Below are 144,179 nucleotides of genomic sequence, written 5' to 3' on the forward strand. Positions count from 1 at the left end.
GTGTACCTACTTTATATGGCTTTAAACATCTTTTTAGATTTAGATATGTACAGTGTACACATCGCATCATCAGGTCATATTGTGTCCACTACAGATGTACCTACTACTCTTTCTAATTTACCAGAGGCTTAAACTTTTACCTGGTAGTGGCAGAATTGTTGCCACCATATTTTGAACCTTATTGAGAAAACATAAGGTACAAAAGTAGTGTAAAATATTTTTCTCTATACCAGTTAAAGGGCTACACTCCCCACGCTTTGGCCAGACAGATTAGGAAGGAGGAAAGTCTTGTGTCTTTTTGGTCATTAAATGAACAGCTACGGAAAAAAGCCTATTTCTTTTAAAACATGTTCGGCCATTTTTTTACCAAAATAATACTAACCTAATTCTTCAGTTCCTTTTTTTATCGGTAAAACGTGTTTTGGAAGCAAATTAAATCGATTAAGACTAACTATTAATCTTGGACATGTCTTACGGAATAGAGCGGAGCGCCGCAAAAATGAAATAAATGGTACACCGAACCCAAGAGAAATTCGATTTGGGGGACGTGGGGGGAATCCAGATGCCTAGTGTTACGTGATACCACCGAGAATGAATCACACGAGTGGGCGTGCTGTAGAAAACTATTTCGATGCCAGCTCTATCTTCTGTGGAAATAATTTCGATAAAAACTAACCTAATACTTCAATTACACCAACGCGTGCAGATCGCCATCGCGGCATGATCAAAGGCCAATGACAGGTCGCGTGACCCATGACAGTTCACGCGACTTGTCATTGGCCTATGATCGCACTGTGTGTGTAATTCAATTGTATACGTTTTAGCTTATGGCATTAAATAAGTGATGTGCTTTCACGAGCGAAAGGACTAAAAAGGCTAGCAATGAAAAATTATTCCATGTGGCTAAAGAACGGGGTACAAAATTAATTTCCATTTCATGCGTACCAAAGGCTTCGTCAAACAACGCGTTCTTAACTCCTAAGCAATTAACCTAACTTAACACTCTAACACGCGAATGAGAACGCGTTATATGGCAGATCCCTTCTTACAAACTCAGTTAAAGTCAGTTTAGTCATATCAGAATGAGACCCGAATCGGCACAGCAATAACAGGAAAAGAGAAAATACTCAAGATTAAACCGAGGGCACAGCAAACGACACTGTCAATTCCCCAGTTTCGGGGTGATTATTAAACTTAATGACACGCAAAGAAGTGAGAAAGCAGCGGAAATGGGGAAACCGGCAGATACAGGGGAAACAGCGAATCACTCAAATTGCTTCTGGTATTACTTTTTGAGGGGTTATAAAACGACAGCACAACAGACGTTGCTGTCTTGACGAAATTCGAGGCAATAAGCTATCACTAAATAAACAGCTTCGGTGGATAATTAATTAATAATTTATGTTTAATTATCTTCTGGGGATGTAGCAATGAATTTTGGACGAGGCTTGCGTTTTAATAGGCTAAAATTAATTCAGTTGGTTGGTACATAAGAACAAGGAAAAGACAAAATACTTAACACTAATAATTTATTGTAATTAATTGAGATAGTCTTAATATGCAAGGTGCAATCTTAAAATACGTAATCGACTACTGCGTGGGACGTCCACCCACAAGGTGGACCGACGACCTGATAAAGGTAGCAGGAAGGCGCTGGATGCAGGCCGCTACCAACCGTTCGAGTCCCCGAAAGTCATTGGGGAAGGCCTATGTTCAGCAGTGGACGTCCTATGGCTGAAATGATGATGAAGATGATACTGCAATCATGCCGAACGCTATTTTACAACAAAAATTTATAGCCGGATGCCTACTTTGAAACTAATAGCAGCTGCAGTCAGTCTCACAAACCTAGCCTCATCATTCGCTTCTCCACAAAGATCTCTAAATGAAAACATGAAACCGTGCCATTTGCCCCCATTCATACACAATTTCCCAACAAAAGTGGACAAACATTCATATTGGAACGCGGCAAAGCGGAAACTTCTAGCGCATTTAACAGGGAGCGGGGAAAATAGGACGCGCGGAGGAAATGCACGCTACATTTGTGCATTGTCAGCGTTTGCGGGGAACGAGTGAGCAGAACGAGCGTTTTCGTATTAAGACTCGTAAATCATGTGTAAGTAATCTTATGCTCTTGAGAAACATCTCCTTACATTTGGCATCCCATTTCATGAACATGAAACCATAAGCATTTCAGAAATTCAGAAGTAGGTCAGACCCAGGCAAACTTGGCGGCGCACTGTAGCGGACGAGGCGAAGAAGATCGGCAAAACCTGGAGCGAGATCAAGCGAGAAGCTCAAGACCGAACGAAATGGAGGACTGTTGTGGACGCCCTCTGCCCCATCTAGGGGACATAGGACCATAAGTCAAGTCAGACCCAGAGGTTCCGTTCTATTCGCAGTGGGGAAAAATTTTCTATTCGGTTTGGTTGGCGGTAGTAATTGGAGCATTGTGTTTGAAATTGAATTTGGAAACTTCGAAGATTTACATGCGGGCGGGTGGTGCAAGACCGGTGTTTGTTTGTGGAAATCCTTGGGGGAGGCCTTTATCCAGCAGTGGACGTCATTCAGCTGAAACGAACGAACGAAGAAGCACAACTTTATATACCGTAACCAGTTGCCGGAGGCATGAAGTACATATGGCCAATGAGGCAGTGGTAGGCAGTGTTCTATTGAATATTTCAGTGAATTGGAAATTGTGTCAAGACCTGAATAAAGCAATATCCATAATCGCCGCCAGTGACGTTTACTGACAGAAAAATAAACTGCGAAAATCCTTTTCTATCTCAGCGTCAGCATCCCATTTCGACGCGTCCACACAGCTGTTACTGAAATATATCTTGAACCATGCATTATAGAGCTAGCACGACTATTTTAAACTACCCCCAACTCGAGAGCGACCATGCTCCAGCGTTTTATTATCAAATATTCTAGTAGTTACCCGCTTTTGTGTCGCGATACGACTCAAAGTTGCTGTAGCTGACACACATTCACTTTATTACACTATCCAGGGGGACGATAAAACTGCAGTATTCATAGTAGTGTCGCTGCATGACTTTTATTAGATAGCAACACTGAGTGTGAATTGAAGGCATTTTATCTTCTGTAGGTAGGTAGCTGAATTTCATTTCAGCGTAGCACTTTAATTTAGATTTGCTTAGAATCTTTAAATAAGGGGTAGGTTAGGTAAATACATATTTTCTACCCTACAGTTTGAAAAAATACCTTGGCTATTTTAGTTCTGCATTTGTACCATAAGCAATGGTTAGAACGGTCAGTCCTGATGTCGTTGATTTAATTTCCAAGTGAGGCAAGCACACTAAAAATCACTTTGTACATTGGTCCCAGTGATTGGAATCATCCCATTCTTACTAAGATGTCTGTCTAAGGTGCCTGTTGGTTCAATTCAGTTGCGTTCAGACCTTTTCAAATCCCACAGCGGTTCTTAAGTCGGGAATCATTGCTATGTCCACATTTGTTTCAACCCTCATGATCAAGAAGAATAAAAGTGCAAACCGTAATCTTGCCCTTCCTTTTAACAAAAACCGCCTTCCAAAGAGATAACCCCCAAATTGTTACTCCATTCAGAAAACGTCCCTGGCCGAGCATCTAACGCGGTAAACACATTTCCTTGTGCCAGCGTGCCGGTGGGAATTCAGAAAGATTGCCCGGGCGCTGCGAGTGATGGGCGACATCAAAACACGTTTACAGAACGTAGATCAGGAGGCTACTCTGTACCGTTTACGTAGCTTCGAGTATATCTGTCACTGTCGCTCATGCAGATGCCAGCATTTGCGTGAAAGGGATGGTAACATTCGAAATTTTACCTACGCGTAGGTACGTTTAGCAGGGCTACTCCGCACCGTTTACGTAGTTTCGAGTCTATCTGTCAGTGTCACTCATGCAGATGTCAGACTTTTTGGGAGTAGCCCCCCTTGGCCCTGTGTTGGGATTATATTTACGAATTTATTTTTCGTTCAACCTAAATGAGCGAAAACGAATTGTGTTTACGAATACCAAAAAAGGGGCAAATTATTTTTAATTTGGAAGCTTTTGCCAGAGACTTCGTCCGGATGGCTTTCAGTCGATCTGTATTAGAAAGTCTTTGTCACTTGCCCCTGTTGAAAAACACTTTACTAAAAGCATAATAATGAGTTTCCATCTCGCCCATATGAGGAATGATCGATTCCTCGCATAACTTTTATCCTCAATTTCAGCCTCTTCAAGTTTTATTTTCACGACACAAAGTTATACAGGGTGGAAACGAAAAGTGATCTCACTCGATTATTTCTAAACTATACAAGACATCAAAAAACTAGTTACTGATCCTGAAAGTGCTTCATGAGCTCTATCAAACGGTATTAATAATAGGTTACAGAATTAACTGGTTCTATCCGAAAATTCAATGTTTCCAGCTTCCATACATTTGGTAAAGTCACATTATTTTAAAAACTACACATGATATCGTTAAACTGATTACTGATTGCAAAAGTGCTTCACAAGGTCTATCCAATGGTATCAATAATATGTTACAGAATAAACTGGATCTATCCAAAAATTCAATGTTTCCTCCTTCCATACATTTAGTACTACAACAGTCATGACACTCATCTCTTGACAATATTATAGCAAGTAAAGCTTAAAACCAATGTTTTCCATGAATAATTTTAAATGAGAATACGATTTACGAGTTTATTTTAAGAGTTTATTATTCAATAAAAAAAATACACTTCTAATATGGTGTCTGGCATACATTTAGTATGGAAGCTAGAAACATTGAATTTTCAGATGGATCCAGTTTATTCTGTAACATATTATTGGTACCGATTGAAAGAGCTCATGAAGCACTTTCAGGATCGGTAACCAGTTTTTAAATATCTTGTATAGTTTAGAAATAATCGAGTGAGATCACTTAACGTTTCCACCCTGTATATAAATTGTAAGACCTAAATGCTATTGTGGTGAAGCAATAAAGTATTGAGTATATTACCTATAAGCGTCAAAAGACTCACATTAAGAATATTCCCTGAGCAATGTGTGTATATTTAAGAATTTCCATTCATCCTCAATGTAGTCAATGCCCTAGCATAAAAGTTGTACTTAGTTCGAACGTCCAGTACTATTTCAGAGCTAGGTAACGGATGTCATAGTCCGAACAAACTAAATTATTACAGACCATCTCTGGCTAGAAGACTGCAAACTTCTTTACGATCGGCGCCGTCTGGTCTGCACAGTCTGAGTCCTCAATCGATACCAACAACGATGAGATATAGATAGTGTCATCCACGAAGACGCGCCCCACCATTCTTCCGCTAATGTTTGAGTGTTATCGGTACACGCTAAATTATCCATGGCACATGCACACTACAATAATGACGCTCGGATTGCTCGGATCAAACTCCCCGCACCTCCCTCGATCAAAAATTGGTGGGGCGCGTCTTCGTGGATGGAACGATCTATAACACACTCTTTATTCGTGGAGATCTTTTTATCTCTTGATTTTGGTTTTATGGTAATAAATATTGGTGTTTTATAGTCGATCCAACAAAAAGGGTAGATTCAAATGGTGCTGGTATTCAAACACAACTACTTTTCCTACAGGATCAATATCATTTTTTAAATTAAAATTTCTTTCCCTTGGGAATTGAAATAATGTATACACTCATGCGATCCACAGCGTCGGAAAGTACGACCCCGCGCTATTTTAATTCCTCATCGTCATTTACAAAATAGCGATTCGAAGTAGTCATCAAAAACCCTTTCAATTTAATCTCATTTATGTGTAGAATCCACTTGGAAATAGATATTCCTCTTACCCGCTGGGGAGGGTATAAGATGACCGTCTAGCAGTCGAATAGAGGCCGGCTAGATGCCAAATGGTGCCGTCGACCTCACTGCTACAATAAAGCAGTAAAATACACTTTTATGTTACGTCTTACGATATTGAACAGCTTGTCAAACCCAGACAAGTTATTTTTGGATTTGATTTTAATGTTTAATTTCTTTAGGTTAGAAAGAAGATAAAATACTTAGTAAGTTTTAGATCAAGATATAAATTAACTGCTACCCTGCTAATTACCTAACTAGAATCTTTGGAAAAGAAATGTACCCTCGTACTATGTTTGATATATTTTGTCAGACATACTTATTCTGCAACTTCATTAGCAATGCTATAATTTTGCAAAGCACGAAATTAAACTCGCAGGCGTTACTGAGCGGCACCCTGGGGGAATCAATATGCTTTACGTAACACTAGGACGTTCTGAATGGAGCTTTCGGAGAGTACTAGTGCTAGTACATATTCCAGTTTTTCGGAATACGATCTCAGCTCGCGGCGCCCGTAGTCTGGATAGTCTGGATCAATACGAGGTTATGCAACGCTCTGGGACGCTTTGAATGGAGCTTTCGGGGTTAGAAGAGTTTTCCAGTATTTTGAGGTACAATGAGACTTTACGGGTACGACGATGAGACTTTACGAAACTTAGGAAATGGTGCAAGAAGTCTGCGGGATCGCCTGGATCAATACACTCGGTTATGCAACGCTCTGGGACGTTTTGAATGGAGCTTTCGGGATTACAAGAGTTTTCCAGTATTTTGGGGTGAAATGAGACATTGAACGAAGCTTGGAAGTGGCGCCAGAAGTCTGTGAGATGACCTGGATCAATACACGCGGTTATGCAACGCTCTGGGACGCTTTGAATGGAGCTTTCGGGGTTACAAGTGTTTTCCAGTATTTTGGGGTACAATGAGAAACTTTACGAAACTTAGAAAGGTGCCAGAAGTCTGTGAGATGATCTGGATCAATACGCGTTGGTTGCGTAACACTAGGACGCTCTGAATGGAGCTTTTGGAGAGTACTACTATTTTAAGTTTTTGTGGTACGATGTAAGCTAGTAAGTAAAAAAATAAGCAGCGCCGGAAGGCTGCGGTTTGATCTGGATCAATACGTGACGTTATGCAACACCTCTGAGACGTTCTGAATGGAACTTTCAGACAGGAGTTTACAAAGTTCCTATTTTTGAGGTACGATCTTAGCAGACAGGCTTTAGTGAGAGGCGCCTGTAGTCAGTAGGATGCCTGTGGGGGAACAAGAGGTTATGCAACACTCCGAATGGAGCTTTCGGAAGTGTTTTCCAGCGATTAGGATACGATGCAGTGAAATGTAGTACAGTGTAACTTTATTGTTATGCAACTCGGGTATTTTCAGAAGCTTTTGAAGGCTTCTAGTGAATCCCAGTATTTTAGCGTTTTATGAGACAGAGCTAAAGTTACTGAGCGCTGCGGCCGGCCCTGCGGCGCCTGTAGTCTGCGGGATGACCTGGATCAATACGCCAGGTTGCACAACAGACTGAAACGTTCTGAAAGGAGCTTTCAGAAGTTACTAGTATTTCCAGTTTTTGGGGGATGATCTTAGCTGGCAGGCCTTAGTGAGAGGCGCCTACAGTCTGCATAGCCTGGATCAATACGCCTGGTTATGCAACATTCGGGAACGTTCTGAATAGAGCTTTCAGAAGTTACTAGTATTTCCAGTTTTTGGGGTACAATCATAGCTGGCGGGCCTTAGTGAGAGGCGCCTACAGTCTGCATAGCCTGGATCAATACGCCAGGTTACGCAACACTCGGGATCGTTCTGAATGGAGCTTTCAGAAGTTACTAGTATTTCCAGTTTTTGGGGTATTATCTTAGCTGACGGGCTTCAGTTAGAGGCTCCTACTGCCTTCGGGATGACCTGGATCAATACGCTGAGTTACGCAACAATCTGGAACGTTCTGAATGGAGCTTTCGAAGGCTACGTGTGTTTTCAAGCATTTTTGGCTACGATGCGATAATAATAATGCTGAATTTAGCTCGTTAGCCTTAGTCAGCCGCCTTAAGTGCGGGAATTCCTGAATCAATAGACTTTGGTTACCTAACGAACAACGTGAGATACGACAAAATAATTTTCTAGCAGGTCACAGGCTTTTATAATTCCAATTACATTGTGAGCCAAAATAATCAAGTAGAAGTCAAGAGGGTTCTAAACACTTCTTTTCTTAGAGGTACCTTAGGTTACCTTCTTACTTATCCTACGCTCTCCTTTTCAACCAAAGGCTATAGACCCTTTTGTTAATCTCTTACCAAAGTTTCGCGATGCAAATTTTATTACTTACTAAAATGTTAGATTAAGCTCGGTTCACAGGTTAAATCCAAACTGAACTAAACAACTTTACGAATTCATGAACGTCTAAAAGCCTTCAGACAGTCTATTATGAAACTAACAGACGCCTGAAATTTCGTTGCCTTGATGCTCGAAACTACATTTGTATTAATGAACAAACTTCAATCTTATTCACCTAATAAGATTGAAGTTTCAACAAAACTTGAAAGTCAGAGCGATACTACACCACCACCGCTGGGTACCACTTTTATAAGCCTTTAACAGCACTTTTATAAGAGTCATTTAACTTCGCTCCAGGCTTTATAGCCTTTACGTGTCTTATAAAAATCATAAAAGCAATCACATAACTTTTCCATTTATGACCACGTATAAAATCTGCTATTTCCTGCTTTCCGTGAAGACGAAATTTCAATTTAAACTTTCATAATATGCAACACGCACAAGTCGTGGTATCATCCAAATAAATATTTTATCTACCTACCTAACATCGACGTTATTAACAAAAAAATATTGTTACGCTTATTTCGTCACCAATAGTACAGTTTACCAATACCAGTTAATAAAATCGGACTGTATGTGTAACTTTGCCCGATCCGGCTCGAAGGTCCAACAATATTTTCGTATCAGAAAATATTTCGATATATCTGCTCAAAGTAATATAACTAGTGCAAATAAACGTTTTTCGTATGTGAAATCAAACGGGGTGAATCCAAAAGTTAATTCCGCCCAAGAGCATCTGCCCTCGGCATTGATTTTCCCCTTAAGCCGCCCACACAATGGCTCATCACGGCTGTCGGGCCACTCGGCTGCATAGGTGCTTTCTAAACTGCGCATTTAGAGCCATTCAGTAGAGCCAGACAGTATTCTTATAAGAGTATAGAATAATGTAAAATTACTGGCTGCTACATAGGATGAAACCTATTTCTATTTGATGTTAATACTGAATGATTTTTTGATTACACCCTGAAAATACACAATGATTTTTAGTTCGAGCCATGACGTGACATTAACTAATATCCGGGAAAGCTTTCATTGACGTCACGTGCGACGTGCAAGTGCCATTTTACTATTTAAGTGTTTCAATCTTTCATTTCTGTAAATCTAAACTGTGTTTATTTTCTCCGATTCTAAAGCTTTTAAACTAACTCGCACATGATAGATTGTTCCCCACGGCCATTTTAATAAGTCTAAATAAAATGTTATTCCATCAGAGTAAATAAATTGAAATAGAAGCATCAACGCGTACTTCTAAAACGGCCATCCCTCGTCTAACTTTAATATACTGACACTTATTACAACGGAATACACCCCAAGCAAATATACTCCGCAATTCGACCCTTATCCGGGCTTTAAGCTTCGCGGCTCACTCATTTCCTGTTTGAAGTCGGTCCCGTTATACCTCTTTCGTTGCTATTTGATTTAGTTCTTGGTGCTTCCGTTCACTTCCGGCAGAGACAAAGTTGATTTGGATTTGGAATGGTTCGATGATTCGGTTAACTGTTGAAGTGCACATTTAGAACAAAACGAAGGTACGTATATTCTATTATTCTTCTATTCTACTTATTATATTCTGAAGTTGTGATTTGAGCAGAGAAGTAGGTGAGATAATGTCATTTTCGCTAGAAAATATCTTAGGTAGATGTGTGTTGTTATTTAAAATGTTGTGTCCTTTTTCTACAGTACTTAAAAGGACCAAGTGTCCGTTGTCAAGCAAAAAGTACAAGCTTTGTTTACTCATCTAGACCCAATATAGATGGCGCTGCGTAAAAGTTGACCATGGATATGGATCAATTTAATAAAATGCTCAAAATACTGTTAATATCTCCCAGAATCGCGGCCCAAGATCATCTCCAATTCTGGTATGATTAACTTAAACGTCACCACACCGGCACCGTAAAAAAGTTGTAATAACCCGTGAAAATCGTATAAAGAACGTCCATGTTCCATTCAAACACACCTTAATTTAAACGCCCCATCGGTTATCACACAAAGCGTCCCGAATATAAAAAGTCAGCTAAACGAGGTGAATGTCGAATGGTGGGAAGGGGGGGCAGTGGGTGGGATCAGTGGCGGGTGGGGGCTCCAGGGTTTACGTCAGTCTCGGGATAAGTCCTTGTAGCGATCGTTAAAAACACATTTTCATTTACAATTTCATTTCAGCAACACTGATTCGAAACAGGCTTTTTACGAGCTGATTTTTCAGATTTTATTAGATGAATTGCGTTGCGACTAATAGTTTGGTCTACCTTTATTTTTGTGGAGCAGTAAAATGGATTCCATTTCACATTTGCAACGCCGAATAGGGAATGTGAAAAAGGATTGCAGCGTAAGCAGAATTTTAAAAGGTCATTGCGCTTGGGATATTATGTCTAAATAGTTACAGTAGTCTGTTCCGGCGTTTCTTCTCAGTACTTGCCATATGTTTGTCTCGAAGCGCTGGTAGGGCCCAAAAGATAATGAGACATGTAAAGTGCCCCTAAGGGCTACCTTTTCTTTTTTATTTTTTACTACATTTTGACGTTCATAAGTGCCACTTGTGGTCTAAACTGAATAAATAATTTTGATTTTGATTTTGATAGAAGCTAAAGAGAGTAAGGTGCAATGTACAAGAAAAAAGTAAAGTGAGAGGATAAATACTATACATTACAACAAATATATCCTGGCAAAACATGATTAAAAATATTTTATAGAGAAACCATTTCCGATAGTCCTTCTTCTTACCCCACAACCACATAAGGAAATAGAAATATCCTATAAAATCGATGATTACTGGTCGCCCTCCCAGTGTGGGGTGGGAAGTTCAAGCGGGTCGCCTATGTGGGTCAACCGATGAAATATTGGTTCTGATTCATTGCGCTTTATTCATTATATCATTGTTAATTGAATTTTTAGAGCTTAGCTAAGCCCGTTACTCGTGGTAATAGGGTTTGCGAGAGTAAAACTCTGTCGATTTTAATTAATTTTCAGCCAAGAACTGTCATGATAACGCGGTATTTTCGAAGTAAAATTTCCAAGTCCAAGACATTTTTTATCTACCAAAAACTTACTTGATAAGCATCACAACAGAGTTTTTTTAAGTCTTAAATACAATAGTAAAATAAAATGCCGTGAATTCAATGCAGTACTTGTAGGAAAAATCAGATTTTTCGAACCAATGCGCAATTGTCAACTCCCTACTGGATTATAATTTTACAGCTTCTAATTTCTATTGATAAGTAACTGACGAAAAAAGCTCCACACGTCCATTACTCGCCGGAAGTATCGCGCAGGCGACCGGAAGCTCTCAGATGCCCGCCGAACCCAATTAGGAAGTCCATCAGTCCATCCGGGCCACGACTGGTAAACGCAATCCCGTGTTTTGGAAATGGATATTAAGGAGGTTTGACGAAGAAAATTACTACGAAGTATTTGATTGATTACCGTTTTTGCAGAACTGACAGATTAGAGAGATAGAAAGAGAGAACGTAGGTGTGTACTATTGAATAGTGTTAAATGGATCACTTAGCCAAACATTAGCGACACCCATGCAAGTAAAAAAGAGCTTGTCCGTTCAGGTAATAGTAAAAACAATCATTCGAATGACACTTCTTCTCAACACCAGCTGATATGCTGTCCACGCGTGAACCTAACCTCTTCAAAATCATTGACAGACGCCGCACAACTTTTCTGCCTTAATTCCATTAAAGACCTTGCTTAACCTAAAATCCCCGTTGTAATCCGATCTAATAACCTCGGATGGCATTAGCAAACTTTTGCCATAAAAATCACGCAATCTTTCCATTTTACTTTGAACCTTAATTCCGCGTTTTCGCACGATGAATTCAGCTTCGACATTCGACCCTACTACTATACAATTAGGGTTTATGCGGAGTGCCTCAGGGTGCAAACCTTGGTCCCCTTTTTCTGGCGGAGAGCCAGTCAGTCGTGGGTCCCGTTTTCGTGGCAGTCGAGTGTTTGACACACTTGAGACGTCAGCGTTTTTGTGGAATGGCAGCAAAAAGTGCCATGCTGAATAATGTAGGACTTAGTACTACGTTGAATAGTCGAGAGGCGAGGAAGATTTTATGGACGCTTTTGACTTTGAACAGTTTGGTGACACTATTATTTAAATACCTGGTTTCAAGCCCTCTGCCGTTGCGGTAAGGGCTTGTTTACGAACCTACGCTCCGAAGGTTCTACATAAGAGTATAACTGGCACTTAGCCCGTTATTCTTTCGTAAAAAGTATACTTTTATACTTTGCATCTCCTTGTAGACTGTTGGGAGTTGGGAGTTTTTAACAAGAAGAACTTTAAAGAACTCGTAAGTTGTTACACACAAACTTATTCTGCATTGCATTAATCCGGATTGCAAGTTGCAATTGATGCGGCTTGGCACAACTTGTGCTCCTTCGTACGGCTGATTAGCTTGGCGCATTGCCGTAGAATAGTGGCGCCGAATCACTGCGAAAATTTTAATAAACAGAGTACATTTGCTGAATGGAAAATATAAATAGATGCTTTTAGTATTTAGTTTTAAAAATAAGGAGTATCCTTTCAAGCCCGCCGTCTTTTGCGATTATTTGATGAGGAAAAATTATATACTTAAGTGAAGATACTACTAGAAGAAAAACAAATATGTAAATTGTTTCAACACTGGGTGCTTAAACAGAATAAGAAACCAAATATATTAATTCTAGCAAAAACACTCGACGCCATTACGTAGCTCCCTGTAAAAACATGGCGGGCATTTTCTTTTTCCCAATCCTCAAAGATTAACGATGTAAACAACTCCTGTTTTTTGTTCCTTTTACGTTGGCAGTAATTTCAAATTAGTAAACACGAAAATTGTCTTCGTGGCCACTTTAACATTTTAGAACAGAGGTTTCTTAAGCGTATTAAGTATGAGGATGCTTCAGAATATTACTTTTTCATAAACCTGACAAAGTAACAATATTTTTTACAGACAACGGAGAAGCTTTTGACCTGCATCTCATCTGAAGGAAAGTGATGATTAGGCCATGAAGGTGGAAGCGAGCTTCACTCAGAAGAACGAAGTAAATGCGTACAAAAGACGTATCAAATCAAAGTGATTTAGGACCGAACCGAACCTACTATACGTTGCATAATGTACATTCACAAAATATCTTCTTGAGATAAAGCAAAGAAGAAGAAGACAATAAGCTTTTTATAAACAGACTCGACCTTTCATATACAACATTTAGATCTCTGGTTAAATAACGAGAAGTCAGATTAACCATTGATACTAAGGCCGATGTTTGCCAAAGCCTAGTTGCTTTATGTGGTCAAATGGCCACCATCAGGCCTAATCCCGCCACAGTAAGCATCTAATGGCAGCCATCCATACATTCATTAGAGGACCACTCAGTGGAGAGCGCTGGAATAGTGTTGTTGGATACTCTGCTCATATCGATCTTTTTAGTCTTTATTTACTTTTATCTGTAGAATTTAGCAACCATGGAGTGTTTTTTTGTGCTTGGCTGAAGCTAGATGTTGTTGGTAAGAAGCATGTTTTGGTGTACGTAAAATATGACCAAGGTTCTACTGTGGATAAATATATAAATAATTCCTAAAATCCTTCAAAATCAACATACCAACGGTTCAGATATTATTCGGAAAGAAGCTAATTCTACGTGATTGTGAAGTTTTGAATTTCCTGAGTCTTTCATATTATTTTCATAAGGTGTTAATGTTGTACATGATTGAAAAATATTGCTAATTTTAAGTTACTTAGGTAATGAAGTCAATAATTTTCCATAGACAAGACAATTATTTGTATCGATAAACCGAAAAAATATTAACCGATTTTTAGCGACACTCAAACCAACATCACACTATACCACTGAGGTCAGCGCGACCGCACTAAGTGTTAGTAATATTTTATGACTTTGTTAGTGGTCTTCTGACAACTACGGATAATGGAACTCCTGTATTTTTCCAGAAAAGCTAAAATGGATACCTACATAAATACAAATTAAACCTCCATCTAATAATGACTTCGTTGAATCAGACACAAGGAAAAACTTTTAGTGCTATTTTGTTATTCAAAATCTAACTGAATTAAAAGTGTACTAATGATTTAATGTTTTGACTGTTGTTCTACATTCTTTCCCTTCAAAATAAGAAGATGGCAAAGGATTTCTGCTACATTTTTTTAAAGTTATTAAACCATTACAACAACATATTTATGAGTTAGTAAATCTAACATTTCACGAGAGTTTAAAGCAAAATAATTTACATAATGTACCGCAACGATAAACGCTTTAGTACACAACGGCCCTAACGACCCGAAAGATTTGATTTATTACCAACTGGGCGATTCACACAATAATCATCTTTAAAATTGTTACCCTTAAAATAATACAGACAATATGAAAGGACACTGAAAATGCCGTAAAAGTATACGAGAACTAGCATATTCTTTTATTAACCTCGTGGGTAACAACTGACGACACAATGAAACACCTGATATACTCATTTAAGCACATATTTTGGAAAAATCCAGTTAATTCAAGTGTTCAATATTCTACCCAAACTTCATTCTTTAATGAAAGATTTATTTTGGGACCTCTGAATTTAGAATCTGACTGAATCTGAAACAGATCGACAGAATAGGCAAAACTGGGCACGATTACTGGATCTAGCTTACCATTGATTACTCATAGATGCATAGTATAGTTTCTCCACACACAGCTGAGAAGAAAGTGGCACTTTTCTTCTATTAAATCACAACTCTGATACCTCAGATAGGTTTAGCAGAATCCTTACCGTAGTATCAAAGCAAGCCTTTCCACGAATGAGATTATTTCTGGTATTGTATTTACCTCCATTCCTCCGCTCTTTCAAAGGCTCGAATAATACCATCAAAAAGAGGGCAAGGATTAATTACCGCAATGAAAGAGTCCCCTGGAGGTCTTTGGTGCCTCAACGCCTCGAGGTTTATCTGATGCTTTATTTGATTATTTCCTCACGGTATTGAAGGTAAAGAGTAAATACGCGACAAACACTCGGAGGAATTGCTTCTAAGAACGGGGGTATTTCGCGGATTCTCGCGAAATCTCTAAAAGAAAGTGTAGAACTTTTAATAGATAGCTAATATAAGCGTAAACAAATCCAAAAGAAATATTCTTGCTTAGGCGTTAAGCTCCAATTTAAAGACAATGTTATGAAATAATTTCCATTTTTTCCGCTTCCAAATTGTAAGAGATCAACGAAGTAATTACTTAAAGTGATATCCTAAAATAGCTACAAGATACATAAAGAATGAATTGAATCAACGACAAGAAATAAAATTAAAGTCTGCCAAGAAAGTTCCGCAATATCGCAAGACTTAGAAGACGATATCTAAACTTTAAATTGGACTCATCAATCACAAAAACTCCTAGAAAGCTGGAAATCGATGTTGTGTCACATCCACAAAAACTTTGTAGCGTTTAAAGTTTGTTATCAAATACCTACATTTCTTCTTTGTCAGAAGATCTTTTGTTTTAGATATTACGTCATCTATTATTTCCTGGAAACATTGAACAATTAATTTATTTTAATGTCTGTGTTATTAGAAAGAAGACGTATTACAACATCATAAATTAATTAAAATTGGAGCTCCTCAAGGAACATTTCTGAGACCAGTTTTGTTTTTGGTTTGTATTATTGTTTTCCTCTCATTTAATCTAAGTTAATAAAGTCTCAATGCTAAGTATAATTAAATGAAGCAGAAAACTTCAATTTAATTCTTAATTGGTTTTGTACATGGGTAATAGACCTTCATTTTGTGTCTTCGCGATGTTAAAACTCTCAAGATACATTTGATACTTAAGGAAAATTACAACAGTAAACAAATCCTGTGAAATATTTAATAAAGCGTGCGCCGTCATAATAAGCGACATTAGCGAAAAAGCGCCACTGGAGGCGAAAACGTAAATTAATATTTATAGGGCTTTTATCTAGGGATTTACGTTATGACGGTGAATAATCCGGGTATACTGCCAGACGGGGATCCGCTGACGGAATTTGCGCAATTTAATATGCCGCCAAATTGGGGGTAATAGTACGACTTAACGGGGTTACTTTGATGCCTATTTATGCCTGTGTTCCTATTTTCAACGATAAGTAAAACCTTTAAAACTGTCTGACCTGATTGATATTATCACGAAATTCAAACACCACTTTTCCAGCTAGACTGACTGACATTTTCATGTCATTCAAAAGCCCCATTTCCAGTCTTTTCGCAATTTCGAAAATAGCTACATTTACTCTCTCTCAAGCGTTGTCTTATCGACGATAAATACGATAGTAAAACACTATTTCTTATATCTAAAGGATTCCACAAACGGCATCCAATACTCTCTGGCAAACAGAGCTCAGTCAACAATCAACATCCACAACGCCGTCGGCGAGAATATGGCTCCTTATATCGAGAAATGTCTGTTCCCTTATGTGTAAACTTTGCATAAAAGTATTAGATTGAATAATACAAAAAGACCGTGGGTAAATAAATTAATGTGAATTCGTAGGTCATAACATTTCAATTCATATCATTTGCTCTGTTTCACTTTACTATCCCGTCACCAATAAAAGTGTGGAAGTATTTTTTTAAATGTCTTGCGATCTGTTCTAAAAAAACTGTCAGATACAGCAGCACCGGACCAAGATGATCCTAGAGGGAATCTAGAAGTTTTTTTCTGACACGACTTGCGTTCTTCAGACGGAGTATTTTCTTTATTTTTGCATACAAGTGCCTTTACCTTAACATAATATCATCAGCTATAACAGCTCTAGTACAAGAAGATGCTAGGGAAAATCTAGAAGGTAATTTTCTGATACGACTTGCGTTCTTCAGACGGAGTATCTTCTTTATTTTTGCATACAAGTGCCTTTACTTCTCAAAACATATTATCATCAGCTATAGCATCTCCAGTCCAAGAAGATGCTAAAGAAAATCTAGAAGGTATTTTCTGATACGACTTGCATTCTTTTCAGACGGAGTATCTTGTTTATTTTTGCATACAAGTGGCTTTACTTCTCAAAAAATATCATCAGCTCCAGTCCAAGAAGATGCTAGCTAGGGAAAATGTAGAAGGTATTTTCTGTCACGACCTGCGTTCTGTTCACACAGAATATTACCTATTCTTGTATCATGTTATTTTTGTATATGTGCCTTTACTTCTCAAAAGATATCATCAGCTATAACAGCTCCAGTCCAAGATAATGCTAGAGGGAATCTAGAAGGTTCTACTCACGTTCTCCTCGACGGTCTTCTTGATCTTAGCGCTGGCCTCGCTGACCTTGGCTCCGGCCTTGTTGACAGCGGAGTACAGGAAGTTGCCGAGCGACTTGGCGCCGGCCACTGCCTTGGTGGTCACTGGAAGACAGGTGGTCAGTGAGAATATTGGGCAGATGTTTGGGGGATAGGTGGTATTTGAGATATTGGGCAGATATTTGAAGGTAAATAATAGCGAAATTTGGTGGAAGTGGATATTGTTTCTGGGAAGATCCCCAGAAACTGTGTAGATTATAGTAAAGATGTAAATAAGAAAAGACGGTTTCATTAAGTGGTCAGTTATTTGGAGGGATTCCAAGTAAAATATGGTGTTAGTGATGATAGTTTCTGGATCACCAGATACCATGTAAATAAAAGTAAAAACGTAAATCAATAAGGACCAATAACAAAAAAAAATTCACAAAACCAAAATTTACAAGTGTACCTATTTGATGTTTCATTTATTTCTTTCTGTACCCATATCATTTATTTATACAAAATAAACGAGACAAAGAAAAATAATACCGTATAATACCTTAGGGATACCAGCAAACAATCAAAAAAGTAATTCATTTTCCGAGTTGTCATTATCTTTGAAACTTTTCCGTAACTTCGAGGATTTACGTCAACAGACCCGACAATGCTCAATGGTTATTATCGCGGAATCACTCGATAAATCCCCAAAAGATGGCGTACAATCTCGGAACAAGTCGGATTTGTGCCCTCGAGGGGCGATCCTAAGCAAACCGAGTGTATTAGTGGCGTCACCTGGGCTTATAGACAACTTAAGGGTGGTGCCCAAAGTGGGATATAGCTGCATGTTGAAAGATGAGATTGGTTGTCCTAAAGTAACATAAAAACAGGTTTAGTAGATCTAAGTCTGAACTTCTCACGTGTCATGCTAAGGGGACAGGTATACCTACAGAGTATTTCAGGGCATTCAGTCGATGTGTCATCATGGTCATTTCCGCGCGTAACCGACGTCATCGGTCATTTTTTATCCAGCATAATGGGTCGTCGATTTTCGACCTAATGAATTCTGGTTCTGCTCTTCTTTTTCGAAATTTCTTTGGTTTAAATCTCTCTCGCACAGAGCGATGCCAATATTAGCTACAGTGACATAAAGACTCGAAACTATGTAAAGGTAGATGTGGTCTTCTCCAAGACCTAGCATTGCTTTAAATGCCATAACTGTAAATTATTTACCAAATTGTTACTGAATTTAACTGTTACGGTTAGAAAAATAAATTACTTAACGGCCACAAAGACTTATTTACTTCATTTTGCGTATTATTTTAAACGGCGAAAGTGGTAAGCGGTTATTCTATAACGGTCGCCGTTGATTGCCAGCGCTAATTGCGCTTAAAAGCTTTGCGGGTAAAGTTGGTAACATCGTACGCGTCTATAGAACAAAGTTGTCTATGCCAGGGGCTAATCACAACACAACATTGACTATTAGACGCAACAAGGCAGCTATTAAAGCCTGTTCCGACAGGCCTCGTGGCACTACTGTTGTGTACAAAGGCCGGGGGCAAATTTAATAAAACTACCCACCTAAGTACTTCTTCCGATTAGATTTCGCCAGTGTTAGCGTTTGGGGACATCTTTGAGAATTCTGAGCATATTTGGTTACAATTACGTATTTGAAGTTGGTTTTACTTTCGATGTGGATATGGGTGTGGTTTGGCAACGAAGCTGCGAAGGTAATGTATTAATGTCTTTATATGGATAGGTATATTTAGTAAGAAATAGAAATAATGTAGGGCGATAATACCCAAAGAGCTAAAAGGGTGTCCTCAAATTAATTAAGATTTTTTCTTTAAATTAATGAAATAAACAACAGACAGTCCGCAAAGTGGATGAGTTTGGAGACCTCTTAATGTTGATTAATTTGTCACATTTTATTAGCAGTTAGACGAGCGATAAGAAAAATAGTTATGAAAATGGCTCGGGAATTAGCAGAAATTCTAACCTCTTTTGAAAATTGACTTTTTCATTTAACTGCTCAAACTATCAACGAATGCTTGTGCTAATTACAACTTTAAAAACGTTTTACTTAATAAATCTATACTTCTATACTAATATTATAAATGCGAAAGTAACTCTTGTCTGTGTGTCTGTCTGTCTGTCACGCCTAAAACACTGAACCGATTTTGATTAAATTTAGCATAGAGATAGTTTGAGTCCCAGGAAAGGACATAATATAGTTTTTATCCCGGTTTTTGAAACAGGGACGCGCGCGATAAAGTTTTTCTGTGATAGACAATATACCACGCGGGCGATGCCGCGGGCGGAAAGCTAGTTCAGTATAAATCCCAACTTGCTCTGCCTAAAATTCAGCCAGATTATTTTTCGTCGCCAGCAATGCCTGGCCGCAGTGTCCCATTGGGGCAATTAACACAACTCGGTTTGCTGCTCGCTTGGGTCCAATTACGGGGCTGCCCCAGAACCGCGCAAACTACCCAATTTCGGGGACGTTCGATATTGGTTTTAACAGGTTCTGTGTTAGTATTGAAATTAAATGAAAGGCAGATATCCCTGCACCGAATATTAAGTAAGCTTGTTAATTGTTTTAGAAACAATACGGGGTGGTATAATGTAAGTGAATTGCGCATTAAAGAAGCGCAATTACGATACATTTGGAAAACAATATTACACTGGGTAAAAAATAAGTGGTATAAGTAAAAAATATGTTTAGCAAAAAATAAAAAGGGAAAAACAAAAAATATACTAACACTCTTGCATGTCTGGAACCTCGATAGCATCAACGGAAAACAACTTTTTATTCTGTTGACCTGGAACTGGGATAAACAAAACAGGGTGAACAAAATAGCCTACAAACAAAACAGAACAAAAATAAATTAAAAAAGTATCAGCTAGCACATACGAGTAGCATGTTCTAGCGGAATCTAAATAAAATGGATAGGATTTTAAAAACGCCAACGGAAAAATACGGCTCAAATAAAAATAACAGTGATATTGCATTTCTATGTTTGTTTAACCGCTTACATGAACACTGGAAAATAACGGACTGACGAGTACCAACTATAGAATCACATAGGTACCTACAATGCATATCAACAGAATATAATACAGAAAAATCGAGAGGAAATCCTCTCGATAAAACGAGGAAAAATCATGGTCTGTGTTAGCCTATTAGGAGTTTTTCTGGCATAATTGAAAACTGAAAAAGGGCCACTGCTTTTTATTATCCATGCCCAGCACGTTTTGTTTTTTTTTTTTTACTTTGGATATACTTGAGAGCTATTCCCACCTCTCGTTTCCACCGCTGCAACTCCTGTGTAGCCAGGATCTACAGATTGACCGCCAATAAAAACCCAACCAGTGAAGATCAAGTGTATCCCGGGGGAAAGTTAAACTGTCATTGGACCCGCAACGAAATTAATCAGAAGAAACTTTACATAAGAAGTAAACAAACATAGAAATGTCAGTGTGTGTGTCTGTGATGATTTTTGTATGTCAAACAAGAGGGTTCCTTACCGTTCCCAACCCCAGCCGGTTGCTCCTCGGTGGGGGTCCCACCAGTGGACGCCGGCCGGCTGTCGGCACCCCCGGTGGCGCTGCGAGACAACACAATAAACATATATCCAACCTAGGTATAGAAATAAGGACGCATAAAATACATAATGTACCTACACCTTAAGGGCCTTGCCACACTAGCGGATTACAAGCGTTTTCAAACAGCGAATACGCCGCGACTGCGCGGCGAACAAGTCCCGAATGTGCAACGATTCCGCCTAGATTTTTTCGTCATGTTCGCCGCGCAGCCGCGACGTGTTCGCTGCTTCGCCGCTCCGCTTTAAAAACGCTTGCAATCCGCCAGTGTGGTAGCTCACTAAAGCTTCTTATACACGCTAAGCAATTTCACCGTGTCTGCCGCAGAAAAGACAAGAATTTCGTCGGATATAGCTACGAAAAGTCACACAGTGCGCGTCCGCCGCGTGTCGTATCTAGCTTAGAGAAGAATTATTTCTTGGTCAGCGCCGAAGTACACTGTACACGGTTCGTGTGTAGAAACGACACGAATTCTTGCGTAATGCGTAGGCCCGGCGACTTTTCTTAGCGTGTACAAGCGGCCTTAGTTCTAGTTCTAACTCAAGACGCTTGAGGTAGAGTCGTAAAACGGTCGCCTCATTGACCAGTATAGCACCTTTAATGCTGCAAATTTCATCTATAGGATAGGAGCAAATACCAAAAAGCCCTTGAAAAGCTTAAAGCGGAGTCCCTTTCGGGCATAAAAACTGGGGCAAATCTGAGTTAAAAATTGGGGAAAATCGGACATTGAACCATATATCGGACAGGTATAAAACCCTATATAAAATAAGTTACAAAGATATAAAACCGTAATAATAATGCCCGTTTTCAATATTTTTTAAGTGACCCATATGAAAACAAAATTCCTGTTATGGTAACACACCATAAAGGTCACTTAAAAATTAGGAATTGATGGTGAAAACGGGCATACACTCATCCCTGTAAGAAATAATATATGTACCTACCTATAAATACTGATTTATGATTGAAAAATACTTTACTCTCAAGTGAAAGTAGAAAATCGTTATGTATCATTAAACTGCAGTAAACTAAACTCAATTTAACTAACTGCGCGAAATTTCTTATCTAAACAGTAAAACTTTATTGTCCAGCCACACGTATGACGTAAAATAAACCTTAGTGCTTTATTTTTTTTATTCTTTATGCCAATTTAATTTACTTTCACCTTAAAATCCGTATACTCTTGTTAAAACAGTAAAAGTCTACTACCAATTGACAAAAGATGGCGCTATCTGTAATTGAGATCGTGATAACGAATTTGCATCATCCAAGAATATAAAATTTAATTACATTTTTCATTAAATACTGCACATAGATGTGACTGGGCTGTTAAAAATTCTATCTAATATTAGATTAGTAAGAACAAAATGCACAACAATGATAAATAAAAAATGGGGTTTCAGCAGAATAAATGAGTTTACAAAACTCGGCATGTGCTTTAGAACATGGAAAGTTAGATTCAGAATAAACATTCTAGCATGCAATTTAGAAAATTCATATAAAGTAATCTTTGCTTTTTATACATACGATTTAAAAAGCACCGAAAAATGTAAGTCATGTTGCTGGTAGTTAGAATTGGCGCAAGCAAAAATAGAGTGAGCCGAAAAGGTTGATTTTCAATATGGCAGCATCATTCTTCTGATGATGCTTAGGATGGTCTGCTTCTATCATCATCACCCTGTTGCCAGGGGTATTCGGACAGCCGCGAGTCAGTTCTCTTCTAAATAATCCAGGAGTTGATGAATCAACTTCTCCCTAATACTATATCTTTCTTTCCAGAGTGTATTTAGCTCTTCATCGATCATCCCATACTTGTCAGATCTCCGTTTGTACAATTAGACCCTGTATAAAATTGTGTATAAAGCTTTTTCTCTGCTGCCAAGACATTTTCACCAAACAGTAAGCCCAGAACAGCTCCAAAAACAACTGTTTGACGCCCGTCACTGCCTACTGTTTGGGCGACGACCCTGGGTGGCCATCATGTCACCAAAGAAGACCTAAGACGATTTTAAGCTTTGTTCTTTAATTTTATGTCGAAAAACTACATAGTCGAAACCATATGGTCGAAATATTACAATCAGAAGTGTCGTTTCTGTACAAACATATAGGTATTTTTTCTGTGACGTAGATCCAGCAATTTCACTAAAATTATTAGTACATGACAATGAAGGAAGCATGAAATTTAAAATTTTCTTTCATGATGAAAACCTGTCATGATTAAAATGGAAATTATCTCATTTGATTTAATAAATCTCACATAGGTAATTAAATTTATTTAGTCTGTTATAAGTGCTGAAAAGATGTGCTGATTTAATGAAAAAATATGAAATTGAGTGTCAAAGTGCCATGAAAGCTGATGGAATAAATATGTGAAGTAATATCAAAAGCACCACTTTCAGCTAAATAGGTATATAAAATATATTACACTAGACTAACTTTAGTCATAGTTTTAGTTAAGCATTAATTAGTAAAAATATTTAAAGTATTTTATTAGAAAAATGGGTTTTTAAATTTATTATAAGCACTGCTTACTTCAACATGTTGAAAAACAATAGTGTGTTATTTCATGCAGTTGATTACACAACAGAATAAAGGAGGGGTAATGTTTTTACCAATATTGAAATAATAAACTCCACCAACAAAAATCAAGCAGATAAAATATATCTCATAGTGGATCTTCAGTAATAAAAAGTTAATTGCAGATTGAACACTAGTTTTAAACTACATTTCCATACAAAATATTTCTGTAGTGTTCAATAGAGTTAAAGTTTAATTTGTAAAAAAGTAATTCTATAAAATAGTAAAAAAAAATTATGATTTATGTTCAAAGAAAAACCTTTATAGGATAAGCAAACAGATTTTCAATACCATTATGTAATGTAATCCATAACATAGCCTTTTTGACCAATCCCTTTATTCAATCTGGGTTTTCTAGCATTCATACCCTCAAAGTCTGCATTATGTCATCAATTCATGAAACAACACACTTGCCAAAGCGTAACTTCAAGTACTGCAAACTCATTGATCCGCCAACCCCTCGTACCTATTATACCTAGAGTTATCGTCATCGTCCTTCCCTTCCGGTTTGGGCTCGGCCTCAGGGGCGGGTTCTGCTGGTACGGGCTCGGTGTCTGACGGGGCAGCCTCGTTTTTCCTAAGTCCAGGGATGGGGATTCCGGAACCAAGCCAGCCCGTCATCTGAGACTTAACGTTGGTGATTAAGTCCAGTTTGCTGCCTCCCTTTGTAGGGCTGTAACAATCAAGACGATTTATCAAAGTAGCACAAACTGTTGTAATGTTATCAGTCTGTAATCACCTACCTAAAAAGAAGAAGTTGATGAATCAAATCAAAAGATTTGATTTTACTAAGCAGTAACCATATTGTAAGTTAATAATTATCAACTTGAGTGAATCCAAAGTTATATTATGTTACCTAGAATGTAACAAGAAAATAATTCACTCATATTTGTTCAAAGTAATAACATTTGTTTGATTTTAAAGAGTTATTTAAAAATCAGGATATTGATTAGTTGCAATGGATTGCAGTCTCATGAAATAGGTCAGGTCTAGCATGACCTACTTGGAATAAAGTAAAAAATCAATTGCACCTGCATTATGTAACAGTTTCCAATATTATTATACTAGAACAGTTCTAAGTGGATTCTTATTGGAAATAATTATACAAAATTCAATATAAAACATTAGGTACACATTTTGCAGTGTTTCATAAGAAATTATGCATGAAGCATGACTAATTAACACTGCTTACTGCAACTTTGAATGTGCAGCAGACATGTAAAACAGAATGGTTGCAGTTAAGAGAGTTCCTCCAATCCATATGTTCGATCAATAAGTACTGGAATTCATTTATTTCATAATTGATTTCCTTCTTGCAACATGCTGATAATAATATTGTCTTTTAGATAATAAAATCGGACAACTACTTATACGGAAGACCGTTACAGACTTATAGAAAGGCCCAAAGACGAAAAAAACGCTAACTGTCCTTCTAAAATACGGAAGAATTAAGTTAATACGACGTAGAAAAATGTAAACAAAAGAATCCGCACCTCTGTTTTTCGCCCTCCGCTGCGGCGGCGGCCTCCCCTGTCGCCTCCTTCGTGGGGGTGGGCACTTCCTCATCTTGAGGCTCGCCCTTCGCAGCCCCCATCCACGAACTGACCTGATTCGTAAGCCCTGAAAACATTATCACTGGCACTAGCTAAACAACTACACAACACAATCACTCAGCGATTTCACTACGCTGCGACAGTTTCGCACATGACCCACGGCACGGACAGTCTGCGATGCGGCTGCAGAAAGCGTGATCAGCTGAAAAACTAAATGGAAAACCACGATCGACCAGGAAAATGGGGAGTCCACTGCGCATGAAAACTTGCGCCTATGCGTTATTTGCTACTAGTTCTAGTACCAAGAGGTTCTGCTGAGTAGTATGAAAACCTTTTGCAGTGTAGTCTTTATAACTAATGTTTATAAGGCCTAGAATTGGATACCTGTAAACGCTCGCTACCTAGCGTATGTGGGTTTTTGTACATTTGACAAGTGTCAAAAAGACAGCAGACTAGAAATAGCGTTTCGTTACTGCACTTTAGTAATTTTATGAGGACCTTTAGTATTTTTTAATAATTAAAAATCAATTTTAGTTATTTTCTTTAATTATAGATCGAGTTTACTGTTTATTTTAAATCAAATATTTAATTTCATTATTGATCAATATTTAATTTTTTGTAATAATCTGTCCCAATCCAGCTGTCAATCGTGAAAAAAACATGACGTTTTCTCATTAGTTGTGATTTTTTTGTTTCCAGCGAAATTTTACAGCAATTTTGTTGTTATTTGTGCAAATGTAGTGTTCAGTGGTCCAGGAAATTAACAATTGATCAGTCGATCGTCGTAGAAGTTGTGTAATAATTAAATTCAAGATGACGGAAACACGAAGGATGCAGCTTCACCTTGGGAAATGTATTGAGGATTTGGATAAATTGTATAATGTACCTGATTTGAAGCATAAGAAGGCTACGCTGTAAGTATTTAAACTCTAAAATCAGTGTGAGAGTTAGATAGATGGTTTAGAAACATTGGTTTTGATATATTGTTTTAGGTTATGCAAAACTGCTCAGAAATTGTTTGAAAGTGCTGAGGAGGCTCGGGAGAAGGGTGATGAGGAGTCTTCGTACATATTCTACATGAAATACCTGCGGGTGATTTCGTTTATCACCAAAGATAAGGAGTACCAGAAAGACAAAACATACTTCACCAATATGTTGGGTCCGAAGAACCCAAACAAAGCAATAGATGCCGCTGAGATTTTGAAAAACAGTTTAATAGAAAGGTAATTGTTTTGAGATATTCTAAATTTGGATTTATTTATCTTAATCTGGCTCAATACACACAAGTCAATATAAATATTTAGTAAGATACTATACTCAAATAAGATCTTAGGTCCAACTGTAGTATTTGCCATCTTTTCAGTCTTGTGGTGGTCATGTTGGTGTTCTACTCATTTATCTCCATATTTTTAGCTAACTTTGATGAATTTGAGATTGCCCTCAATGTTTTATTTAAAATTGCAGCGAATAAATGTTTTATTTGTTTATTATTTATGACATATCAGTAAAAAAAACATAATCTCACATAATGAGGGCTATCGTTTTTATACTTAACAGTTGGCACCCCTGGCGATTGACAGGACCTTACTCTACAGTGGCACCATCTTGATGAGTGCAAATGCGATAGTCCTCCTACCACTTAAGCACTCACAAGTTGGCGCCACTGTCTTCGCTACTAGCAAGTGACAGGACCTTACTCTACAGTGGCGCAAACTGGTGAGCGCTAAAACGGTAGCCCTCATTGTGTTTCATTATTTATTACAGGTATGCAAAAGAACAAAAAGCCAAAAGGCTCAATGACATAAAAGAGAATGAGATGATCAAACAAAAAATCGATGAGAACCGTAAGAAAGCAATGGAAGCGGTAACCGTGGTCGAGCCACCACAGCCGCTAGGTCTGCCCAGTAAGTGGAAATAAAGAATGTCTAAGAAAACGCAACCGAAGAGTTAATACTCAAACGTAAATCCTGATTTGTGAAAAAATATAATTTTAAAACCTTTTTTCGTCTGTGTTAGTATCAGTTTTTGTCAAGTAAATTGAGCATTTAAATCAATAGTATCTGTTAAAAAAATTCTAAAATTTGCAGCTACTAAAAAAATGCAATCAGGTCAAACAAAATGAGCTACATTTGGGATAATTAATTAGTGTCTAAAATATTTTAATGTGCTGTTAACTATCTTTCTAATTATTATGATTTAACTAATTATGAGGTAGACCAGGATAAAAATGGTTTGATTATTTTGCGATAAAAATGATTTGACAGCCACATACTCAGAATTCTAATTGGAGTCTAACAGAAGTGATTTGAGTAAAATTAATAAGTGATTTCAGAGATCAACATTTCCTTATGTTTCGAGGAAAAACTACCTAGAATTCGTTAAATCAAAACCAAAAATATATTTATTTGTTTATAGTCTGGTCTGGGAGCACTTAGAATTTTGTCCAATGACTCCAAGCTACCCATCCTTATCGCTCGCGCGTAGTTATATTGCCGTCGCGACTGTGCGACGGGCGGCCGCAGTGAGTGTGCGAGCACGACCGCAACATAATTACGCGCGAGCGATGTAGCTTGGGGTCATTGGAAAAAATTCTACGTGCTCCCAGACCAGACAATAGACTAATTAAATTAGTTCTTACTAATCGTCAAATACTCTTCAAAAACCTTTACGTCTGTCATTTTATTTGCCCTACCAGCACTTTGAGACAAACCATTGGCAAGTGCTATGAAGAAGTATTTAATAATACATATGTAAAAGTGCTATTTAAAAGCCTATTTGCAAAAATAAATGAGTTTTACATAAATAATACTTAGATACTAAGATTATTTTACAGGTTTAGACGAAGTGACAATCAAGAGCGAACAACTGTACACTATCCTCAAGAGTGGGAAGCTGAAGGTGATGATTCTGGACGCCCGGCCCGGGAAGGACTACGTGGAGTCACACATCAACACCCCGGCCTGTATTAGTGTGCCTGAGGAGTGTATATCACCTGGGTAAGTGACAGATAAATCTAGTAGTACAAGTACTACAGTAGAATCCCGATATCAATTAAAACCAGGGGTGTTCCGGATAATCAATTTCAAAGTAAAATCAAACAATAATTAACTTTTTACAATAACGGGACTATTCCCACCTCTCGTTCCCACCACTGCAACTCCTGTGTAGCCAGGATCTACAGCTTGACCGCCACAAAAAACCCAACCAATGAAGGTCAAGGTAACTTTTTACAATAGAAAGGGTTTTCGCCACATCATTTAAATTTTAGACCATTGAATGAAACCATTTCTTTTAACAATGCACTAAGACGAAGTCCACACCGTGTTACGGTGGCGGCGCCTTCCGTTTTTATGGGTCCAGACCCTAAATCAGTAATTCGAATTCGGATAATCGAATATCCGGATAATCGAGATTCTACTGTAGTTAGACTGCTAGTACTTATAAGATAGATCTTGAGAGATAGACCAATCATATAAAAGTGATACAGATGACTGGTGATTCAACACAAACAGCGGTTGTACTCAGAAAAAAATTTCCAAAGTTACGAATGTTGCCATCCCCCTCACGCGAACGAAATGCCAGCATGAGCGACGGGGACAGATAGACCCGTAACTACGGAAACAGTGTTTCAGAGTAGTGCAGTTATACCACATAATTCCAACAAAAGTATCTCTGCAAATAAATACATCAAAAATAGCTAGCTAACGTCATTGAGGTGCAATTCGGGTGGTTCACCTTTAATTTCCGTCTCTTTCTATCGTGTAGGTCCGTCTCTGTCGACAGAATAGTGTTGCTTTTATTTACGACTTACGCGGCGCGCTCGAAAGGAGCGCTGGCTGGACGTTCCCAAACTACAATGTAACACACATGCTCATATTGATTTACCTTATTAGGGCATTCATTAATTACGTGAGGCGTTTAGTGAGGGAGGGGATCAAGCCAATTCTCACCCAATCTTACATGAAGGAAGACGGTCGAGTCAACAAGTAACGAAGCCTAAAAATCGCCAAAATCGCCTTGCGTAATTAATGAGGGCCCCCTAATTGACATTTATACTTACCCTACTTAATTATGGAGGCATACGTGTATTTTAACATAACTGTTCGTCCTCCCAGGCAATCGGCGCACGTCCTAGAACAGAACCTGCCTACAGCGTCGCGCGCGGTGTGGGCCGAGCGAGCTACCATGGAGCTCATCGTCATGCTGGACTGGGCCAGCCGCGCCGTCATCCCTGGACAGACCTTGCACCTGCTCAAGACCATCCTGCTCAAGGTATCATAAGACTAGCGTAGAACAGAACCTGCCTACAGCGTCCCGCGCGGTGTGGGCCGAGCGAGCCAGCATGGAGCTGATCGTCATGCTGGACTGGGCCAGCCGCGCCGTCATCCCCGGCCAGACCTTGCACCTGCTCAAGACCATCCTGCTCAAGGTATCAAGACTAGCGTAGAACAGAACCTGCCTACAGCGTCCCGCGCGGTGTGGGCGGAGCGAGCTACCATGGAGCTCATCGTCATGCTGGACTAGGCCAGCCGCGCCGTCATCCCTGGACAGACGCTGCACCTGCTCAAGACCATCCTGCTCAAGGTATCATAAAAGTCTAGCGTAGAACAGAACCTGCCTACAGCGTCCCGCGCGGTGTGGGCCGAGCGAGCTAGCATGGAGCTGATCGTCATGCTGGACTGGGCCAGCCGCGCCGTCATCCCTGGACAGACCTTGCATTTGCTCAAGACCATCCTGCTCAAGGTATCATACAACTGTGCCTTGGTGGAAACAAGGCTTTAGAACAGTTAAGGCATGTATTCATTAGGCAACATTTGTTTATGACTAGTGTGAAACAAGTTTAACATAAACACAGGTTTCTGAAACTTGGCCGTCCACACTTGCTCTCCACTCATAGCGGGGAGCACGGCAACATGTATCACAAACAACGTTTCATCATCTATGTCTATGGACTGTTTATAAACTGTTTACAGAGATGATGAAACATTGTTTATGAACAGTTTATAAACAGTGTTTATCAACAAATGTTGCCTAATGAATACATGGCTTTATTGACACCAATAGGCTAGTTTCCTAAAAAATAACTTTTAGTCCATCAATTACATTATCAAAAAATATTGGACACATATATTTTTATTTGTCAATCAAAAAAGTAATTACAAAGTTATGATGCATAGAAGCTCCGCTTGACGTCACAAAGTGCTTTGAAGTCACGGGCCTGTTTTAAACTTTGGCGTGCTTTATCACTTTCAATTTTCATTAGTTTGAAGAGGTGGAAAATACGTGTCGAGTATTTTTAGTTAACCAAGGACTATTTTAAACTCTTGCTTTTTTACCTATGAAAGATCCATATGCTTTTTATAGCTATCAAGTCGCTATTCTTATAAGGAATGACTGGCGTCACTTTTTCGCCTGCTCTTTTGACTATTTATTGATTTTAAAACTGCAACTTTTTAACTGAAGTTGCGTTTTAGAGATGTTAACCGCCTAACTGGTGTTGTCAACTAACCTACTGTTAGTACTGTTACTAAATGTCAAGAGAAATTATCTATTCCAGTGGGACATAAAGGTGCAATACGCGCGGCCGCCGCTGGCCTTAGCGGGTGGCTACGAAGACTGGCTGCTCAAGTACCCCGCGCTTACTACCAACCCTGCGCCCACGCCGAGACACGCTACCCTCATGGACGACATGCTCAGTGAGTCGAAAGATTCATTTATATATCCACTAATATAAAGTGAAAAGATTTAAGATAAGATGAAAAAAAACTTCATTCAGCATATAAAAGTTGCAGTACATAGGTATACATACATACATTTCTTGAAAATAAACTATGCTGAAGAGGCGCCCGCTCGTCAAAAAACGCGACATGTCGAGAAGTTAGTTCAGCGGAAACCAACGCGTGATGAGGATTGTGTGATTTGATCGTTTGTTTTCATTGAGACTGCTAAATAATAGTTCCTTGCAGCGGTGGCGCCATAGCAAATGGAGGATTTAAGGAGAAGGTTGGGAAGTCCTGATGTTCCCTTAGTCGTATCTTATTATGACATTTATAAGCTAGAAAAGTAGAGGGGGGTTCTTTTCTACTCTGTCGAAATCACACGGCATATTGAGTCAGTGCCTGGGGTATGCCACGTCACCACTCCCGTGCCGCTCCAATACCTCAGGAGCAGACACAATTATGCTCTAGAGTAGTAGCTCAAAATTTCCGAAATCAACATTGATTTTCACCCATCCATTTTGTATAACCTTCAGCGTTCACCTTGCCAAATACACCAATTTGTCTTATTTTAATTGTGTGTAATTAAGTAATTATAGTGATTATTACCTAACAGTTTTTTAGGCCTTTGTTACTAACACTTTTAAGGGCCATGCCTGAAATAAATAACTTTTATTTATTAATTACTAGCTTTCCGCCCGCGTGGACTACATTATCTACATATTTTACGGAACCCTATTTTTTCCAAAACAAAATTTAGCCTATGTTACTCGTGGATAATGTAGCTTTCAAATGGTGAAAGAATTTTTAAATACGGTCCAGTAGTTTTTGAGCCTCTTCATTACAACCAAACATACAAACAAAGTTTTCATCTTTATAATATTAGTGTAGATTTTTAATCCTGTGATGATCTGTCTGCAGGCGACATCGACTACCCAAGCTGGTCGGACCTGAGCCCGGTGCCGGCGCCGCCCGCCGCTCAGCGCGCGCGGCCTGGGGAACCCGTGGTAGACCGCAGCAGCAAGGTAGGGATGCCCGACTATCGATGAATGAGGGCTATCGTTTTTATACTTAACAGTTGGCACCCCTGGCGATTGACAGGACCTTACTCTACAGTCGCGCCATCTTGATGAGTGCAAATGCGATAGTCCTCCTACCACTTTAGCGCTCACCAGTTGGTGCCACTGTCTTCTCTACTAGCAAGTGACAGGACCTTACTCTACAGTGGCGCCAACTGGTGAGCGCTAAAACGATAGCACTCATTATGTCGATATTAGCTTCTGCCCGCGGCTTCACCCGCATGAAATTTTGTGCCACAGATCGGCATAAATTGTAGCCTATATGTTAATCTGGGTTATAAACAATAATACTATACTGTAATTTTTCAACAAAATCCGTTCAGTAATTTTTGCGTAAAGAGTAAGATTAGGCGCACACCGTTGATTTTTACTTAGTTGGCCGATAGTTGTGCCCGATTTTAATTTGTATGAAGAATCGGCCAAATCGAATCGGCGTAGTGTGCGCACTCCCATACATGCCCATACTGATCAACTGCCCAACTAAAGTATCGGCCGACGAAAAATCAACGGTGTGCGCCTACTCTAACAAACATCCATACAAACTTACGCATTTGAAATATTAGTAGGATTTGCCTAATATTGATACGAGATATTGGTAGGATTTGAAGGAAATATTGATGGCCTGAAAGTGCATCCAAAGCAACGATGCATTGTGTTGATATTTTCCTGATGTTTTTTTATGTTGATATGAAATATTGGCAGTTTTGAAGGGAATATTGATGTTCTGAAAGTGCAGTAGTAGTAGTCTAGTTCAGGAAATTATTTGCAAAAATTACATAGAGTAAAACTTGTACCTACCCAACATCATGACAAAGATCTTGACACGTGTCTGTGACCTGTATAATGGGGACACAGACGTCTAAAGCCCGGTCTGTGAGCACGTAGAATTTTGTCCATTGACCCCAAGCTACTCATCCTTATCGCTCGCGCGTAATTATATTGCTGTCGCGACTGTGCGACGGGCGCCCGCAGTGAGTGTGCGAGCGCGACAACAACATAATTACGCGCGAGCGATAAGGATGGGTAGCTTGGGGTCATTGGACAAAATTCTACGTGCTCGCAGACCATTCTATAGCTGTGGACTGTCACTGTGTAAACATTATGCTAATGAGTGCCGATTGTATTCCAGGCAGCCGCCGTCCAGATGTACGAAGAACGTTCCCGCAGCATGCAACTCATCCTGGAGCAGCAGGAGCGTATCGCCGACACCTCGCTCACGCTCGAGATGCAGAGGATCGAGGCCGAGCAGGTACAGCTGGAGTGGACCTTGCTGCTGAGGCACTAAGGTCGCCGGATGCAGAGGAACGTTCCCGCAGCATGCAGTATCCTGGAGCAGCAGGAGCGTATCGCCGACACCTCGCTCACGCTCGAGATGCAGAGGATCGAGGCCGAGCAGGTACAGCTGGAGTGGACCGTGCTGCTGAGGCACTAAGGTCGCCGGATGCAGAGGAACGTTCCCGCAGCATGCAGTATCCTGGAGCAGCAGGAGCGTATCGCCGACACCTCGCTCACGCTCGAGATGCAGAGGATCGAGGCCGAGCAGGTACAGCTGGAGTGGACCTTGCTGCTGAGGCACTAAGGTCGCCGGATGCAGAGGAACGTTCCCGCAGCATGCAGTATCCTGGAGCAGCAGGAGCGTATCGCCGACACCTCGCTCACGCTCGAGATGCAGAGGATCGAGGCCGAGCAGGTACAGCTGGAGTGGACCTTGCTGCTGAGGCAATAAGGTCGCCGGGGCCGAGCAGGTACAGCTGGAGTGGACCTTGGTACTGAGGCAATAAGGTCGCCGGGACCGAGCAGGTACAGCTGAAGTGGACCTTGCTGCTGAGGCAATAAGGTCGACGGATGCACGAGCAACGCTCATTCCTGGAGCATATTGGTTATTCTAACCTAAAAAGTAAATTGTGTTATTGCATTTTGGACCATAATATTAACTGACGGTGAAACGCAACTGCAACGAAACTGCAGCTTTCTGATGATTCTGATGAATGAAACTGAAACTAAAAGTGCCAAACTGGTTGCGTCATGTGTGGTCTCTCAAAGGACGCTATGGAAGAAACTTAGATGCAACTCAAAAGTAACTAGCAGTTGCAGTTTCGTTGCAGTTGCGTTTCACCGTCGGTTCTGGGCCGTGCAAATTGGCAAAAAAAATACTTAAAATGACATGGGTCTCAACGTGACATTTTTATAGGAGTTCCATTATGTACTCATGGCTTGACGTTTCAGCTGCTATGCTGCAGCCGTGGTCACTAGCAGACTGGCGACTCACAGCGTAAAATGTCGCGTTACTCTATTTTAATTGAAATGGAACGCGAAAGTTTAATCTTAAATTATTTTACTTCTAAAGGAACTTTTCTATTACTTACTCAATAGACAATTTGACACCATTCCTCAATAATTCGAAATCACAACTTTTCTAAAAAGACACTTCATTCTGTTCTTAAAACGTAATTAATTTTAAATTACCTGTAAATTACGATTTTTGGACGCTTTGTAATTGAAAAAATTCGTTTATTTGAGTTGACAAAATAGTGACGTCACTTGCTTGTAGTGCCATACAAAATCTATTAGAGTTTTGTTTTTACAGTTTTAAAAGTACCATCGGCAACAGTGTTAACTATCCATTGCCTGTCATGTCGTCTCGTTCTATCGCAAAGAATCACCATTTGATGAGAGCGAGGGCAAAACAAATGGATAGTTAACAGTGTGGCCGTGTGTACGTCAATAGGGATGTTTCCTGGGTCAAAAAGCAAGAGTTTTAATTAGTCCGTCAGTTAACTTTTAAAAAAAAAACTCTACACGTATTTGTTACTTTTTCAAACTAATGAAAATTTAAAGAGATAAAGCGCGCCAAAGTTCATAAGAAGAGGCCCGTGACGTCAATGCGTGCATAAAAGTGCCGCACGTTGTGACGTCGTGCGGAACTTCAACGCACCATAACTATGTAATTATTTGTTAGATTGACAAATAAAAATATATGTGTCCAATATTTTGTGATATTAAACATTACGGACTAAAAAAATTTTTTTAGGAAACTAGCCTATTGATTGGTGGTGTCAACACGTCTATTGAGTGCAGTGTAAAATCTCCAAGAATACTTATTAACGTATGTTTTTCCCCCAGGACTGGGAGAAAGTCCACGGGCAGCGTGAAAGCGAACAACGCGATGAACTGCGAGCCATGTACAAGCTGCGCGAGCAGGAGATCATCTCACAGCTCATGCAGATGGAGAACAAGCAATTCGACATGGTAAGTCATATCTACGTTTCAGACAAATAATGTCCTCTGCTGGACAAAGGCAGGGATGTTATGGATAACTGTAACCGAAACTTTCGGATATCCGAAATAAAAAAAATATCTGAAACCGTAACCGATTCAATAGTTTCGGATGTAGGCAGTTTAAATTGTTTTGTGAATAGCATTATTATGTAAAGGCATAACAGCCTGACTTACCTTAATGCCATCTAAAGCCTGGTCCGTGAGCACGTAGAATCCCGTCCAATGACCCCAAGCTGCCCATCCTTGTCGCTCGCACGTAATTATGTTGCTGTCGCGCTCGCACAGCAATATAATTACGCGCGAGCGATAAAGATGGGTAGCTTGGGGTCATTGGACGGGATTCTACGTGCTCACGGACCAGGCTTTAGACAAAGGCAGGTCTACCCTAGGACTTTTTTTTTATCCACTACGAGGAAGCTCTTGGCCTGTATCTCACCTGACGGTAAGTGATGATCAGGCCGAAGGTGGAAGCGAGCTTTACCCAGAATCCTCAACCATGGAAGAACTGGCTATTTTACCTCTAACTGCCGGAACACAACAATGCTGTTAACATTGTTAAGGCGACAGACTTAGGTAAGGTGGTAGCTAGCCAAGCGGACTTAGAACAAGCCCTACCACCAACCAAACCGAACAGAAAAATCTGCCCCCACTGGGAATCGAACCCGGGACCTCTGCGTCTGAAGCAGGTGGTCTTACCACTAGACCACAGAGGCGGTTTAACCTTCCACAACGACCGGTGCAGCGCTGCCTGCATCCAGGAATCTCCCGCGACTCTCACCAGAAGTTTTCTGGTTTGAATGTGAGTTTACATCAAAAGTCGTCACTAGTGAGTGCGTCAAAAAATCTATGAAGATTTTAGTTCTTGAAAGTATCCGCTAGGGTCGCTGTAAAATCCATCATACATTTAATTTCATTTTTTTACGCAATCACTAGTGAAGAATTTTCATGTAAACTCACACTAAGCCCCCAGATCTTTACACCATCTAGGCCACACTACGTCTGACTGCTGTGTCATGTCGAGAATTTTTCTGCCCCAACGGCCATTAGTTACGAGCTATGTGCCCCGTCCAAAAGTTTTTGACTGGTGTATGTCGCCAGTTGACATACGAATCTGAGTATGGGCCTCATAAGAAGGGCTTAACGTCACCCAGAGGGCGATGCATTTACGTATCTTATTATTTTTCATAAGGGCTCGGACCTTTACATGAAGCAGCGGAAAGATGCGATTAGCGTCGTCATACGTTATAGATTCGATCTGGTAAAGGTTGCGGGAAGAGCCTGGATGCGGGCAGCGCAGGACCGTTCATTGCTGCATTGTGGAAAACCTTGGGGGAGGCCTTTGTCCAGCTGTGGACGTCATTTGGCTGAAACGAACGAACGTTATAGATTTACTATTTCTAAAATGTTCTGGGGTAAGTAATGGTGCCTTTATGCACAACCAGCTTTCCGCCCGCGGCTTCGCCCGCGTGGAATTTTGTCTGTCACAGAAAAACTTTATCGCGCGCGTCCCTGTTTCCTTGTTGTCCTTTCCCGGGACTCAAACTATCTCTTTGCCAAATTTCATCAAAATCGGTTCAGTGGTTTGGGCGTGAAAGTGAGACAGACAGACAGAGTTACTTTCGCATTTATGATATTAGTATACAATATGTAACGGAAACACCGTCCGATCCATTAAGGTGTTAATAGGTATCGAGTTAAGATTCCATTTGTGTAATAATTTTCATAAAATATTATAAAAAAAATACCCCATGAAAAATAAATACAAAATTTACAAAAATAAAATAGCTTACATGGCAATCCGAACGGCAGTGTAGAGGGTACGCGGGAGGGGTAGAGATGCGCCGGCACGCGTAGCGACGTCATAAGGTCATGACCCCCAGCGTCTTAAAAAAAGCCGCGCGCCGACAGAGTGTTAACGCTTTTTGAAAATTTCCCCGTTGTAGGGTAAATCATTGCTAAACTTATTGACTTTAAAAATCGATAAAAAAATTGTTTTTATTAATTACGTAATTTTGATACTTGTTTTGGTAATGTTGTTAAAGCTACTTTATGACCCTTTCGGATCGGACGGTGTTTTTGTTACATATTGTATATGTTGTCCAAACATTTTATGGTGCTTGTGCTCCTGGTATCATAATCATAATCATTTATTTATTGCTTCATAAGTGTACATAGGTGGTGATCTTAAACTTAGTCTCAACTTATGACCCATATATATCATATCGTTATTGTGCAGGAACAAGAGAACCAGAGCCTCCGCGAGAAGCTTGAGGAATACCAGCGACGCGAGCGGGACGAGGCCGAGAAACTTGCCGCTACCCTCGCGCGCGGCACGCCCGGCGACGACGCCGAGGAACAAGGTAAACACAACCTAATGTAAATACAACTGTCTTCGCTACTAGCAAGTGACAGGACCTTACTCTACAGTGGCGCTAACTGGTGAGCGCTAAAACGATAGCCCTCACCAGTTAGCGCCACTGTAGAGTAAGGTCCTGTCACTTCACTTCACTGTCACTCTACAGTGGCGCTAACTGGTGAGCGCTAAAACGATAGCCCTCACCAGTTAGCGCCACTGTAGAGTAAGGTCCTGTCACTTGCTAGTAGCGAAGACAGTGGCACCAACTGGTGAGCGCTAAAGTGGTAGGAGGACTATCGCATTTGCACTCATCAAGATGGCGCCACTGTAGAGTAAGGTCCTGTCAATCGCCAGGGGTGCCAACTGTTAAGTATAAAAACGATAGCCCTCATTACGCCTGTATTGTCTTTCTTTACCCTCAGGAGAATGAAGTAATAGGATAAACAAAAAAACAAAGAATGTCTCCAATAGATATTGATTTTATGGCATAAGTTTTAAGGTTCAAATTGTAGTTTTATTTAGGTTGCTACTGCTAGGTCTTAATGAGGCTCAAGTCAATCGTTTTTGTGCTTAGCTAGCAGATTATACACATGAAAATGACAGGACCCTACTATATTGGCGCTAGCCTAGTGCTGTCTTCTACCGCTGCTGCGTCAGCGTTCACCAGTTTTCCAATTTCATTATCTTGTTCATTCATTCGTCAGGTATGAATGGCATGCCAGATGAAGTCTATAAGCTTTGTCCTAAAATTACACCTTGTCACTTAACTTTTGTAGACACCCATTCAAAATTAAATCCATGGCAATGATGGTAACGTTTTCTATTCTTTAGAATTTTATATCAATACTAGCGACCCCGCCCCGGCTTTGCACGTGTGGTGTACGACATATAAACCTTTCTCTTGAATCATTATATCTATTTAAAAAAACCGCATCAAAATCCGTTGCATAGTTTTCAATATCGAAGAGCGCTTTCACATTTAGGCGATTTAGCAACGCGACAATCGCGCGACAGACGCGCTGCCTAAAATGTCATACTATGTGACAGCGAATGCATGCCTTCACATTATAAAAACGCCGCTGCCGCGCTGCTGTCGCGCTACCAAACGCCCTAATGTGAAAGTGCTCTAAGCATACTTGTGGATAAACAGCGAAAAGCGACTTTGTTTTATACTATGTAATGATTGTTGAGTTGACATGTCACTTCCTCCTGTCGCAGCGGAGCGCCTGATTTCTTCCCAAGCGGCATCAGCGCGCGAGGTAGCAGCCAAGAAGGCGCGCATCGCGGCCGTGGAGTCGCAGCGCGAGCAGCTCGACCGCCGCCGCGAGCAGCTCGAGCTCGAGCGCAAGCGCAAGCTGGCCGAGGCGCGCGGCAAGCGCAAGCCGCACACGGATCAGGTAATAAACAGTTTTAACGCGATCATGCAACGGTAGCTACTTACAGACTGCGAAGGAATGGAAGTGCAAGCTGACTGAAGTTCCAGGACGAGCGCAAGCCGCACACCGACCAGGTAGAGTCGGCGTCAGATAGTTCGTGACCCTCAAACTTGCCAAAAAGTTCAAAACAAGTCTTAGTTACGAATGGAATAACATTGTGTTGTCAACTTTTAAACCGCTTTAATAATAATATTCAAGTAACAGGACTCGGTTCGTTAGTAACGTTTGCACTTAAATCTATGTAAGGGCCGATATTTCAATTGTTAGATAACTTTTAACTGAAGAATAAATATGGCACATTGACAGTTTTAGTATGAGAAATATGTCAAAATGACAAGGTTATTATTCTTCAGTTAAAAGTTATCCGACGATTGAAAAATCTGCCCTTAGTTGAACAAGATGTAAAATAAGATGAAAAATAACAATTAAGTGTGAGATATTTTGTAAGCTTTTGTCACGAACTTTCTAACGCTGACTGTACATAATATAAGCGACGATAACCCAACGGTGTTGATGTCGGACTGTCCGAATCGAGATCCAAGGAACTTAGGTCCAAATTCCGCCACCGCTGGTTGGACTATTGTGGTGAACCGTCTCACACGTGCATATTTAGATTATAGCCTGACCAGGAACATAAAAACCCTGGCATAGAGGCGCATCAATTGCATTTGATAGTGCAACACTGAGTACAGTCGTACCTGTGTTAAATTAATAGTCTAACTTTATGTATCAAGATTCAGGATTACGGGCTAATTTAATATTTTCATAAATTAACGAAAACATATTATTATAGGTAACCTGGTTTAAATAAATTAAATGAAACCATCAATCGAGCTAGTAGGATTTATTTTATTATTCATCAATAATCAAATTCAGAACTTGAATATTCAACTGCAATGTCTGCTCATGAACGCTTCAAACTCGGTACTTCTTTCCCAATTCCATAAAATTCAACACTTAGAAAGTGACAAAAAAACTTTAAAATAGGTAGTTGAAACAAACCACAGCTAATTTTCATAGTGGACTGTACTATACGATAAACATGTCACTCAATTTGACAACCTTTGTTGAAAACATTATTCAATGAAAATATTGTCCGAACCCTTGGTATTTCTCTTCGACAAATACTTTAACACATAGTGAACCACTTTTCTTTCACGACTATAAAAAGATTTTAGCAATTTCATTCACAAAATCAATTGCGCACATTTAAAATAAAGTTTGTTTACACTTTGACAGCAATAGACTGACATGCAAGGTGACATGTCAATGAAGTTTTTAGTTATTGTTGCCATTAAAAGAAATTAGTACCATTAGATTTCCGCAACATAGCGAGGGTTTTTATGTTCCTGGTCAGGCTATACCATAAAAAGTATAAGAAGATTGTTTTAACGCAATCATAGAACGGTAGCGATATTTTTTCTAGAGCAGAGATTCTCAAATTGGGGTACGCGAATCCCTACGGGTCGCTACAAGATTTACGTAATGGTGGTGGTAGAATTAATTGACCAAAATTACTCCTAAAATTGACTCCATTTGCGACAAGAAACAAGCATACCTACACATTAATATTTTGATTAAAATTAAAATCTTATTTACTTCAACAGTCAATATTATTATTTTCTTTAGGGGGAGGGGCCAACTAGCTAGTTAAGGGGTTCGCTGTCCCCTGGAAACTTTAACATGGGAAAGTTTGAGAAACCCTGCACTAGAGCATAAAGTATAATCAGGCCTGTTCATTTCCGCGAGTTTACATCGAAAACAAAACACGCACGATGGCCCACCTACAGGATACTATTCGACAAGGCCTCACATAGGAGCGAGCATTGACTCACGCACGCGTATTAATGTGTATGATGGAACAAAATAAAGAAAATGGTGTACTAAATACTGTGCAGCATTTAACTGCCTAAATAATAATACAAACACAGACTGTACTTTTTTAAGTTGCCTCAAGATACTGAGAGGTAAATAAGTAGTTAATATTATTCATGATAAGTAATTCATTTTAAATCATGTATTTCTTCCGCCATTTTCCGCAGTTTGGCACCTCACGTCACATCATTTTACTGAAGTCAGCCCTATAGCTTCGGCGCAGTGCCGATCACTGACGTTTGTCAACAAAATGGTGATTGACTCTTGAGACAGTCTAAATTACATCATATTGTTAATGACATTGAGCATACATTTTTTTAAATACCTTCGCGCGATTCCGTGGAGGGTAGTTGAACGGTAAGCATGGTCGATCTGTTTTAATGGTTTCAATTTATTATTTAATGGACTTTAGTGTACAAATTTGGTGTTATTTTGTGTTCTAAAGTGCAGTGAAGTGATAAATTATAAAAAACATTGAAATACTTCGAATTTGAGCGCGCATCGAGTGTCGAGTGGGTTGTCGTATGAACAACCCGCTTTGGACCCCGTGGCGTCTCGAAACCTGCTTACGGGCATACTTAACCCCACGGAATCCATGAAAAATCAATAGAACTGAAACACCCACGTTCTATTGATAACTATGTCAATATTTTTCACTCGACATTGGCAGAAATAAACCTCCCAGAGAGGTTTAATTGCCACAAATAAAATAAAAAAATACCTTCGCGAAATAAAACTTCTGTACGTAGGTAGTACTTATTATTATTCTGTGGTATAATCTCATGTCCTGACAGGACGAGGATGGCGACTCATACATGGGAACACCGGACAGTCCCAACGCTGCGCTCAGCCGCTCACACTCTTCGCCCAACATCCCCAAGGTAACATTATAATATTCACATCAGCTGAAGTCCGGTCGCCGAGCACATAGAATTTCGTCCAATGACCCCAAGCTACCCATTATATTGCTGTCGCGACTGCGACGGGCGGCCGCAGTAAGTGTGCGAGCGCGACAACAATATAAGCGCGAGCGATAAGATTGGCTTGGGGTCATTGGACGAAATTCTATCTGCTCGGCGACCCACTTTAGTCTAAGATGCGCGCCAGAATATATTCTCAGGGAAACATTTTATCGATTTTATTTAGACGATTGACGATAAGTTTATATCGTGACGCGCATCTCAAGCCTTTCTTAAGTTTCTCCTAGTGAGTGCCACATAGCACGATTAGAAGTTGTGCTTGAATTTCAGACATCACAGGTAATATGTACGGCTTTTTCCTATTCAGAGACAAATGGAGGATTTGGCCCACACTGTTTACTCCATCTAAAAAAGGTTGGTTAGGCCTAATGGTCGTTCAAAGGAAGAACGGAGCCATTCACTTCTTTTAACCACTCCTATAGATCATTTCATCCACGAAGCCCCACCATTCATTCGTGAATGTTTCTGTGTTATCGGTACACGCTGAATTGGCGCTATTAACACACTACACCCCCTCACCCATCCTCAGGTACAAAGATGTACAGAAGCGGCACATGAAAAGATGCAACATTGAGCCCTCTCAGTGGGAAGGTTTGGCAGCACAGCGCCCAGAATGGCGGGAGATTGTGAAAAGGCAAGTCCACGAGTTCGAGGTGCAGCGTACGACTGAACTCGACGCGAAGCGCGATGACTTGAAGGCCCGTCCATCTGCCGCCATTCACTATAACTATGTTGGCGGCATGCTCAGATGCCCTCAATGCGCGAGGGATTTTACCGCGAAAATAGGCTACGTAAGCCATCTTCGGGCACACCAGCGCCGCCAAGACAGCTACGAGTCGGAGTGGTCGCCATGGCCGAAATCGGTCGGATGGATCATCATCATCATCATCACACGCTGAATTATCCATGAGTGCACACGCACACTATAGTAATGCCTTACGGATTGCTCGGATCACACTCCCCGCACCCCGCGCGACCGAGACCAAACATTGGTGGGCCGCGTCTTCGTGGATGAAACTATCTACAGGGTGGAATTTTGTATTGCTACCTGTAGGGAAAGTACTCTTAATACTGTAGATAGAAAATTTTACTGAAAGAAAACATTCCTTTATTTTTTCAAAAGAAAGACAACTGCATTCAAATATTTCGAATTTTTTTCGGAAAGTCTACCATACAATACAATTTCCTGTACATAACTAAAATTATTTAAGATTTAATGGTTTTCATTTCATTTTATTTATCAAGTTTGTTAGAGAGATTTCATCCTTAAACATAACCCTAACGATCGATGCAATAAAAATACAGGATGTAATTTTTAACAGATTTTAGTTGGTTCGAATTCCGGGTGTGGCAAGCAAATTTTTTGAAATATTTGAATGCAGTTCTATTTCTTTTCAAAAACAAAGGAATGTTTTCTTTGAGAAAAAATGACTATCTACTTTCCCTCCAGGAGGCATTACAAAATTCCAGCCTGTATACTCTGCTGGAAACTATCTATTGTACTGCTTACTTTACAATACGGTCCTTAAAACATCCCATCGTCGTCAGATGTCGTCGGACGACGAGGAGCAGCCGATGCCGACGTTCGACCGCAGCACCAAGCCCGCTAAAGTGGCGCCCTCTAGCGATCTCTACCAAAGGGATTTCCAACCGGTGTGGGGAGACGTGGTGAGTACATACTCCTATAGTCTGGTCTGTGAGCACGTAGAATTATGTCCAATGACCCCAAGCTACCCATCCTTATCGCTTGCGCGTAATTATATTGCTGTCGCGACTGTGCGACGGCGCCCGCAGTGAGTGTGCGAGCTATTTGTTGCAATTTCTTACAAAACTTGCGCACAAAAAGCAAATCTAGTATGAAAATCATCAAACTTCTAATGCTCGTAACTCAGTTCAGACTGAGTTTAGAGGTATACATGCCGTAGTAAGTTTGGTTTATTACACTATTTTGTAATCAAAAAACAAAGTTTGGTCGATGGCCGCGCGAAAAAAAAAGACGCCACTTTCTACACAAATCTGGCATTGCCATTTGTATGCTTTGTTACATCATAATAAATCAATGTCACGCCCTGCCGTGTCGCTCCCATGCCTCAAACACTGACTCAGTTAAACGCTAGTACGGACGACGGCATGTCAAAATAAACACTGTTTCATCTTGTAAAGTTGTAATAGGTGTGATTTCGCAACAAAAATGTATTGTCTGATGTGCCGATATGATTTATATATATTATTTTTTTTTTAAAGATTATTAGTAATTTGTTATTACACAAATTACTAATATTCCCGTTAGCCCCTCGTACTAAGCTAAATATGCTTGTGTCACGAGTGAGCTCACCACAATAGTCGAGCGGCGGCGGGGACCGAACCCGCGTTCCCCGGATCACGAGTCGGCCAGTCCGACCCCTTCACCGTTCGGCTATCGTGGCTTCGTATATTCATGGTTCAAACAAAAATAACATAAATATTCCATCGGAATAGAGCGACAACCACGAGCTGTCAAACGAAACCGATTCTAGGATGTCACTGGGTGTCATTTGTGTCTCAGGATTATTTAATTTTCACTGTTGTTGTACATTATTCAATCACTGAACCAGACACCATTTCTGAAGAACTATTTGTTGTAAACATCCAAGTCACTTACGTAAAATCTGAAAAAATCTCGGAGCGCAAATTTTCAGCGTGCCAATGAGTGCTAACGAACTGTCAAATAGTTGCAAAAAACGGTTCTGTAACGTCGCATCACGTATCTCTTTTTATCACAGTGTTGCTGCTAGTGACATCTCGCTCGCTCAGTCCTTTGTTGCTCTATTCTGCTAGGTATATTAACTTTATGGTTCAAACACGAGAACAAACATGTCGTTTTCAAATATGCCTTTGTCAAAAAGTGTCTTGTCATAGTGTTAACACCAACTTAATTGGTTTGGTGACATCAAGCTTTTAAGGTCATAAGTAGAAAAATATTTGAATGTTTTCGTAAGATGATGTGCTTGCCAGAAATCCTTGGGATAATGTTATGTAGCATATTATACAGTTCAGTGTTCTTCGCTCATCCCTTTACATAGAAGCAAATTATGTGGTGAAAATCTTCATGTGAGACGCTTTCAAGAGCTATATAATTTCGCATCTCATAATTGCTAGTGTCAAGCTTGTTTGTATCGTTGGTGAAAAACATCATTATGTGCGTACGGGACTGATCACACCTCTGTTACCCAACACTATACCTGCTGTATAGCCATGTTTTACAGTTTGGCCTCTAATGAAACATAACCAGTGAAGGCTGAGGTCTTGAGGGATAGCTATCCCAATACGAATTCCCCGTAAAAATGCCCCGACGGCTATAAAAAACATAAACTTCAAACTTAAAACAAAAGGTATCCAAAAAGAATAAAAAAGTATAAAAACAATGTATCAAAAAAAGGTTGGTCCACCTATCGGTTCCCAACACTTTTTAAGAAGGATTTATACACCACGGAAAAATGTAACCTGTCATATAGAGATAGAAATATTCTCGTATTTAAAGCACAGAAATGAATAAACATGAAGAGGAAAATAATAAGATATTTAATCTGTCGACCTGACATTTTCTCGAACAACTGCATCGGATCTAGAGCAATCCAAAGGCCGAGATGACTCATGGTGCATCGTCACAGCGGAATGCGGTGACGCGGGCGCGCCAAGGGCGAAGCCCTACGAGTTAATCCGTCAACAAACGTGCCCCGATACAAAGTGCGCCCCACATATTGACATGCACTCGGCTACAGTGACGTTTGCAAGGCGTTCGCTGTCGTCACCGCCTTGATTGGACATGAAATACTTGATAATTTATTGCAAGACCATGACTTTTTTATGAGCTGTGCACAAATTATAGATCGCGAAGGGAGAGTTGAGGCAATAAATACAAGCAAAGATGTGTCTACATTTTTTTTAAAGATTATTAGTAATTTGTTATTACACAAATCACTTTAATTAAAAAGTTAAATTGTGATAATGTTCAACCTACGGTATCACTATTTTACAATTAATTCTCTTCCCTTCGCCTGCGATTGCAACAAAGAAAAATACACACAAAAACATTACCTTCCCTTCTCAACTTGAGCAAAAATCTCGTAAAATCGATTATTTCGTACCATACTCTAAAACATGTTGCTAAACGTGCTATTTGCTTATCCCAGACGTAGTTCACCGTACGTGTACACGTTTTTACGAACGCGCGCTCGCCGAAATTAAGCCGGAGTCACATGCCCTAGCACTTTGTCCCATCTACTTAGTTTCGGAGTTAGTTTATTTATTTACTAGCAGCCCGGCTACGCACGGTTGTAATGGAATTTCTCGCCTTTTCTCTTCTATAATATGCATGTTTTATACCTATAAACCTTCCTCTTGAGTATCTATTAAAAAAACCGCATCAAAATCCGTTGCGTAGTTCCAAAGATCTTAGCATACATATTAGACTAAGAGCTAGTGAACGCCAGACCTACGTCATTTTATAAAAGCTGAAAGTTTGTCAACGTATGCTCCCAATATATGTATACAGTGTGAGTCACGTTAAAGTGTACATATGAAAATAGATGAAACTAGACCTATTTTTATCGACAAAAAAGAGGTCAAAAAATTTTTGAGATTTTTTTTTAATTTTTTATAGATTTTTTTTTCTTCTAATTACTTATTGTAAAGAAAACGTAATAACTTTTAAACTAAGCGGTATATCCTGATAAAATAAAAACAGTAATAATGCTAAATAACAGGCGATACTAAAAAAATACATAAAATACATAAAAAAGGCCAACAAATAATAAAAAAATGATACTTTTTGAAAAAAAACTGCTTTAAAATTCATGTTTTTTTGGTTATTTGATAAATTTCTCCAAAAAATGCCCCTATAACAGGTGGTTTTTATTACTTTGTATTATTCTCTATCGTATTATCTTTGTAAAACCAAAAATAGCATGTCTCTATCCCTATCACAACATTTGCTATGATCGTTTGAACAAAGGCCTGCCACAACATTATTCTCCGCTACAGTTAGAGACAATTTTAATTTTAAACCAAATGCTTATTTTACTTCAAAATCTTTTGTGTTTATTTGAAATCTAACTTGTCTTTATCAAAATAACAAATCTAGAGCCATTTTCAGTTTCGTTGTTAACGAAGCGTTGAATGGCGCGCCCGGAGAGGCTTAGTTCAAACGATCATTGCAAACGTTGTGATAGGGATAGAGACATGCGATTTTTGGTTTTACGAAGGTAATACGTAATAATAGGGGCATTTTTTGGAGAAATTTATCAAATAACCAAAAAAACACGAATTTAAAAGCAGATTTTTTTCAAAAAGTGTCATTTTTTATTATTTGTTGGCATTTTTTGTGTATTTTATGTATTTTTTTAGTATTGCCTATTATTTAGCATTATTACTGTTTTTATTTTATCAGGATATACCGCTTAGTTTAAAAGTTATTACGTTTTCTTTACAATAAGTAATTTGAAGAAAAAAAATTCTATAAAAAATTTAAAAAAATCTCAAAAAATTTTTGACCTCTTTTTTGTCGATAAAAATTGGTCTAGTTTCATCTATTTTCATATGTACACTTTAACGTGACTCACACTGTATAGGATATAATGTTGGTGAATTATGAAGTTTGGGTCATCGTGGCTTTGGCAGCTATCCTAAAAAAACTGTCTGGCAAGGAGTTGGAATTGTTAAAACTGTCTGGCTAATGGGGAAACTACTTCTAATTATTACCCAAATATTATACATAAAAATCAGATTTTATGGTATAAGAAGTATGATAGAAGAAGTATTTGTCGCAGGAGGTGCGATTTTTTTGACGCCATTGTATTATACAGGGTGGCCAGGGAGTTGACGTTCAAAGCTAAAATTTAGATTTCTTACATCGAGGTGTATCTAAATCACCCCCACGTATGTTCTACGACTTTGCTTAGTTTAGGAGATAAGACTTAATTTTGTGATTTATCCTAAACTATTACCTATGGTTGGTTTTTAATTTTTTCTCACTCTGGCGAGCACTACAAGTGCAAGCACTAAACTACAAGTTTGTTTTTACTTACTTACGCTAGAGAAGCTTTCAGAGTGAGAAAAAAAATAAAAACCAAAAATAGGTAATAGTTTAGGATAAATCACAAAATTAAGTCTTATCTCCTAAACTAAGCAAAGTCGTAGAACAAACATACGTGGGGGTGATTTCGATACACCTCGATGTAAGAAATCTAAATTTTAGCTTTGAACGTCAACTCCCTGGCCACCCTGTAATACAATTACAGTAAAATTTAAAGAAATCGAAGCTGATCATTTTCCTATTCCTCTTCATTTCTGTTCACACTAAACGGCCTATCGTCTAGCATTACATAACAGCAATCCAAAACGTCTCGTGCCAAACCGTGTGTCAACAAAACTTACACCACGCGGCTCGACGCGTGCTCGCTAATCCCACACATTGGGCTTCCCGTACGACTGTGGGGAAATATTTGTTAACTGTGGGCTTGGTGCTTAAGCTGATTGGGCAGGCTTAATGACAATTTTCATTTAATCTTTAATACCTCCGGCGATAGAGTACGATTCTTGAAGTACAATGTTTGGTTTCTAGGCGGGGTGTGATCAACAAAATTAAGGAACTTGGCAGAACGACAGACTACGAAAACATAGCTACAGTATTCGTAGTGCTTTGCTACACGACTACGGCGGTAGTGCTACGACTATGTCACTCGTAGTAGGTTGCTACGGCTACTACAATTTCTAATACTACGGTGTGCAATATGCATCGCATACAAATATTAATTTTATTACACTCTGATGAATATGGGCTCTTTCTTTGACATCCCGTTTTTTGCAGAATCCCGTTTAGTAGATTATGTGTTTAATACTAAACATTCACATGAACATCCCGTTTGTAGTGCCTCGCAAAAAACAGATCCTATCGAATTTGCTATTCGGTTTTGTCATTATAATTGATTAGTAAAAACAGGATCCAGTTGAATACTTGTGTATTGTTTCATAGAAGCAACAACTAACAGCTGCGAAAAACGGTACTTGATATAAATGGGATACTGCCATGTGAACACACAAGTCCAGTCTTTCGTTAAGGATCCTGCAATGCATTATTGGGTCTCGCAAAACTGTATTGCCGTTGGCAATGGCCCTTACCGTCAAAACTGGCAATTTGAGTCAGCCCGCCTTGTTAGTGGGTTTGACAGAGCGGTGTAAACCGTTCGGTTTATGGCGCGCTTGACCTTTCGCTCAGGGACGTCTAGGAGTAAGGAGTACTTTGCAAGACCGTCTGAATTACTCGAATATGGCTGCCTTTTCACTCGTCATACGAAGATTTCATAAATGAAGGACTAAAATCTATAAAAGCGAAAGGTCACTGACTCACTCACTCACTCATCCCGAAATGTCTCAGAAACTACACGTGCTAGGAGTCTCAAATGCATGGGGGTTCATTTTAAAACGTAGGTGCTCATTAAGAAGGGATTTGCAAAATTCAACCCCTAAGGTGGTAAAACGGGATCCTCGCGGGCGGCCGCTAGTATGTTAATAAATGTACTGTTTTGACGAGAAAGGAAATATGAATGGAGAATAATGGAGATATATTAAAAAAAAACTTTCATTAGGCGCCATTTTTTCAATATGGTGGCAAACTTGAAATTTGGAAAGAGCACATCGAATTCCATACAATTTTCGAAACTCCCGGAAAACTTTCCAAGTTATTAGTAACTGTTAACTGGACTATTATGTATTTATTTATTTTTGTTGCCGTATACAACACATATCATTGCTGTGGCATCCTTATCTACAAGTTGTCTTTGAGGTTTTTAACAGAAATTCTATTATGAATATCTAACTGTATCTCATGTGTTACAGTTAATTTATTCAAATAAGAAATACAACACGCAGCTTCGTAGGTCGTTTGCGATAACAACGGACCGACGGCAAAACAAGAAAATTGATATTCCCTAAAGTTCAAATTAAATATTTCAATTTGTGGAAAAACAAACATGTCAATAGAGGAAAGATCTCCAATAATTATGGAAATTATTTTGAAATTGTGTTGTTTTTGGTTTTGAACAAGATCGGTCAGCAATATGTAGTTGTTAGATTTCATCACCATCATTATTTCAGCCACAGGACGTCCACTGCTGAACATAGGCCTCCCCCAATGACTTCCACATCGCCCGGTTGGTAGCGGCATATTGGTAGTTGTTACCTTTAGACACCTTGTTATCAATAACTCTCGTTATTATCCTGAAGCAGTGGTAGGGTTAATACTGGGACGTGTAAAAGTAATTTTTAAAAGCCTACTTGCATAAATAAATTAGTTGTATTGTATTATGACTTATCGCTCTCTAAAATACATAGCGTTTTTTTACTTTGAATATACATATACATAGCTGTTTTGTTATCGTTACAGCGGAAGAAAAGCCGCAGTGTGTAGGCGATTATACGTTTACTCGCCCCGCCCCGCGAAAATAATACTACATTCGTACTACGAATGTTTTATTTATGAGGATTATTGTAGGGCCAATACAGCTTAAACTCTCACGATTTCATTTTAATCCTCCGATTGGAATTACTCTTTAAGCAAAATAGCACTCATTGATTAATCACAAAATCTCAGAAACTATGTCTATGTCACCGTAAAATTGTGAATTCCGTCAGATTACAATCTAACGTAGTTAAATTACAATCTAACCTAACCTAACCCACTGTTAGTTTACAATCTAACGCGTTATATTTTAAACTGACAGAGTTTACAATTTCACGTTGACATCTATAACACAAGGTGTAGACATCCGCTAAAAACGGATTTTTCAGTATATTTAGTTACATTCGGACCTTAAAATTCATAAACAGTTAAAAAATATGTGTGTTAGTTCCGTCGTCGTATTTCAGCCAAATGACGTCCACTGCTGGACAAAGGCCTCCCTAAGCCTAATTGAAGCCTAATTCTTTAGATTTTTTAGGTACTTACGGTATATCTCTCATATCCTTAATCACGTTATTATTACATACTTTTCTATTTTATGGCTTTTCGTGATAACAATCTTGACGTAGGGGTGTAGATGTGAATTTATAGCATTAAGGCAATAAAACCCACCTCATAATAATAATAAAACCCCCGATTGCGTCATTATGACGTCTTGGAACACGCAGGTTGCCATAGATTTACTTATGACGTAAGAAATGTGGCTTGCGTCGTGGTCATTATAGTGTTAAACAATATTAAACATATTGCAGTCACATTGATTGAGCTGACAAAATAAGGTCGTATTCACACACACACATACCTAGAGCAGTGATAGCGAAGACGATTTTGGTAGCCCGCGAAAGTTAAATAAACTGAACAGAATGATTGAAAATGAAAAATGTTTTATTTCACTCTAGAAACTGCACCTTGCAGTCGACCGCAAGAAATATTTTCGAGCATAAGTAGACCTCACAGGTCAAAAGTTTGGCCACCCCTGACATAGAGCAACTATCGATATTTTGTTCTCTCTCTCGTGGACAAAAATGTAAAAATAAATTTGAATCTACGAATAGCGATATCGATAGGTGCTCTATGTGGACTAGGCTAGGTGCTATTCATGCGGGTGCTATTTGGGCTAGTACTCTAAGTGGAATACGTCAAAATAAATAATGACCAAAAATATTTTAAGCAACGTATTGAAACAACCACTCGTACTAATGAAATTGACTATAAAGTAAATGGCATATTGATAACTGATGGAATTTTTATTCTAAGTCTTATGTAAAATATCCTTGACTTCTAAAAAGAAATTGAGCTATACTCTTTTTGAAAAAAGTTACCTGGCTGGACCAATAGTTAGTATAGTCTTGTAATCTATCAGTGTAGGGTAGCTATTAGAATGTTTCTATGAAAGTAATCATAATTATGAAGAAGCTAGGTATGGTTTTGTGTGTAAACATTTCATAAGTCGCAAAGGTTGTTATACGTCTGCTCATAGTACCTATTGCTATGGGTATACAGTCGAAGTATATAGCAAAATAGTTCCTATTTCAACCACATAAGGATCAACAATAGTGTATAGGTTCATGTGCCATCGTTTGTACATTAGGGTGCGCCGGGTTGATGACTCTGGCGGAACGTTTTAAGGACACCAATACTGCTGCAGTGGAAACGTATCCTATAGTAGCAATTCTTTGTCCAAATTGTTTGACTTGAAGTAATTTTCTTTTACTTGGAATCAGTCAAATTATTTTCTAATCATGTTGTTACAACTGAGGTCAAAACCCTAGTGTCATAAATAATGCGACTCCATGAGCTCCATGACTGACGACATCGTAAAGGTAGCAGGGAAGCGCTGGATGCAGGCTGCTACCAATCGATCAACGTGGAAAGCATTAGGGGAGGCCTATGTTCAGCAGTGGACGTCCTATGGCTGAAATGATGATGATGATGAGCTGTAGGCATCGCGTACGTTCTACTCTAACGCCCGTATTCACAAACATTACTATGAGGTCTCACAGTGCTCGTGGACACACAGGGTCACACACGAACCAATCACAGAGCTCTATTCAACGCTGTGCGATCGATTTGCTGCTACACTTAAGCAAGCATCGTTTGTGAATACGGGTGTACCTATACCTTCTATTGCACCTGATTGCTTCCAAGCTATCACCATCCTTCGCTGATTGTCGTATCGATTGGTCCTGAAATAGTTGGTTTGTAATTATTTACAATTAGTTCGCTCAGCCCCGCCTCAGGGCGAAGGTCGTTTTGACGCTGAAAGTAATTTACGCCTTCCTGTTTTCATTGCCAAGGTTCTGCAAGTGTATTTTGACTGGACAAAGAAGTTTTGACTAAGTAAAGGCGACTGAGTTTCTTCCGCCACTTCTTCTCAGCACCAGCCCATATGTTGTCCCGAAGTGGTGGTAGGGCGAGCTATTTGGGACGTGTATAAGCGCCCTGGAAAGGGCCTATGTACAGAATAAAAAACTTTGACTTTTATAAGGAGTGGGTGGATAGATAAAATTTTATTGTACACCACACAAAACAAGAACAGAAAGATACACAAAAGAGATGGCACAATTTAGGTCGTCATACCACTATGAAGCGACCTCTTCCAGACAATCTAGAGATAGAACAGTCGTTGAAATAAGTAAAAGGGAAGGTGGATAAAATCTTGTCTCTGTCTGCCATTGGTCTATTAGATAGTGGTAGTACTGTCAAAGGTACAAACTTTAGATTTATGTTTCAAAATAGCACCTAAAAGGTACTATATTACCTGAAACTAAAAATACAGAAGATATCACAATATTTACATTGGCATGTTGTCATAAATTTGTATCGTAGTCCCTGAAGGCCGCGTAGCTGTTTCAACTATCAATTAATTACGAAAATTAACACAATATTGTATACCTAGCGATGACCTCTGGAATATTTGAAACAAAGCCTTCGGCGGGTCAAGGTCGGAATATCCAAGGGCTACCTATTTATATGAATATAATAACTTCTGTTTGTTACATTATCACTGCAGAATTTTTATAGCAAGAGATTTGACTTTGGAGAAGTAGGTAAGGCCCAGAACAGACGGTGAAACGCAACTGCAACGAAACTGCAACTTTCTGATGATTCTGATTAATGAAACTGAAAGTTTTAAACTGGTCGCGTCATGTGTGGTCTCTCAACGGACGCTATGGCAGAAACTTAGATGCAACTCAAAAGTAACTAGCAGTTGCAGTTTCGTTGCAGTTGCGTTTCACCGTCTGTTCTGGCCCTTAGGCTACCTTTCGTTGCAAATTGAAATACGCAATGCAAAAATTATCACGCTCTGATCGGTGAACAAAGTATGAAGATAGATGAAACCTTGCAGAATCAAATAGGTAGGCTATTCAAAATTATTGTTGGACGCAGACAAAGTCACGAGCACTAGCTAGCACTTATGTTACAAACACTTCGTGACGAACCGAACGAGTTGGCTTTCCAAAGAACTTAAATATTACTAAAAGTTTTAATGTTATGTGTTCTTTAGTAATACGGACTTATCTTAATTGGCGTGCAGTTTAACTTAAACGGTTGCCAACTTCAAAGTTTGTCGATAATATGAGAAACACGTAAGCTTCTGGCACACAATCGCCATAAGTGCAGCACACTTTATTAAATGTCACTTAAGACCCAAAAGCTGGGGAAGAAAAGTTCTCGAGTGGCGACCACGGGCTGGAAGATTTAGCGCGAGCAAGCCTCCCACTAGGTGGACCGACGATGTGGTGAAGGTCGCGGGATGAACCTGGATGCGGGCAGTGCAAGACCGGTCGTCATGGAAATCCTTGGGGGTGGCCTTTTTCCAGCAGTGGACTTCAGCTGAAACGAACGAAGGCCCAAAAGTCTGGGCATCGGGTTACCATTCGGGAGGGAGGACGATAGATCGACTCCCGTCGACCGAATCAACTCCTACCTAACATAAGCTATTATGTGTTCCTTGTATTGTAAAAATAAGATAAATATTACAGAAAATGGAAGCCCCGATTGCTTGCGAGAATCCCAACTAATATTATAAATGCGAAAGTAACTCTGTCTGTCTGTCTGTCTGTCTGTCTGTCTGTCTGTCTGTCTGTCTGTCTGTTACGCTTTCCCGCTTAAACCTCGCAACCGATTTTGATGAAATTTGGCATAGAGATAGTTTGAGTCCCGGGAAAGAACATAGGATAGTTTTTATCCCGGTTTTTGAAACAGGGATGCGCGCGATAAAGTTTTTCTGTGACAGACAAAATTCCACGCGGGCGAAGCCGCGGGCGGAAAGCTAGTTATTAATAAAATGGCCCAGAACTAACACTGAAACGAAAACTCCCGAGCTAATGCATGTGTGTTGTTCATCATAACATTCGCGGTGTACGTGTTCAAACGTAAGAAAAGGGGTGAAAGTCAAAAGTCGACCGTAAAGAAGCGAGGCATGCCCGCGCCGGTGCAATCAATCAAATGGTTTCCTCCCGCTAAACTCCGTAAGGCACGCACGCTGTCACTTGACCGGTGCAGGTAGGGTGCCCATGGGGTACAGAAGTAGAGTATAATTGCAAGGTCACATACAGAGGCGTTAAAAGCCTGGGAGTGTCGTCTAATGGACCTCATTGACAGTTGAGGAGAGTCACGGTCAAGAAATTTTGCTGAGTACCTATGTAATTCATGTCTCATTCCTCATGCCTCTATGACATTGAACTAGTTAAACATAAACTGGTCCTAATACAATCTACCAATCAACTAAAAATTATTCCTTGTTGAGCATTTAAAAAAGCGTCAGAACATCTCAAAATAATACAAAAGAGAATCCTTATACCCTTTGCACAAGCTCGCATAATTTTCGCGAAGCTAAAAAATATCTGCTATGTTTCATGGTTATCGAATTCTGAAACGAGCTTTCCATCGCTTGTTGCCACCAGACGTATACATACCTGTGTGCCCTATTGCATTAGTCCAGTCCACAAACAAACATAGTACAGCGACAAAAACTAGACATTCCCTCCACCCTGGTAGACACCCTACCCACCCCCACCCTTCCACGTGAGAGCTGGCCAACAGTGAGTTAGTCTCGCACCAGCTATGCACACGAGCATACGTCTGCTCTCCCGACGCGACGCAAACACATATACGCTACGCATATACTGTTATAGGGAGTTCTACAAGAAAAATACCAGTCTACACTTTATTAGGAGTGTCTCAAGTCGTTGTGTGGAGAACATAGGTTTAGAAAACACGCGTAGTGATCAAAATCAAGCTTAGTTCTTTTGAAGAAAGTTATGATAGTTGTGATTTAATTAAAATTTGATAACGTTGTGATTTGTGCCTTGCAATAAGAATGATACGAGCTATCACTAAACCATACCGCTTAACATCATTGTAAGTGCGTGATTTTAATAAGAAGTTGAAGTAAATAAACACAAATGCTCCAATCACTAGCGTCAGTGATATCAACCGTTTTCTTGCTATATTTGATCGTGATGGTGATGTTGGTTTTCCCATTGTCGAAATACACCAGACCGAAAGTACCATTTTAGAAAACTATACAAAATAGTCGTAGGAGGAGAGAAAAGTGGAATAATCCTGTCTGAAAATATCATATCGAAGTTTTTTGATACTAGAGAAAGTAATTAGAAATAGTTGATGGAATGAACTAAAAAGGGTAAAAAGTTAATTGAAGAATTGAGACAAACAGCAAAGGCGTGTGGAGAACTAATTGGCAATTAAAAAAGTTGAGGAACACAAAGAAAGAGCGCGGTACTGTCAAGGCCGCGCGTTAGAGAACCTTACAGCAATTAGTACACTGGAAGTGAAAAAAAAAAAATTCAAAATAAACTACGGATAATTACGAAAATCTACCGTAAGTTTGCTCTGAAGTATTGACCCAAATATTCAAAGTAAACACAGACTTAGTCGTATAAAAGTGTCGTAAACAGCGACACCAAGATTCTGAATACAAGACATCTAAGTCATATAAAAGTGCCATAAGCAGCACACAGGTACCTTACTAACTTTTTAGTTGTAAAAGTCGTGTTGAACCAAGACGAATACTGGGGCATATAAGGTCATATAAGTGCGGTAACTCGGTCGGTGTGAGTGCGACCGGCAAGATTCTCCGTTACGAGCAGAGATGCATCCCTTTGGACACAGCTAACATGGTGCTGAAGGTCAAGGTCCGGCTAAAGTACTCGCAGAACCACATCGTCTGGCTGTTCAGAAGGGTGAGCGAGGAATTACTGCCTCCTGTACATTGTAGATAGTTATCGATTTCAATATCTATATCGCAATTATTTGCCGTTTTGTATCTAGTTTAAGAGATGAATCTATAAATAACAGGTACATATTACAATGTCTAACTGAACTGAACTGTATAATATGTATGCTACATAATATTATTAATATGTTTAATCAGAGGGGTAATTTATTGGTGTATTCCATGTTAAAGATTGTGAATTCTTCTCATGAGATATAATTGTGCTTTCGTAATTTAAATATGTTACATTATTATTTAATTAAAACAGTTACGAGGTCAATGCTACTACGAGTACTAAGTATCGTCATCTCTCGTCCATTTTCTGTTCAAATCCAAATTATCTTTTTAAAGGCAATAATATCAATCATTTATTATAAAAATTAGCTAGATTAGTTGGTATTCCTTAAAAGTTCAGTTAAAGCAACTAACCTCTATAAAAAACAATGAAAAATATTCTTCATATAGCACCTTCACCGACATAATAAGGTAAGTGCCAACTAGCAAACTCCCAGTAGTCCCAGTAAAGTTCCCTCAAAGTCTAACACAATCTCACTCCTCAGGGTCGTGGTCTGACGGGCCTGAAGAACCTGGGCAACACGTGCTACATGAACAGCATCATCCAGTGCCTCAACAACACCGCCATCCTCGTCACGTACTTCTGCAACGGACAGTACCTGGAACACGTCAACAGGTACCACTTTTTAAATTCAAACTAGCGGCCGCCCGCGACTTCGTACGCGTGGATCCCGTTTTACTCCCTTCATCTATCTTACGCGGTTTAGATTTTTTCATACAAATGTCCCGCTAACTCCCGTTCCCGTGGGAATTTTGCAATATCCTGTTGTAACTAAGCTTTAAGTTTACTAAGGTACCTGCATGCCAAATTTCAAGCGTCTTACTTAAGCGGTTTAGATTTTTCATACTAAAGGAGTTTACTGCTAATTCCAGTTACCGTGGGAATTTCGGAAATTCCTTTCTTAGTGCACCTCTACGGTACCTAAGCTACGTCCCTTCCAAATTTCAAATGCCTACGTTTAGCCGTTTAGGTTGTGCGTTGATATGTCAAAGGGTCAGTTTCTCCTATTATTCAAATAGTTTATTCAGTACATAGGCCCTTTCCAGGGCGCTTATACAGTCCCAAATACAGCTTGCTCTACCACCACTTCGGGACAACATATGGGCTGGTGCTGAGAAGAAGTGGCGGAAGAAACTCACCTTTCAAGTCAAGTCACCTTTCCATCACCAGTCACCATGATGAACCCCCCTAGGTGTAGGGTTTTTTTGGTTGCTGAGGAAAAGGAAGGTTCAAAGTCCTTATTTCTCGATAAACTCGATTCAGTCATTTCAGTCTCCCAGTCATTGTTCTGTTCTGATTGGTCTAAATATTGCAATTCAATTCCGCAATATATGCTTGAAATTAAAACAAGTTTTGAGCTTCCTAGGTTTTATTTGTCGTGTTTAGTTTAAATGATGTGATTGCAGGTCACACAGCACGCGAGGCGCGATCGCAGAGGAGTTGGCGGCCGTGGTCCGCGCGCTGTGGTCCGGACAGTACCGGTTCATCGCCACCAAGGATCTAAGGGTGAGCCAAAGCCCGGTCCGTGAGCACGTAGAATTTTGTACAATGACCCCTAGCTACCCATCCTTATCGCTCGCGCGTAATTATATTGCTGTCGCGACTGTGCGACTGGCAACCGCAGTGAGTGTGCGAGCGCGATAGCAACATAATTACACGCGAGCGATAAGGATGGGTAGCTAGGGGTCATTGGACAAAATTCTACGTGCTCCCGGACCAGACTATAGACACAAACACATCGTGGGCCACACTGAAAACCAGTCACCTTCGCCATCGTGGGTCACACACGCTGACGCCCGTATTCACAAACATCACTATGAGTTCTCACAGTGGCACGAACCAATCACAGAGCTCTATCAACACTGTGCGTTCGATTTGCAAGTATCGTTTGTGAATACGGGCGTGAGTGTCCTTTTGCACGCATTGCAATAGGAGGAATACTTTTTTGAGAGCGCAGGTCTCCTATAGATTTTATATGGCACACAATTTATTGTCCTCGTTAGCTTGTGACTGATATCAAAGGTTTTTTGAAGTGGTGCCTTGAAAATCCTAATGTTAACCTACGTCTCGGCAAATAATACGTAAGACGAGAAAGAAGTGGCGTTAAATATAAGACAGGCTGGAATAGCTGGAGATGATATTTAATGGTGTTCCTTGGGGGATACTCAACGTCCAGTCAATCCAGCCATTGGCTGAAGCTTGAAAACTTGAGCTTGGATTAAGTTTTGATCGTCATACAATACGAGGCTTATATCCGTTTTCACCATAAATCCCTAATTTTTAAGTGACCCCTACGGTAACAACAGGAATTTTGTTTTCAAAGGGGTCACTTAAAATTAGGGATATGTGGTGAAAACTGGCATTATTTTCCGTTCCAGAACGAGGTGGGCAAGCACCAGCGCGCGTTCCGTGGTTGCGAGCAACAGGACTCGCACGAGTTCCTCACCATCCTCATGGACTGGCTGCACCTCGACCTGCAGTTTAGCATCAACGTGCCCTCGCACAAGGTAACTCCACCCACTTATACCACAGAATAATAATAAGTACTACGTACAGAAGTTTTACTTCGCGAAGGTATTTAAAAAAATGTATGCTCAATGTCATTAACAATATGGTATAATTTAGCCTGTCTCAAGAGTCAAGCACCATTTTGTTGACAAACGTCAGTGATCGGCACTGCGCCGAAGCTATAGGGCTGACTTCGGTAAAATGATGTGACGTGAGGTGCCAAGCTGTAGAAAATGGCGGAGGAAATTAAATGATTTAGCATGAATTATCATGAATAATATTAACTACTTATTTACCTCTCAGTGTCTTGAGGCAACTTAAAAAAGTACATTCTGTGTTTTTATTATTATTTAGGCAGTTAAATACTGCACAGTATTTAGTACACCATTTTCTTTATTTTTTTCCATCATACACAAGAATACGCGTGCGTGAGTCAATGCTCGCTCGTATGTGAGGCCTTGTCGAATAATATCCTGTAGGTGGGCCATCGTGCGTGTTTTGTTTTCGATGTAAACTCGCGGAGATGAACAGGCCTGGTTATACCTCGGACCACAGAGATCTAGGAGATGCCAACTAATGCACTGAGTTCGAAACCCAGTGTCGCATTAGAAATTCACACACACAAAGTAATCAAAATAAAAACAATACAACACATAACGTCGCTGCTGTCATGAGGTAGTATCTTCAAAAGTCTTATTTAGAATTTGATCAGGAGAACGCGGCATTTTGGGCTCCTCAAAGACCGGGGGGCCCTTCCGCCCCCCTGTTAGTCCGCCACTGCCTTTTGCGACGACAATGTGACATCTATGTTAATCTAATTGAAGATGTCACACTGTCGTGGCAAATAGACGAATATACAAAAACTAGCGGCCGCCCGCGATTTCGTACGCGTGGATCCCGTGTTACCCCCTTAGGGGTGGAGTTTCGTAAAATCCTTAGCGGATGTCTACGTCATAACACCTACCTGCATGCCAAATTTCAGCCCGAACCGTCCAGTGGTTTGGGTTGTGCGCTGATAGATCACTATAGATAGACTGATAGATCACTACCTTTGAGTTATACAGGGTGTTTGGCGCATCGTGTGCCAAAATGATTTGGCGGATAGAATGGGTCATTTTCTATATTCTCAGCCCCCATAACACGTTCCACGTCAGGCGGCTACTTTTAAATTATTTTTTTTAGTAATTTCACCAAAATACCCAAATCGCATCATAAAATTTCGATTTTAAAAAAAACTGCTAGGCGTAATTAAAAGCTGAATTAAAAAAAACTAGATGATATTTGCCAGTAAATTTAGATTTGATGCAACCCTACATCAATGCACGTTAAAACAAAATATTTACTTTGAGGCTTAGCCTAGTAGTTTTTTTTAAAATCGAAATTAAATGATGCGATTTGGGTATTTTGGTGAAATTACTAAAAAAATTAATATAAAAGTAGCCGCTTGGCATGGAACGTGTTATGGGGGCTGAAAATATAGGAAATGACCCATTCTATCTGCCAAATCATTTTGGCACACGATGCGCCAAACACCCTGTATATATTTAGATATTTATCTCTCTATTCTCCCCAACAGGACAGCCTCCCGCCGTCAGAGAAGGCGTGGCACGAGTACACCAAGTCCAAAGAGAGCCTCATCCTGCGGCTGTTCTACGGACAGATCCGCTCCACTGTGCGCTGCACCGTCTGCGCCAAGCAAAGCGCCACCTACGAGTCCTTCTCCAACCTGTCGCTGGAGCTGCCTGCCAGCGCGGCCCGCTGCACGCTCGGCGTGAGTACACCAGGCCCGTCCGGCCCGCCGCAGGCCCGCCTGCGCCAAGCACCCCCCACCACCAGGCCCGTCCGGCCCGCCGCTGCTCCAAGTACCCCCCACCACCAGGCCCGTCCGGCCCGCCGCAGGCCCGCCTGCGCCAAGCACCCCCCACCACCAGGCCCGTCCGGCCCGCCGCTGCTCCAAGTACCCCCCAGCACCAGGCCCGTCCGGCCCGCCGCAGGCCCGCCTGCGCCAAGCACCCCCCACCACCAGGCCCGTCCGGCCCGCCGCTGCTCCAAGTACCCCCCAGCACCAGGCCCGTCCGGCCCGCCGCAGGCCCGCCTGCGCCAAGCACCCCCCACCACCAGGCCCGTCCGGCCCGCCGCTGCTCCAAGTACCCCCCAGCACCAGGCCCGTCCGGCCCGCCGCAGGCCCGCCTGCACCAAGTACCCACCACCACCAGGCCCGTCCGGCCCGCCGCTGCACCGTCTGCGCCAAGTACCCACCACCACCAGGCCCGTCCGGCCTTCCGCAGGGTCTCCTGACATATTCTGACTCACATAAGTCACATAGCACGTAGAACTGACAGTCGATGGAGCTGCAGGGTTCTGGAGTCGAGGCCACACGTACCGGCAAGCGTAGCATGGGACCACAACTTACAAGGTAGACAGATGACCTCATAAAAATTGCAGGAAGGCGCTGGACCGGCGCAGACCGCTACCGACCGGCCAATCTGAAAATCATTGGGCAAATCTATGTTCAGCAGTGGACATCCTGTGGGTGAAAGAATGATGATGAAAAACAATCTTTCCATGAAAGACTTCTCTTTAGAAGTCTCCTTAATATCTTTTCCATCATCAGCCCATTTTCTATCTTCTACCTTATATGCCCGACTTTATCCCTAATATGCCTGTCTATGCTATCTCGAATATGACCTTATTTTATTCCCATATTTGTACAACCATACTCAGCGTATACCCACTGTCCATTAGCCAATAAAACTGGACTGAGAGCATGGACTTCCCAGACGGGAAAGCATCTGCATTCGTCCTGGATGGACGTAAACTAACCGCAGCGTGAGTACACCAAATAACGAATTTAGAGTTTACTACATATCTTCATTTGTCCCTAATGTGCCAACCAGTATATCCTCACAGTGACTATAGAATCAACAAGAATATACTTTCCAAAAAGCTGAAGAATGCTCGCCCTTCCTTATGTCCAAATCACTATACGGCCAATGAAAACTCAGCTAAGAAAGGCTGTCACTTTTTTACCCACAACGAAGGTTTCACTCGAAATCCTCAACCACTGAGGAACTGGCTATCTTACCTCCAACTGCCGTAACACGACAGTGTTGTATTAGTTCTAAATGACCTGTTTCCTTTTCCAGGATTGCCTGAAACTGTACCTGAACGGCGAGACGATCCCGGGCTGGAACTGTCCCAACTGCAAGCAGAAGCGGGATGCCGTCAAAAAGCTGGATATCTCTCGACTACCGCCCGTGCTCGTCATACACTTCAAACGCTTCTACGTCGATCCTAAGGTAGATAGATAGAACATACTTTATTGAATACCATATTTGTGCCACACTAAAGCCCGGTCTGTGAGAACGTAGAATTTTGTCCAATGACCCCACGCTACCAATCGGTAAATAATCGGTAAATGGGTAGCTTAGGGTCATTGGACAAAATTCTACGTGCTCACAGACCAGACTATAGACAAGATTTTTTTAAGCAAGACAAGGCAGGTATTTGACCGCAATCGCGTGTTAAGTGAGATGCACTCTAGGATGGTACATATCTGTCCTTTAAGTGCCTATTCACTTGTCTTGAAAAGGCCTGGATTATAGTGTTCAGGAACGACAGCAGCAGATAAGAAAGAAGAAGAAAAAAAGTTCATTCTGGACCTCATTTGAATTGCCACTTTCCGTAGATGTCATAAAAGGAAACTCGGAGACAAATATGCGACATCAGGCCTCCCCAACCCGTCTCCATTTATCTCTAGTAAATCATAAAGAGTCGTGCTCCTGCAGTGAGATCTATAATAACTAAAGCCTGGTCCGTGAGCACATAGAATTTTGTCCAATGACCCCAAGCTACCCATCCTTATCGCTCGCGCGTAATTATATTGCTGTCGCGACTGTGCGACGCGCGCCCGCAGTGAGTGTGCGAGCTACGTGGACGGACCAGGCTTTAGTAGGCCAAGGATGCGCACCACGGTAAACTTTTATCGAGAAATAACAAAATTTTTGTATCGATTTAGCCTATAAATTTTTGTCATCTAAAATCATCGATAAGATTTCGTCAAAGCGTGTATCCTAGCCCGGCTGATGATGATGATGTTCGTTCGTTTCAGCCAAATGACGTCCACTGCTGGACAAAGGCCTCCCCCAAGGTTTTCCACAATGAACGGTCCTGTTCTGCCCGCATCCAGGCTCTTCCCGCGACCCTTACCGGATCGTCGGTCCACCTAGTAGGAGGCCTGCCCACGCTACGTCTTCCAGCCCGTGGTCGTCACTCGAGAACTTTTCTGCCCCAACGGCCATCGTCTCTACGAGCTATATGCCCTGCCCACTGCCACTTGATTTTAGCAATTCAGCGAGCTATGTCGGTCACTTTGGTTCTCCTACCGATCTCATTTCTGAATCGATCACGCAGGGAAACTCCTAGATGATGATATGATATTAAATATACAGGGTGTTAGGTAAATGGGTATATGAGCCGACACTAGCCCATGTTAACATGGACATATAAATGGTATGGTGAAGTCAGAAAATTGATATCTTCATTTTAATTATTTTTATTTTCATACAAATCGGATTTTATAAAATTTATTTTGTATGAAAATTAAAAAGTTAGACTAGTGTCGGCTCATATACCCATTTACCTAACACCCTGTATAATTTTTATATTCGCAGGAGTACATGGTAAACGCGTACCGCAAGAAACAGACGTACATCGACTTCCCGCTAGACGAGCTGGACATGCGGCCGTTTTCTCTGCACGGCGGGCAGCAGTACAGCCTGTATGCCGTGTCCAACCACTACGGCTCCATGGAGGGCGGCCACTACACCGCCTATTGCAAGAGTCAGATCTACGGAAAGTGAGTGTCGCCGACATCTGTTCTTATCTAGAATAATGGGTGTTATAGATGTCACCGTAAAATTGTGAACTCGGTGAGATTGTTTCTGACGTACTTTGATCATAAAGACATAATCTAACCCACTCATAGCTATAGTTTACCAGTACAATCCTACGCTTTATATTATAAACTGACGGAGTTTACAATTTCACGATGACATAGCTACAACTTCATCCGAACCAAGGCGTTCAGGCTATGGCGATCAGATGTCGTGTCGTGTCAGAGGCTATGGCGACAAAATGTGTACAACGTGTTCTCATCGAAGCGTCCTCTGATTGGTCACGGGACTCAGTAGTATTTAATTCCACTTTCCTTTTATCCTTTTTTACACTAGTAACACTTTGTAACGCTGTCTTTACTCAAATAAATAATTAAAACCTTCGCCTATAATACAATCTTTATCTATACTTCTATACTAATATTATAAATGCGAAAGTAACTATGTCTGTCTTGCTTTCACGCCTAAACCACTGAACCGATTTTGATGAAATTTGTCATAGAGATAGTTTTAGTCCCGGGAAAGGACATAGGACAGTTTTTTGAAACAGGGACGCGCGCTATAATGTTTTTCTGTGACAGACAAAATTCTAGTTTTTTATAATGCTTGGAGCTAAGTAAGTATGAGACAATATTTGATGTCATAATCAAAACAATTGTTTAAACATTTCCAGATGGTACAAATACGACGACCACGTAGTAACGGAGATCCCATCGAGCGAGGTGAAGTCCAGCGCAGCATACATCCTGTTCTACACGACGTGCGGGCCCGCGCGCCACGCCTCATGAGCGCGCACGCGTCGCACGCGCGTGCCACGCGCGACCCACGCGCGACACCCGCTCGCCCGCAGTGACGTCACACCCACGTGCGAGACACGTGACAGCGAAGTGAAGCCGAACCGATGACTACAGTGACGTGTAGAGACAGTGTCGAATAGTGGTGTGAAAGATTAGTGATTTTAATCACTGATGCGGTGAACGTGATAGACTCAAATTAGTGACACACATTGACTGTCGTGCATTAGAAAACCTTAATCCTGGTGATTAATGGCATATAGAAATGGTGAAATAGCCTCATATAAATCTCCAAACAAAAAAATATTGCATGGCAATAACACAAAATGGGCAGCGATTGATTAAAATAACAGGAACATACTGACAGTAGTACTGATATAGCAAGTGGTGTGAACAACGGTATAATTTATGAATTAGGAATGCGTCAGTTACCACAATAACTGGCAGCCATTGTGATCTTCCAATGCAAATCCACTGTTCATAGCACTATTACTGTAAAGAAACTAAATATTACTCGAGTTGCTCCATCTCATTAACCAAATTAAAGGGAACTGCCCTTTTAAATGTATAGTCATGCATTTTAAAAGAAATGAAAGCTTTTTCTATTGCAAAAAGCTTACAAATGTGTCATAGGTGTACATAATTGTATTCTATGATATTTACGTATGTCACACGCTTGGTCATCAATGTTTATAACACCAATCTAATTTACTGGATACAGTAATGTGATAATTAGTAGTATAGGTCAGTTATTAGAACCTCAACCGATTTTGTGTTTGAATATGTTAACGTGACCTTATAGTTGTATTGGTACATTTTATTATTAATTTTAAATTCCCTCAATCCGCCTGTGGTACTGTAAGTATTCAGAAGGGAGAATATTTATAAAATGCCCAATAGAACCAAGGTTTTTCCGTTATACTCCTAATTTATTTTTTAATATGAAGGTAGCTGCATATTGACTTTCATTAAGCAGTGCAGAGAATGTGAACTTGACAGAAATGTGAATATTATTATTATTATATGTAGTACAATTTGATGTTTTGCATCAAATGCATGTCTGTTTACCCACGAAGACGTATTTGCATCAATGTCAGCTATCAGATTTTACCATAATTCAGTATTTCACAAATATTTTTGCCTGTGTTTTGTCACATCCCTTCAAAAATGTTTGAAACAAAATTACGGCTTAGAACTTAAAATTTGTTGTGATTATTATTACACCATATTCGCAAATAATTTAGTCGTTAATTTATTTAAATAAGAAAATTTGTTGTTTTCACTTATATTAAATATTTGACAGTTGGTCAGATTAATGTATTTCTCGAAAATGTAATTACAATGTTATATTTATTTCACTCCCCTTAAAATGTGTTATATTTATTGTTATTTTTTTCATAATTTAGATAACAAAATACTATTCTAAGGTACCTATTAGTTTTGAATCAGTTTCAAATATTTTGTAATTATATTATAATAAATAGCCCCTTATCAAGTAAAACAACAATAAATATCCAAATCGAAAGCTATCAATTGAAATGAATCAGTGAAATAAAAATGCTTAATGAAGAACTACTACATCTTTTGATCCATATGACAGGCAAAGTGAATGTTGAAACAATTCTACAAGAATTTAACAATATTTGTCTACATTATAGTTGCTTAATTTACTTTGAGATTGTACATTGTGAAATCAAAGACTGAATAATGTTTGAATTTGATCCAGCACCAGCAGTCGCGGCGAACAGTTACATTCTTTGTAAATACCTAGTTCATTGTACGAGAGGTATTCTTTGAAATTGTCATTAACGTAATTGTAATTATCGTTATTGACAAAGTTATTTAGTGCCAGTTGTACAGTCGCGGAATGAAAAGGTTCGTCAGTTTTCAAATTGATTCCTTCAACGAATCGCGAGCACATATTACCTTTTGAAACTATGTTACAGAATAATCTCGAGTTAGAGGAAATAATCTTTAACTGTTCGTCAGTAAAGTTCAAAATTATTCAGATCAAAGTTGTTTGACGATTCATCTTGTCAAGAAGATTATTATGATTGATAAACTAAAACCTTCTTGTTGGTTCAACCTGCCATTATTATTTCTTTTAAATAAAAAAAACTATTGTCAATTGGTCAATGTCATCATTGCATTGCACTGATGGGATAGAAAAATAAACAAGCAAAACCTTATTCGTTAGCAAACGTCATATTTATTTAAATGTTAGCAGCACTGTTTCTTGTACTGTTATGTTGGCAGGTTTGACTCTTACAGTACCTAGTGCAAGCGAAAACCGACACTAAGGTGACGAACCTTTTCATTCCGCGACTGTACATAACAGTGTATTTAAGGCTAGCCAGACAGCAGAGCCACATTAAATCTAAGTGATAAGAGATATCTGAAATCACAAAAACTGTGTAACCAAGGAATAGGAAATATTCAGACAAATAAGAGTTATTAACACACGTTACTTTAACCCGCTGTTAGTAAGTTTTGGGGAGCATAATGCTTCATGGAGCGATGGAGACTGACTCCCGTATTCACAAACATTACTATGAAGTCTCACAGTGCTCGTGGACGCTCAGGGTGACACAAACCAATCACAGAGCTCTATTCAATGCTGTGCGTTTGATTTTCTGCTTCACTTGAGTAAGCATCGTTTTTGAAAACGGGCGTGAGTCTTTTGGATGTTTTATGTGTGCTGTTTGGGTTGCTGGTCATTGCAGCTAGCTTACAAAAAGTCGTTAAATAAATATATTCAGAGTAGAATCAAGCGAATGTTACTGCAGAAATAATACGATCAAGTTTCTACGTAGAATTAATCCATTTCCACAGATTTCAACTTGTGTGATATCATCCCAAAGTGACGCAATAGTATTTTTACACTATTTTTTTAAAGAGATTGGGGCTATATTTTAATATTTCGAAGTTGATCGAATCACAGTGCCTAAGAAAATTATATTAGGACTTCGTACGCAAAGCTAGCTTGCCGTGCCATTGTATTAACGTAGCGCGTTTAGTTTCCAACAGAGGACGGATTTTTTTCATTGAATTGACTGTTGTATGGTAACCTTGTATATAACATACATTAATGGTTTATTATAAATCTAAATGTAAGACAAACTTTATTAAATTCTTTGTTAATATAAGTTTACTGTGGTTTTATTTTATGGCGATTGTAAAAGGCAGTTCTTAACATGTACTACACTAAGGACATAACTTTGTAAGAACTAAAATCCTACTTTAATATTATAAATGCAAAAGTTTGGATGTCTGGATGTTTGTTACTCTTTCACGCAAAAACTACTGAACCGATTTTGATAAAACTACAGTATTATTGTTTATAACCCAGAATAACATATAGGCTATAATTTATGACGATCTGTGACGAACGAAATTTCACGCGGGTGAAGACGCGGGCAAAAGCTAGTGGACCTATAAAAGATCCATGGGAACTAGAGATGGGCCGACTAGTCGCCGACTAGTCGGGAAAGCCGACTATTCGGCATCATTTGTAGTCGGCCGACTAGTGACGAATATTCGGCAAAATATGCCGATTATAATCGGCGCATTACATAATTAAATGTGTGAATGAAATAAAACTCATAATCACCAAAATGATTATGAGGTAGACCAAGGGCGTTTATCTAATCCACTTTTGACTGCAAAAATCAGTCAAAAGTGGTTTCACCTGATTTAAAATTTTGGCAATCAGTCTAAATTCATACAAAGTTAAGATTAGGTAAAAATACCAGGAAATCGTAACAAATGTGTACTTAAAGTTTATGCCATTTGTCCATATAAAAATTATGACACTATTTATCGGGGAANGGTAGTGGGTTCAGTAAGGGTTGCAACCCATATAGTAAACAATACATTTTTATGGCTCTCCATTCAGTTAGTCAAATAATTTCATCATAAATGGAAATATCCGTAACCCTCTTCTACACATTATTCATTATTCATCATCCATCATCATTTCAACTATAGAACGTCCACTGCTGAACATAGACCTCCCCCAATGATTTCCACAATGGCCGCTTGGTGGTGCCCTGCATCCAGCGCCTTCCTGCTACCTTTATGAGGTCGTCGGTCCACCTTGTGGGTGGACGTCCTACGCTGCGCTTTCCGGTACGTGGCCTCCATTCCAGAACCTTGCTGCCCCATCGGCCATTAGTTCTGCGTACTATGTGCCCTGCCCATTGTCACTTTAGCTTGCTAGTCTGTTGGGCTATGTCAACGACTTTGGTTCGTTTACGGATCTCCTCCTCATTTCTGATTCGATCTTGTAAAGAAACACCGAGCATAGCCCTCTCCATAGCACGTTGTGCAATTTTGAGCTTATATTTTATAAGGCCTATATTGAGAGGCCACGTTTCTGAGTCGTATTGCACACATTACAATACACACATTATTGCAGATCCATTATGTACGCCTTTACCTATAGTTTTATATGCCAGCTAACGTACACAAAAACTGCTGATACATGGTGCAGATAATGTGATAACATTTTGGTGTACCTACCTACTGCAAACCTGCCTATTGGATTCTTTCGGAAAAAGTTAGTATGTGAGTGACTTTGATTGTTTTTCGAACGAAGATAATAATAATAATAATAAATCTTTGGACAATTTCACACTGCGCCAGCTAGCCCCAAAGTAAGCAACTTAATGCTTGTGTTATGGGTACTAGGTTAACGGATATACTACTTATATACTTTTATAATAATTGGTAAAGGTTAACGGATATACTACGTATATAATAATTGAAGACATGAATGGAAGAAGGTGATAAATGTCGAATTTCAGATTTTTCTCAGTTCNTCGGGGAAAAAAAAGCATGGAATTGCATACCTACCCTGCCGGGAAGTGGTAGATTATATGGGGCTCCTCTCATCGGAAGGATTAGGAATACCCTCATTAATAACCCCTGAGCTCCGTCGATCGCCTTAGTGTAAAGAACTATGGGAATCCGTACAAAGCCATCAACTATCACAGTCCGTCCCGGCATTGCCCACCTGTATGGCGGGCCCTGCCTATCCGACGGTGGTGGTAGTCCGTGCAATGAAGGCGGGGATACCCCAACGTCCTCAGCTCGCTGACCATCACCATGGAGGGTGGAGAGGAATCAGTGGGCCTAAGATGCGCGCCGCAATAAGCGGTTATCACGCCATTTTATCAATTTTTCCCATACATTTTGACGTCGATAAGAATATCACGGCGCTCATCCTAGCCCAGCTGGAGGCGATCATATTGTCACCTCCCCTGACCCCTCCGCCGTCGAAAATAATGACATCTACCTTAAGTACTGTTAGGTGATTGTAATGTTGCTTTTTATTTTACCTCATATTAAAGAAATCTTATTTCTCAAGAAGTTATATGTATATCTCTTAAGAAATCTAGATATTCTTATTATTCTTCGGACAAGTAAGTAGGTATTAGGAATGATTTGAAAACCGATTAGTCGGCTAGTCGGTTAGTCGGCAAAGACCATAGTCGGCCCATCACTAATGGGAACTAATCATTGCATTATTTTAATAATTGGACTCCTAGAATTTTGTGTCAAGTTTTATGGAAGGCCTGGATTAAAATTTCAAATATTCGAACTTATTTCTTTATTTACAGTAAGTATGCAGTTACAAAATCTTATCACTCTAAATATTTTATGCTATAGTTATTTAATTAAATATTTTTAATGCTAGCAAGCCTAATGTATGAAATCCAACCATGAGTGGCAATTAAATGCCAGAAATTGCCTTAAATGTCCAGGTTGTCTTGCTACTGTTGCTGTGTGCAATTCATGAATAAGTTCATATCCAGCATCAGGTCTTCATTGTCAAATTCCTCATCCTCTTCAAATTCTTCCATGAGAAATGGTTTTCCTCTACCCCTGTCTGCAACAATGTTCAATTGGTTTTATTATTGTTAAATTATTCACAATTTTAGAAAAGTAAATACTTTTTACATTATTTTTTTTCATGTAACTGAACAAGTATTATGATAACTAAGAATTATTTCACATCAGTCTCAATATAGGGTACTAAAGCAGGTAAATATTTTTCTACTGGGAAGTGTTTTGTTAGAAATTTAATTCAAGGAACTTACTGAGCGCTCGAGTAACACCCAAATCAAGTGCCTCCATGTTGCATGAAGCCTCAGTCTCTAGAAAATTTCTGATGGGCGTACTGGGAACCGACTGAGATGGATGTTTCCCTGTTGTAAGAGGCTCAGAAGTTGCAGCTCCCTTTGTAAAAAGTGGTGTTGGCTTCGGTGCGTTTTTCGCTGCTTTTTGGTTTGCCGGTAACTTATTTACTATCTCATTTTGCATGCTTTCCAACTGCAGCCTTTCAACCTGGAACAAGTCTAGAAGAATATAATATGTATATTCTATTAAATTATTAAATAACAATAAAGTTTCTAACCTGTAAAGCATTGCGCTGAGCTCTAATTTTCGCTAAGGCATTTTCTATCCACTTTCGTTCCGCAAGAAGCTGCGCTTCTTCACGCATCCGATTTGTCAACGAATAATATTTTGCATCATTCATAATTACTTATAATATTTAAAAAAAACTAATGTATTTATTGAAATACTTAACAAAGAAAAACAAACAATCATCTCAACAGCTGATTGACTGACAGTGCAACTGACGTTAGTGACAATTATGACAACAAAAATCTAATTTCGCTTTTTGTCTATTTTGCCAATGATGGGCTAGACGACGTTTGTACTGCATGTTTATTATTGGCTAGTAATTACGAAAGAGGCCAATATGATGTGCAACTGGGTTTATTTATTTTTAGTTCGCCTGCAGTTGTGTGAATAAAACGCACTGAACGTCACAACGAAATATTGTTTATGTTTCAAAAATACCTCCAATTTTATCGCGCAATTTATAAATATCTAATTATTCAACAACCAGTAGCCAGTTGTACCAGTTGCCTCCGTGCGGGATCTACGCTGTTTTATTTCGTCGACATCATCATCCCCTTTTGTCGTAAAAGCTAGTAAATATGAGTTCATTTGAGTATTCGGACACAGAATGCGAGTACGAAGTATGTGGGCGCCGTTCCAACTCAGGCTCGGCTGCGCTGCCGTTTGACCCGTCTGCTTTGGAGAAGGTGATACTCACCATCAGTGATAGCTTCGATTTCCGTGTGGTGATGAGTGATGAACGAGTCAAGGGCGCGATGTTGGTCACCACGGGCCTGGCGCTGGCTGGGGGGCTCATCGGGAACCATTATGGAGGGAAAATTGGCGCGGTCGTTGGAGGAGCGATCGGTGGAGCTTGCGGCATTGGCATTGTTGGTTAGTTACATTAAATACCTACTTATCTAAAAATGTGTGAATTTTATAGTAGCTTTTTCGCTAAATAATAGAAGGGCGAGAATAGGGTAACCACCTTTAAATCCGTTATAATATTTTTGAATCTACCCCCAAATGATCATAATCGGATACCTAGTAAAAATGGATATTTTCCTAACAAGGGGATTTTTGCGCCCATAAATATGCATGTTTCATTCTTAGATTTAATCAATTTATTATAAGATTTGTAAGTAGGTAGCAACGAAATATTAATGATAATGAGATAAATACGTCAGTGCTAGACTAATAAAGATAAAGCTGCACAGCTGCACAAACAATAGGTATAATATGTTTACAAGTTCATACAAACTTTCATTTATAGATAGATAAAAACAACGTAGATTTGATTAAGCGCCTACTTATTAAGTACGCCAAAAGTTTTCTAAACTTTCTTTCGGTGTGCATAATTTAAGGGTAGGTATCTGCACCACTTTTATCAATCCGGTGCATTAGTTTGGACTTGTAGCTGTACTGGCAGGCCTTTTTGCTATCAAAAAACACGATAATTACTTAAATTATAGGTAACCTATATTGCTTGATCGTCAAATCCTCAACTCCATTATTTTGGTCCCCAGCCGTATCGATGAGGGACATTTGGGAGGAGATAAAGTCGAAACTGTCCGAGCTCTTCGACATCGTGTACGACTATCTGGCCGGCATGGGGCTGGACGACTACAAGCGTGCCGCCATGTTCCTGGCTCAAAATAGCGGGAACACCACCCAGCTGGCCTCGGTCATCGCGCAGACCGCCTCGGGCCTGCTGGGAAAGAGGATCCTATCCAGCTTGACTGCTGCTTGAATTATGATGAAGGTTAAGGTTTGAAGGCTTGTAATATGAGCTATGATTTTTATTAATTTACAATTTATTATTCAAAAAATGTGACATGATATTTTACTTGTTGTTGTTGGATGACTATCTACCGTCATTGTTAAAAAAATAAGTTTCAGATATGCTATTTTTGAAATGTATCTAAAAGACCTCTTCGTTTATGTTATCGCATGATATTTTGATAGCAAAAAATAAAGAAAACGCGAGAATAAAGGTATACTGTATTTAATAAAATGAATTGAATGTAGGTACCAGGCATGATAATACTTAATGACTTCTGATAAATTTCATTTAAAAGCATAAGGCAGGCCTTGTGTTGTTTCAAACAAAGTTTATAATTGTTCTTTAAAAAGTGTAACTCGACTGGAGATTAAATTTTAGTAAGTAAGACGAATAATGATTAAATATTTTTGTATCGATCGTTTATTTTATTGACCTAAATAAATATTTTACTAAAATGTTGTGTTGTGTTATACTATTATTTACATAGGTACTTAGTAGTTTATTGCATATCTAACCTAACCATTGTGTGTACACGTGAATAGGCTTACAATCAAAGCTTACAATCATGGGCCCTGCTGATAGTCCAATCAACTAGAGAATTAAATAAAAAGAATTCCATTCCAGCCTGGTATCTGACATAATCGCGAGAATAATACTTACCTACCCTCATCATCTTAGAGAAACTTAACATTTTGGTACTAAATTACAATAATTTAACCCTTATTCAAATAAAGGTAGATATATTACCACTTCGTTTACTTTTAAAAAAGGATCCTAATTTTCGATATGGTGATACTTTAAGATATTGTGGTCACTTATTTATATTTTTAAATATATTTTTTTACTTATCTATGCCATCTTACAACTTTTCAACGTCATTTGTCACTGTCAGGTAATGTCAAAGTCAACCAAACGGTTTTGGTGTGAAAAATTTCAAGTTTTTAGCGCGCGTTTTTGGTATTTTTGAAACTTTGTTCAACGAAAATTCTGATAAGTGTTTTTTAGATTCAAAATCCTAAACTATAACATTTATTGTATAGTCTCACTTATAGGCAGCGTCTGCAATTGATTTATTCATATAGTTTNGCCACCTCTTTATTTGTTATTTTTACATCGATATTTCATACTCACTAGTGGATTGTCTATGGTAAATTGGTGATTGACACTAATTGACAGAAGAATCAGCTGTGCGTAGATTTGTGTCGCGGAATTTTGTTTGTGTTTGTTGGTTGTTGTGGTGGGTAAGTATTTAGATAACAAAATAGTGTTATATTTAAATTATGAGCTACATTGTGCTTCGCGATCTTGCAGTGAATAACTAAAACAGCTGATTAATCTTTGCCCAGATACGTCGTTCTTTCCACGATGTCTTTGGCAATCCAGCCTTATGTATCCAACGAAGTGAGGTTCGATCCGAATTGGATTGAGCAAATTCTATTACAAATCGGTGAGTAATTATATTCGTTCTAATTCCCTTACACATGTTGTAAGCATGTGACTTAAGTCACAGTACATTTTATTAAAAAAGTCTGTCCTATCCACCAACCTTTTGTGAGCAATAAAAAGAAGTATGACTTTGACCATTGTGCAGTTGTACTTTTTTTAAACAATTTTGAATTCTCTCCAACAAAAATAGGCAATCAAACGCCTATTTTTAAGAATTTTGTCCTTTCAATTCCATTAAAAAAGGTCTTCAATTTCAGCTGACGCATTTGACATCCGTATACAATGGGACAGAGACACAGCGATCATGACCGGAGTGTTCACAGTGGCGGGTGGCCTGATCGGTGGGTTCGCCGGTGGGAGGATGGGGGCAGCGCTCGGTGCCGGTATCGGTGGTGCGACTGGGTTAGGAGTTTCCAGTAAGTGTTGTACTGATACTGTAGTATGCAAGTCTTGTTTTTCCTCATGATCATCATCATTTCAGCCACAGATCGTCTACTGCTGAACATAGGTCTCGTCCAATGATTTCCATATTGATCAATTGGTAGTTGTTGATATTTTTTTCCTATTATTTATTATTCCTTCAAGTTGTGTCACAACTATTTTGAGTTCAATCCTTACTAGTGATGCTCATGCACAGATTTGCTGATCCAGATCTGTGTGCTCATGACACTTCATTAACTACTCTTTCATTCTTGATGTTCTATTGAAGATTTTATGGGTCTATAAATAATTAAATAGTCAAATTAAAAAGTCCTCATTAAACTTGAAACAAAATATAATTTGAAACTTATTTTCAGCATTGGTCTCGCTGCGAGAGATTTGGGACACAGTGAAAGAGAAACTAAAAGAGTTGCTGTACATCGTTTTCAACTACCTAAGGCGCTTGGACCCTGTGGATTATGCCCGGGCGTTTGATATCCTCATGGCATGCACGGCCAGTCGTCGTGAGCTGGTCTTCACGATCTTAGATTTCGTTGCCCACAAACTGGGAAGGGAAGTATTCTCAAGTATCACTGTAGCATAGAAATGGTAAACAAAATAGTTTAGTAGCATCTTTGACAATATCACTGAGTGATAATAACAGATTTGTTTTAGAATGTGTTTTGTTACGTAGGTAGGGTAGGATTGGTGTACCTATTTTTTTCTTTTAAATCTTAATTCGTAGTCAATGTGTATATTTTTTTTAAGTTTTTTTACAATTAGGAGTTTTAGTAGAGTTGCACACATTTTGTCATTAATAAATTGTGGAGTTTTATTTTTGATAATAGTATTAAATGTACTACAAAATAATATGAATCTGATGTTGTGGAGTCTATCGATTAGTTGATATAATTTATTCACATGTACCTAATAATAAAAAGCTGGTTGTGAGATTATGTAACCGTCCCAGAAATAATTAAATTTTAAATGTGTACATCTGTTCCTTAGACAGAGTCAACATATCAAAATTCATCATAATATTATTATTTTTAAATTTGGAATGACTGTATTGTATTATACCAAAAATTAAATTATTTATTTAATGACTGATGAATTAGTGTTGTCGCCGCTCAATTTTAGCCATAGTTATATTTTAAGAAATTGGCCTTAATAGAATATAATATAGTATTTCTGAATAATGCTTTATTTTTATTTTTGTGTAATCTCCTAAAATGCTATAGGTAAGCGTATCAACCACGAAGGCGCGCCCCAGCATTCTTCCGCTAATGTTCGAGTGTTATCGGTACACGCTAAATTATCCATAAGTGGACACACACACTACAATAATGCCGCTCGGATTGCTCGGATCAAACTCCTCGCACCCCGCGCTTCCCTCAACCAAAAATTGGTGGAGCGCGACTACGTGGATGAAACGATCTATACTAAAGCCTGAGCCCCGATTACGGTAATTTTTAACGTCAACAATCCAGACACGCTTCTCGATTCTGCGATACGATTGGTCAAAACAGCTGACGTAGGCTGTTGAACGACCAATCGTATCGCAGAATCGAGAAGCGTGTCTGGATTGTTGACGTTAAAAGTTACCGTGAGCAATGACCCCAAGCTACCCATCCCATAGAGTTATAATAACTCTATGTACCCAATCCATCCCTATCGCTCGCGCGTAATTATGTTGCTGTCGCGACTGTGCGACGGGCGGCCGCAGTGAGTGTGCGAGCGATAGGGATGGGTAGCTTGGGGTCATTGGACGGGATACTACGTGCTCACGGACCACACTGGTTCAAGAAACGATAAAAATGGAATTAGCGATTTATTCACTTTTTTCGATGGAATCATGTGTAGGATGTTATAAAAAACGTTTTGTTTAAGTTCTATTTTTCTGAGAAATGCGTAGTTTTTGCTATATTACATGTTTTGTGTTTTATTTGTATGAAACGTTTTCTTCACGAGGCTCTTATTCAAAATGTTAAAAGGGTTATGCCCACTTAGTATGGGACCTTTGGCCTGAGGTGGACAGACATTACAGCATGTAATTTGTTATTTATTAAGTAGTCTATACCAGTAAGAAACAGAATATAAATATCATTTTGTATCCAAGTCCTTAAAAAAATTTTTTTTTGCTTAAGCCTAGAAAGGTTAGAAGCAAAACAAAACACCATTTTTTATTATTATTATTATTTTAATCTGACTCATGGGTCAACAAAATATTGTCTAGGAACTAGGCAGGTGGAAATACATGTTCCTGATACCTTGCACAGCTTAAAAACCACAAAATTGACATAACATGAGCACAGCAACCTACTGTTATTCGGCCAATATAAGGGCAAATGAATCCTCGTCCCATCATGTGTTTGTTGGGGCTCCACAGCATGTGTAGCAGCTCGATCAGCTCACTGCCATCAGGGATGACATATTTGGTCAAAACCCCAGCAGCTGAAACAAAGAAATTAATTATGGTATCATTCAAATTCATTCTTTAAGATATTGTTGAGATNAGTTTCATTTAGTTATTTAAATATTTTGGTAGTGTTATTGGAATATTAAAAAGGTTTTATAAATGTCATTTTAATGAATACGTATTTAAAAAAAATACTACTTGTCATAGTCGAAAAACAATCGATATGAATCGATTCTTACCGATAAGATTCATTTTGGCAACACTGAATTGAGTGTTAAAGACAGGAAGTTGTAATTATCACATAAAGTACTATTTATATTGGATTTTTATAAAGGCAAATTGATACGAAGTTACACTAAGTGAATACTTTAAAAATTAATTAAAAATTTTTGGCAAATTCATATTTTCATTAGCAGCTTGTCCACGCCAGGCCAGAAATGAACATTGTCCTTTGTTAAAGATGACTGCTTATAGGTTTTAAAGAGTTATACTAATAGAAGATAATACAGTAACAACTTTTTTCCACTTTCAAAAGTAACTAGAAGTTTTATCGTTTCTTGAACCAATGTGCGGACCAGGCTTTACAATGAAAAATTTTCCTGTGCTGGGCACACTAGTTTGGTGTTTGTAATTCCATAATAGGAATTATCAAGAAGAGTTAAACTTTAAATTGCTGTGTAAGTATGTGGGAACTTTTATAAACAGGAATAGGAAAATAATAGCCCGAATAAAAAATCCAACTCTTATTTATTAGTGCGTAACACATAAAGGAACGATTTGCGAACTATCACATCTATTTGGGAATTCTAAGGACATCACATTTCCATAGACTATGTTAGACTTATTCTAAGAGCTGACAGAATAAATTATTATTCAATAAATAAATAAATAAATTAACATTAAGTAAGATCATACAATTAGGACCAAAAACCTAAGGCCCGTCTTCCATCAAGGCGAAGCAGAGCGGAGAAGTGTTTAGAATAACCAATCAGATTTCGTTATTTTCCCTTCTCGTCTCGTCTCTGCTGTGAAATTGTATAGAAAAATTTGACGGTGACACTTCTCTTCTCCGCTCCGCTAAGGAACCGGCCCTAGAGCACACATTCAGTGAATAATCGAGCTTTATGATTACCTAATTTACAATTATTTCCCCTTTTTTACACCAAATAAATATCTGACGGAAATAAAATAACCAGATGACTGGTTCAACCCCAGTTTATTTACCATCATGTAGGTACACTCAGCGTCAAATAGTTTGTGGCATCCAAAGTAGCTAATAAGTTGGCAACACTTTGTTACAATTGAAATATGGTTGTGTTGGCCACTTTGGGTGTCAAGAATCATTTGATGCTGACTGTACTAGATGTGGCTTTGGTATCGACAGAAAATAATGTTATAACTCCGAATACAATAACTAAAGTATTATTTAACAAAACCTCTTAGATTCTTAACACCACACAACATACTATCTAGTAAAAATATAATAAATAAAAACATTTATACTTAAGTACGATGTCATAAGTTTCATTAACTTATTCTATTACTAAAACAAATGCTTATCGTAAACATACTTTTTAAAAGCTGTGAATCTAATAATGCAAGGTTTAGAGTGCTTCAATGAACACATTGTGTATATTTTAGGCATGACTTTTCAAGTTAATTTATTTAATTAAAACTGTTCTACTTACGTTCACCAGTTGACCAATACAACTGGTGAGCGCAAATAAGACAACTCTCAAGTTTATTAAAATTAAATACTACCTTACTTTGTACTGCAGTAAAGTTTCCAGCATGACAGTTATTTGTCGAGGCGCTTTATTTTTTCTTATTTAATACCTTATTAAGTATAGGATTTATTTTAGTCATATTCTAATAAATAGGAATGTCATTTTACATGTGCATCATTTTCAACATACAATGTCTTCTATAACTCTATTTTAAACTCACACACGCTATGTGGAATACATAAAAGTACTAGCGCATCCATGTTGTGACATAACGAAAATAAGTATGTCAGTCAAAATAAACACAAAGAAGATTAAAATATTATTTTGACTGTGAATTGTGTCTAATTATACAATTAAAATAGAATCAACATAAATATTACTCTAGTAGTTAAAATAAATAAATACTATGTGCCTATATGGATGTCCAAAATGCAGCTAAGTGTCATGAAATAAAATTGAGATTACTTCTAACAAGGAATCTTAGGTATTTTCTTACAGCTAAAACATTAGGTTGCCCTCTTATTCATAAAATTAAACAGTTATGACGTAAGCTAATATTAAATAGTTTTATCTATTGAGATTTTTTTCGAAGTAGTATATATATGTATTTCAGAGATGATTTCATTTGAAAAAATATTTCATTTTGTTAGAGGTAAAATATTTTTTTAGTAAAAAAAAACTGCTGTTGTTGTGAATAAATAGTCTTAAAGCACTAAAGTTTAAAACAATAAATAACTTAGTACTAAATAAATTAAATTAAAACCGTTAATTTTCAAGATCTATTTTCAATTTTGTATATTTTCTAAGGCTTTTTGATATTATTATCAATAAATGAGTTAGCAACGATATTTCAAATGCAAAAGCATTATAGGAATTGAAACTCCAAACAAACTCATCAAATGCGTTTCAACAAAAGGAGCACTGGTTACGTATGAACGAATCGATATAATTTTGTGACAATAAGTCTTTAAAACACTACTCTAGTGTATGTTCTATCCATTTCCTATTATGAAATAAATAATTGTATTAAATAACTATTCCTAAATGTCGTCATAATATTGCAAAAGCAAAGGCTCGCTAAGCATAGTTTTCAACGTATTAGCTAATTAAGATTAAAAACTCTCAAAATAGATAATAAAAAACCGGCCAAGTGCGAGTCGGGCTCGCGCACAAAGGGTTCCGTAGCAGCAAATATAATAAACTTATTATGTCAATTTAATCAACCTATCTCAAAAACTATAAGAGATACTTTGATCAAACCAAAAATCGTTGAAAGAGTTAATTAGCATGCATCACCTCTATTTTTTTTAGAATTTTATACCCCGTAGTTATAAAAATAGAGGGGGGGGGACATACTTTTTACGACTTTGAGAGCTGATATCTCAAAAACCGTTCACTTTAAGAAAAATGTTTTTTAGAAAACTTTATATCATTTTAAAAGACCTTTCCATTGATACCCCACACGGGTATGTACATCGAAAAAAAATTTTCATCCCTCAGTTACATGTATGGGGGGCCCCACCCCCAATTCTTTTTTTTACTATTTAGTGTCATAATTTTGTAGCGGTTCATACAACACATATTCCCATCAAATTTCATCACTGTAGTACTTATAGTTTCCGAGTAAATCGGCTGTGACAGACGGACAGACGGACAGACGGACAGACGGACAGACGGACAGACGGACAGACGGACATGACGAAACTATAAGGGTTCCGTTTTTGCCATTTTGGCTACGGAACCCTAATAAAAAGCACAACACAAATTATCGTAAAGTAAGGGACAAATAAAAGCAAATGTAAAGTCCCATCACAGCTTACGTGTCTAATGGTAAAATTACAATAACCCTAAATCACGAAGTGGGCATGACTTACATTACTGTGTCTGGTTTGAAATGGTCGCGTCATATGTGGTCTCTCAACGGAATCTACGGCAGAAACTTAGATGCAACTCAAAAGTAACTAGAAGTTGCAGTTTCGTTGCAATTGCGTTTCACCGTGTGTTCTGGGCCTTAGTATGTAGTACTGTTGCATATCGATGGTAAAGGCAAAAATATAGTATTTATAGCACTATCGACATCCTGAATTTATCGATGTGCCCGCAACACTAGCGTGTAGATAATGCAAGCACGAGTCCACAGATAAGTCACTGTCAGAAGACCCCAGGGACTTACAAAAAAACAAAAAAAAAATATGGCCCTCTCAGGGTAAACTGACCTAAACTAAATATAATGGCGCAAGTACACTATGCGGTAAAATTGTCTAAATCGAAGCGCTAGCCCTCACACTGAAGTACGGGTGAGGGAAAGATAAATTTACCGAGAAGGTGTTCACACTATTACGTCTTGGTCAATTTTCCGCAGTGTACTTGCGCCATAAAAATGTAGAATTGTAGATAGTGCACGTGCCCATAGGACTTTGGTACCGCGTTAAACTGGAAAATAGAAAATGACCTTGCCAGTTCAAGCCGGGTTGACACGATAAGAGTCAGTTCGGACCGAGTGGACTCGGATTACTACTCGGACGCTACTCGTATCGTGTAAACATGTAATCCGAGCGCACTCGTACGAACGTACTATGACAGAGCGGACTAGGACGGTGCTCTATTTTTTCTATCACTCGGATCTGAGCTCGGACATTTTTAATTAAAAATAATGGCGGCGTCAAGGAAAAAGTGGTCGGAACGTGATACTGTCAGGTTCGTGGAACTGTATGAAGAAGAAGAAGTGCTGTGGAACGTGAGACTTAAAGAGTATAAAATCAAAGATGCCCGAAATGCCGCTATTGAGCGCATTATATTGTTCAATTCTTTTATTAGTATATCTGCAACAACTGTGATACCTTGCAACAGCAGATCAGTCTGTTCCATGTTGAGCAGATCAGTGTTTTCCGAGAGTTGACACAAAATTGGTGCAAAATTGAATGAGCTCTGATAAGAGTACACTATGAACGTGTAAACCACTATAGGAGTACACTCGTATGACGCTGACTCGTACGAGTGTACTCGGACGTGACTCGGTCCGAGCTGTCTCGTAACGTGTCAACCCGGCTTGAACTGGCAAGGTCATTTTCTATTTTCCAGTTTAACGCGGTACCAAAGTCCTATGGACACGTGCACTATCTACAATTCTACATTTTTATGGCGCAAGTACACTGCGGAAAATTGACCAAGACGTAATAGTGTGAACACCATCTCGGTAAATTTATCTTTCCCTCACCCGTACTTCAGTGTGAGGGCTAGCGCTTCGATTTGGACAATTTTCAGCATAGTGTACTTGTTGCGGTATCTTTCAAATAAAACGGATAACTCTCACAGTTAGTAGTTCTACTGCTGCTCGTCCTGCATGGCGGTTTTGAGCTCCATAGCTAACTTGTAGCCGAGCTCGGGCCGCCTGTCGCGACCTTCCACCATCGCTGCCACCTGTAAGTATAATGGTATCATTTTACAACTTTGAAGCACTATCTCAGGCGTTTGAGGCTGTTGATGATTGTAGAAAGTGTTCGAATTCTTTGATGATTGTAAAAGAAAGTGTTCAAATTTTAAAGTAGGCCCTTTACAGAACACCTATATTAAGTTACGTCTCATAGATTTTAAAATTATCACAATGAGGGTTTTCGCGATTGAAAAATTGCGGTTATTTTTGACATGACATTGACAGATATGTCAAAATCCACCAATCATGCAGCATTTGGACCTCCCGTCTACGTATTGCCACCTGGCGGATTTTTCAATCGCGAAAACCCTCATTAAACACAAAAATACTGCGGGGCAACGGGGCGGGGTGTCCCATATCATCCCATATGCAACATCTGGCACGCGGCGATGATCGATGTAAACGGTTAAACGTCCACCTTATGTTCTCCAGGATCTTGCGTTGCATACAGCTTGACTTGAATAACGCAGCAGTGCAGGACCGGTTGTTGTGAAAACCCTTGGGAAGGCCTTTGTCCAGCAGTGGACTGCTGATTGAGTGATTGGCTGAAACAAACGAACCATAACGCCCTATACAGGGTGGAAGCGTTAAGTGATCTCACTCGATTATTTCTAAACTATACAAGATATTGAAAAACTGGTTACTGATCCTGAAAGTGCTTCATGAACTCTTTCAACCGGTACCAATAATAGGTTACAGAATAAACTGGATCTATCTGAAAATTCGATGTTTCCAGCTTCCATACTAAATGTTTGCCAGCCACACAATATTAGAAGTGTAATTATTTTTATTTAATAATAAACTCGTAAAATAAACTCGTAAATTGTATTCTTATTTAAAATTATTCATGGAAAATATTGGTTTTAGGCTTTACTTGCTATAATATTTGTCAAGAGATGAGTGTCATGACTGTGGTAGTACTAAATGTATGGAAGAAAGAAACATTGATTTTTTGGATAGATCAAGTTTATTCTGTAACCTATTATTGATACCATTGGACAGAGCTTGTGAAGCACTTTTAGAATCAGTAATAAGTTGTACGATATCATGTGTAGTTTAAAAAATAATGTGACATTAACAAATGTATGGAAGCTGGAAACATTTAATTTTCAGATAGATCAAGTTTATTCTGTAACCTATTATTGATACCGATTGATAGAGCTTGTGAAGCACTTTTAGAATCAGTAACTAGTTTATTGATATCTTGTATAGTTTAGAAATAATCGTGTGAGATCACTTATCGTTTCCACCCTGTAGATGTGCTCTCACCTCGTCGGTGGTGACGATGACGCCGTTGTGGTTGACGATGGTGGCCTTGGTCTGCTCGATGTCGGCGAGGTCGACGCCGCGGCTGGCGTCGTCCACCAGCACCGCGCGGTAGCCGATGGCCAGCGCGTCCGCTATCGTCGCTCCTGTGGAGCCAAGAGGAATTGGTTACCAGATGGCGCCACCAACTAATTGGTCACCGCTCATATTGTGGGACTATTTGTACTGGCACTTACCAATTGGTGCCTTTAGCTAGTAAGGTCCACTCGTTAATACCGCTAATTATTGAACGTTTTAACTATGCATATTGGTTATACTGTAAACTACACTCAACATTAAATAAACCGCACCTTCCGCGACGCGAACTTTAAAGATTTTCTTCTGACACAATCATGGTACCCCAACAATATTGGTGTTATTTGAAAGCCCAATAAATATCCTTAAAGAAAAATACATTTCATTTCTAAATAAATGATTAACATATACCATCAATGTGACTTGAAAAAAGACCTCATTTTGGGCTCACCTCTGGGATCAATTAGACCAATTTTCATGGTTATAAAACCAAATAATGATCTCACATGTCCTCTTTAATAGATGGATAGCTATTATAGCCATAAAAGTTGACTCAAGCGTAACTACCTATTTTTTGAAGAAGTGACTCTGGATCCTTCTAAAGACACATTTTTGGGGTAAAAACCTTTCCTTTAATGAAATGAAGTTTAGAACTAGGCTTTTAAATGGTAATATAGTATAGTAATATTGGTGGGAAGTGGGGATGCATACGTTTGAAAGTGCTTGTCGCGGGTGGGTCGATTTTTATGATGACCAGTGTATTTAACTGTCGCTTGGGGGCGTGTCAGACCACTTAAGGTAACTGTAAAGTAACGTAAGATAAAGTAAAGGGGCGTGTCTGTCCCGGCCCCGCCCACTCACCCACACAGACGTCGTAGGCCAGGCCGCAGATGTAGATATCGGTGGCTCCTCGGAGCCGCAGCTGCGAGATGAGGCTGGTGTCTGTCAGCTTCTTGTTGTCCCAGAAGACCGAGTAAGAATCAACTTCTGGATTCGTGCCTTTGTACACCTTCACCGCGCCTTCCACTATCTGGAAATGGTTAATAGTAGGTTAGTATAATTAAATTAATTAACCTTTAAATATAAAACGTGAAAAGGGCATGCCAGGGGTGCCAGTCTTCTGCAAACGTAATACAGTATACATAGGTAGGTAGCTAGTATATTACACGTCTACTAACCCTGTTCTAGAGGCACAATGAATTTAAAGTAGGTATGTAGCACCCATCTATTCCCACTGTATAACCATTGATACCTCTTTGATGGTTTCAATAACCATCACCATCATGATCATCAGCTCATCTACTGCAAGCGGATGACCCTCTCTAAGAGGCAAATGGAGAAGCCTCACGCTGGCCAGAAGGGCTGGAGAGGCATGTGCGCAATTCGCATGTTCTCACTTCGTCACCTCTTACCACATCCATCTTTACATATTCTTCCTACTTCAGTCCTTTCCTCTTACCTCTCGCTAACTTTTATAATGTATAACTGCCTCGTTTCCCGCCATTTCCACCAGGAATATAATGAGTGTAGCTAGGAGAATTAAGTGATTCTATTTGTTGATTTTGTCCTCCCCTAAAGCTTGGCTAAAAAACCAAGCTTAGCTGGAAAAGCAGCCTAACCTTTTTTACGTATTGCAGAACACAGTAATTTAAAAAAATACCTAACTTCTAACCTAAGTTTGTCTTTAAAGGTTGACAAAGTAGTGAAGCCAAGGCCACGAGCTTATTACCGACTCATCAAGATTTGATAACGTCTGCAAATTACACGTTGGGACGTCATAAATCCAAGCTCTGGGTTACCGGCGATGTCATATTGCCGTAATAGGTACAGTCAGCGTCGAATAATTCGTGACACCAGAAGCAGCCAAAAAATTCGCAACGCGTCTTTGTTACAATTGGAATAAGGTTGTGTTGTAAAATTATAGATTTGATCGACATTGTGGTATTAAAGTTATGCTATAAATGGGTATTAAACCAGTCTGTTTATATTTTGAAAGATAATAGATTTTAAACAGCGATATCCAGGTTTACATAAAATACTCACACCGAATAAAATAAGTATGTCTATGCACTCAAAAGTTCGCATTATGTGAGGACCGAAGCGACATCTGGCGTAAAAAGGCCTTCGCTTCATCGGGAGGGTTCCAGCAAGGACTAGTGTTTGCTTAATAAAGGGGTCTTGAGGCACGCGGTGTCGCGGCTACAGCCTCTGCTTTATCGACAGTTAGAAACAAACAAGGGTTCGCTGGCCCCAGGCCGTATCTAGCTAGGGGGTCTAATAGTATCATGGTGCGAGGGGTCCAACCTTGAGATCCTTATGCAGCCTAGGGCCCCAAGTATCCTGCACGCAGTGTCACACTCTTTGCTTAATTGCTGGGGGTTCAGCAAACTCTTAGTGTTTGTTTCTAACAGGCTTTATCTAGCTAGGGGGTCAGTAGTAACTTAGTAACTAATAGACTCAGCGTGGGATGTCCACCCACAAGGTGGACCGACGACATCATAAAGGTAGCAGGAAGGCGCTGGACGCAGGCCGCTACCAACCGGGCAACATGGAAAGCATTGGGGGAGGCCTATGTTCAGCAGTGGACGTCCTCTGGCTGAGATGATGATGATGATGAACTAATAGTGTCATGATGCGAGGAGTCCAAAAACTCTTAGTGTTTGTCCTAAGTATATCCTATCCACGGTGTCACCATATCCTATCCTTCTTCTTTTTTGATGATGTTGGCAATACACGTCGAGGTCGACTTGATTTGTGCCATTTTCAAGTATTTATGTGATACGAGTTACAAAATGAGATCAAGTAATGATATAATGAAGGATGATAGATGATACCCCTTCCCACCCTTTGAGTCTCAGTAAAGTTGTGGTGCTTTACTGAGACCTCCTATGGACAACTTGAGAGAACCAGAAGAATCACGGTGCACTGTTTTGCTTCACTTGCCCACACTCATGCACGTTCACGAACACTTAATGGTTAATAATCCACCATTATTACACACTAGCGGCCGCCCGCGACTTCGTACGCGTGGACCCCGTTTTACCCTTAGGGGTGAAGTTTCGAGTTTTTTAGGGTTTACTCGGAAATTATTCAAACTTTTCTCGCTGTAAAAACCATCCTTGGACTTCAACAAACATTTAAAAAAAAGAATTGGTAAAATTGGTCCAGGCGTTGTTGAGTTATGCGCTTACCAACACATTTTGCGATTCATTTTTATATTATAGATTAATAGTCGCCCAAACACGAATTTGAGGAAATAAAACAAAACCGCTAACATGACGCTTCAGATTCCCGCCAAGAAGTCCATCCTTTCCATCATCGGCGGGGGTCAAGCGAGCTATTGCTAGTTTCTGAAATCTGGTAATCTAATAGTGTAATGATCTGAGGGGTCTCACCTTGAGATCCTTATGCAGCTCGGCTCCCCACGTGTCCTGCACACAGTGTCGGGGCCACAGCCTCTGCTTCATCGGCGGGGGCCCCGCAAACACCACTGTGTCGTACGCCTGTGCTTTGTCTGCTGACACCTGAAGAATAACAGATTATCTTGATTTCACACGACAGTTTAACTTTACTTCACAAACTTGACCTTCACTGGTTGGGTTTTTTATTGGTCGCGACACTAAACTGATAAAACGGGAATTCCACCTCTCGTTCCCACCGCTGCAACTCCTGTGTAGCCAGGATCTACAGCTCGACCGCCAATAAAAACCCAACTAGTGAAGGTCAAGTTTGTCCCGGGGAAAGTTAAACTGTCATTGGACCCACAACGAAATTAATCAGAAGAACATAGGAGGAGTTCAAAGTTGAGGAAGTAAACTGGTAAGTAGACGGTCTTTTCCAATCAAATTGATGTAAATATTTATTGGAATTTGGTTGAAAAAGAGGCTGACAAAGGTGACTGAGTTTCTTCCGCCACTTCTTCTCAGCACCAGCCCATATGTTGTCCCGAAGAGGTGGTAGGGCAAGCTATTTGGGGCGTATTTAAGCGCCCTGGTAAGGGTCTAATTACTGAATGAAGGATTTGTATTTGCTAGTTGCTACTGTATATAACATAACCATAATTCCCAATTTAGTTTGAAAGCTTCATTCAACTTTGTGATTGTAGAATAACAGAAAGACTTTCTTATTTTGGAGAATACCATGCCTATTACGGGTTACCTGGTGCTAAGTTCGTAACAGCCTAAATGATAGAGGGTGAAATGCGGAAATTTAGAGGGGTCGTTGAACTTCGTCATTCATGGTCAATATCCCAAATGAAATCTGCTGTAATTGAAATGAAAAGAACAGTCATCATCAGCTATTTTCGTTCTAAAGCTGTAAAAGGACATCGTCAGCATGAGCCCCGCAGCGATGGGTCGTAAACCTTTTTTCTGACAATTTTAAAGTGAACTTGACCTTGTGGTGGCGTCATGACGCGGCGTCACGCGATGACGACTACCGCGCCTTGGACGAGTGTCTTGGGAGACTCCACGAGACTGGCTCAAGTGAGACATTGAAATAAAATGTCTTCATTCAATTTTTATTTTTGACTAAAAGGAGACCAGATATGTGTCATACATTTTTGGACCATTTTGTCAGATGTCCTTTGGCACTTATGAATGACAAAGCAATATTAATACACAACCTTGGTTGGGTTTTTATATTGGCTGTAGATCCTGGTTACACAGGAGTTGCAGTGGTGGGAACGAGATAGAAGTGGGAGTAGTCCCGTAAACCTTTAGACTTTCTAAATGAGCAGAAACGAGGTCCAGCTGATCGCATAAAAACGTCACACCAAAGTTTAGTGGTGCGTGAGCGCACGCACTTTTAAGGTGCGCTTTACTTCTTAGCTTATTTCAAATTATAACTGCGCACCTGGCATCCGTGACGTCATGTCGATGCTCTGGTTCGGACGAACGCGGGGAGGTGTGCGGGTGAGTGCGAGGGAGAGTCGCATTCCGAGGTGCGCAGTTAGCTCGATGAGGTTGTAGATAGAAATTGGGATCTCTTTGGTTTTGAAGAACGTTATTTATTTATTTATTATTACATTCTTTAGCCGTTACATCTTTGATTTAAATAGTGTCTTAAATCCTCTTCTCTCTATTGCTCTGGTGGAACATAGTTTGATATTTTAGTTGAGTCAACTGGGTTTTTCGAAAATAAATAATATAAATCGTTTCCAATAGAGCTATGTTTAACGTCTCACAAAGATCTTAAAGACCTTATCTGTTACAAAATGTTCAGTAGGTCTAAGATGCGCGCCGTGATAAGCGGTTATCACGCCATTTTATCGATTTTGTCCATACATTTTAACGTCGATAAAAGTTATCACGGCGCGCATCTTAGGCCTACAGGTATAAATAATCATGAATGAGTATCCTAAAAAATAGTCGCGTATGGTCACATCAACAAATTCGCGTGATAGACAGCGTTTATCGGGTATCGATGTGTAGCTATTTTAAAACATACGCAAGATCGGGCCTTTGTCCCATAAAACTAATCGATTCATTCGCGAAGGGGTGAAGTGATATCGATTTAACATTCACTTTTATTGGCCGAATAAAATATTTCGGATCATTATGAGTTACTGTGGAGGTTATGTCAAGAGGTGGATCACGTTTGTATTATGTTCAGGGGCTTTTCTGATGAATTTCTTTAAACAGCAGACTAAATAGCATCTAGTAGAACAACTTAAAATTTGCTGTTAAATGCAGATACACTGCATTAGAATTGAGTCTGCGTGGGCATTGTTCTTCTATTGAGGGCCTGTGAGTATTTATTCTATAGCACAAGTTATAATTCTAGTGTCAAACATTATGAGACTTACCCAAATAGGAGTGGCACTGGTAAGAGGCCGATATGAACGCCAAAGATTTTAATTTGTATCTTTTATGAATTGGGAATGCCGTGTGGTGACGGCAGAGTAGAATACATTTGTCACCAACCCCTACTCTTCCCACGGGTGTCGTAAGAGGCGACTTAGGGACTACACATCAAACAGAGAACGGGCAGCAGCGCTCTCTGACAAACATCAATCTTTTAAACTGCGATCTCCAACCCGCCTGCCAAGCGTGGGGATTATGGCAAAACCCTCCACTATAGTAGAGGAGGCTGATAGTCCAGCAGTGGACTGTAAAGGGCTGTTGATGATTATGAATTGGGAATAGCAACAAAGTTATTGAAAACTGAACCAGGTACCTATACTTAGTTTACTGGTACTTGGAAAGAATCAGTAGCGTCGAGACAGTACTTTATTTAATCGGTAGTTGCATTATCAATGCAATAATTGAAATGCAAGATAACAACTTTCGAGTGTCGTTTGTTTACAATAGGTAACCCATGGTATAATTGCTGCTTTTGTAAATAATTACTTACCAGATATTTTCTGAAAAACCTGTGTTACAGGTCACCAGATGTTTTCTGAATGAGCCTGTGTTACATATCACCAGATGTTTTCTTATAGAACCTGTGTTACAGGTCACCAGGTGTTTTCTGAATGAGCCTGTGTTACATGTAGCCAGATGTTTTCTTATAGATTCTATAATATAGAACCTGTGTTACAGGTCACGAGAGCTTCAACTTACCGGGCTGGACGGGTGAAGCTCCCGCATATGCACGTTGTCTATGAAGGAGACGTGGTCGGGCGGGTGCCAGTCCAGCGAGTAGAACACGCAGTCAAACGACACCGTCTCCAGCAGCCGGTTGATCGGCTCCACCACCTGGAGAACAGACAAGTTATAGAAACTGCCTGGGGTGATTCTAAAGTCCGGTCGCCGAGCAGATAGAATTTCGTCCAATGACTCCAAGCTACCCATCCTTATCACTCGCACGTAATTATATGACCAATCTGGAAATCATTGGGGAAGCAGCAGTGGATGTTCTGTGGCTGAAACGATGCCTATTTCGGATCTATTTAAAATAATTTAGTAAGCTTTTTATAAAGGCTGACAATAGTGGCTGTATTTTTAGCGCTACTTATTTTCAGGATTTAATTTGATTAAAGAAAAACCTAGGTAATTGTGTTTCAAAGAACGAATAATTGATTTCTGGCGGGTGCACCTTCAAACTTTTCCATTTTCCAAGGATTTTCGTTACTGCTATGTTTATGCAAACAAAATTATTGCTTTATTAACTACTTCGGAATACTTTTGTAAAGATCAAGAAAAAATATGACGGCAATATCCACAAGGGATCCAAACTTTCAGCATAATGGCCAACTTATTGAATTGGAGTGTCGCTGCGTGCGGGAGGGCCTTAAATCCATTGATGGTAGGGTGACCATCTAGAAAAGGAATGTCTGGACCAGATAAAACTTTGGGGCATTCATTAAAAAAAAGTTAAACCCGGGACGTCCACTGGTTTAAAATGACATTTCCACACTAAGTGTCAATATAGAGCAGTTCACCCAGAGTCTAACTTTTTGTTATAAGGGGGTGGGTGGAAGTTTCAGAACAGTCCACCAAAGTCAGAAAGTTGATAACCTATTAAGTACTTATGTTCCAATATTTCCAAGTTATGTGTTCGAACTTTTAAGTAAGTCCTTAGATAAAGGAGAGGACTGTGTGTATGTTGGTAACGAATGTAAAATTTGAAAAAATAATTTATTGTTTAAAAGCTGTTTTCGCTAGTTTCGCTAATTTTTTTTTTTCAAATGCTAATTAATTTTAACATGATTAAAAGACACAAATAACTTTTAGTTTTAACAAAACATTTTTTTTTTTACTAAAAGTGACGCACCTCAGAAGGCTATAAGTCCAGACAAGTCCGGGCAAATACCGACTGATGGCAACCCCAGCTGAACTGAACCGATTCTCCAGGACAATGGGCCAATAAATTAGCTTTAACAGCGACGGGTACCTATTGAACGGTAATCCATTCGGAGGGTACTTCCGCGCTCTTTGTTGCTATAATTTGCTATGACATTTGTTAGGGCATGACCTACCTACAACAATAGTCTGTGCTTTTATTATACGTAGAACTTTGTATTGAATTAATCAACCTTTTACGGCTAGGCCTCCAGGCTTAATTAGATTTGTGGTTAAAAACATTTTTTACAAAGCTACTAATCTAGAAAATTATAGCAACTAGTGCCTACCTGGTACACTGAATAAAATTACAACATGTGTACAGTTTCTTTTATAATTTACCATATATGCCCGTTTTCACCATCAATCCCTAATTTTTAAGTGACCCCTAAGGTAACACATAACAGGAATTTTGTTTTTAAATGGGTCACTTAAGAAATAGGGATTGATGGTGAAAAAGGGCATTAGACTATTAAATAATTACAATATTGAATGGAAATCCTTGGGGGAGGCCTTTGGGCTTTGTCCAACAGTGGATGTCATTTGGCTGAAACGACGAACGAAAAATATTCCTAATAAATATCATCTGAATTTCATTTAAAGTGTACCTTTTCTAATTAGCGATAAAAAATAATTTTGAAAGGGACAAAGAAAGTATGCATTTAAAAAAATATGCGAAACATTTTTGTTTTCATCCCAAAATGAATCCAGACGAATGGAAACCCTACATAAGTAACACAATCACGTAACTACAGTTGGATGTGCAACGATAGCGGGTTCGATTCCCATCGCGACCGCGAGACCTTGCAGCGGTGCCAGGTGTGATGGTAGTTTGTGAGATATCACGCCTTCGAAGACCGACGATTACAATGCACACGAAGGAGAAAGCTGTTAAAAGATAAGCTACTATGTGATATGTAATCCATGACTTTGCTTGCGTTGGTGTAGAAGTTTAAAACGAGTTGTCTTCCTTATTCAAGACTGGAGAAATAAAAACTTATAAAAAGATAGAAGCTGCTACAGCTTTTAATAAAATTTTAGTAACGGGTTACTTAGTTACTAGTCACACGTGGGGTGCCGGATTCAATTTGTGGTAGAGCAAACTTTTTTAAACGGAACCAATTTTCATGGAAATTCGTCTAGTAATTCATAGGACCTAGGATAGGAACACAGGCCATCTTTTGACGTAAAAATAGCCGTAAAGTGTTCTAAGTAGAGTATTTCTTATCTAAATTTTTGAATAAATTCTTCAGGCAAGAGATTTTGAGCACGTTAAGAAGGGTACTAGGTATACTTTATACAGACCTACATTTCTGCCGCTAGATTATAATTTAAAATATTAGTATGGATTCAGTCCAAGCTATAAACCAAATAGAACTTGCATTTGCAATATAAGTTGCATGTCAAGGTTACTGGAAGTTAACACGCTGACAGCCGTCAGATGTCTTCATTGCAAGCGCGGGTGCCGTGGCTGGCGCATCGCGATACGATCTGCATTGCATTTGCACTGATATCTGCTATCAGGGTCACCATGCTTCCGAATTTATAAGTACATCCATCTTCTCAGCATTAAGAGCGTTTACGCGAAGCGCGGCGTTTCAATGGGCATCATTGGAAATGATTCACGCGCGGCGTTTTTTAATAGTTTTCAAATGTTTATAGCAAAACAATAACAATTAATTAAATATCGTTTCAAAGTAAATATTTTAAAGAAGATGTTGTTTTATTATATTAAGCTATTTTTATGTTGAATAAAGAAAGAATATTGGTGAAAAAATCACTTTGATTTTTGGATATTTCACGTTCTTTTAATTTGTGATTTCTTATTGTAAAATGCTTAAATCTAAAAATTTTCTCAGATAACTATTTGCCCAAGGATCTATGCTATAGGATATAAATGTTTTTTAAATCGTTTTCACAGTATTTTTATAAAAATTTCAGCTTGTAAACTGACGCTAAAGTGGAAATTTACAAAACCTGTGTGGACTTATCTTGATAGAATTCTTAAATACTAAACTAATCACAATATTTTCTCAATTAACTATTTAGACGACGAAATTGCTTAACTATTTATGCCTATATCATATTTGTAGTATTACTGGTTAATGATTGTAACGAGTTGAAAAAGTACTGTTTTTGCGCCAAACGGCGTAAACGCTCTTAAGCGGTACATAAACGTTGTTGTTTCGAAGGGTCAGGACAATCTATATTGGAAATTGGAACGTTGTAGAAGTAGACTGTGTATTCTACAAAATGTTCAAAAGAAATTCACTGTGAATTTGTTGTTGAGACGTGTTTTATGTGCACATGAAAATATCTAAGTAACCTAAAATTACATAATTTGTTTCAAAAGCAGTATGCTGAACTAATTTATCCATGTAAACCTACTTGTGAAGTTGAAATTAGGCCTAGAAAGACTATTACTAAAACTATAACCTTTTTAAAATTTCTAGTGGAATTAAAACCGCAAATCCAAAACTGAATGCACCCCGCACTCCAATCAAGTAATCCATCAGTTAACCCTTCGGCTGCCGTCATTTAAAGCTTACATAAACGAGTTCAACACATTTGAAATTTAAAGTGCCCAGCACCGGCGATCACTAGCGCCGTGCCTGGCACCGCCGAGGTGTTAACAAATTTCACCCAAAATGGATTTCGCTTATTTTTAGTGGGAATTTTGACAGCTAATCCAATTTCGCCTTCGGTGAAGGCTTTTAATCGGCACGCTCATCATTTTAGGGTTATTTTTGTTCGGTATTGGGGTAGTAGTTAATTCAGTGGTTTTTAATCAAAGTTTAAAAGCTCCTTTGCTATAAATGATGTTAGTTAAGTAAGATTTGTGGTTTAAATTGACGATGTTAAACTTGTTAAGGCTGTTCGTGTTTCAGTCTACCGTTTACGGCATGAAAACAGATTTAAATTCTATTTAAAAATCATAATTGTCAGGTTTGCCATAATAACTTATAACGGGGGAGTCATTTGTCCAGCAGTGGACGTCATTTGGCTAATGCCCTGTCTTTTATCATTGAAGATCTATAACGTAACCTTCAAAATCGGTAGGCGTTTTCACGAGTTACCCCAATGCAGCAATAGTTGGAGAAATCTAATTTATCTATTACATCGCGTGACGTGCGCCGGTATCAATCGCATTGCAGCAACCTGCAGCTGAGGGCTTAATCTAGCCCGAATTTACAAAAAAAAAAGCACATAAAAGTAAAAGTAATTTAGGCTTTAAAGGCTAGGTTTTTCTCCGTTTACAGTCCATACTAATAAAAAAGCTTTCATGCTTAAACCGCATCGCCAATTGCGGTTAATTTTATAGTAATGAGACCAAGAATAACACATAGGTCATAGAAGGCTTCTTTTTCCCGCAATAATCTTTAAACGGGGGAAAGTTTGAATGGGGTATCCATAATTTTTCAAGTCATTTATCATGCACTGCTGGACAGAGGCTTCCTATCTTTAGCTTAAGCTTATCTCATCCAGCTTCTGCGATCTATCGGTATTCGTCACGAAGGCCGCTTCCTGAGTCGTTCACTTAAGTCTCCCTCAAAATAAATAATTCGTTTTGGTAAGTTGTAAAGAGTGGAAATTACTGTTTTATGTAATAGATCAACACGTGCGAATCCGCGGTAAGAAACTAGTAAGATTATAAATGATAAAAAGCTATGACTTAATCCTTATGATTGGTAGGCGTTTTCGCGAATCGGGCCCGAATGCAGCAAAAGTTGGCGAAAGTTTTTATCTATTAGATCGCGTGACTAGCTGGGCGCCCGGCGTTGCGTGCCGTTATCAATCGCATTGCAGGCGTCCTGCAATTGAGAGCTTCATCTAGCCCAAATTCAGTTAGGGCTCGTTCTCTCGGTAATCTGTCGGTAGTCTGACTGTCGTGTGAATATGTGTGTTTGAATTCGAAAGGATCGTTTTTTCGCGAAACGGGATGTTTGTGGGAACGTTAACATTTAAACACGTATTCTACTAAACAGGATTCTGCAAAAAACGGGAGGTCTCCGTGGGAACAAGCCCTTGCACTGACAAAAATAATAGTATAATTTAAATTAGCAGTTGTAATACCTAGTAATGCTATCTGTATTGAACTAAGCTCTATCCGTGCCTTTTCAAGGCGAGAGTGAATAGGCACTTACAGGGCAGATATGTACCGTCCTAGACTGCATCCCACTAAACATCAGGTGCGATTGTGGTCAAATAACTGTCTTGTTAAAAGCATTAAAATCTTTTCATAATAAAAAAAAGCCTTGAAAAATGTTAAAGTGTTAAGAGCTGGCAGTTACATAATAATATGTACTTCTTCCTGATATTACTAAAAATTTACAGTTACACAAGTATTGTAAAAACGATAAAAACATTTATGGAAAACGTAAAATTATAGTATCAAAACAATTACTATTTAGTATCAAACCCAGACGATGTGAAATAAATCAGACCTATACTTAGAAATACTCAAATCGTTCAACGTAAAATATTATTTGACATAAAATACGCAGAATTTTATATCTACTCGTATTATGAGAATAGATTCGGGCTCGATAATAATCGACTGTGTTAACCTTTTCCGATGTAAACAGCAAATAAAGCAGTACAGTCAGATACAATCATGTCTGGCCATTTTTGAACATGTTATTGGAAAAAAATCATAAAAACAATACATGCCACGTACTATGTGCTGTATCCATGTAGGTACAAATTGTTTCTACTTGCGTTTCATTAAAGACGGTTAGCAAAATTAAGATTTTTGGTTGTAGTAGTGCGAAAAGTGTTCCTAATAATAATATTTGCAACAACACCTAGAAAGACTAAGAGAAAACCAATTTGGAAATGGGATAAGAAATCAAAATTTACGAGATAATGGGCCTGGATTTATATTATTTTATTGCTTCGTTATGCCAATAGATATTTTGTTGTTCGAGGCTCAATCGGTTCGGTAAGCCGCGTGGCGTCCAACGAGTTAATAATAATGTACTTTTTAACATGAATGTTTTGAAAGTTACTCTAACCCCTCGAGGAAAGCTAAATATGTTTGCTTAAATAGATTCACCGCAATAGTCTTGTATTAACGCACTTTAAGTGTGTGTGAAGTCTTGTCACACACACACAATGTGCTTAGTAAAAATTGTTACATAGGTTTCTGTTACCGACTATACCAAACAGAATGGCGTATAAAATTGTAGGTCGTATTGCCTCCACAGTGCGCACTGTCAGACTTTGTAATTTGATTCCCGACGACAATAGCAGCGGCCTTTGTTTACGGACACTAAACTTAGTATTGCATAGGCAGTCTAATGTTCGATTATGTGGCAAGTAATCATGGTTATACCTAATGTATATTAGACTACGCAGTCTAGATAAAATTAATCGTTTTTACCAGTTATTATGCGGTTTTATTGAGTTAATTAAATTGAGGAGGCAACTTCTAATATGGAATAGTACAATAGCAATGGTGTCAGCATAGAAATGCAAGGAACGTTAGTCGATCCCATCGCGGCGACCGCTGGACTGTCTAGTCCACCCACAGAGTGGCCACACAAACATAATATCTAGCTTACAGCTGACAAAGGGTTAACGGGGATACACATTTTTGAGCACTACCAGAAAACTTCTTTTTCAATAATTTGTATTACATAATATTCATAAAAACTCAGAATTTGTTAACAACATTAGGAGATTAGCAAATCAGTATCTTGGAAAATTGTGTTCAGTCTCTGAAAGTGCGGCTATAAAATTTAACAACTTCGTACATTATCACCATCGTTGTATACGTGAGCTCATACAAGTACATATCGCAATTACTACTCGTCTAGAAATAAAGGTAGCTACAAATCACTTGACGAATGTGAACATGAATCACTTAAGTGCAGTGTTCTTTTATGTTAGATAACAAGTGCATGGGGGATTACCAGTGTGATAGGATTATGTATTTGATTATTCAATTGATCGTAAGATAGTCTGTTTATAGCAGATTTTATGGACTAGGTATGTTTATTTTTAAAGCAAGTTTTTTTTATTTTTGTAGATGCCCTTTGAGCTCTATCAGATGCTCTCTGATGATCAGGGAATTTTCCTTCAATTTGCAGAAAATAAATGCATTCTTTTAAATCGCTGTCTTTAAACTTATAGACGAGCGAAAGATGGACAATTTCTGACAAAAAACTAGCACTCACTAACTGGGCCGACAAATGTACTGCCCAGTCATAAATTCGGATCAATTGCGGAAAATGAATTATCCAAGTTTTATACAGATCCCTAAGCTTTTCGAAAATATTCTAACGTAATGTTTTTGAGGGATAATATAGGATTTTAACGATGAAAGAATTTTCAAATCGGTCTAATACTTTCTGAGCCTATTCAATGCAAACAAACGATCGAATCTTTCCCCTAAAATTAGTGTAGATTAAACCACAAGATGCCAGTATTGAGCTGGATATGCTGCCTCGATAAGTGCCGTAATACGGTGAGTGGTTTGGTCGATAGCGCCGGGCGACCGCTGCGGGCGGTGAACTGCTGGTTGCGACGTCATTGATGCTCAATTGTTTGTTTAACCAGTAGGAACCCTCGCACAAATAATCCTTCAGCTACTACGGTGTGCCTAGTAATAAAAGTCCACTTTTGTTTAAATTAAATCAACCGCGGTGAAGAGGTTAAGGCATATTTCAGTTTAGATGGTGTTGCGACGTCATTGACGTCGTCAGTTGTTTATTTAACCACTGGGACCCCTCGTAAAAATAATGCTCCAGCTACTTCGTCATGCCTAGGAATAAAATCCCACTTTTTTAAATTAAAATTGACCGCGGTTAAGAGGTTAAGGCATATTTTCAGTTTAGATGGTGTTGCGACGTCATTGACGATTAAAATCGACCGCATTTATTGACATCATTTAGGTATACCAGGGTTAACAATCAGAGGAAAATACGACCAGTTTGGAGTTAATGCAGATTTCGATACACATATCCTTTTTGATTTCTTTCATTGCAAGCATGGTAATTTAAATCGATTTACAGTGTTAAAAACGATGGAGTGGACTGTAGGTATGTAGAGATAGGCCTGCCGGTGGTGATCATAATATGCAAGAAGCAAGGAAACACTCCAAAATAGGGCCAAAACAGTATATTGCTCAAGACATTTTACTAGAACACGAGAGCCAGAAAAAGCATCTAAAACTAAAACAATATTAAAAAAAAGTAAAAAACCATAAACAATTATCAAAAGAGGATTGCTGGTCAAACTGCCAGCAACATACAGTTTCTTTCTTTCTTTCAAAGCAGATGACAAATGACAGTGGTTCCGAGAGCTGTTCTGCTCAGTGCTCTCACTGTTGGGTGTGGAGCACTGAGCAGTGCTCGCCGTGTTATAAAGGAACATACCCGAAAAAGAACACTGCCTAGCTCGCATCAATACTTATGACTGTGCATATTATAAAGACTGTAAGTAAACACTTGAAATTAAAAGGAGGCTGACAATGGTGACTGAGTTTCTTGCGCTGCTTGCTTCTCAGCACTGGCCCATTATTGTCCCGAAGCAGTGGTAGGGTTTATACTGGGACGTGTAAAAGTGCCTTAAACCCTTGAAAAGGAGGCTGACAATAGTGACTGACACACTGAGTTTCGTGCGCTGCTTCTCAGCACTGGCCCATTATTGTCCCGAAGCAGTGGTAGGGTTTATACTGGGACGTGTAAAAGTGCCTTAAACCCTTGAAAAGGAGGCTGACAATAGTGACTGACACACTGAGTTTCGTGCGCTGCTTCTCAGCACTGGCCCATTTATTGTCCCGAAGCAGTGGTATGGTTAATACTGGGACGTGTAAAAGTGCCTATTTGCAAAAATAAATGCGTTTTATGAGTGTTTTATATCTGGCAACAGGCTCGACTGAACTGGATGCGTGTGGCCAGGGACAGAAGTCGGTGGAGGGTTGAAGAGGAGGCCTATGTTCGAAGGCGAACCCAAAGGCTGCTATAGATAGATTGATAGATGAGTGTTTTATGAGTTTTAACAGAACAAGTAAGCAGCACTGACCTCGCTGCCGTCCTGCTGCGCGTTGCACTTGCTGATGTTCAGCGTGCCCGAGATGAAGTCGTTCTGCACGTCCACGATCAGGAACGCGCTGACTGGACGGACTATCTGCAATGAAATATCGCTTGAAATCACCAGAATATACAACTATACAAGAGAGAGAGAGAGACTTATCGCTTAAAGCCGTGTTGGCAATTGCATAGTACACTACTTTAATACATCGTCATAAGAGGCTGACAAAGGAGAATTAATTTCTTCCGCCAATTCTTCTCAGCATCTGCCGATAAGCTGCGCCGGATTAATCCTTAAGCAAATACTTAGGGCATCACGTCTTGGGGGCACCAAAAAGAGCCCCAAAAATCTAGTACATAAAAAAAACTATTATCGGCGAATTCTAGACCTGTAAAAGTCGCACCCATACCTCTGTAATTGCGCTAGACTTGTGGAAAGGTGAGTCACGTTAGCGAAGCGCCACTCAAAAGATGTCCTCGTGGTCAAAAGATGGGTCTGCAACCGTGGACAAACTGGGCATAGGCGGAAATCGTGTCAAGGCCTCGCTACACCGGTACTTCCTCTATGCTCAGAGAGATGGACACACATAACTCGTAGCTATGACCACAGCGGCGGGTATATGCAGCTTTATGAATTTTTTCCACGTAAAAAAAGGGTCACTCACCACCTTGATCCAGTGGTTCCAGCAGAAGGCGAACTCGTCCTTATCCACGAAGCCGTCGCCATCGCGATCGAAGACCTGGAAGATGTGCCGCGCACGATCCTCGGGCAGCGGGTAGATGTGGCCCTTGTCATTGCGGAACAACGCCTTGCAGATCAGCCGAAACTCGTCGTAGTTTAGCTTGCCATCCCTAAAATAAACGTTCAAACACTTAATTTATAATGCCTAGTTGCCGGCACGACTGTCGCGCAAACGTTTTATTTCCCAAAACGTGAAAACGTAAATACATAAATGCTGAGGGTACACCGTAAGTATTTTTGTGGGTACGTTAAGTTTGAATAGGTAAGTACGATTTCGTAATTACTGTCACTAGCCAAAAGCGCAGTTTCACAAAATATCACCTAACTAAGGTACCCCAAAGAACCCGATACAAAGATAACACAAAAATATTCCCTCACTCCACGCGGCCAAAACTAGCAAACGAAATACCTGAGTTCGCATAATTTTAATCCCATAAATTACAACTACCCGCAGAACTCACAACTTTTCTATTAGAATGCATCATAGTTTAATTTAAACATGCGCACTATCCAAAAAGTCCATCAATCGTGCAGAACTACTTGTTCAGTCAACACCTCATAATTAATTACAGCTCCAGGATCCGCAGTCACGCGACGCTGTAAGCAATCGGTGTCTTTGCGAAATGGTTTGAGTTATATCACTATAATTATCATAAGGTGGATCTACACTAGCCGAGCCAAGCACGAGCGGAGCACAAGCCGAGTCAAAATTCGTGTAGTGTGGACTGACTTCATCATTTCAGCCATAGGACGTCCACTGCTGAACATAGGCCTCCCTAATGCTTTCCACGTTCACATCTCGCAAAGCCGAGTGATTGTTGTAGGCTCGTTGTAGGATTGGGTAAAAAATATCGATATATCAAAATATCGATATTTTTCAGAAAAATATCGATATAAATTAGCGATATTTTTTCCGGCGATATATCAATTTTCGATATTTATTTTCAGATATCAAAATCGATATATTTTAATATTTTTAAAGCTCTGCTGTCTTCTCATGCGTAACATCATTTATGTTTTTAACCAATCCGATTTCTTATATTTAGTAAATATGCAGTAAGCTGTATGGGTTTAGTTTCTTTGCTTCAAACACAAACAAAAATTACGCTCTATGACTTGCTTGTGATGTGAGACAGCTCCTGAGCCCCGATTACGGTAATTTTTAACGTCTCCAATCTTCGATTGGTCGTTCAACAGCGTACGTTAGCTGTTTTGACCAATCGTATCGCAGAATCGATGAAGTGCGTCTGGATTGGAAACGTTAAAAGTTACCGTAATCGGGGCTCTGATGTCAATATCAGACAAATACTGGTTTGAATAATGTTTTTTTGTCAATGTTTAATTGCTCATTCGAAAAAATAAACTGAAATATTACAACTTGAGTTGAAACAGCGACATGTGTTTTCTTTAAAATTTAGATAATTTTGGCCATTTTTATAAATAATTGCAAATTGGGCAAAAAATATCGATATATCGAAATATCGATATTTCTTGGGCGATATATATCGATATATTTGAAAAATATCGATACGATAAATATCGATATTTTTTTTCCGTTTGCATAGACCCACCTTTACCTTACGTGCACTGGTCCATTTATTGTTCCGAAGCAGTGGTAGGGTTGAAGTGATTTTGGGACGTGTAATAGCGCTTTTTAAAAGCCTACTTGCAGAAAATAAATTACTTTTGTGAATATTTCTTATGGTAACCCTGTGGAGGATGAGAATGAGTACGACGGTAATACTTTAGACGGTTTATTTTTATGTAGTGTAGAATAGGAAGTTTAAAAGGGCAACAAAATTTTTTGAAAGTTTAGATATTTTTTTAACTGATGCACTATTAATCTACAAAGTGTGTAAAGAAGATACTTCCATCCTGTAGAACTATAAAGCATGGTAGGAAAATGTATACCTAAATTTGTCTTTAGAAAAACTAATCTTGTGTGTGTGAGAAATTCAAATAGTTTATTCAGTACATAGGCCCTTTCCAGGGCACTTAAACACGTCCCAAATATAGCTTGCCCTACCACCACTTCGCGACAACCTGGACAACATATGGGCTGGTGCTGAGAAGAAGTGGCGGAAGAAACTCTGAAGGGCACTCAATGGAACTTCTGAACGAAATTATGTATAAAAAGTTGGTAAAATTATGCCTGCGATGTGCTTGTTATTTTTTATGATAAGTTAAATTACATTCCAAGGTATGAATGGAAATCTTTTTTGAGATTTATCCGTTCGTAGTCCTCAAGTAAAGACCCGCGAATCGAATAGCATAAAAAATACAAAACCTCACTCTTGAAGTTTGTTTGGCACATGTTAGGTATGCTAAAATATTGCATTACCCACATGTGCGACATGGAGTAATTTACGCTGCCAAGGTAATGAATGGAACCTTGTTTACGTCAGGCGTGTAAACATCGAGAGAATATTATGGAGGCGTGTGGGTTAATACGTCACAAGACATGAGTATTGAGTGTTCGTCACCTTCGAAATATTGCACATTATTAGGCACTAGACAAAGCGATCATCTGATCATCTCTTTTACAGGCGCGGGATCTACATCTACGTTTCTTGAGCAAGAAAATAGTTGAGTTAGGGCTCTTTCCCAGGGAAATTCAGTATTGCTGGATTATGCCTTACTGGGTCCCGCTAAACTCGACGTTTTGCCCCAGTTTGATCCTTGCCTGGACCTTTGCGACAGAATAGAGAATTTCTTGGACATTATTGCAACTTGCACGACGACGACGACGCTAGGTTTCAAGTCAAGTTAGCCTTTAGGTGAATGTCAAGGCTACTATGCACTCACACACCATGCACTACTATATCGGCGTATGCGCATGGCCTGGCCCTGCATTTTCTCATAAAAACTCATAAGTCATTTATTTTCTGTGTAGGACTGTAGGCATTTTTATTTCTATCATAACGTGAGTTATAGGTAAGTCAAACGATTTCGTGGAGAGACGTTCTATTGGTTCGTGATTTCGTGCCTTTTCTCTTCTTAAATTTTAAATGTTCAGTATAATGATCATTTAAAGTTAAATAAAAACTAGCTTATTACTCGTAATAGCGCCAAAAATGCGCTCAGTCATTATTATGTAGTGACCTAAGACTTCACATGTGAATAATGTTGTGTCATGTTTCAATTATAATTACGACACACTGTTAATCATCAAATATACATCGCGGATTAGTATTATTATCAGATATATTAGTTATTTTAATCACTATATTTTAGCCAAATAATTTTGAGGAGTAAATAAACAAACAATATCGTAAAGAGATTGTACACACGACAGCTCATCAGGCTACCCATTTTTGTTGCAATCTCGCCCCTATTACAACTGCACACGAACCCACAGTGGTTACGTTGACGTGGCGCACGTGCATGCAAATGCAATTGTTGAAATAAGAAAGATGGTTTTCATGAATGAAACTTCCAAAACACAAATTAAATACATTGTGATTATGATTCAAATGTTATACATTTTATAATGATGTGCTTACATGTAAATAATAATTTAAAAAGCCCACAACTGTTTCATCTTTGTATAACATTAAAGTTGACTGGTAGAAAATGCAGTAAGGTATTAAGTTCACCAATTGTAGTTTGCAGTGTGCAATTACTGGATATCAGAAATATAATTTTAATAGAACTTGAGCTAGCAAAAAAAGTATTACTGAAAATATGTTACATTATTATGAGTGTTTAACAAGTTTTTTTCTTATTCATAATTTTCAAATAAGCTTTTGGTAATTGGTTTTATTATTTTAGATGTATTAAACTTGTGTTTGCAATGCAATAATGATATTGTTATGTGTCGGTGAATAAAACATTTCATTTTATTTTTTTCACTTTTCATGCTATTAATTATGTGAAAAATGTGTTTGTTTATTTATTAGGCAATTATGCCACATAACTAAGCATTGGTCTTATTATTTAATAATGATTTCATTATCTAACTTTGATATAATGTATGAAAGTTTAAAAAAGAATTCGTTCTAAAAATCAAAATGGTGCCTACTATAGACGGATAACGGAAAAACATGTTTGTCTCAAATTACCATAACTTAATGGTATGCTTACTATTCACTTCACTCATAACTACAGAAAAAAAAATGTTGTGTCACTAAGCAAAGTTGAAACGAGTTGTGACATTATTAAATACAAAACCATGTTTTTTCTATCAGCTATTGTTATTTATAGTATATTTTTATCGATTAAGTAGGTACATAAGTGCACTTATTTGGTGCTCTAACTACATAATTTATTCCTTAAATAATGCAATTTATTTTATTATAATCTGGAGTTCGCTTCTTTTTTTTATTTTAAAACTTTTTGTTTTTTATGGCGGCAAATGTGTGATGGCTGGAACTTACCCATCCTTGTCGAAGGTTTCATAGCAAGCGTCCATATCGAGCAAACAAGATTCGTCGAGTGTCGCGCCGTTAGCAACCTCCGACATTGTTGGTTGGATCGAAATGAGCTGCCGGCAGCCGCGGTGGCTGTTTATAAAGCCCTCCAACTTCATGCTGAACAACTACCTTGTGTACTGTAAGCCCGTAACTAACCTATTTCAGTCCAAAGTTTATCATAGAAACCGAACATGAAATCGATTATTACACAGGAAATAGCTGTTTGTAGCACTTTTATACAAACAAAATATATTAATAACAATGGTTTATTTCAAAATTAATTATTCAGAACACTGCAAAAATCTAGAAAGTTGCGTAAAGTAAGTTCGTTGCAGAAAAGCGCAAAAGTCAAAATACACCAAAATGTCATTGTCAATGTCATTGTCAGGACGTTTCGTTTTGCTAAAGTAATTTTTTGTTACTTATTAATTTGCATAATCAACTCAATAAAACTAAAATTTATTTATTAAACAGAAAATAAAACTTTAAAGTGAAATTTATCTTTTTAAATTATTTGCAAAATTAATTAATCTTCTATGTGCTCTGTCTGAAATAGTCTGATTAAAACAAAAAGTGACATTTAAAAACTGCCATAGATAAAAAAGTGATGCGCGCGCGAGGTTTGCTGAATTTTCTCGTGTCAGCTTTTTATCGAAAAATAACTCTTTCTGTTATTTGAGACGTGCCGGTGTGTTTACTGCGATGGAATTTAGCGTTCCGTGTTCTCTCGAGTCTTGAGTTTGGTTCTGCAAGGTGGTATACGTATCGCACTTTATCTTCGTCAGTTTAACGGCGGCATGATGGTTATTGAAAAGGTGCATGGTCTTCAAGCGACCAGCTTGAGCCTCAACGAGAGGTTTACGCTGCTAGCGGCGGCAGCCCCAGACCGTGTGGTCTCGAGGCCGCGGCGGCGCCCGAGCGTCAACTCCTATTTCAACGAGAACAACATGAACCTGAGAAATCAAAACTTTCTGGGGAGCGTTGCCGCCCGGCGTCTTGAATTTGAGGCCAAGAGAGTAAGTGCACTGTTTGCTTTCAAAGATTCTGTACAAATAGTCCTTACCAGTTTACAGTGTATAATTTTAACTAATGTTATTGTCCTGGTTTGGTGTTTCATAGCATTCTGTTTGGAAGGATTTTTATTGTATTTATAAGATAATCTCATTGATCACAGAATAATATAGGTACTGGTCTCTGCAGCTTAGAAAAATTATTTTCACAATTTTTGTGCAATCGGTGTAACCTTATTGTATAATATTTATTCAAGTGTAGTACCATTTGAGTTTGCAAACTGTGTTTTATTTATATATCCATAATTCAGTGCAGAATTAAGGACAGGTTTCATATAGCCTAGGCTGAGAACTTTCTCTTCAATATGGGAGATTTAATTTATAGTTTTTTTTACTATTGCGAGCTTGCAAATTACTTAAATTACGTTTTCATCTAAAATACAATCTGTTAATGTAATTTTCAGCAAGCACTGAGGCAGCGATTGGGAACATTACGTCGCTTCGGCAGCGAGAGCAGCCTGCCCGGCCTGCGACGCTACAACAGCTACAGCAACCTTAGCCAGGGCAGCTTCAAGCAGAGGCCGTCTTGGAGGCAGAATGGGAATCTGAGGTATCACCAGTTATTCATTTCCGCGGTGGCATAATTTACAAATCGTGCAAAAATTGGAGTTTTTGGTTTTACACTAATACAAAATTTTGTTACCCCAGCCAGTATAGGAGTTAATATTTAATAAGTTCTCATTTTTATCCTATTTATAATAGTCTTTGTCTGGCAATATTAGCATTTATTTCACAGTAAAGATTTTTTTATAAGCCGTGTGGTGACGGCAGCGTAGAATACATTTATCACCAACCCCTACTCTTCCCGCGGGTGTCGTAAGAGGCGACTTAGGGACTACACATCAAACAGAGAATGGGCAGCAGCGCTCTCTGAAAAACATCAATCTTTTAAACTGCGATCTCCAACCAGCCTGCCAAGCGTGGGGATTATGGCAGTGGACTGTAAAGGGCTGTTGATGATGATGATGAAAGATTTTTTAATGGTGTTGATTGGAAGTAGATGGGTATTATTTTAGTTAAATAAAATATGATTGTATATGCATTTGGCTTTGTGGTTAATATTATTATGCTCATAGCGAGAACACTGTTTTATATTGCTTACTGTTCTTGCAATTTTTTACTCATTTTAAATATTTATACATACATATCTATTGTTTGTCACATAAAGCAATCTATATTTTATGTGAAGTACACAGCTAAATTCGTGACTAGCAACTAGGTAAGCGTAACAATAAATTAAATATTTTACTTATGTATGGCAATAGCATATGAAACTCAACATTTTTATTGCAAAATAACACCTATTATAATAAGATATCAGTGTAGATTGCTGTACGCATACGTTAGTCGTCGCGTGCCTATTGGCACTTCGTCAGTCGTGTTATGATAGGGAATACACTAGGGTTACATCACGTCATGTTGACTTAATTTTAATTATGTAGTTTAATATTTCTTATAATAAAATTAAAAGGTTTCTTAGCAAGAAAGTTATTACTCAAAATAAAATTGGAACTGCTAGCTAGCAATCCACAGATGCACAAAATGTCTAATTCTAGTTTAGTATTAATATTATAGCGCATTTTTCCCGATAAAGTTGGTCGAATAGGCCTTTATGACATAGTGGGTTCGCCTGGATACATCAGTTGTACAATACAAAGCTGTTTTTTATCTACTCGTATTTTAATGCCTGTAATGAAAATAATTAATAAGTTTGTTGAATTCCAGCCGCTCGACGTCATTCGAAAACCTATCGCAGGCCTGGCGCGGCTACCGCCGGCGCCGCGGCGTGTGGAGGGCTCGTGGTCGATTCAGGTACGCTTCGTATATCCTATTTCAACATCATCATCATCACCATTTCAGCCAAATGACGTCCACTGCTGGACAAAGGCCTCCCCCAAGGTTTTCCATAATAAACGGTCCTGCGCTGCCCGCATCCAGGCATCCCGAAACTGGTTTCACAAAATGCTTATGTATGAAAAGCTTTTTATTATTATACGTTATTATTAACTACTATCACGCATTTACTTTTTAATTATGGCGATCTGCGTACCGCATATGTTTATCGAAAATAATGCCTATATTAGGCTTTCAACTAGCTCTTCTATTAATTACATAGTTGACAGTTACTAATTACTTCTACTGTTATTATTTTTTTTTGTAAAATCTTATAATCGCAAGTAACACATCATTTTTTTATTTAAAATTACAAAATAGAAAATTATAATTTACTTCTATTTATCGATAATAGGAAACCGCATTAGAACACGAGCACGGCACTATGTTACGACCGGCACATGCGGCCGTACTGTGTATTTTCACACGATCAGTGGATATCGGAAGAAATTAAATACATTGCGCAGTAGTTGAGCATGACATAAAGTGGTTGCTAACTAAATCGTCAATGTACAAGTGTGTTAGAATTTTTATCACCACTGATTTCGATATCGCAGTAACTGTTACGGCACTGAATTCGTTCGTAAAAATGTTTAGGTTTTTTTTTATTTATAAACAAAATACCAATGGATTTGCAATACTTACATGTAGTAAATGACTCTATTGTTCCTGTAGTTCTTCGTTTCACTTGTTTTATTGCACGTAACGACGCATTATCCAAAATATCGGAGAACATTTTCCTTAGTATGACTGAATCGCGACTAACCTAGCTACGCGGCCGATGTTCGTTTCTGGGCATATCGAGGAGACACGCGTCACGCCCCCTTTTCACATCTATTCCCTTCTATGATCTGAGTGTTCCGCTCTAAGAGGTAAAAATAGATAAAAAATGTTGCAGAAACGAGAAATATTATTTTAAATTATTTTCACGCGTACGAAGTCGCGGGCACAGCTAATTTCTAATCAATCAGAGGTGGAATTTGTCTAAAGCAATCGTAATCATTTGACAGTTCATAACGTAACTGTAACGGTAAATGCCAAATGATAACGATTGCTTTACACAATTCCACCTCTGGTTTATAACTTATTTTAGTATCATTGTCAATGTTTATCGTTGTTTATAGGGGCCGGGGCGGCTTCACGCGCGATGTCCCTCGCTTCGCGGGCGCGGGCGGCGTGGGCACGCGCGGACGGACGCAACGTGCGCGCGGCGGGGTCACACGTGCGAGGGGCAGGGGACGAGGTAACACACATTATTTTATTTTATTTAAACATTACAGACTAAGCGACACGCGCACACTGAGCGACAATGACTTGTCAATTTCATACAAGCTAATAATGAAACTTGCGGCCGCGTAGATCCCGTTTTACAACCTTAGGCCCAGTTTTTTTGATACTTAGTTAAAATAACTAATTGTTAAATTTTGCTACTAATGGTTAAATATTAACAAAATGTTAACTAATAGTTAAAAAATGTACTAAAAGTCAAGCTAACCATTGTTCGAAAAACATTTTTTTCTGATATTTAACCACTTGTCATTTGACATCTGTCAAATTTGACCATTGGTTATTTTAACTACGAATCAAAAAACCGGGCCTTAGGGGTTGAATTTTGAAAAATCCCGTCTTATGCCCGTTTTCACCATTAATCGCTAATTTTTAAGTGAGCCCTATTGTTGACAAATAACAGGAATTTTGTTGACATAGGGGTCACTTAAAAATTAAGGATTGATGGTGAAAACGGGCATTAGTGACCTACGTTCTAAAAGGAAACCCCCATGCAAAATTTGAGACTTCTAGCAGTTTTAGTTTCTGAGATTTCGTGATGAGTGAGTGAGTCAGTCAATATGCGTCTGGTCGCCGCGATTGTCGCCCAGTGTACGCTGTCGCTAGACTACAACAGCGGTGGCTGACATGATCCACTGCTTACTGACAAACTACTGTGAACATATACCAATAGGCTAGTTGCCTAAAAAAATTTTTTTAGTCCGTAATGTTTAATATCAAAAAACATTGGACACATATATTTTTATTTGTCAATCTAACAAATAATTACATAGTTATGGTGCGTTGAAGTTGCGCACGACGTCACAACGTGCGGCATTTTTAAGCAAGCGTTGACGTCACGGGCCTCTTCTTATGAACTTTGGGGCGCTTTATCTCTTTAAATTTTCATTAGTTTGAAAAAGTGAAAAATACGTGTAGAGTATTTTTTGATAAGTTAACTGACGGACTAATTAAAACTCTTGCTTTTTGACCCAGGCAACATCCCCATTACATTACATACTTCTTGAAATCTTAAGTCTTGAAACAGCCTAAAGCTTCAATACGCGTCCCATAACAGTCCGCGCGACCTGTCATTGGCGGCGATGGCGGCGGCGGCGACAACGATCTGCACGCATTGGTGTGATTAAATTCAGTACACAATTACCTATGTAGTATTTTTAGGGTTCTTTATTTTATTATGAGGGAAAACATAAAACTGAAAATTATTCTTAGTATTGACACAATCGACTGGACTAACAGCTGCGATCGACCGGTTGGCCACCATAGTGGCAATTTATGGGACAGTGCTGGGCTGTCCTTCTATAAGCGTTAAAGCAGTAAAAAAATCCACAAAGCAGACAACAACTTTCCACCATTAACTTTCACGTTTATATTCACAGCTGGCATACTCAAGAATCAAACCCAGAAGCCGGTGCCCACGCGTGAGGAGTTAGACGAGCAACTAGACCAATACATGGCGTGTTCGCGGGCCGCGCTCGACCACGAACTAGACGAATACATGAAGAACGCTATGGAGCTCGAATAACGAGCCAAGGGACAACACTACGCACGCAAAACAAGAGAGCACAGACACGGCAGAAGCATCGAGGGTACAAGAAGTACTTAATACTACCGATAGATGGCGCTGTCTTGTAAAAACAGATGGGAGAAGACATTGATAAATCAGTCTAAAGCCCGGTCTCCGAGCACGTAGAATTTTGTCCAATGACCCTAAGCTACCCGTCGCACAGTCGCGACAGCAATATAATTACCCGCGAGCGATAAGGATGGGTAGCTTGGGGTCATTATTTGGACAAAATTCTACGTGCTCGCAGACCAGACTATAGCGGGTTCCGTACCCTGCGTCTATGTTGGATAAGGAACGGGACACAATTTATGCGTAAAAATAGGTGGCGTTTACCAGGAATACATCCGAAATAGAGCATACGGCAAAAACATCTGGAAACACAAGTTGGTCTAAATCAAGTACCTAATTCTACCAATAGATGGCGTTATCCTGCAAAAATGCTGATCCTAATATGGAGCATAATCTTGTGATACAACATACAGTGTTTCTTGGATCCTCAGTTTATTTCAAATATTATCTAACAGGGACGGAAAAATCGCAAATAAAGACACTCCTATAAAAACAGAAGGCGCTGTATACGGTATTTTTAGTAATTTCTCGAGTTGTTTGGAGCTAAATGACGCCTGTGATATAAAATATGCCATCTTCAACCTCTATTGTATGTCGTCAAAAATTCTGTGTCGTGGAATCATATCAAAATGTGGTTTTGCTGTGTTAGTGATGTGACAATTTCGGACCACTTCGCACCACTGCGACAAAATTCAAGAAATCACGAAGTTGTGTTATTTTATTAGGCAAGTGAGTAGATTGGTAGTGCTGGTGATGTAAACAATATATCGATAGAGAGTGAGAAATTATTATTTTAAACAATAATTGACTTCGTTTGTGTGTTTGTTGAAATTAAAACATTGTTAATGAAATACATGTTTTAAAGACCGGCATCAGGGTAAAAGAAAATCGTCTAAGTTATCTTCAGGTCTTCCAAAATACTAAAAATGCTAGACTAGTGGTGCCCGCGACTTCGTACGCGTGAAAAACCGTTATCATCTTGAGGTATGATTCATACCTCAAGATGATAACGTATGAAAAATAGTTAACGTCCTATTTTTAGACCTACTGAATATACACACAAATATTCATAAGAATCGGTCAAGCCGTTTCAGAATTTTGCACTTTGACACGAGAATTTTATATCTATATTATGTATACTAATATTGTAAAGCTGAAGAGTATTTTCTTGAACGCGCTAATCTCAGGTCCGATTAGAAAAAATATTTTGTGTTTGAATAGCCCATATCGAGGAAGGCTTTAGGCTATATTACGTGTACGAAGTTGCGGGCACAACTAGTATCGTTATAAATTAGAACCTTTATGTTTTTGTGATGTATAAACAATAATACTGTAGTTTCATCAAAATCCGTTCAGCACTTTTTGCTTGAAAGGAAGCTGAAAAATTGGTGGCAAAAATATTGTTTGCATCACCCAACACCAACACTAATTATTGTAGACTAAGAACTACAGTGTACAGTGATTGAAAGTATATTTTCGCTACAAGTGTTAGTTTAAGTACTGGTTTAATAAAAACACTATGTAGTCATTCAGTGTACCTTACTATTATATTGCTATAAGAATCTTGAGGATAGTTTTTAAGGTTTGACTGGTAACATAGAGCCTTAATCAGAGATGTAAGAGTAGGCGCACACCGTTGATTTTTTATCTTCCGATAGTTAAGTCGGGCAGTTGATCAGTACGGGCATGTATGGGAGTGCGCACACTACGCCGATTCGATTTGGCCGATTCTTCATACAAATTAAAATCGGGCACAACTATCGGCCAACTAAAAATCAACGGTGTGCGCCTACTCAAATGGTTTAACTTAACTAACACGAACATTTTCAGTTTTATCATTGACTTTCAAAGATATTTGTCAGTGAGTTGTATTGCAGAAGTCAAACTGAAAGTGGTTGTGAGTTACGTACGCAATGTGGGCTACCGTATTTGCGCTTAGTTGGCGCCACTAGCCAGTAAAGTTCTGTCACTCGACTTTGTCGCCAACTGGTGAAAGCTTAAACTAGAAAGTCTATCGTGTTAGCATTGACCAATTGGCGCCACTAGCCAGTAATGTTCTGTCACTCGACTTTGGCGCCAACTGGTGAAAGCTTAAACTAGAAAGTCTATTGTGTTATCATTGACCAATTGGCGCCACTATCGAGTAAAAGTCCAGTCACTTTGGCGCCAAGTGGTGATCACGAATATGGTAGCCCTTACTTGGGGTCATTTGTCTAGACATGTTTTGTAGTGATGGGACACTTGGGTTTTTGAAAATCCCGCATTTGGTTTAATGTCGAGCTCACTAGTCTTATGGTTAAATAAATTATAAGAGATGTATTAGTTTATTCACGACATTTAACACATCGTCCTAAATATGACCATAGATAGATAAGACTCGTTTGTAATTATATATTTTGACGTAAATCTTTCTATTTTCGTATCAATTAAAAAGTTTATATAAATATGTTTCTATTTTTTAGGTTAGTGAACAGAAATTCCTAGATTCATATTAGATACCTATTAATAATTTCAAAGGTATGCCCATTTTCTGTCTAGATTGTAAATTGAATTTTACAGTAAATTGCTCGCAACTTGCGCTATTTGCGCCCAGTTGGCGCCACTGGTAACTAAGTTATATGCCAACTAAAAAGTTCTCAAAAAGCAGTTAGTCCCAAACGACATAATATAACCTTCATAATACTTTTTACAGCTTTTAAAATTTAATGCCTATTTTTCAACTAAACAATTTCATGGAGGAAAACTAAAGTAAAAGCGCTTAATCATATTATAAACTAGCTTTTTGCCTGCGGCTTCGCCCGCGTGGAATTTTGTCTGTCACAGAAAAACTTTATGGCGCGTGGCCCTGTTTCTAAAACCGGGCTAAAAACTATCCTATGTCCTTTCCCGGGACTCAAACTATCTCTATGCCTTTCCTCAAAATCGGTTCAGTGGTTTAGGCGTGAAACCAAGGCAGACAGATCACAGATAGACAGAGTTACTTTCGCATTTATATTTATAATATTATTATAGATAAACTACTCCTTGCTTGAATTTTTTCTATATTTTAGGTTAAAAATTCCAAATAATGTAGAAGTAAGAAAAATGACAATATGGGCATGACCTTTAATTTTTTCCGCCATTGATCATGTTGTTTAAGCCTGCGACCTTTTGTATGAAATTTCTTTAGAAATTGTTAGTCTTTTTAGTGTATGAGACATTTTAAATTAATTTGTAATGTAAAGCATCATTTGTTTGTTATTTTTTATTATTAAGTATGCATAAAATAAACACATTAATATTTTTGCACAATGTATTTTTGTAAAACAAAGTTCCAGACATTCAGGCATAATAATAAGCAAGCCAAGCAAAAATTAAAAAAAGTCAATCGCTGCTAGCTCATGAATATAAACTCGCGTCAATAGGGGCCGTCCATAAATTACGTCATCGATTTTTTCAGATTTTTGAACCACCAACATTAAAACAAAACGCAATCACCCCCTCCTACAATCATCCTATCGTCATTTCTCAATGACCCCCCCCCCCTTCTCCCAAAATTGACGTCATTACCAGTTTGACAAAATTAAAACATTGCAGATTTGAGAAAAATAGGGTATTACTGTATTTGTGTACATCTATGTTGCATTATGTATGTTTATTATGACTTATTTTAGTATTGTACGCGCCTTAGCCGCCTCTCACATTTGCAGTCTCACTTACTAGGTGTGCTGGAAGAAATTTCTTTTTTGGAAATAATCTTTTTGTATGTGAACAATAAACTATAAATAAATAAATAAGAATGACGTCAATTTCGAAACACCCCCCCTCCCTATCTATCATTTACCGTCATCCGCAGACCAACCCCCCCCCCCCTAATTTAGAATGACGTAATATATGGACGGCCCCTTATAAATAAAGGCCAATATAAAAAATACCTAATTTTCAATGTTCCTAGTCACCTGTATAAAATAATAACTGAAACAGTGAAAATTAAGTTTCTATAAACACTGACACTTTATGTATTTGTCAAAAGAGCTGTTTTACATCAAAAATAAGTATGCTAAACTATTGAATCTGTACATTTTCAATATATTGCTTTTTTGACGCGAATATCAGTGGGCTAAGTCCTTATCGCGTTTATAACATTTCGAAAGGGATCACTACACCCCGGTCGCCGAGCACGTAGAATTTCGTCCAATGACCCCAAGCTATCCATCCTTATCGCTCGCACGTAACGAGCGATAAGGATGGGTAGCTTGGGGTCATTGGCCAAAATTCTACGTGCTCGGCGACCGGACTATACCAATAAGTATTAAGTCCGTGTCTTTATTCGACTATTAAGATAGTTTTCTTTTACAGTGTGTACTTTTGTTTTCACAACCAGAAAACGACGTTTGTGTTATTAATTTTAAGTAATATTTTAGAGCTTTTCACAAAGATGGCAGCACTCAAAATGGCCGATTTATCGACCGCTGTGTATAAAATATACCACATTTGCTGTAATTGTCGTAACTCATTTTACAGAGAAACAACAAAGTTTATACAAATTGTTTTTTGGTTGGCCACTAGATCTAAGAAACATAGGCCTAGATAAGAGGTCTAACGCCCCTATTCACAAACATTACAATGAGGTCTCACAGTGCGCGTGGACGCACAGGGTGACACACGAACCAATCACAGAGCTCTATTCAACGCATTGCTTTCGAATTGCCGCTTCACTTAAGCAAGCATTGTTTGTGAATGCGGGCGTAAGTCTTTCAGTGATGGACAAGCCAAAGTGTGAAAACTCGATGAAGGCAGTTTTTTCTGTCTCTTTAAGTTTGTTTATTAACTGTAAAAATCTTTGAGGATCGGTAGCTTTGATCTTGTTAGGGCACCTAAAACGGTGAAGATACTATGGCACTCAAATTAATGGTCCATCCCATAACACAGGGCTATGGCATTTCGTATATGTTTTTTTATCTGATTATATCATACGATATATACTGTTTTACATTTTTTTTTTATTTAAATTGAATGTCAATTTCATTTTGGCAGTGTTACTTTTGCAAAAATAATAATTCTAACTTAGTATCTTTACTGTATGTGTTTCCTTTTAGATGTGGCCAAGTTTGAGTGACATAAATTTTATTTTTGGTCTATATTATAAGCTGTCTAGATTATATAGATGACCCACGCTGAACTGTCCCGCCAAACTCAATGACAGGGGGGCGCTACCATCGTTCAACTATATGGTTTCCAACATGGCAAAAATCTGAACCAGCTATCCGGTATTGACGGTGGCGCCCCACTGTCAATGTCATCGACAGGACAGTCCAGTATTTTGGAACTACGTGAATGCTCTAAGTCTAAACCTTCAGTTATAAAGTTCGTGTAAGTTAACTCTTTTTGTTTGATACTTGACGGAAGTGTAAATAAATAGCGGTAAGCGAGAAAGTTGATTGTTTACAATAAAAGCGAATGACGGCGATTTGAAGTTTCATTTTAAGGTTCAATTCCTGTAATGTACATCAACAGATCAAGCTATAAGGCCTGATTCGACGAAACTTTTATCCGAGAATAACTACTGGTATAACTGACACCAGTCCACCCACAAGGTGGACCGACGACATCATAAAGGTAGCAGGTAAGCGCTGGACGCAGGCCGCTACCAACCGGGCAGCATGGAAAGCATTGGGGGAGGCCTATGTTCAGCAGTGGACATCCTATGGCTGAGATGATGATAATGATAACTGACACATTGACAGTATCAGTATGGGAAATATGTTAAAATATAAAACTGACGATCTATTCTGAAATTATATATAAATGTTGCAAATATCACGACTATAAGATGCTACAGCGTTTAGCTTGGTGTGCTGTCATTACATCTTACCGAGAAACAACTGAACTGATTTTGATTGGTTTGGTTTCGTTTTGTTTTAATGTTGTGATGAGGACCACCTACGGTTTGTTATTTCGTTAAACTGATTTTTGAACTTTATTTGTTTGGATTTAAGAGAGAAACCATGTTTGTGTGGATGTACAGTCGATCACAAAAGTTTAATGCATGTTAAAGACTGCATAATAAAGTCAAGGGTACCTAAGTGACTTTCTGATGGGATTTCCAAGCCGTTCAATTAAAGTTCTTGTCTCTCCTTACTAGACCACTAAGATTGTATCACGCATACTTTAAGAACATACCAGCCGAAATGAGAACCTCCTCCTTTTGTTCAAGTCGGTTAAAAAGTCAATTTAAGTAAAGCACTTCGTAAGTTTGTGGCTCACTGTCCTCGTATAATCTCCAAAATGTTGCGCAAACGGTCAGTGATGGCTCGTATTCGTATCGGACCGCCCGCGGAACGATTTACCGACCGCTGCGAGGACGGCCGAGGAACAAAAGCCAATAACTGGTCTTTTCAAAAAAAATGTGGCACATGCTTTGACGTGCATGCAATATTGTTGCTCGCAATGTAGATAACTATACCTACTTTACAAATTTCGCATGATACCAAACTATTACACATACATTGCTTGAGGTACAAACTACCTAGTTTAGGTAAATATCACGAGAAAGAAGAGTTTAAATCAACTGCGCCTTTTAGGATCTTTGGCACATTAGGGAAATGGAGAACTCTTGATCTTCACAGCACTACTATGAAGTGTCATAGCACAGACTATCCTTCACCTACTTAAAAGACTGCAAGACGTGCATGACCAATTTCAAATTCTTCACTTCAGCCTGCCAAGATGGAAGAAAAATAAAGAATATTGGTAGCTTATCAAATAGTTTTCGGATGAGTTGAAATTTTTGGAATTTTATCGTTTAACCGGTTTCTCCAGTCTCCCTCGACGTTCTGCTGACGCGGACCGTTAGTTAGCGAAGGACGCGGGTAAGTTACGGCAGGCGCGTAGGCAGGCAAGATCGACTTGGTAAGAACTGAGGGTTCCCGACATAAATGTTCGTTCGTTCGTTTCAGAAGCGCTGGTAGGGCCCAAAAGATAAGGACATGTAAAGTGCCCCACAAGGGCTACCTTTTTTTTTCTATTTACTATATTTTGACGTTCATAAGTGCCAGTTGTGGTTTAAATTGAATAAATATTTTTGATATTCATTTTGAGTCAAATGACGTCTACTGCTGGACAAAGGCTTCCTCTAAGGCTTTCCATATCAACCGGTCGTGCGCTGCCTGTATCCAGGTTCTTCCCGCGACCTTCACCAGATCGTCGTCGTCAGACAAATGTAGAGCAACATAGTATGTTACCCGGTTGGTAGCGGCCTGCGTGCAGCGCTTTCCTGCTAGTACTTTTATGATGTCGTCGGTCCACCTTGTGGGATTCGGTCCGCATTGGGGGAGGCCTATGTTCAGCAGTGGACGTCCTATGGCTGAGATGATGATGATGATGAAGATAATATGTTAGCGAAGAGATTGTTACCTACTCAATCTTTGAGATTTAGTAGGTACATAAACCTGTAATGTAATTGTTTGTAGTCCCAAATAAAGAGAAAAAAACGAGGAGTGGAACGGAAGATAACGCTTCCTAGCCATAAGACCTCCTAAATTGTACCTACTTTTAACTTTTAAGTGCTAGGGGAAATAAAAAAATCTAGATTGAAAGTTAAAGCCACTCCAGCGCGTATTTTGTCCTACACGACATAACATTATCAACATTCAACAAAATTTTCTAGAAAAAATGTTGAATATTGTCATATTTTTGTTGATTGTGTAAGGCTAAACATGGACTGGAGAGCCGGCTTAAACTTAAGTGATTTGTTGCCAAAAAATTGTGAAAAATAAATAGTACCAAAAAATATGGATGAGGATCTTTTTTAAAAAATACTTTTACTTAGATATTGTTGCTAATAACTGTAATAATTGGTATTTCAAATAATAATTTAACAGAAAATTAACAAATTGAAGCGAATATAAGCATTTATTTAAATTTAAATGGGTACAACGTACACGGTCCAAGGTACATCTGGTTTGTTGTACCTAGGACAGTTTTCCCTTTTTTTTTCTAGCAGCTAGTATGCCCAAATTTTTAAAATTATACACAATTTTATGAATGAATTATGTAGTTAATTAAATGATCTTTAAATATAACTGCACTAGACAAGTTTAACTATCACCATTATTTTTCAAAAAATCAAAATTCGAAAAACTGGCCTAAGTACAACAGGTTCCCCTACTGGTAACACAATAAAGTTCATTTATCTCTATTTTTTTCTACGAAAAAGCACAAAATACGTATATGATCATTGGTTATACCACAAATTCCTGTTATAAACACGTAAAATATCTTTAAATTGATGAATTATTAGTCTTAGATATTCCCAAATGCTCTAAGGGACCTTAAAATCAAAGAAGCAGATGTTTAAAATATCACAACTTTGAAGCGTGCAGGGTTCTGCCGACTGTTTCTTTATTTATTTCACATACAAATAAGAATTTGTATTTATTCCCGCGTCCAGTTACACGTCATCAGGTCGTGATTACTGCATTTTGTTATTTTGTACTGGATTAACTGTCTTTTTGTTTAAACAAGTACTTAGGTAATTACTTACTTGATACCTGTACTTACTTATTGTTACATATCATGTTTAATGTAGGTACCTAAGTAATTTGCTGTATCTTTTATTTATTATTTGTCGAATCTATACTTAGAAAAAGTCGATTGGTGTCTGATATCTAGTAAATGTGAGGCCAGACACCTTTGGAAATTCAACAACCAAAATTTTGATTTTGAAATGTTCTCTAATGTTGTAAAACTCGTTTGGCACAGTTATATGCAAAATGGTGGTGATGTCGTAGTTTTTATAATCCCATTCACATATCAGTACAGTTACAGGAAAAAAGATGTAGCGAAGTTGATTATTAAATTGACCTGCAGCAGTAAAATGTACCTGTCGTGAACATTTAAGTAGCAATCGCACAAGGGTTTTACAAGGAGATACAAAGCTGTAAAATGCTTTAGACAGGGTTAAAATCCAGAACAAGGTCACTTGGCTGAAGACCATGCTCAGTGGCAGTGGGTCGGCCATCTGTCAAACGGGTTCTCGAGTGGACCACGTTTCAGCAAACATTTGGTGTAGGGCAATTTCCAACTCAGTGGACTGATGACCTCAGAAGATAGATGGCAGTGACTGGATAACAAAAGCCAGAGATTATGAACTTCGGAGGTTTGTTCAGCTGTGTGTCATGGTAATCACAGATGTAGCATTCTCTTGGGAGATCCTGGACTGAACTTTGTCCTCCACAAGGTTCTGAGAGGTTTTGGGTTCTAACAATGTAGGTACGTACTGAGATAATTATCTTATCTCAGCTAGTAAATATTTACAACCTGAGTAAAAATGTTATTGGTAATGTAGAGTGCTTTAGATGTGCAAGGGTTTCCAATAAACCCAGTAGGAAAAATTACTGTAGAACTAAAATAATTATCATAATTTTTCTTCTCCTTTCAATTAGCAGAATACCAATAGTGTCAAATAATTCTATTGAGATTCGATTACGATTCAATTGAGCCATTTGTAAATTAGCGGACTTGGGGCCCAGGTTGCTTATTATACGTTCATACACCATGTTTTCTTCTTACAAGCGCTTCACTAACAACCTACATTATACCTAACCAATATGATATTACAGTTGTGCCTATTTCCTTACCCGATACGATCCGAAGTGGTCACCTACGAGTGTACCTATTACGGTATATTACGGGCTGTGCGCGCAACCAGTTCGCTTACTGTAAAAGCCATTCATATGCGAGTAACGGCCAGACTAATGGTGGATCTTCGATACTACTAATATATTGCTTACGTTTTCTGATACAACACTTCTCTCAGAGATGTGGCAAGATAAAGTAGCCATTCGGGGCTTTTTTGGACACTGGGTTATGATGGTAGTGCTTGACATTGTTAAAAAAAAGAAAAACCGAAAAATCTTCATACCTGCGTAGGTGTATGTTATTTCAAAAGTTCCTCCTACCTTAAATCTGGAGTCAGCTTCTGGGCAACAAGCTGGTTTAGTCACATCATTTCCAAATCTATACTAATATTAAATTATTATAAAATTGAAGAGTTTGTTTGATTGTTTACTTGAACGCGCTAATCTCCGGAATTACTGGTCCGATTTGAAAAATTCTTTCAGTGTTAGATAGCCCATTTATCGAGTAAGGCTATAGGCTATATACCATCACGCTACGATCAATAGGAGCAGAGCAACAATGAAAAATGTTGCGAGAACGGATTTTCACGCGTACCTACGAAGTCGCGGGCACAGCTAGTAAGATAATAAAGAACTTTCGTTAAATCGAAGCTTGCAATCAAATGTAACATTTAAAAAGGTCTAAAATGACACCAATCAATTGTTTATTTAAAAAAATAAGTTGGTTTCATATTTCTTCGGTGACGAATGTGGGTACATGATTGCATCACTGCAAGCTTCGAAGAAATGAGCTGGACGATGATTGTGTCGTTTTAACACTTTTACTTTGTTAGTCACCTTTTATTGCTTATTCGGAAACTCGGATTATACTTCCCGGATCGAGGAAACAAAAAATAAATAAAGTTAAGACTGTATTCTACGTCTCATTACTAGTCTTTATCTTATTTAGAGATTTGTTATTTTTTACAAACCATAACGTTTTAAAGAGCCAGAAAATTAGGAGGACCCAGGAGAAACAAAATATTTTTGATTGAAAAATAAAAGCACAGTTTTCTTGTCTCTTGAAAATTTCATTTTAACGTTATGGTTTTGCACTTCTCTATATTGTAGCTCGTAAATAGATTGTCCTGCGTACACAGGACATAATATTCAGGGAAGAATGCATTGCAGAGTAATCATTGCTTGGTCAGATTTGAGTCAGTAAACGCTTGCACCTATTGGTTTAATTAAGGGTTAAGTAATTAGACATTCTATTAATAAAGATCGACTGCTTCTCAGTTTGATTAGAGGTAGATACATAGGTTATTACGAGTAGGTTGGCAAATTACGTAGCATTTACTGAAATAGTAGATTGAACTTATGTAGAGCTTACAAACCAGTATGACCTTATTCCTTTCATGTCTCATACGAGATCCAGTCCAGTGTAGTTTGTGTGAATTTGGGTAACAAAGTAATGTTAGCTTTTGTGTAGAGCTTTTTAAAGTGGGAGAGCTTCAGAGAGCACTCTCACCGTATAAGGAAACTTAATATTAAGACGTTTATCGCTACGAGGTCGTCAGATTCACGGCCCCAGGGGTCAGCAGACAAACGCCTATTGTGTTCGCAAGTTTGCAGACAAGGAGCACAGTAGAGCGATAGCCAAGTGCAGAAAGTTCACTCATTTTGAGCGCTCTATCGTCAATTTAGCTGTAACGAAAGGCAGCGTTTCGTTTGACATCAGTTTTCAATTTAAAAGTAAATCTTCGGCTTTTAAGTAGGTATATGGCAGGTTGGATGGGAGTCAGTAAGTAGGTGGTATCATCAATGATATTATATGATTAACTTGTCTAAATTTTCCAGAACTTGGCTTATAAACATACAAGTGAAAGAAAACAATGCCTTTTAATACGATGAAGATAACAGATCAATCTAGCACAGTAAGTAATTGTGCCACTTTTTTCAGTTGTTGCTATTTGGGAAGTTTTTGTTGAACTTTATTTGTAATTTCAAAATATTTCATTATTTTTTTAACATCGAGAACGGAAGAAATATTAGATGTTCACATTTATTTAATGTATTGAATTTGTTTAATTTGAAAAATGTAAGTAGTATTTAACTGATAGCAAAATAACATTATTACTTGACGTTTTAGAGTACTTATTATTATTCTGTGGTTTTAGTTATAAATTAAAATCTTTGGTCAATTTTACAGAACCTGCCGCAAGAGCGCTTCAGTTAACTTGAGCATGCAACGCGACGTTAATGTAACTATAGTATAACTAGTTGCATACAATGAAAGTTAGTTTTATTATTGATCGGTATTCGGCGTGTATCGGTTAAAAGCGCTTGTAAAGAAAGATAACGTCTAGTTAACAAAATCGAGCCTCACACGCCGGCAGCCGCCGTTAAATGGCGATAATTTGCCCAAAGATTAACTTATAACTCAACGCAGATGTGACAAAAATATAGGTATTGGAATAAATCCCCTTCATTTATTTATTTATAAAGGACAATGACCAAAAATGTATGGAGTGTGGTCCAAATGTCCACCACTAACGAGACCTATGTAGTAAAATAGTCTACTAAATACTGATTCATTATAACTAAACAGCAATCAAAAATATGCTGTCAGTAAAAAGTTATGACTGAAAGAAAAGTCTGTTTTTTACCTTTTCATCCGAAAAATGTTCTTGATATCATTCATCCATTGCACATTTTGAACTAATCTACGCATGTTATGTCATGTCGCATATGGCGCGGGGCTATCTTAGACGAATTTTACTAAAAATATTATACTAGCTGTGCCTACGACTTTGTACGCGTGAAAATAGTTTGAATAATATTTCCCATTTTTACATCATTTGTCTTTACTGCTCCGCCCCTATTGGTTGTAGGGTGATGTTATTTATCCTAAAACCATCCTTGATAAATGGGCTATCTATAACAAAAATAATTTTTCAAATCGGACCAGTAGTTCCTGAGATTAGCGCGTAAACTAAATTTTTCAAACAGTCATAACTTTTTACTGACAGCTTATTTTTTTTTCGTCCCATACTGAAAGTTAATCTCTATTTAATAGACTATAAGCCAATATAGGTCTCATTAGTGGTGGACATTTGGACCACTTTTGGTCATTGTCCTTTATAAAAGTGATACAAAAAGGCGAACTTAATGCCATGTGGCATTCTCTACCAGCTTATTTGCATTTAAATCAAGGCTTACGACTTTCGTACTCATGATTTTTTGAGTGTATTTTAGTTAAAATATCAATTCTAAATTAAGTTATCATAATTAAATTAAATAAAATCATAAAGGTAGCACGAAGGTGCAGGACGGCGGCCGCTACCGACCGGGCAACATGGAAATCATTGGGGGAGGCCTATGTTCAGCAGTGGACGTCCTGTGGCTGAGATGATGATGATGATGAATTAAATTAAAAATGGAGCCTTATTGCTTGTTTCCTCTGTTTCAGTTGCAATTAAGTATTTTTACGCCTAAATGGGGTGCCTCGTACGTCTGACATCAGTGTAATCTCGACGTTCTCAACTATTATGGTTATGTAGGTACTAATGTGGGAACGCTATAGAAAAAAACTGTCATATTAAAGAGGTATTAAAGTTAAGCCTTGGTTGGTAGAGCTTCAGCGCAGCAGTGGTAGGCATAAACTGACATCTAGATGCAAATACAAAACCGTACATCTAGATGCAAATACAAAACCGTTTTGTGACTGCTACAAAATAATTGTAAGAATGTCCTGCGCATCTGCGTTATAATCTTTGCCTCGTTAGGCACACGCAAGCACACTCCTTTCTTTCTCCGAGACAGTTGAGAACCGCGCGAGTCGGCGAGCGGTCGCGCCATGCGAGACAGACAGTGACAGTCAGTGACAGCAGTGACAGTTGACAGTTACAGTGCACCATGACAGTGACGGTGGTTCTGGCGTTCCTGGCGCTTGCGGCGCCGATTGCCAGCCAGGATGAGTCGTTCGCGAGCTCTCTTCTCTCTGGTAACTTTCTCTTGGAGATGGGTCTGGTTTTTAGGTTGAAACTAAGCTGTGCTGATTTTGGCAGTGCTGGTATTTACTGTAACGTGGGACACATGCCCTGATCGATGGAAGTGATAGTTAATTTAACAAAAGTTTCGTAAAGTTTACAGATCAAGTACAGGTATTTAGACCAAGCTAGTTCTTAACTGTACGCCTGTCAGTTGATTGGTAGAATTTGCCCAAGACCGTTAACTATTTATTTAAAACAGCTAAGACGTAAAAATCTGTTTAATCATTAATGGTATAGAGACAGGTACAGTCAAGTACAGTCATTAACCGCCAGTAACATGTCCGCTATATTATTTGTAGAATACGCATACAAATTGTGGAAACCAGGCCACCAACCGTCAACCACGTCAACAAACGCAGACGAGTTTACGGTTCAACTTGTTATTACTACCTCAACTAGTTATTAATAGTGGCTACCAGGCCATACAATGGTCGGTTTCTAGTGTCCAACAACTGCACCCAGGTGGGGTAGCTACGTGCCGCCGGACCGAGAAAGTTGTTACAAAAATAGTCTTTTCATTAGATATTTTCAATGGAGTTTTCCCCATTTCATTTCAGTTCGACCGCTGCTAATTGTTTAAAACAAAAACACGTCTTCATTTTAAATTCTAGCACGTTACATAATAGTTAACTGTAGTTTTTACAACATTGAGGTTTTTGAACATCTATAACTCCAAATTAAAATTAAAATCAATATAACCGCTCGCTCTGAAAATCGGATCCTCCTACGTCTCATAAATCAAAGAAAGAAAGAAAGAAAGAAAAAAAGATACATTTATTACAATGGACATCACAAATGAAGTTTATAAAAAGCAAAAACTAAATATAAATAATTTTGAGTGATTTACACACTTATTAAATATACCCGGTTTCAAACTTCCCCATGTTTGTCCTATAGCCTATCTCATCTTGCAGAAATCGAACTCTTGACCCCACATCTTTTTTTTAGTCAAGAAAGCTAACTATTAAGCATGATGTTTAAAAGAATGGTGGGTGCCAAGTTAATCCTTATATCGTTTGATATCGTCGCATTGTTTAAATAAACTACTTATTTATTCTGTAATTTGTTATTAATAATAAGTGAATCTCAACGCGACCGTAATTAAGATAATAAAGTGTTTTGTTTGTAAATAGCTCAAAAGTAACACTTCCAACGATCAGATTTTTGATCAGAGATTACAATGATAGTAAAAATAAGTATTTTAAATTGCATTTATTTAGATTGATAACTCATTGTCGTTACGTGAATTATTGTTACGAATCTAGAAGTTCTTAATCACAACACAATGTTTTATTAAAAACTAGCGGCCGGCATCGCTCTACAGTATATATTATCTGTGGCTCTACCATGCGCGTGGACCGTTTTGAATTTTGCAAAATCCCGTCTTAGCGAGCACCAGCGTTCTAAAAGGAACCCCCAATGCAAAATTTGAGATTCCTAGCGTTTGTAGTTTCTGAGATTTCGTGATCAGTGAGTGAGTCAGTGACCTTTCGCTTTTATATCGATAGACTAGCGGCCGCCCGCGACTTCGTACGCGTGGATCCCGTTTTACCCCCTTAGGGGTGGAGTTTCGTAAAATCCTTTCTTAGCGGATGCCTACGTCATAACATCTACCTGCATGCCAAATTTCAGCCCGATCCGTCCAGTGGTTTGGGCTGTGCGTTGATAGATCACTATGTCAGTCAGTCATTCACCTTTTATTTAGAAGATTGAGAGTAAAGTCACACTTGATTCTTATTTATATCTATATATATAAAAGAAAGTCGTGTTAGTTACACCACTTATAACTCAAGAACGGCTGAACCGATTTAGCTGAAAATTGTCAGGGAGGTAGTTTAGAGCCAGGAGAAGGACATAGGATACTTTTTATCCCGTTCGAAATTAAAAAAAAGTCTGCTTATTTATTGCCATTAAGGCGGAACAAAGTTCGCCGGGTCAGCTAGTACATTATAAAGATATTATTTACCTGTATGGTTAGAAATTGAAATGTAAGTAATCGAGTCGCTCTTCTAAGGTTACGCTGAAGTTGTTAACTGATATTACCACTTTCGTTGGCTACAAAAAGTTTATACGAGTAGTAGGTATTAAAGGAACGACTTTCTTAACTTTATTACATTAATACGAGTGCAGCGTCTAAAAAATTTCTTAATTAAAGGAGACGTCACAGTTTAGGCTTCTAAGATGCCGGATGCAGTCTAGATTAGGCAATAAAAACGTGTAACAACTTTAATACTATCATATTCAATTTGTTAACTGCAATAATTTGCTATCATATCTTTATTTAATTGTCAAATAGTGTCTTTTTCATAGAAATTATAGTTAAATATGTCATCTTTGTCTCCGACATAGAAAAGACTTCAACGCGTCAGCTACCATATTTGTATTATTTTTTACTAGCTTTCCGCCCGCGGCTTCGCCCGCGTGGAATTTTGTCTGTCACAGAAAAACTTTATCGCGCGCGTCCCTGTTTCAAAAACCGGGATAAAAACTATCCTATGTTCTTTCCCGGGACTCAAACTATCTCTATGCCAAATTTCATCAAAATCGGTTGCGAGGTTTAAGCGGGAAAGCGTAACAGACAGACAGACAGACAGACAGACAGACAGACAGAGTTACTTTCGCATATATAATATTATATAGTTGGGAAGTTGGGATTATTGGTTTAATAATGTTGTTAATGTAGATAAAGGTTGATTTAATAGTAATAATATTTTTACGCGTTTATTTTATAAATTTCCGTTTAATACTAAATCAAAATGCCATGTCACTTATGATGAGTTTAAGTATTAAGATCGCCAAGACAAGCGGAAGGACCTTCACCGAGTACGTAGACCTTGGGCATGTGGGGCGTTGACTCGTGGCCTAGTGAGGGCTGGCCGGACCCATTGCTCGAGTTTGTTATAATAGGCTGTTGTTAGCGTTGCTTCTAGTTTGGTGCTATGCATCAACTTAATATAGGTGTTCAAGAATAAGTTCATCATTGCACTTTCATAAAGCACAAAGATTCAGAACTTAATCTTAAATATATTCTTATTCTTATTCTTAAAACGATTGTGACTCTCGAAAACAGTTTATGAAAGCAGAAGGTTATAAAACAGGATCATAGAGATTCAGATAATTATTTAACCACTTATCAACGAAATATTCTTATTAATTATTATGTATATTAACCGAAATAATTTCCACTCTTAACTAAGATAACAATAAAAACTATACGAAGGAAATACAAACACATTTAATAGAAAATATACGTATTTGTACTCGTATGCAAAACCCTGATATACAAGCGTGTCAGTATAATTAAAATTTAATATTTACATATCCATTTTACCTGACTTTTACGCTTTTGAAGATGAATGTATCAGAGCGAAACATTGGGTCTAATTTTGTAATGTTTGTTAGAATGTTTAAAAAGCGGAAAATGCTTATTAGTCGAGTCATCTACTGGACCAGGTCAGAAATAAAAGTAGATTTTTAACACGCTTTTATTAAGTCGCCGTGTATGTAACTATGTAATGGAATCTAAGAATGTGAATTACCTACACGCACTTCTAATTCTTGTATCATCATGAAACTTGGCAATTATATGGAGACTAGATGACAATACAATATTATGGTACTATCGAGCTGGTCTGATGATGGGACTGGAAGATGGCCATAGGAACTCCTAAGCGAAATTGCGGAATCGCATCGAGTTTGGGTTCATTGGATTTCTTTTCGAGCACTTTTATTTAAAAGCGTGTTTTTAGTTTTTTAACTATTAATTTATTATTAAATATGATTGTAGGTAGAGCATATCTCATTATTGTATAGATACTAATTGTTTGTAGAGCTATTAAAAAAGTTTAGCATGGTCAAGCTAACTATTTACGCGTGGGAGTGATGGACGAATACCGCTATGTGTAAAGATACAAGGTTCATCAGGTTTTCGTTTTCAGTTTCTAAAAACTGTTAAAGCTGACGTCATATTAAAGTATGCGAGTAAAATATGTCTCAGGTCAGGTCTTTTAATCCCGCTTATTGTGTCGTATGTGCTTAATTCGCCTTTGAACACTATATTCGTTAACTATTCAAACAGTTTGTACACACAGACTTACACAGCTTTATTTGTTATGATTAGAAGCAAGTCATATGTGAGAGGTTGAAGTAGGTATTTGATGACCAAGGAAAGCGTGGCTAGTACATAACATTTAGTTTGATTTTTATTCCATGATTTTAATTTAAAGATTGTTTGTTTCTTGTAGGAGGTAGTGCTAGAGCTCGTCATTCTCTTATGATTTACTTCAAGTTAACAAAAGTTCTCTCAAGTCTTGGTCAAAGCAATGTTTGTTCCATTCCAAACAGAAGCTAAGCTAAGCCGATGGCGTGGTGCTAGAACCCGTAACGGGACACCGTTAGGCGCCCCGGTATACCACCATACGCGGCGATCGCCGTTGCCACCCAACGTACAAATAAACGTTCGTGCGAGCAAATACTGGAAATAAGATTATGAAATCGGTTTCCAAGACCTTCGTAATGTATTGTTTTCAATCTGACTTGACAAGAAACCTATAAGATCAGACAATCAGGATGTCAAAGCCAATATAGGCACTTTAAGACGCTACGAGTATACGTCCCAAATATAGCTTGCCCTGCCACCAATTCGGGACAACATTATGGGCTGGTGATAAGAAAAAGTGGCGGAAGAAACTTAACCACCTTTACAGCCTCTTTTTCAAAAATAGAGGTTGTGAGACAATGTCGTACTCTACTAACAAGCACCTTAGCAACCATGCAAAATACAAAAGTCCTGATAATACACACGATTCGATGGTACTACTAAAAGTAAATCGTTTTGCCGCAGGAAAACAACCACTAATATTTTCCCGGTGTGTATCCAGCATCACGAACTAGATAGATATCTACCAAAATTGTGTCTTATCTACGATTAACAAACTGCAAATCACTGTAACCAAACCGTGTTTTGTTCAAACAACAAAATTGAGTGCTGTGCACTTTCATCAAACATTAAACCAACAATAGCACAGTCAATTGTAATTTTCACAGCAAAAAGTGGCAAATAACAGCTTGGACATAACAATAATGACATATCACATACATATTACTTGTTAGCGAGCGTGCATTATAGGCTATATTATTTGCTAAAAAAAATGCTTTTCGCATGTAACTCCTAACTAATAATAATGTACGACTATTTGCTATTTTCCGTTCAGTATTTTATCATTGTATTTATTAGAAGAGTTCGATAACCTACATGTTTGATTGATTCCTTTTTAAACGTCGGTATTTAAAACTTTATTATTTTTAGAATCCGTGTTATAATAAAGAAAAGAATTAACTTAACGTAAATAAGTAGGTATATCGTTATAATTTTTATCGTGTCATTATTTTTTTCACAGCCAATAGTTTCCTTTGGTTTAAAAGTTCTCACCTCCATTAAATTACTTTTCATCATCACCATCAGCGATCATTCACGTCTCGACTGCAGGAGCAAGTCCCTCCCTAGTTTACCAGAGGCAAATGGAGTTTATATCATCGATTTCTTTGTATTTTTCCATTATATTCGCACACTTAGCAACGATATCTTCGTTCATTTATAACAGCAGCAAGTTAACCATTCGCTCTTACTATTATTTTAAAATCATACCCAAGGCAGGCAATTTGAAAACTAGTCGCGCTTTCCTATTTGCAAAAGTTTGTAATAAATTAATTACAAACAGAGTTACAGTCAACATACATCATGAGAACGCTTCTCCGGCCGGTGGCAGGACTTTCTCCAGCCCCCCCCCCCCCCCAATTGCCCCTCCCCCTGCCAGACTGCGCACACGCACTGATTGCGCGACATTGACTCTGATAGAGTTGGATAATCCGTAATGGCCACCGTAATATAGTCATTATTGTTTTTCTTTTATTGCACATGTTGTAAAGTTGTTGTGTTGTGATAGCGGCTGAGTTATCTTAGATGAACCTTTTATTAGAGGTGGTCTTGTTAGAAAATTGTATCTCACGTTGAATGAATAAAAGTCACTTATTCTTAACAGGCTATATACAGGGTGGAAACGATAAGTGATCTCACTCGATTATTTCTAAACTATACAAGATATCCAAAAACTGCTTACTGATCCTAAAAGTACTTCATGAGCTCTATCCAACGGTACCAATAATAGGTTACATAATAAATTGGATCTATCTGAAAATTCAATGTTTCCAGCCTCCATACATTTAGTAAAACCTCATAATATTAAAAACTATACAAGATATCCAAAAACTGGTAACTGATCCTGAAAGTACTTCACGAGCTCTATCCAATGGTACCAATAAAAAGTTATAAAATAAACTGGATCTATTCGCAAATTCAATGTTTTCAGCTTCCATACATTTAATACTGCCACAATCATAGCACTCATGTCTTGATAATATTATAGCAAGTAAAGCCTAAAACCAATGTTTTCCGTGAATAATTTTAAATAAGAATGCTATTCACGAATTAATTTTAAGTGTTTATTATTTAAAATAANATGTCATGGGTATGTATTCGTCTGCCGTTTGGTGTAGTGGTTCAGAACGGACTACTGTGCCGAGAGGTCCCGGGTTCGATTCTCGGCCGGGCAGAAATTGAAATGATGCATTTTAATTTCTGTGACCGGTCTGGGTGTTAGACTATCTATACTTATAATAAATCTGTAGAGAAGTCAATTCTGTACATGAAATATATTTTCAAAATAACTATCAGGGGGTGATTACTGATGCCAAAAATGCAATCAGTAAATATTTGTGTCTGTCTGTATGTTCCTTATAGAAACAAAAACTACTCGACGGATTTTAATGAAACTTGGTACAATTATTTTTCATACTCCTGGGCAGGTTATAATATACTTAGGAGTATCCCACGGGAACGGGAATTAGCGGGAAAATCCTTTTGTATGAAAAATCTAAACCGCTTAAGTTAGACGCTTAAAATTTAGCATGCAGGTACCTTAGTAAACTTAAAGCTTAGTTACAACAGGATATTGCAAAATTAGAGTTAGCGGGAAAAAACATTTGTATGAAAAAATCTAAACCACATAAGATAGATGAAGGGGATAATAAAACGGGATCCACGCGTACGAAGTCGCGGGCGGCCGCTAGTCTTTCCATATCTATGTGCGGAAACGTCACGAAATCTGAATTTTAGCTGACCTCCTACCCCTCTTAAAAGCCAAGGTAAATTTTATTGATTGGTCTATGTTAGTTATGTTTAGGTTATTTTATTGATTTAAGGAAAGTACGCGAAGATGCTTATTTCTGTTTAATTTTGTTTTTAATTGTAATAAAATATAGTTATTTTAATGTTCATATTTTTCATTTCACTTTCATTTATTCGACTGACTGTATTGTGTCAGTTTGCAACTGTGTCCACGTGGGAATGTGTCTGATTGAAAATGTGTCTCGTTGAAATTGTGTCCCGTTGAAACTAAATCCAAAAAGCTAATGAAAACGGGTAACTACAATTTAACTGGTTTTACATTGTATCAATAAAGTAAAGTAAAACGTAAAACATTGTATCGTCATTTAAGTTACAAAATAAAGAGGGCAGCCGTCGGCGATCGCGATCAATGGAGGCAACTGTCTGCTCGAGTGAAATGTCACCGCGAGTGACTCACTCCCATGTCGGCTGTCGGCTGTCGGCTGTAGGCTTTCTATTTGAGGACTAGGTGATGAATTAAATATTTTGACTGATTGCGTGTGATTCGATTGATGCTAATTGGCTGTCGTTGAACTGTTAATTGAGGCAAAATGTAACAAATTGTATGTACGATGTACATATTGTAACACTAGACTACTAGTATAATTACTCCGACTGTCGAACTCCTACAATGATTAATTTCGTTGCGGGTCCAATGACAGTTTAACGTTCCCCCGGGACAAACTTGAACTTCACTGGTTTGGTTGGGTTTTATTGGCGGTCAAGCTGATCCTGGCTACACACACAGGAAGTGCAGCGATGAGAACGAGAGGTGGGAATAGTCTCGTACTAGTATTATTAGAAAACAGAAATATATTTGTTGTAAGTTCCGGAAAATGCGTTGTCAGTTACTCGTTAAAATTGATGTGTTGTGTCATTGATTTAATTATATCCTTGTAAATATGATAATAATTAAGTATTGTGCTATTTTAATTTGAATAATTTCGTGCCGAATAATTTCTAACGATACTAATGAAACGAGTTATAACTTAATTTACACTTTATTTATGTTCAATCAAACTATAATAAATAATTAGTTGCTTGACGGACACTACCAATTTATTAAGTTGTACTTTTTAAGACATGTAACGCGGGTTTCCGATAGAAGTTAGTGTCACTTATACCTACTCGTACTTTGCATTTAAACATATCTCAAATATAGGTTGCTATACACTACTTTAGTAGGACTTAGGTAGCGCCGCGATAGGCTTTATCGCGCCATTTTATCCATTTTACGCGATAATATACGTTTGTCGTCAAAAATCACCGTAGAATTCATAAAACTCCATGCATTCATTCACTTTGCAACTGAAACATTATTTTTTACAAATTGCCAGTTGCCCCCGGTGGGGGCGACTGGGAATAACCTCAAAGCACATTTACACGGCCTATTATTAGATATCGATAAGATATCACGGCGCGCATCCTATCCCTCCCGGCAGGACAATATATCGGCCGGTGCTGAAAAGTGATTGATGAAACTGAATTCTATGGCAGAGTCAACCCTAATTTCGACATCACCCTACAGCCAATAGGGGTGGAGCAGTAAAGAAAAATTTTGCAAAAACGGGAAATATTAATCAATCTATTTTCACGCGTACGAAGTCACGGGCTGGAAGACGTAGCGTGGGCAGGCCTCCTAATAGGTGGACCGACGATCTGGTAAAGGTCGCGGGAAGAGCCTGGATGCGGGCAGCGCAGGACCGTGCATTGTGGAAAACCTTGGAGAAGGCCTTTGTCCAGCAGTGGACGTCATTTGGCTGAAACGAACGAACGAAGTCACGGGCACAGCTAGTCTTTAAATATGACAACCAAATTAGCATAGAGTCACTCTTGCAGTGTAATCGCTCGCAAACTGCGGAATGTCCGAGCGTGAGGCGATTCTGAAGCGCCCGCGCAGCGCGGTGAAACTTCACGGCGTGCCTGAAAGTGAATTAATCCACACGAATGTTCTAGATGCTTCTAGAAATTACAAGCATTAGCATTTCGCATGAACCAACATTTCGTGGGTCTAATCACGAAAGGGCATAAAGAACTGATTTTTATCAATTTTACAGGAGCCACATTAAAAAGAAAATTTGAAGTACGGAAAATGCACTTTGGGCCCTTTTTGACTGTCTATACTGGCTTCCTGACTAAGAATTCGGTTACGATCTTTTGTGAGGTTATAAAATGCAGTTTTTCATACTTCAAATTGTCTTTAAATTGCGCTCCTGCAAAATTGATAAAAATCAGTAACGCCTTTTCGTGATTCGATCCACGATTCAAATTCCAAAATTATTGCCACTAAAAAGTTTTAATATCTTTCTTTTAATTATTCATTTTTTTGAACATTAATTTCGTTGCCACGTGACGCAAAGATATTTCATGTAGGTAAATGTTGCATGTATAGATACTTTAAATGTATATTTCAAGTCATTTTTTAACCTAAATTGCTTGTTCTTCCGTTAAAACTACATACGAGTCGTGCTGTTATCGGCGTTTAAAAATAAATAAACATCTTCTTTCTTTCTATATTGCATGAGCGGAACTAAATATTTTTTACAAATTGAATATTTCGAAACAAAAACCTTTTTAACATAAAGGTGGAAATATAATGAAAGTAATAATAAAACGTTTGTGTTTACCGCTTTTTGCCCGCGCTTCCTACTCTATGTGTGAACGCTACACTTGGCACGGCGCTATAACAATGCTTCTTCATATAAATTAAATCAGGTGTAAATTAACACTAACTATTAAACGTTTTGTCAAGGCAATTATGAATGCATATTTCTTCTAGTAAGATGTTAATCATAATTAGAATAATTGAAAACACATGTAGTAGAATATTACACGTAACTTTTGCGAAAGATATGAGTAATTTAATAATAATTTAATGAATGTGTGACATAATTTATCACTTTTAATTTTAATTGGAAATAATAATGTAATCTGTAATAAATATATCAGTGGTCTAGAGCGTTGATGTCTTTTTCAACCAAAGGACAGTTGTGATTTTATTAATTTTATTTCTTTCAAAATACACTTATTTTAGCGTGATAAAAGTGCAAAATTACAAATAATAACAATTTTACTATATTTCGTCTATGGTACAATAGCGTTATCTTCGTAAACATTCGCAAAGAACCTCTAAACAGGTATGCCTTTTTAAATATTGAAAAACATTTGGTAATTAATATGTTGTAAAATAAACATAATCTATGTTGTATTTACTCGTAATTGCAACAGTCTGCGCGGGGGCACGTCGGCCCACGTGGTGGATCATAGCTACTTTCGCGCGGTCAACGACCACGAGAAAGCCCGATAGTCGCCGACTGAACAACCGGCACGGATGGAGTAGGCTCAGTAGCTATTAGATTTTCGTTGCAGGTCCAATGACAGTTTAACTTTCCCCCGGGACAAACTTGACCTTCACTGGTTGGGTTTTTATTGGCGGTCGAGCTGTAGATCCTGGCTACACAGGAGTTGCAGCGGTGGGAACGAGAGGGGGAATAGTCCCGTAGCTATTAGATGTCAATTTGTAAGTACTGTTACCACTCACTGATTAATTAATTTATTATAGCCTGACCAGGAACATAAAAACCCTCGCCATGTTGCGGAAAACTAATGGTACTAATTTCTTTTAATGGCAACAGTAACTGAAAACTTCATTGACATGTCACCATGCATGTCAGTCTATTGTTGTCAAAGTGTAAACAAACTTTATTTTAAATGTGTGCAATTGATTTCGTAAATTAAATTGCTAAAATATTTTTATAGTCGTGAAAGAAAAGTGGTTCACGATGTGTTAATGTATTTGTAGAAGAGAAATACTAAGGGTTCGGACAATATTTTCATTGAATAATGTTTCCGACAAAGGTTGTCAAATTGACTGACATGTTTATCGTATGGTACAGTCCACTATGAAAATTAGCTGTAGTCTGTTTCAACTACCTATTTTAAAGTTTTTTGTCACTTTCTAAGTTTTGAATTTTATGGAATTGGGAAAGAAGTACCGAGTTTGAAGCGTTCATGAGCAGACATTGCAGTTGAATATTCATGTTCTGAATTTGATTATTGATGAATAATAAAATAAATCCTACTAGCTCGATTGATGGTTTCATTTAATTTATTTAAACCAGGTTATCTTTAATAATATTTTTCGTTAATTTATGAAAATATCAAATTAGCCCGTAATCCTGAATCCTGATACATAAATTTAGCCTATTAATTTAACACATGTACGACTGTACTCAGTGTTGCACTATCAAATACAATTGAAGCGCCTCTGTGCCAGGGTTTTTATGTTCCTGGTCAGGCTATAATCACGAAATCTCAGAAACTATAGGTAACACCCACAAACTTCAACTTTGGCAGGTAGGTTCTTTGTAGGGTCTAGACATCCGCTGAGAACGGATTTTACAAAACTCTACCCCCAAGGGGATAAAATGGGGGTTGGAAGTTTTCACGCGTACGAAGTCGCGGGCGGACGCTAGTAGTTGTAGAGATTCGATTTGACTAATAATGGTATTAGCCAAAGCCTAGACCCCTGCAGGGTCGATTGCGAACTCCAAGTGCTCCTTGGAATGGAGTGACCTAGATTTTTTCTGCGAATAAATTAATAGGCCATATAATGTAGTTACACTAAGTATGACACTAATTTAACCTTACTTAAATAAAAGGCATTCTACAAAGAGACCTATAATTTATTTGTAAATAGACAAACTGATAATTAACTTTTTTTAAAAATAAAACCGACTTCAAATGCGTCAACACAAAAAGAAACTAAAAATTAAAAATATTGCGTATAAAAAAGTTCATCCCCAATTTTCTACCCTTGGGGGTGAAATATTTTCTTCAAATTCGCATAAAACCACCCTTTTGATAATACCTATTCAACAAAAAAATAATCGTTCAAATTGATTTATAATCGGCGGAGATATTGCGTATAAAAAAGTTCATCCCCAATTTTCCACCGTTGGGGGTTGTTTTTTCTATTATTAAATTTAAATGGGACCACCCTTGAGGTATTACCTATACGCCGAAAAAAGATTTGTTCAAATCGGTACATAATTGGCGGAGTTATCGCGTAACAAACATAAAAAAAAAACATACGGGTCGAATTGAGAACCTCCTCCTTTTTTGAAGTCGGTTGAAAATTACTGATATTGTATTCATTTGATTGACGGCGGCTGTTTAGCGTTTTCAGATTCAGATTACAAAAGCACGTATGAAGCTTTTTCCAATAGAATGTAGGTATCAGAACATTAATAAATAGCTCTATGTCTAGCTAAAGAATTAGCACTTAGCAAGCATGTAGAGGCGTGGTATGATTAATTTCCCTGCGATTTGACAGCTCACTCTACTGTCTGACAAATTGTAAGGAAGTGTCACGCTACACCGCGCTCGTGCCGGCTTCGTATGCAGTCAATCGCGATACAGGTCCGCATGAAATAGTAAAGTACTAATAAGTACACGGCAGTTAATTAGTCCGATTGGGTACACGAGTCGGCTTGTCGGCAAAATTAGACAAGTACATACTAATTAATTTAATTGAGTCATTGTAACAAAAGAAGCGCGTTTGGCGCCTGTCGACAGTTGAATAGAACATGTAAAGTGCATCAATAAAGTCGTCAGAATACGCTACATGTCATTGGCAGTGTAATATGTTACTATTACTACTAGTGACAGTTATAATAGCATTTTACACGCCCGGTGCAAGATTCTGTCCTTTAAAAAGGACATCTTCAGTCAGTCAGTACCTCAAGCAGAACAACTTTTGTCTTCGAATCGTTTGTGTATTCGACAAAATTCGATACTCAACCTTCGAATAAAACGATAACGTGTCAATTTTGATTCTCAAAATAAGTTTCGTGCAACCATTTCTCATACTAAGTTCACTTTACGACACGTTCAAAGGGCGCTGTTGTAGTTTTCGTACTAAATATTTTCATGGCGATACGAATACGCAAACGATTCGAACTCGGAAGTTTTTCGTGCTAGCCGTACAAGTCTTTTTACGCCCCCATGAGTATTAATAAGTACACGGCACTCATAGTCGGAACGATTAGTCCGATTAGGTATGAGTCGACTTGTCGGCAAAATTGGACATGTACTAATTAATTGACTTATTGGAACAAAAGACGCGTTTGGCGCCTGTCAACTGTTGCATGCATGCGGGGCATGTCAGCTGCATCAGTAAATCACTCACTAGAATACGCTACATGCACATTATCGTAGTTAAGTTATTATTAACAGCTACAATATCATTTATACGCCCGCTGCAAGTTTCTGTAACTGCGCCCATGAAAAATGTGTAACACATTTTTAGTCAGGCAGGTCTTTTCCGCGCCTAAAGGCCTAAGATGTACGCCGTGATAAGCTTTTATCACGCCATTTTATTGATTTTACGCGATAAGCCCATACATTTGTCATCTAAAATCATCGATAAAATTTTGTCACGGCGCGCATCCTAGCCCGGCTGGGCACCTTACGATCTACCCTTAGTTAAGGCACTAAGGCACACGACAGTCTTCGAATACGTCTTAAAATGTCCAGACAGTGCCAAGTTAACTGTACTCATTGATTGCACTCCCACCAAGAAATGATCTTTATTTCTGTGTCGATTGTGCTTTGATTCTATAATCTAGCCAGCTAAAACCGTCTGTCTGGTTTGTAGACCTCAGGCTTTTAGCTAGAAAGGTCGCAATGTAAATATAAATTCGCCTCGCATAATCCAAACGAGATATTATCGTGGTTGAATCACGACATTTATGACGCATAAATTTCTTCTTTCAGATATTATTGCTGTTATTAAATGGTTATAAAACTGAAAGTTTGTATTTTACATTGCATATGGTAATCGTTTTAAAATAACTACACGCCAATTATACAAATTACTTACATTCAATAAACATGGACGAGTATATTTGCATACACACATGCACACTCACTTGATATTATTATACAAGACATAAACTCTAATGAACCTAACCTAGTATCTGTAGTTAAAATTAACATACTCGTATATTACGGATATAAAACAAAGCACATCATTAAGACGGATTTATTAAAATAATTGTGTTAAGCTAAAACTAAGGGCTTTAATTTATTTTTTAAGTCTAAAGTTACCAACTTTTTTTTAAATGAACTATAGAGTAACACATTTACAAACGATGCTTGCTTTAGTGAAGCAGCAAATCGAACGTACAGCGTTGAATAGAGCTCTGTGATTGGTTCATGTGTCACCCTGTGCGTCCACGCGCACTGTGAGACCTCATAGTAATGTTTGTGATTACGGACGTTAAAGCTTAGGTATTGAAAATCCTTTAAAATAATCTGTTTGAAAACTCTTTATCGAGCGACTATTATAATAGTCGCATGTAGGTACTTGTTATCATCATCTAGACAAGCGGCAGCGTATCAAGCCAAGTTCAAGTAAAGGAACTGGCTAGCTAGCGCCAAGTGTAATATTACACGAACCATTTGGTGCCACTTTTGATATACATTACTGTACACTACACAAAATAGACACTAAAGAAATAACCACATAATTCAATCGGTTCTTGTCGCTATCTGTAAGACTATTTAGTTTCCTAGTTTCGTTTAACCCGGCAATTGACAGGAGCCTGTAAAGTAGTATATTCTCCTTCGAAGCCTAGTTTTCTAGCTTCCTTTAAGCGCCTTTAACCGGACCATTCACAGCACCTGTAGGCAGCACACGCGCTCCTGCGCAGCCTTTAGCTAAGTACTCGTACTAATACTTATTCTGAGTTTTTTGTTAGTTTCCTAGCTTCTCATAACCGGGTCAGGCTACTAGTAGCTCACACGCTCCTTCTAAACCTTAGTTTTCTAGCTTCCTCTAACCGGGCCACTCACAGCACCTGTAGGCAGCACACGCGCTCCTTCGAAGCCCAGCCTTTAGAAAAGTACTCGTACTAGTACTTATTCTGAGTTTTTAGTTACTTGTCTAGTTTCCTTTAACCGGGCCACAGCACCTGTAGGCAGCACACGCTCCTGCGCAGCCGTAGCCTTTGGCACAGTATAATACTCTTTGAGTTAGTTTCCTAGCTTCCGGGTCAGGCTACTAGTAGCTTACACGCTCCTTCTAAACCTTAGTTTTCTTGCTGCCTTTAACCGGGCCACTCACAGCACCTGTAGGCAGCACACGCTCCTGCGCAGCTTTAGCCTTCAGTCTAGTGCGCGCACTTTCGTTTTCGGCGCGATTTCTCCTACTCCGCGTTAGGTCATCGGTAACGGTACCGCGGCGCGAGCGCAAGCCGGTTTGTAGTATTGGACATGTCAAATTTACAAAGCGAAATAGTTTAGGTTTTGGTGTGAATGAACGTTTTTTTGAGCTTCATAATCGGGCTATGAAATGTGGTGTTTTGAGGCGATAGAGTGTTAATTTAAGACAAATTGAAATTACAATTAATGAAGTCTGTACTTATAGGTAAGGATGAGTAGGATAAAAAGTTAAGGAAAGTCAAAAAAACACTCATTCTTAATTTTTAAGCTTGTCAAAGTGATATAGCGGCCGAATGCAATTAAATGTACCTAATTGTTTCTTTTTTCTACAATTTAGTTTCATTCTGAGCAACTTTTTAGTAGGTACTTATCGCTGGAGGTACTTAGTTTAAGAATTGCTAACAATGGCTGTATTCAAGACAAAACACCGCCACTTCTCCCAAAGGCGGCGGCTTCTGTTTTCCTTTCGTTTGTTCCGGATCTGTGTCAGTGAGGAGGCAGGGAGGAGGGAGTAACGGCACTCTTTAGATCTCGGAGGAATGCCGCCCAGCGCAGGGATGCTAGTGATAGATCGGATGTTTCATTGAAGGTCACTAGCTATGTAGTTTTAGAATTCATTTAGTTCTCAAAAATGCACTGGACCGCAAAGAAGAAAAGGGTGGGATAAAAATCTTCATCTTCAATATCTTCAAAGTACCTGACCTAGCTTTAATAAACAAAACATAGCTGGATAAACTACGCGTATTGGTTTTACAGCGGATGTACAATACCAATTTCAAATAAATACGTAACGGAAAAATCTATCCTATAAGTTCCAAGAAAATGGTCTGGTTCAATTCTAAGCGCTCAAAGCCACATCCATCTTCTATTAAAACTGAACTGAACAATAGTTTGAATTTCTTTTTTAAATGTAGAGTTTTTAAAGTCAGCAGTAATAAGGTGACTTTTCCTGTATTACTGCTGACTTGGCCTAAGGATACTTGATGCATTTCATGCAGTTATCTACAATACAAAGTTCTACATTATTGAGAAACTTCGAAACTATCCTCAAATCAATCCTGTACAAATGATGTTTCTTTTTTCAATCAGTCAGGGGGATAACATTTTAATCTAAATATATTTAACTCAAAGGTGACTGACTGACTGACATAGTGATCTATCAACGCAAAGCCCAAACCACTGGACAGATCGGGCTGAAATTTGGCATGCAGTTAGATGTTATGACGTAGGCATCCGCTATGAGAGGATTTTACGAAACTCCACCCCTAAGGGGGTAAAACGGGATCCACGAGTACGAAGCCGCGGGCGGCCGCTATTAGTCTTTCAATAAGGGCTAAAATCGCGTGGCTAACCACAGGCGCAGCTCGGATGCGCAGTGGAATGCGCGGGCGCAGTAACGATCGGCCATGATGTGATAACCGTTATCAAGCTGTTACGAGCTTGTAGTAACTTAGCGGTGTGAATGAATTCGTATTTTGTGCGTCACTTTTTATAGATGACGTTGACTTCTTTTTGGAAGATAGTTATTATTAAGCAAGTTTTCTATTTCACTTCATCATATCAGCCTCTACCTCTACTGCAAGAATAGAGTATGACCCTCTCATGATTAAAAATGGAGAATTTGATCAGACGGTTTGGCGATTTTACTCTCAGGAATACAAAAAGATGGAAAAAAGTTAGTATTTTTACAACCAATTAAGTCTAAGAAAGATCAAAGCTTATCTCAATAGTTTCTTTTTGAGGTAAAGTACGAGTTTAAAATCGAGTCCTTCAAATCCTGTTTTTTTTACCAACAATGAGTTATGAGTCGTAATAAACACAAATCAAACTGCCTGCCTCAAAGTAGTAATTTCACTACTTTGTCAATGAACCATCTCTTACAAATCAAAGAATCCGTTTCCAAGAGTTAATTCAAGAGCGAATCCTACTCCTTTCTATCCCATTCTTAAAACATAATGATGCTACTATTAGCACAGAATAATAATCTATGTTACTACACCTTACGTTATTCTCAATGACCTCTATAGCATCCAAAATAGGTTAACAGGCCCGCCACCTGACCCAATGGCGGAATTGAGCCACGAATTTGAATCGGCGCCTGCGCAGGGTCGGAGCGGAATGCGGTCGTAACGGACTAGGCGACGCGCCGCGCATAACAACGATAATTAGTTGGTCGGACGGGATGATCGATCTTGAGGCTGTTTCGGAACTAGTATAGTGGAGATTACAGTGATTAGACACCAATGGTGTGAGGTTATTGAAGTACATATGTTTAACTGTAGAGTCACCTAGTAGTTATTAATTTGAAATGATACAGAGAGTTAAAGATTATTCGAACTTTAGTCAATCACTAACTTAGAAAGGACAAAAAAATGGGAAAAACTTTAATTTAAATATTATTGTTTACTTCGTACTACATATTATGTCTATAGTCTTTCCTACTCATTCTACTGTGTACATAATAACCCTAGACAGAAATAGAAAGAAGGTATTTCAATGCGCACGCGACGAGATCCTATCGTTTGGACTCATCAAGATACTGTTATGCACGGAAGGAAGGGCTATAGTAAGACGCAGGTGACGAAGGAGCGACCAACGTTTGCGATCGAACGAGCAATATTCAGTTTGCGAGCGAACATGACTGACCGGCATTTGTCACCACTCTCGAGTACGATTACCATACCTACATCATCACTAAGTACTTCTTATAAAACAAAGTCTCTTTCCTGTCTGTCCTTGTATGCTTAAATCTTTAAAACTACGCAAAGGATTTGGATGGAGAATGTGGTTTTTTTTCAACCGACTTCAAAAAAAGGAGGAGGTTCTCAATTCGACCCGTATGTTTTTTTTTCTATGTTTGTTACGCGATAACTCCGCCAATTATAAACCGATTTGAACAAATCTTTTTTCGGCGTATAGGTAATACCTCAAGGGTGGTCCCATTTAAATTAAATAATAAAAAAAACAACCCCCAAGGGTGGAAAATTGGGGATGAACTTTTTTATACGCAATATCTCCGCCGATTATAAACCAATTTGAACGATTATTTTTTTGTTGAATAGGTATTATTAAAAGAGTGGTTTCATGCGAATTTGAAGAAAATATTTCACCCCCAAGGGTGGAAAATTGGGGATGAACTTTTTTATACGCAATATCTCCGCCGATTATGAACCAATTTGAACGATTATTTTTTTGTTGAATAGGTATTATTTATGTTCACGCATTTGAAGTCGGTTTTTTTTAAAGTTATTTAAATAGATAGAGTGATTCAAGAGGAAGGTTTATTATGTAAAAAACATGGATATTAATATTACATATAGAAGAGAAAAGCCGAGAAATTCTATTGCAACCGTGCAAAGCCGGGGCATGCCGACACAATAAAATGAATGTTACAGCGATTTTATCAGCAAGTACTGATGTCCTTAGTTCCACAAGTAATATATCCACTTACCCTCAGGTCTCCTGGATACGTTGGATACGCAGGTGGACGCCAAGAACTGCCCGGGCGTGTGCATGCACGCGCTCGCCTCGCTCATCTGCTCCAACGTCCTGGACGAGGTGGAGTGCCCCAAGCCCTCCATGAAGTGCTGCGTCGATGAGCCCCTGGGTAAGTAGCATTACCCTGAGTTGCAAGTAAACCTACTATCTAAATATACATTGTTGTTTCAGCCGAAAGACGTCCACTGCTGGACAAAGGCCTCCCCCAAGGATTTCCACAAAGACCGGTCCTGCGCCGCTTGCATCCAGGTACCTCCCGCGACCTTCACCAGATCGTCGGTCCACCTAGTGGGAGGCCTGCTCACGCTACGTCTTCCAGCTCGTGGTCGCCACTCAAGAACTTTCCTGCCCCAGCGGCCATCAGCTCTTCGAGCTATGTGCCCCGCCCACTGCCACTTGATTTTAGCGATTCTGCGGGCTATGTCAGTCACTCTGGTTCTCCTACGGATCTCCTCATTTCTGATTCGATCACGCAGGGAAACTCCGAGCATAGCACGCTCGTGCTAAATATACATATAAAAGAAGAAACTGACTGACTGACGTTTAGCCGTTTAGGCTGTGCATTGATATGTCAGTCGACTGACATATCAATGCACAGCCTAAACGGCTAAACGTAGGCATTTGAAATTTAGAAGGGACATTGCTTACCTAGATAGATGTGCACTAAGAAAGGAATTCTCGAAATTCCCACGGGAACGGGCCCCTAAGGGGGTAAAACGGGATCCACGCGTACGAAGTCGCGGGCGGCCGCTAGTTATAATATTTTCGAAGCATTTTATCGATTTTAGACGATTAGTCATTTGTCGTCTAAACACCGCGATAAAATTTTATCGTGATGCGCATCGTAGACAAGCTGGGCAGGCCTAGTGGGACAGTCTTTGGGTG

At 38.8% G+C, this 144,179-nt stretch overlaps 8 protein-coding genes across 12 annotated transcripts in view; 5 read left to right on the forward strand and 3 right to left on the reverse strand.

The window, feature by feature from the left end:
- Positions 1-17,362: 17,362 nt before the first annotated feature.
- LOC114366594 (synapse-associated protein of 47 kDa) lies at positions 17,363-25,421 on the reverse strand. Of its 4 annotated transcripts, none has more exons than XM_028323515.1 (5): positions 25,062-25,421; positions 24,044-24,241; positions 20,917-20,996; positions 20,151-20,216; positions 17,363-17,517 (listed from the first exon to the last, which is right to left on the reverse strand). In XM_028323515.1, exons 1-5 carry the CDS (start codon positions 25,196-25,198, stop codon positions 17,378-17,380), a joined length of 621 nt encoding a protein of 206 aa, XP_028179316.1. In that variant the 5' UTR covers positions 25,199-25,421; the 3' UTR covers positions 17,363-17,377. The 4 variants fall into 4 exon arrangements, with proteins under 4 accessions (XP_028179316.1, XP_028179315.1, XP_028179318.1 ...); XM_028323514.1 differs by having other exon boundaries at positions 24,035-24,241; XM_028323517.1 differs by lacking the exon at positions 20,151-20,216.
- A 347-nt stretch (positions 25,422-25,768) lies between these two features.
- Usp8 (Ubiquitin specific protease 8) lies at positions 25,769-67,930 on the forward strand. The gene is made up of 21 exons (XM_028323510.1): positions 25,769-26,035; positions 26,114-26,344; positions 26,886-27,025; positions 27,955-28,117; positions 29,237-29,393; positions 30,679-30,817; positions 31,760-31,863; positions 33,047-33,166; positions 35,041-35,166; positions 37,433-37,556; positions 38,771-38,949; positions 41,658-41,744; positions 43,392-43,511; positions 57,142-57,272; positions 58,064-58,163; positions 59,036-59,164; positions 60,742-60,936; positions 62,312-62,464; positions 63,839-64,023; positions 64,734-66,713; positions 67,187-67,930. The coding sequence occupies exons 1-20, from the start codon at positions 25,935-25,937 to the stop codon at positions 64,846-64,848; spliced, it is 2,799 nt and encodes a 932-aa protein (XP_028179311.1). The 5' UTR covers positions 25,769-25,934; the 3' UTR covers positions 64,849-66,713; positions 67,187-67,930.
- Positions 67,931-70,473: 2,543 nt separating this feature from the next.
- Positions 70,474-71,481, reverse strand: LOC114366606 (uncharacterized). Its single transcript, XM_028323532.1, has 3 exons — positions 71,273-71,481; positions 70,956-71,202; positions 70,474-70,744 (listed from the first exon to the last, which is right to left on the reverse strand). The coding sequence occupies exons 1-3, from the start codon at positions 71,393-71,395 to the stop codon at positions 70,629-70,631; spliced, it is 486 nt and encodes a 161-aa protein (XP_028179333.1). The 5' UTR covers positions 71,396-71,481; the 3' UTR covers positions 70,474-70,628.
- A 239-nt stretch (positions 71,482-71,720) lies between these two features.
- Positions 71,721-73,461, forward strand: LOC114366605 (uncharacterized). The gene is made up of 2 exons (XM_028323531.1): positions 71,721-72,156; positions 72,789-73,461. Exons 1-2 carry the CDS (start codon positions 71,862-71,864, stop codon positions 73,010-73,012), a joined length of 519 nt encoding a protein of 172 aa, XP_028179332.1. The 5' UTR covers positions 71,721-71,861; the 3' UTR covers positions 73,013-73,461.
- A 721-nt stretch (positions 73,462-74,182) lies between these two features.
- On the forward strand, positions 74,183-75,874 carry LOC114366610 (uncharacterized). Of its 2 annotated transcripts, none has more exons than XM_028323537.1 (4): positions 74,183-74,286; positions 74,392-74,492; positions 74,749-74,907; positions 75,289-75,874. In XM_028323537.1, exons 2-4 carry the CDS (start codon positions 74,411-74,413, stop codon positions 75,513-75,515), a joined length of 468 nt encoding a protein of 155 aa, XP_028179338.1. In that variant the 5' UTR covers positions 74,183-74,286; positions 74,392-74,410; the 3' UTR covers positions 75,516-75,874. The 2 variants fall into 2 exon arrangements, with proteins under 2 accessions (XP_028179338.1, XP_028179337.1); XM_028323536.1 differs by having other exon boundaries at positions 74,189-74,286; positions 74,357-74,492.
- Positions 75,875-81,066: 5,192 nt separating this feature from the next.
- Naam (Nicotinamide amidase) lies at positions 81,067-105,243 on the reverse strand. Its single transcript, XM_028323511.1, has 8 exons — positions 104,770-105,243; positions 100,317-100,503; positions 99,644-99,748; positions 90,395-90,529; positions 87,227-87,355; positions 84,693-84,861; positions 83,760-83,902; positions 81,067-82,477 (listed from the first exon to the last, which is right to left on the reverse strand). Exons 1-8 carry the CDS (start codon positions 104,919-104,921, stop codon positions 82,382-82,384), a joined length of 1,116 nt encoding a protein of 371 aa, XP_028179312.1. The 5' UTR covers positions 104,922-105,243; the 3' UTR covers positions 81,067-82,381.
- Positions 105,244-105,339: 96 nt separating this feature from the next.
- On the forward strand, positions 105,340-110,736 carry LOC114366593 (chromatin target of PRMT1 protein). The gene is made up of 5 exons (XM_028323512.1): positions 105,340-105,821; positions 106,280-106,425; positions 107,601-107,687; positions 108,893-109,011; positions 110,435-110,736. Exons 1-5 carry the CDS (start codon positions 105,603-105,605, stop codon positions 110,578-110,580), a joined length of 717 nt encoding a protein of 238 aa, XP_028179313.1. The 5' UTR covers positions 105,340-105,602; the 3' UTR covers positions 110,581-110,736.
- Positions 110,737-143,243: 32,507 nt separating this feature from the next.
- Positions 143,244-144,179, forward strand: part of mas (trypsin-like serine protease domain-containing protein masquerade) — a gene marked incomplete at its 5' end in the record, with an annotated part of 17,895 nt that continues 16,959 nt past the window's right edge. Inside the window, one exon of the mRNA XM_028323509.1 lies at positions 143,244-143,403. Within this exon, the coding sequence (XP_028179310.1) occupies positions 143,244-143,403 (160 nt within the window). The remainder of the gene's footprint in view (positions 143,404-144,179) is intronic.

The sequence above is a fragment of the Ostrinia furnacalis genome, unplaced genomic scaffold (genome assembly GCF_004193835.3).
Source record: "Ostrinia furnacalis isolate ACB-3 unplaced genomic scaffold, ASM419383v2 OfSCF0639, whole genome shotgun sequence".
In the NCBI taxonomy this organism is placed as follows: domain Eukaryota; kingdom Metazoa; phylum Arthropoda; class Insecta; order Lepidoptera; family Crambidae; genus Ostrinia; species Ostrinia furnacalis.

What these genes read in the sequence shown, in the direction of transcription:
- LOC114366610 (XM_028323537.1), top strand. Translation starts at nt 74,411, where the DNA reads ATGTCTTTGGCAATCCAGCCTTATGTATCCAACGAAGTGAGGTTCGAT. An exon ending in GCAAATTCTATTACAAATCG is followed by an intron (nt 74,493 to 74,748) that starts GTGAGTAATTAT and finishes CTTCAATTTCAG; the next exon opens with CTGACGCATTTGACATCCGT. An exon ending in GACTGGGTTAGGAGTTTCCA is followed by an intron (nt 74,908 to 75,288) that starts GTAAGTGTTGTA and finishes ACTTATTTTCAG; the next exon opens with CATTGGTCTCGCTGCGAGAG.
- LOC114366594 (XM_028323514.1), bottom strand. Translation starts at nt 25,198, where the DNA reads ATGTTTTCAGGGCTTACGAATCAGGTCAGTTCGTGGATGGGGGCTGCG. An exon ending in GCGGAGGGCGAAAAACAGAG is followed by an intron (nt 24,242 to 25,061) that starts GTGCGGATTCTT and finishes TGATTGTTACAG; the next exon opens with CCCTACAAAGGGAGGCAGCA. An exon ending in ACCGGCTGGGGTTGGGAACG is followed by an intron (nt 20,217 to 20,916) that starts GTAAGGAACCCT and finishes TGTTTATCCCAG; the next exon opens with TTCCAGGTCAACAGAATAAA.
- Usp8 (XM_028323510.1), top strand. Translation starts at nt 25,935, where the DNA reads ATGACGGAAACACGAAGGATGCAGCTTCACCTTGGGAAATGTATTGAG. An exon ending in AGAACAAGCAATTCGACATG is followed by an intron (nt 35,167 to 37,432) that starts GTAAGTCATATC and finishes GTTATTGTGCAG; the next exon opens with GAACAAGAGAACCAGAGCCT. An exon ending in AAGAGTCAGATCTACGGAAA is followed by an intron (nt 64,024 to 64,733) that starts GTGAGTGTCGCC and finishes AAACATTTCCAG; the next exon opens with ATGGTACAAATACGACGACC.
- LOC114366606 (XM_028323532.1), bottom strand. Translation starts at nt 71,395, where the DNA reads ATGAATGATGCAAAATATTATTCGTTGACAAATCGGATGCGTGAAGAA. An exon ending in CTCAGCGCAATGCTTTACAG is followed by an intron (nt 71,203 to 71,272) that starts GTTAGAAACTTT and finishes GACTTGTTCCAG; the next exon opens with GTTGAAAGGCTGCAGTTGGA. An exon ending in GGGTGTTACTCGAGCGCTCA is followed by an intron (nt 70,745 to 70,955) that starts GTAAGTTCCTTG and finishes ACATTGTTGCAG; the next exon opens with ACAGGGGTAGAGGAAAACCA.
- LOC114366605 (XM_028323531.1), top strand. Translation starts at nt 71,862, where the DNA reads ATGAGTTCATTTGAGTATTCGGACACAGAATGCGAGTACGAAGTATGT. An exon ending in TTGCGGCATTGGCATTGTTG is followed by an intron (nt 72,157 to 72,788) that starts GTTAGTTACATT and finishes TTTGGTCCCCAG; the next exon opens with CCGTATCGATGAGGGACATT.
- Naam (XM_028323511.1), bottom strand. Translation starts at nt 104,921, where the DNA reads ATGAAGTTGGAGGGCTTTATAAACAGCCACCGCGGCTGCCGGCAGCTC. An exon ending in GGAACCACTGGATCAAGGTG is followed by an intron (nt 99,749 to 100,316) that starts GTGAGTGACCCT and finishes ATTTCATTGCAG; the next exon opens with ATAGTCCGTCCAGTCAGCGC. An exon ending in AGCTGCATAAGGATCTCAAG is followed by an intron (nt 84,862 to 87,226) that starts GTGAGACCCCTC and finishes AACCATTTCCAG; the next exon opens with ATAGTGGAAGGCGCGGTGAA.
- LOC114366593 (XM_028323512.1), top strand. Translation starts at nt 105,603, where the DNA reads ATGATGGTTATTGAAAAGGTGCATGGTCTTCAAGCGACCAGCTTGAGC. An exon ending in AGGCAGAATGGGAATCTGAG is followed by an intron (nt 106,426 to 107,600) that starts GTATCACCAGTT and finishes GTTGAATTCCAG; the next exon opens with CCGCTCGACGTCATTCGAAA. An exon ending in TGCGAGGGGCAGGGGACGAG is followed by an intron (nt 109,012 to 110,434) that starts GTAACACACATT and finishes TTATATTCACAG; the next exon opens with CTGGCATACTCAAGAATCAA.